Consider the following 138,969-nt stretch of genomic DNA (forward strand, 5'->3'; position numbering starts at 1 on the left):
GTCTGTCTCTCTATCCCCAGGCTAGTCTGTCTCTCTATCTCCAGCTCAGTCTGTCTCTCTATCCCCAGGTCAGTCTGTCTCTCTATCTCCAGCTCAGTCTGTCTCTCTATCGCCAGGCCAGTCTGTATCTCAATCTCTAGGCCAGTCTGTCTCTCTATCCCCAGGCCAGTCTGTCTCTCTATTCCCAGGCCAGTCTGTCTCTCTTTCCCCAGGCCAGTCTGTCTCTCAATCCCCAGGCCAGTCTGTCTCTCTATCCCCAGGCCAGTTTGTCTCTCAATCCCCAGGCCAGTCTGTCTCTCTATCTCCAGGCCAGTTTGTCTCTCTATGTCCAGGCCAATCTGTCTCTCTATCCCCAGGCTATTCTGTCTCTCTATCACCAGGCCAGTCTGTCTCTCAGTCCCCAGGCCAGTCTGTCTCTCTATCTCCAGGCCAGTTTGTCTCTCTATGTCCAGGCCAATCTGTCTCTCTATCCCCAGGCCAGTCTGTCTCTCAATCCCCAGGCCAATCTGTCTCTCTATCCCCAGGCCAGTCTGTCTCTCAATCCCCATGCCAGTCTGTCTCTCTATCCCTATTCCCCAGACCAGTCTGTTTCTCTATCTCCAGCTCAGTCTGTCTGTCTATCCCCAGGCCAGTCTCTCTCTCAGTCCCAGGCCAGTCTGTCTCTCTATTCCCCAGGCCAGTCTGTCTCTGTATTCCCCAGGGCAGTCTGTCTTTCATTCCCCAGGCCAGTCTGTCTCTCTATTCCCCAGGCCAATCTGTCTCTCTATCCCCAGGCCAGTCTGTTTCTCTATCCCCAGGCCAGTCTGTCTCTATATCTCCAGGCCAATTTGTCTCACTATCCCCCGGCCAATCTGTCTCTCTAACCCCCGGCCAATCTGTAGCTCTATCCCCAGGTCAGTCTGTCTCTCTATCCCTAGGCCAATCTGCCTCTGTATCCCCAGACCAGTCTGTCTCCCAATCCCCAGGCTAATCTGTCTCTCTATCCCCAGGCCAGTCTGTCTCTCTATCTCCAGGCAAATCTGTCTCACGATCCCCAGGCCAATCTGTCTCTCTATCTCCAGGCCAGTCTGACTCTCTATCTCCATCTCAGTCTGTCTCTCTATCCCCAGGCCAATCTGTCTCCCAATCCCCATGCCAATCTGTCTCACTATCCCCAGGCCAATCTGCCTCACTATCCCCAGGCCAGTCTGTCTCTCTATCCCCAGGCCAGTCTGTCTCTCTATCTCCAGGCCAGTCTGTTTCTCTATCTCCAGGCCAATCTGTCTCACTATCCCCCGGTCAGTCTGTCTCTCTATCCCCAAGCCAATCTGCCTCTGTATCCCCAGGCCAGTCTGTCTCCCAATCCCCAGGCCAATCTGTCTCTCTATCTCCAGGCCAGTCTGTCTCTCTATCTCCATCTCAGTCTGTTTCTCTATCCCCAGGCCAGTCTGTCTCACAATCCCCAGGCCAATCTGTCTCCCAATCCCCATGCCAATCTGTCTCACTATCCCCAGGCCAATCTGTCTCACTATCCCCAGGCCAGTCTGTCTCTCTATCCCCAGGCCAGTCTGTCTCTCTATCCCCAGGCCAGTCTGTCTCTCTATCTCCCGGCCAATCTGTCTCTCTATCTCCAGCTCAGTCTGTCTCTCTATCCCCAGGTCAGTCTGTCTCTCTATCCCCAGGCCAGTCTGTCTCACAATCCCCAGACCAGTCTGTCTCCCAATCCCCAGACCAGTCTGTCTCTCTATCTCCAGGCCAATCTGTCTCACTATCCCCAGGCCAATCTGTCTCTCTATCCCCAGGCCAGTCTGTCTCACAATCCCCAGGCCAGTCTGTCTCTCTATCCCCAGGCCAGTCTGTCTCTCTATTCCAGGCCAGTCTGTTTCTCTATCTCCAGGCCAATCTGTCTCACTATCCCCCGGCCAATATGTCTCACTATCCCCCGGCCAATCTGTCTCACTATCCCCAGGCCAATCTGTCTCTCTATCCCCCGGCCAGTCTGTCTCTCTACCCCCAGGCCAGTCTGTTTTTCTATCCCTAGGCCAGTCTGTCTCTCTATCCCCAGGCCAATCTGTCTCACTATCCCCCGGCCAATCTGTCTCTCTATCCCCCGGCCAATCTGTCTCTCTATCCCCAGGTCAGTCTGTCTCTCTATCCCCAGGCCAATCTGCCTCTGTATCCCCAGACCAGTCTGTCTCCCAATCCCCAGGCCAATCTGTCTCTCTATCCCCAGGCCAGTCTGTCTCACAATCCCCAGGCCAGTCTGTCTCTCTATCCCCAGGCCAGTCTGTCTCACAATCCCCAGGCCAGTTTGTCTCTCTATCCCCAGGCCAGTTTGTCTCTCTATCCCCATGCCAGTCTGTCTCTCAATCCCCAAGCCAGTCTGTCTCTCTATCCCCAGGCCAGTCTGTCTCTCAATCCCTAGGCCAGTCTGTCTCTCATTTCCCAGGCCAATCTGCCTCTGTATCCCCAGGCCAGTCTGTCTCTCTATCCACAGGCCAGTCTGTCTCTCAATCCCCAAGCCAGTCTGTCTCTCTATCCCCAGGCCAGTCTGTCTCTCAATCCCTAGGCCAGTCTGTCTCTCATTTCCCAGGCCAGTCTGTCTCTCTATCTCCCGGCCAATCTGTCTCTCTATCCCCAGGCCAGTCTGTCTCTCAATCCCCAGGCCAATCTGTCTCTCTATCCCCAGGCCAGTCTGTCTCTCAATCCCCATGCCAGTCTGTCTCTCTATCCCCAGGCCAGTCTGTCTCTCAATCCCTATTCCCCAAACCAGTCTGTTTCTCTATCTCCAGCTCAGTCTGTCTGTCTATCCCCAGGCCAGTCTCTCTCTCAGTCCCAGGCCAGTCTGTCTCTCTATTCCCCAGGCCAGTCTGTCTCTGTATTCCCCAGGGCAGTCTGTCTTTCAATCCCCAGGCCAGTCTGTCTCTCTATTCCCCAGGCCAATCTGTCTCTCTATCCCCAGGCCAGTCTGTTTCTCTATCCCCAGGCCAGTCTGTCTCTCTAACTGCAGCTCAGTCTGTCTCCCTATCTCCAGGCCAGTCTGTCTCTCTATTCCCAGGCCAGTCTGTCTCACAATCCCCAGGCCAGTCTGTCTCTCAATCCCCAGGCCAGTCTGTCTCAAACCCCAGGCCAGTCTGTCTCCCAATCCCCAGGCCAATCTGTCTCACTATCCCCAGGCCAATCTGTCTCACAATCCCCAGGCCAGTTTGTCTCTCTATCCCCAGGCCAGTTTGTCTCTCTATCCCCAGGCCAATCTGTCTCTCTATCCCCAGGCCAGTCTGTCTCTCTATCCACAGGCCAGTCTGTCTCTCAATCCCTAGGCCAGTCTGTCTCTCATTTCCCAGGCCAGTCTGTCTCTCTATCTCCAGGCCAATCTGTCTCTCTATCCCCAGGCCAGTCTGGTTCTCAATCCTCAGGCCAGTCTGTCTCTCTATCCACAGGCCAGTCTGTCTCTCAATCCCTAGGCCAGTCTGTCTCTCATTTCCCAGGCCAGTCTGTCTCTCAATCCCCAGGCCAGTCTGTCTCCCAATCCCCAGGCCAATCTGTCTCCCAATCCCCAGGCCAATCTGTCTCACTATCCCCAGGCCTGTCTGTCTCTCTATTCCCAGGCCAGTCTGTCTCACAATCCCCAGGCCAGTTTGTCTCTCTATCCCCAGGCCAATTTGTCTCTCTATCCCCAGGCCAGTCTGTCTCTCTATCCACAGGGCAGTCCGTCTCTCAATCCCTAGGCCAGTCTGTCTCTCATTTCCCCAGGCCAGTCTGTCTCTCTATCTCCAGGCCAATCTGTCTCTCTATCCCCGGGCCAGTCTGTCTCACTATCCCCAGGCCAGTCTGTCTCTCTATTCCCAGGCCAGTCTGTCTCACAATCCCCAGGCAAGTTTGTCTCTCTATCCCCAGGCCAGTTTATCTCTCTATCCCAGGCCAATCTGTCTCTCTATCCCCAGGCCAGTCTGTCTCACAATCCCCAGGCCAGTTTGTCTCTCTATCCCCAGGCCAGTTTGTCTCTCTATCCCCATGCCAGTCTGTCTCTCAATCCCCAAGCCAGTCTGTCTCTCTATCCCCAGGCCAGTCTGTCTCTCAATCCCTAGGCCAGTCTGTCTCTCATTTCCCAGGCCAGTCTGTCTCTCTATCTCCCGGCCAATCTGTCTCTCTATCCCCAGGCCAGTCTGTCTCTCAATCCCCAAGCCAGTCTGTCTCTCTATCCCCAGGCCAGTCTGTTTCTCAATCCCCAGGCCAATCTGTCTCTCAATCCCCAGGCCAGTCTGTCTCACTATCTCCAGGCCAGTCTGTCTCTCTATCTCCATCTCAGTCTGTCTCTCTATCCCAGGCCAGTCTGTCTCACAATCCCCAGGCCAGTCTGTCTCTCTATCTCCAGCTCAGTCTGTCTCTCTATCTCCAGTTCTGTCTGTCTCTCTAACTGCAGCTCAGTCTGTCTCTCTATCTCCAGGCCAGTCTGTCTCTCTATCCCCAGGCTAGTCTGTCTCTCTATCTCCAGCTCAGTCTGTCTCTCTATCCCCAGGTCAGTCTGTCTCTCTATCTCCAGCTCAGTCTGTCTCTCTATCTCCAGTTCTGTCTGTCTCTCTATCTGCAGCTCAGTCTGTCTCTCTATCTCCAGGCCAGTCTGTCTCTCTATCCCCAGGTCAGTCTGTCTCTCTATCTCCAGGCCAGTCTGTCTCTCTATCTCCAGCTCAGTCTGTCTCTCTATCTCCAGGCCAGCCTGTCTCTCTATCTCCAGCTCAGTCTGTCTCTCTATCTCCAGTTCTGTCTGTCTCTCTAACTGCAGCTCAGTCTGTCTCTCTATCTCCAGGCCAGTCTGTCTCTCTATCCCCAGGTCAGTCTGTCTCTCTATCCCCAGGTCAGTCTGTCTCTCTATCTCCAGCTCAGTCTGTCTCTCTATCGCCAGGCCAGTCTGTATCTCAATCTCTAGGCCAGTCTGTCTCTCTATCCCCAGGCCAGTCTGTCTCTCTATTCCCAGGTCAATCTGTCTCTCTATCCCCAGGCCAGTCTGTCTCTCAATCCCCATGCCAGTCTGTCTCTCTATCCCCAGGCCAGTCTGTCTCTCAATCCCTATTCCCCAGACCAGTCTGTTTCTCTATCTCCAGCTCAGTCTGTCTGTCTATCCCCAGGCCAGTCTCTCTCTCAGTCCCAGGCCTGTCTGTCTCTCTATTCCCCAGGCCAGTCTGTCTCTGTATTCCCCAGGGCAATCTGTCTTTCAATCCCCAGGCCAGTCTGTCTCTCTATTCCCCAGGCCAATCTGTCTCTCTATCCCCAGGCCAGTCTGTCTCTGTATTCCCCAGGGCAGTCTGTCTTTCAATCTCCAGGTCAGTCTGTCTCTTAGTCCCCAGGCCAGTCTGTCTCTCAATCTCCAGGCCAGTCTGTCTCTTAATTCCCAGGTCAGTCTGTCTCTCAATCTCCTGGTCAGTTTGTTTCTCAATCCCTAGGCAAGTCTGTCTCTCTATCCCCAGACCAGTCTGTATCTCAATCCCTAGGCCAATCTGTCTCTCAATCCCCAGGTCAGTCTGTCTCTTAGTCCCCAGGTCAGTTTGTCTCTCAATTCCCAGGTCAGTCTGTCTCTCAATCCCCAGGCCAGTCTGTCCCTCTCTCATTCCAGGTCAGTCTGTCTCTCAATCCCCAGGTCAGTTTGTCTCCTGTTCCCGAGGCCAGTCTGTCTCTCTATTCCTAGGCCAGTCTGTCTCTCTTTCCCCAGTCCTGTGTATTAGCTTTTCTCCCCGATCCTGTGTGTGGGTCTCTCTCCCCGGTCCTCTGTGTGTGTCTCTACTGCCTGGTGTGTGCGTGTCCCTCTCTCCCCGGTCCTGTGCATGCCCCTCTCTCCCCGAACTTGTGGGTGTCCCAATCTCCCGGTCCTGTGCGTGTCTCTCTCTCCCTGAACCTGTGCGTGTTCCTCTCTCCCAGTCCTGTGCGTATCTCTCTCTCCCCTGTCCTGTGTGTGTGTCCCTCTCTCCCCAGTCCTGTGTGTCTCTCTCTCCCGGTCCTGGGTGTGTGTCTCTCTTTCCCTGGTCCTGGGTGTGTGCCTCTCTCCCCGATCCTGTGTATATGTGTCTCTCTCCCCTGTCCTGTGTGTGTGTCTCTCTCCCTGGTCTTGTGTGTGTCCCTCTCTCCCCGGATCAATGTGTGGGTCCCTTGCTCCCCAGTCCTGTGTGTGTCCCTCTGTCCCCGGTCCTATGTGTGTCCCTCTCTCCCCGATCCTGTGTGTGTCTCTACTGCCCGATGTGTGCGTGTCCCTCTCTCCCCGGTCCTGTGTGTGTCTCTACTGCCCGATGTGTGCGTGTCCCTCTCTCCCCGGTCCTGTGCATGCCCCTCTCTCCCCAAACTTGTGGGTGTCCCAATCTCCCGGTCCTGTGCGTGTCTTTCTCTCCCCGAACCTGTGCATGTTCCTCTCTCCCAGTCCTGTGTGTGTCTCTCTCTCCCCTGTCCTGTGTGTGTGTGTGTCTCTCTCTCTCTCCAGTCCTGTGTGTGTGTGTGTGTCCCTCTCTCTCTCCAGTCCTGTGTGTGTGTGTGTGTCCCTCTGTCTCCGGTCCTGTGTGTGTCTCTCTCTCCCCTGTCCTGTGTGTGTGTGTGTGTGTCTCTCTCTCCAGTCCTGTGTGTGTGTGTGTCCCTCTGTCTCCAGTCCTGTGTGTGTCTCTCTCTCCCCGAACCTGTGCGTGTTCCTCTCTCCCAGTCCTGTGTGTGTTTCTCTCTCCCCTGTCCTGTGTGTGTGTGTGTGTGTCTCTCTCTCCAGTCCTGTGTGTATGTGTCCCCCTCTGTCTCCGGTCCTGTGTGTGTCTCTCTCTCTCCCCTGTCCTGTGTGTGTCCCTCTCTCCCCAGTCCTGTGTGTCTCCCTCTCCCAGTCCTGCATGTGTGTCTCTCTTTCCCTGGTCCTGGGTGTGTGCCTCTCTCCCCGATCCTGTGTGTGTGTCTCTCTCTCCCCGGTCCTGTGTGTGTGTCTCTCTCCCTTGTCTTGTGTGTGTCCCTCTCTCCCCGGTCCTGTGTATGTGTCCCTCTCTCCCCGGTTCTGTGTGTGTCCCTCTCTCCCCAGTCCTGTGTATGTCCCTCTGTCCCCAGTTCTGTGTGTGTCCCTCTCTCCCCAGTCCTGTGTGTGTCCCTCTGTCCCCAGTTCTGTGTGTTCCCTCTCTCCCCAGACCTGTGTGTGTGTCCCTCTGTCCCCGGTTCTGTGTGTGTCCCTCTCTCCCCAGTCCTGTGTGTGTCCCTCTGTCCCCGGTTCTGTGTGTGCCTCTCTCTCCCCAGTCCTGTGTGTGTCCCTCTGTCCCCGGTCCTGTGTGTATCTCTCTCTCCCCAGTCCTGTGTGTGTCCCTCTGTCCCCGGTCCTGTGTGTATCTCTCTCTCCCCAGTCCTGTGTGTGTCCCTCTGTCCCCGGTCCTGTGTGTATCTCTCTCTCCCCAGTCCTGTGTGTGTCCCTCTCTCCCCGGTCCTGTGTATGTGTCCCTCTCTCCCCGGTCCTGTGTATGTGTCCCTCTCTCCCCGGTTCTGTGTGTGTCCCTCTCTCCCCAGTCCTGTGTATGTCCCTCTGTCCCCAGTTCTGTGTGTGTCCCTCTCTCCCCGGTCCTGTGTATGTGTCCCTCTCTCCCCGGTTCTGTGTGTGTCCCTCTCTCCCCAGTCCTGTGTGTGTCCCTCTGTCCCCGGTTCTGTGTGTGTCTCTCTCTCCCCAGTCCTGTGTGTGTCCCTCTGTCCCCGGTCCTGTGTGTATCTCTCTCTCCCCAGTCCTGTGTGTGTCCCTCTGTCCCCGGTCCTGTGTGTATCTCTCTCTCCCCAGTCCTGTGTGTGTCCCTCTGTCCCCAGTCCTGTCTGTGTCTCTCTCTCTCCCCTGTCCTGTGTGTGTCCCTCTGTCCTCAGTCCTGTGTGCATCCCTCTCTCCCTGGATCTGTGTGTGCTTCCCTCTCTCCCCGGTCCTATATATGTCCCTCTCTACCCGGTCCTGTCTGTGCCCCTCTGTCCCCGGTCCTGTGCATATCTCTCTACTCCCCGGTCCTGTATGTGTCTCTCTGTCCCTGGTCCTGTGTGTGTCTCTCTCTCTCCCCCTGGTCCTGTGTGTGTACCTCTCTCCCCAGTCATGTGTGTGTTTCTCTCTCCCCAGTCCTGTGTGTCTCTCTCTCCCCTGTCCTGTGTGTGTCCCTCTCTCCCCGGTCCTGTATGTGTCTCTCTCTCCCCGGTTCTGTGTGTGTCCCTCTCTCCCCAGACCTGTGTGTGTGTCCCTCTGTCCCCGGTTCTGTGTGTATCTCTCTCTCCCCAGTCCTGTGTGTGTCCCTCTGTCCCCGGTCCTGTGTGTGTCTCTCTCTCCCCAGTCCTGTGTGTGTCCCTCTGTCCCCGGTCCTGTGTGTATCTCTCTCTCCCCAGTCCTGTGTGTGTCCCTCTGTCCCCGGTCCTGTGTGTGTCTCTCTCTCCCCTGTCCTGTGTGTGTGTGTGTGTGTCTCTCTCTCCAGTCCTGTGTGTGTGTGTGTCCCTCTGTCTCCAGTCCTGTGTGTGTCTCTCTCTCCCCGAACCTGTGCGTGTTCCTCTCTCCCAGTCCTGTGTGTGTTTCTCTCTCCCCTGTCCTGTGTGTGTGTGTGTGTGTCTCTCTCTCCAGTCCTGTGTGTATGTGTCCCCCTCTGTCTCCGGTCCTGTGTGTGTCTCTCTCTCTCCCCTGTCCTGTGTGTGTCCCTCTCTCCCCAGTCCTGTGTGTCTCCCTCTCCCAGTCCTGCATGTGTGTCTCTCTTTCCCTGGTCCTGGGTGTGTGCCTCTCTCCCCGATCCTGTGTGTGTGTCTCTCTCTCCCCGGTCCTGTGTGTGTGTCTCTCTCCCTTGTCTTGTGTGTGTCCCTCTCTCCCCGGTCCTGTGTATGTGTCCCTCTCTCCCCGGTTCTGTGTGTGTCCCTCTCTCCCCAGTCCTGTGTATGTCCCTCTGTCCCCAGTTCTGTGTGTGTCCCTCTCTCCCCAGTCCTGTGTGTGTCCCTCTGTCCCCAGTTCTGTGTGTTCCCTCTCTCCCCAGACCTGTGTGTGTGTCCCTCTGTCCCCGGTTCTGTGTGTGTCCCTCTCTCCCCAGTCCTGTGTGTGTCCCTCTGTCCCCGGTTCTGTGTGTGTCTCTCTCTCCCCAGTCCTGTGTGTGTCCCTCTGTCCCCGGTCCTGTGTGTATCTCTCTCTCCCTAGTCCTGTGTGTGTCCCTCTGTCCCCGGTCCTGTGTGTATCTCTCTCTCCCCAGTCCTGTGTGTGTCCCTCTGTCCCCGGTCCTGTGTGTATCTCTCTCTCCCCAGTCCTGTGTGTGTCCCTCTCTCCCCGGTCCTGTGTATGTGTCCCTCTCTCCCCGGTCCTGTGTATGTGTCCCTCTCTCCCCGGTTCTGTGTGTGTCCCTCTCTCCCCAGTCCTGTGTATGTCCCTCTGTCCCCAGTTCTGTGTGTGTCCCTCTCTCCCCGGTCCTGTGTATGTGTCCCTCTCTCCCCGGTTCTGTGTGTGTCCCTCTCTCCCCAGTCCTGTGTGTGTCCCTCTGTCCCCGGTTCTGTGTGTGTCTCTCTCTCCCCAGTCCTGTGTGTGTCCCTCTGTCCCCGGTCCTGTGTGTATCTCTCTCTCCCCAGTCCTGTGTGTTTCCCTCTGTCCCCGGTCCTGTGTGTATCTCTCTCTCCCCAGTCCTGTGTGTGTCCCTCTGTCCCCGGTCCTGTGTGTATCTCTCTCTCCCCAGTCCTGTGTGTGTCCCTCTGTCCCCGGTCCTGTGTGTATCTCTCTCTCCCCAGTCCTGCGTGTGTCCCTCTGTCCCCAGTCCTGTCTGTGTCTCTCTCTCTCCCCTGTCCTGTGTGTGTCCCTCTGTCCTCAGTCCTGTGTGCATCCCTCTCTCCCTGGATCTGTGTGTGCTTCCCTCTCTCCCCGGTCCTATATATGTCCCTCTCTACCCGGTCCTGTCTGTGCCCCTCTGTCCCCGGTCCTGTGCATATCTCTCTACTCCCCGGTCCTGTATGTGTCTCTCTGTCCCTGGTCCTGTGTGTGTCTCTCTCTCTCCCCCTGGTCCTGTGTGTGTACCTCTCTCCCCAGTCATGTGTGTGTTTCTCTCTCCCCAGTCCTGTGTGTCTCTCTCTCCCCTGTCCTGTGTGTGTCCCTCTCTCCCCGGTCCTGTATGTGTCTCTCTCTCCCCGGTTCTGTGTGTGTCCCTCTCTCCCCGGTCCTGTATGTGTCTCTGTCTCCCCCGATCCTGTGTGTGTGTCTCTCTCATCTGGTCCTGTGCGTATCTCCCTGGTCTCTCCCTGGTCTCTCTCTCCCCGGTCCTGTGCGTATCTCTATCTCCCTGGTCCTGTGTGTGTCCCTCTCTCCCCGGTCCTGTATGTGTCTCTCTCTCCCCGGTCCTATGTGTGTGTCTCTCTCATCTGGTCCTGTGCGTATCTCTCTCTCCCCGGTCCTGTGCGTATCTCTATCTCCCCGGTCCTGTGTGTGTCCCTCTCTCCCCGGTCCTGTGTGCATCCCCTCTCCCCAGTGCTGTATGTGTCCCTCTCTCCCCGGTCCTGTGTGCATCCCTCTCTCCCCAGTGCTGTGTGTGTCCCTCTCTCCCCGGTCCTGTGTGCATCCCTCTCTCCCCAGTGCTGTGTGCATCCCTCTCTCCCCAGTCCTGTGTGTGTCCCTCTCTCTCCGATCCTGTGTGCATCCCTCTCTCCCCGATCCTGTGTGCATCCCTCTCTCCCCAGTGCTGTGTGCGTCCCTCTCTCCCCAGTGCTGTGTGCGTCCCTCTCTCCCCGGTCCTGCGTGCATCCCTCTCTCCCCAGTGCTGTGTGCGTCCCTCTCTCCCCGGTCCTGTGTGTGTCCCTCTCTCCCTGTGCTGTGTTTGTCTCTTTCCCGAGTTCTATCTATTTTTCTGTGTGTCTGTGTTATGATTGGAATGAGGCCAGCCAGGTGATACTCATAAAGTATGAGTTCCCTGGTTTGACCAGGTTAATAACCCCAATCAGGGAGCCCAGGCTGACAGATAGAAACAGGAGTGTCAGAACGTCTGTTCACTCTAAGAGCTGGCCGGCAGGAAGGTGGACTGGTGTCAAGTATGATGCGCGTGTAAATAAAGGGGAACTTGGTGATGGGAGTCTGGCTTCTGTGGAGTTATTTCAGTGGCGATGAGCAAAAAATAAATGCTCCCTAAGAAACTCCCTCACAACAGTCATCTTTGAGTTGGGAGTTAGCTTTTCTGGCATCATGCCATAATTTGGGAAGTTTGACTCGTTCACTCAAAGGCTAGGCCCAGTATGTGAAAACAAAGGTGGTAGCTTTTCTGGGTAAATGACATTGAGGAAGTTAAAAAAACGATTAATTCTCCCGACAGCCTGTGGACCCATAGCTTTTTCAGTTAGTAGGAGCCTAATGTTTCCCGAGGGACCAATGTGGGAGCATATCTGTTTACTAAGGGTTAATGGGTTGAAACTGTAATCTCGTTAGGGCCAGGCAGTAGTGAGCATTGTTCTAGCTTCCTTCGTCACTTGTTTTTGTTCTTTATCATAATGTGGTATTACTATGTTTGTACATTTGTAACCGCATCTTGTTTGTTCAGTTCTTTAAATCTTGTTCCTATTTTGTGTCAGGCACCCATCACCTGATTCAGCTTCCAAACGGAACAATTTGCATCGATCCAGACATGTACAAAAACTGTTGTAACGTCTTGCTCTTTTCAGTTAGGGTTTCAATACCTTGCTGCCAGTAGGAAAACCATCCTTGGACAAGTAAAAGGTCTTGTTTCATTTACAAGAATGTGTCTGTATGGTCCTTAAAGTCATATAATCTTCAACATCAGATACCAAAACCTTTCAAGAATTGAGAGATTTAGTTAAGGAGCATTATGACTGTAAGTCTCCCCTAATTCTGAGAGGCTATTGGTTTTATGAAGTTTTGACGGGGCAGAGGCACGTGACTTTAGTTTAACCCTGAATGAGATGCAGAGAGACCATTTGATATGTGGGATTAATGATGTCACCATGCTACCTACTAGCTGAAGCTCAACTGGACTTCAAACAGGCACTACAACTGGCTTTGTCATTGGAAACTGCAGCAAGTAGAGCATTTGGGTTGCCGGATATTCCGATGGAAGTGAACACCCTCGCCGGTCTGACTGAACTTGGGTTACACTATCTGAGTGAAGGCAACTGCATAGCCTCACTCAGGCCACATCCTGAACAGCGGGACTGTAGGTTAGCCCACAGAAATACCACAAAACAAAGCCAAGCCTTGGCCAAATGGTTAACATTTTCTTCAGGATCCAAACCAGCAGGCCATTGTAGTTAGAACATAGAACATAGAAGAATACAGCGCAGTACAGGCCCTTCGGCCCTCGATGTTGCGCCGATCCAAGCCCACCTAACCTACACTAGCCCACTATCCTCCATATGCCTATCCAATGCCCGCTTAAATGCCCATAATGAGGGAGAGTCCACCACTGCTACTGGCAGGGCATTCCATGAACTCACGACTCGCTGAGTAAAGAACCTACCCCTAACATCTGTCCTATACCTACCACCCCTTAATTTAAAGCTATGCCCCCTCGTAATAGCTGACTCCATACGTGGAAAAAGATTCTCACTGTCGACCCTATCTAAACCCCAGTTGCTGCCAGTATGGAGGCTCGAGACAGCAAAACGCCCGAATCGAGTAGAAGAACTCATAGGCTGGGTTTAACAAAAACGTTAACAAAATTTGGTTCTGTACTCCAGCCCTTGGGCCTCACCTAGACTTACAACCTGTACCGAGGAACATTTACAGATAAAGGGGACAACTTCAGTTCTGGTCTCATATGTGAAGCAGCTAGTTCAGTTGGAGGCAGAAACCAGGAGGTTGGAGAGCAAAGAAAACATTAAACCAGGGCAGTTTGTGGAAGAGGCAGCACCAGGCGTACTGATTGTGAAGGCCAAAGGGTCAGATTGGTTTTGTGGAGATTATACAATATACAAGACTGCCATTTGGGGTATCATCAACCTAACCACTTTCCAGTGGACGACAGAGAACATTTTACAAGGTCTGCCCCAGGTTGCCATTTATCTGGATGAAATGCTAATAACAGGGAAGGCCAATAAGGAGCACCTAGAGAACTTGGTCATAATCCTTAGACATTTCTACCAGGTGGGCGTACACCTTAGAAGATAAAATATGTGTTTCAGGTGCCCCAAGTGATCTACTTGGGCTACAGAGTTGACAAGACTGGCTTACACCTGTTGGAACATAAAGTGAGGGTGATCAAAGGCTTTTTGGCTCCTGCACCTGTACCAGAGCTTTGATTTTTGCTTGGATTGGTGAATTATTCCAAAATGTTCATATGTCAGCTGGCCTCCGTCTTGGAGCCTTACGTCTGCTATTGGAAAAGGGTCAACCTTGGAAATGGTTTCATAGCCAAGATGTAGACTTTAAGGAAGTGAAGAAGTAGCTATCACAATCATCCCAAGTCAGGTCTGGTTCTGACAGGCGACCCCTCCCCATATGGAGCAGTATTGGCTCATCGATGGCCCAAAGGAGAGGAACGCCCAATAGCATACACTTCCAAGACTTTTGCTGATGCAGAACCCAGATAGAGAAGGGAGGTTTGACGGTCGTCTTTGTGTAAGAAAGTTCCACCAATACCTTTCCAGATGTAAATTTGTAATATTAACCCCTGCTAGGCCTACTCACAGAGGACAAGGCCCTGTCCTATATAGCTTCAGGACAAATTCAGCGGTGGGCAGTTCCATACATCCGTGTGTACAATTACAAGTAGGAACACTGTCTGGGAGACCAAGTAGCAAATGCAGGTGCCTTGAGCCACCTTCCACTGGCAGATACACACCATTCTGGTTTCAAACTTTCTGGACATCCTTCCAGCCACCATTGGCAATGACTGCAGGCGCAAAAAGATCCGGTCCTGGCAAAACCAGTGGTGACAGGGGAAGCAAAGGAACAGAAACCTTTCTGAACCCAGCAAGACCAGATCACTGCAGAGAATGGCATTCCATTATGAGATAGCAAGAGTCATTGTCCCAAGCAAAGGTCACTGCCAGATACTGGCTGAACTCCACTGGGGTCATCCCAGGGCTTCCAAAATGAAGATGTTGGAGAGACATTATGTGTGGTGGCCAGGATTGGATGCAGACGCAGCCGCATTGGTGAGGCAGTGCCAATAATAACAAAAATTACCACCAGCTGCTCCCCCAGATTTTTGGGAATGGCCCGGTAAACCCTGGACTCAGTTACACGTCAACCATGTCAGTCCTTTCAAGGGCTCCACATTCTTAGCCATTGTGGATGCCCATTCAATAGGTCAGAGTCAAGATTGGAGTGGTACTGGAAAAGCACAGCAGGTCAGGCAGCATCCGAGGAGCAGGAGAATTGATGTTTTGGGCAAAAGCCATTCCTGATAAGCCTTTTCCAGCACCACTCTAATCTTGACTCTGATCTCCAGCATCTGCAGCCCTCACTTTCGCCATTCAATAGGTCAGACATGCAGAGAGTTTATTCGTCAGACACAGGGGCGACAATAGAAAAGCTTGCAGCATCTTTTTGCAATAATGGACTCCTAGAAGTGTTGGCCATCATTTACAAACACAGAATTTGAGTATTTCCTAAAGACGATTGGCATTCAGCATGTGAGGACAGCTCCACACATCCAATGGCCTGGCAGGAAGAGCAGTCCAAACTGTGAAGGAAGGCTGAAAGAAACAACAGACAGCTTCACAACAGTGTGGAAATAGGCCATTCAGCCCAACAAGTCCATACTGACCCTCTGAACAGCATCCCACCCAGACCCATCTCCCTACTCTTTGCCTGTAATTCTACATTTACCATGGCTAACACACGTAACCGACATATCCCTGAACACTGTGGGAATTTAGCATGTCTAATCCAACTAACCTGCCCATCTTTGGACTGTGGGAGGAAACCCATGCTGATATGTGGAGAATGTGCAAACTCCACACAGACAGTTGCCTGAGGCTGGGATCGAACCCAGGTCCCTGGTGTTGTGAGGCAGCAGTGATAACCACTGAGCTACCTTACCGCCCAAATTCTGCTCGATACCAACCTGTCCTGGTTCTTATTTATTTATGGGACCACCCCTCATTCAACCACAGGAATAGCTCCAGCTAATGGGGAGAAGACTGTGTACCAGCTCCAGTCTGATCTTCCCAGATTGTGGGGAAAGGTGAAATGGAATCAGGAACACCAACACTGGACACAAAGCTGCTCTGAGTGAGAGGGTCAGTTTACTTTAGGGAATGCAGTTTGGTGCCGAAACCACGGAAATGGCCGAGCATGGCTGGTAATAGGCATGGTTTATGTGAGCTCAGGACCCATGACATACAAGGTTTGGGGAGGTGAGGCAGTCTTGAACAGTCACGTGAACCACATGAAAGCTGCAAATCCACAGATGGGGCAGGAACAAAACATCCCCGTCCCCTCAGCTTCAAAGAAACCTCGGAGTCTGAGATAGACACAGCGGATGTCACAGCCTTGATGCCTTTGTTGACCTTACTGCCTGAAGAAGAGGATAAATTTCTTCCAAGATGCTCTGGGCATGAAAGACGGGCTATGGTCCAGTACACAGAGGCTGAGCCATTGGGACTGGACCCGCTGAGAAAACACCTAGGAGAGGCCACAAGAAAAAGGACAGGTCTATGTCCATGGACATAGAAGGGGAGGGGTGTAATAGTTGGAAAGAAGTCAGCCAGGTGGACCTCATAGAATAGGAGTTCTCTGACTGGGGCTGTTAACCTAGTCCAATCAGGGGGTCCTGGCTGACAGATATAACTGTGAATGTTAGAGGTTCTGTTCACTCTGAGAACTGGCTCTGAGGAAGCCACACCGGTGTCAAGTACTATTCAAATGGTCACTCAATGATGGGATACCAGCCTCTGTGGAGTTATTTCAGTCTGCAGTCTACCTGGTTCTGTCTCCCTCTCTTTTCGAAGTCCTCTGTTTCTCTCTCTCTCTGTCTCTCTCTTTCCCCAGTCTCTCTCTTTTTTCTCACTCATTGTCTGTCTGTCTCTCTCTCTTTCTCACCCCTTCTCTCTTTCAATAGTCCTGCCTGTCTCTCACTCTTTCTCCAGTCCCGTCTGTCTTTCTCTCATTTTTCCAAGTGCTGTTTCTCCCGCACTTTCCCCTGTTCCGTGTCTGTTTCTCTTTTTGCAATCCTGTCTGTTTCTCTTTTTCTTTCTTTCCCCAATTCTCTCTGCGTGCCTCTTTCTCTCTTTGCATCCCTGTCTGTTTCTCCTTCTCTCTCTTTTTCTCTCTCTCTCTCTCTCACACACACCCTAGTTCTCTCTCCTTCTCTCTTTCTCTGTCCCTGTCAGATTTCAGGAGAAATATGTCATGTTATCTAATGGAGGTAATTTGATTGACAGCCTTGACACAGTCCCTGGCTCATTCCTGAACCTCAGGCAGATACAGGTTCATTCTATTCACCCACCTTCAGGATCCTGTCATATCCATATTTCCCTACAAATCCCAGGAAGTAGACTCCCCACGAGTTCATCAGGTCACTGTAGGGGGTCCCAGTGATCCCACTGGCTGCCATGGCGATTCGAGGTATCACACTCTCACTATAAACCTGAAACAAAGACAAAGGAACACACCTTGAGTAGTCAGAGTGATGCAAAGCATCCTGCAGGTTACACAGGATCAGAAATGTAGTCACTCACAGCATCGTCACCCTCACCTCAGCTGATGGAAATCATGAAACCAAGCCCAAGACATTACCCACAAATTTCCCTGAAAGCTCAAAGACTTCTTTGGATCACAAGGGTTTACAAAGTTAGGAAAGGACAAGGCTGTGCAGAGACATTGGAGAAAGTGAAAGTAGAAATTGAGGACACATTGGCCAGAATTTTCTGAACTTCCTGAAACTCATAGGTGATATCAGAGGGCTGAAAAATTACACACGACACATCTTTGGCCGAAAGAAAATTGAAAAATTAGCCCAGCACTGCAGCCTTTCTGCTTTACCACAAGGTCATTGATTTGAGATAGTCTTACAGAACAGATTGATACTGAGAATAGAAGTGATAGTAGCTACATGGATATACATCGAGTAACAGGAAACCAAGGGCCGTAGTAAGCAGATGTGTTTCTTTTTTGGCTTGAGTGAATTTCCCCTGTGGTTGATGTGGAGACCCTTGCTTTTCCTGATATATGTTAGTGACAGATCTTGGTGTACGAGGCACAATTTCGAAACTTGCAGGTGACAGGAAACTTGGAAGAACTGTAGACCTTGAGGAGGACAGAGTAGAACTCCAAAAGGCCATTGTTACATTGTTGGACTGAACAGAGATGTGGCAGATGAAAGTGTTGCTGCCAGCTGATAGTACGACTAGACAAGAGGTCTGTTTGCTGGACAGCTGGCTTGTGATGGATAGTGCCGTCAACAATGTGGGGTTCAATTCCTGCACTGGCTGAGGTTACCATGAAGAACTTTATTTCTCAACCCTGTCTCCTGCCTGAGGCATGCTGACCCTCAGGTTAAACCACCATCAAGTGTTTCTCTCTAATGAAAGAGTGGTCCTCTCAGACTATAGCGGCTGTATCTTCTTTTGCCACTGGACAAGTCAAAATGAAATCTGCCTTGGTAGCTTTTCATTTTGTTTGATCCGTTAATGTGGAACTTAGCCACATATTCAGATGAAGCTGCAAACATTCTTTAACAACAGAATAAAAGATTGTTACACAAAAGAAAGAAATCAAACAATGCAAGCTGTAAATATTTGAAACAGTCAGAAAGAACTTAAACAGGAGGAAGGAAAGAGTTTTGGGAAGAAGGAGAGAAAGTTTTGGGAGAGTGAGCATGGGACAAGGCTGAAATCTGAGGAATAGTATGAGACTTGGAGATTCAGCTTTTAGCACAGCTGGGCTCTGGAGATCAGGTTTCACTAAAACAACACACAAGCAGCCGGTCAGTGGCTCAGTGGTTAGCACTGCTGCCTCACAGCACTAGGGACTTGGGTTCGATCCCACCCTTGGGTGACAGTCCGTATGGAGTTTGCATGTTCTCCCTGTATCTACGTGGGTTTCTTCCAAGTGCTCTGCTGTCCTCTCCCGTACAAAGACGTGCAGGTTAGGTGGACTGGCCATGCTAAATTGCCCCATGGAATCCAGGGATGTGCAGGCTCAGATGATTAATCATGGGAAATGCTAGGTCACAAGGATGGAATGGGTGTGGATGGGTCCTCTTTGGAGAGTTGATGTGGACTTGATGGGCTGAATGGCCCCCTTCCACACTGTAGGGATTCTATGTTTCTGACTGTGCCCTCAGTTCAAGTAAATTGCAGTTTAATTTATCAGTCTTACCTCATTCTCTGCCAAGCTTTTGTCTGCCTTGACTCTTAGACTTGCTCCCGTTATCTACTGTCATAGCTTCAGCCTCTTCTCTTTTCTAACTATATATTTGATTCCCATCTCCACCCCATTTACTAGTTAAAAGCCTCCCAAGCGGCACTAGCAATTTTCCCCACAAGGATGTTGTTCCCCTTCCAATTCAGGTGGAACCCATCCTTCTTAAACTGGTCAATTCTACCTCTGAAGAGATCTCAAAGGTCCAAAACTGTCTCCTGCACTTGTCCTCTGCACTAGCTCCTCAACCACACATTCCTCTGCTCTATCATCCTGTTCCTACTCTCACTAGCACATGGCACCAATAATAGTCCAGATATTAAAATCCTCGATGACCTACTTTTTAACCTCCTGCCTAGTTTCTGATATTCTGTCTGCAGAACCTCATCCCTTTCCCTACCTATGTCGTTGGTACAAAAGTGTACAATGTCCTGCTGGTCAGTCTCCCCTTTTGGAATATTCTGCACCCTCTCTGAGACATCCTTGACTCTGGCATCAGGTAGGCAACACACCATTCTGATGTCTCACTGACTGCCACAGAAGTGACTGTCAATCAATCGCTTGGAACCCGATCCACCCTTCATTACAATAGAGCCAGTCATGGTACCAGAAACCTGGCTGTCAGTCCTATACTCCCCACACAGACCATCCCCCTCTACAGTATCCAAAACATCTTACCTGTTTGAGATGGAGATAACCACAGGAGACTCCTGCATGACCTTGCTACCTCTCCTACCACTGCTAGCAGCAACCCATCTGCCTGACTGTATCCACAGTGTCTCCACCTTCCTGAAACTACCATCATCGCACTCCCTTACCTTTGTAATCTCCTCATTGTCTCTAACTGCTGCTCCAATAGGATAGGATTTGCAATTAAACACACTTCCTTCAGACTTAGTCTGCAGGAAAATTCAAAATATCCCTGATCTCTCTGAGGCAAGAGAGGAGAGTGAGTGTCTTTTTGGTTCTGAAGAACAGAATGGATGTACATACGGAGGATATTCCTGGGAGATTGTCGATTGAAGTTATATGGGTGGAACTTAAAAAAAAGAAAGGGATGATCGCTTTGTTGGGATGGTATTAAAGGCCCCTCCAGTAGTCAATGGAAAATTGAGATGCAAATATGTGAAGAGAGCCCTTAGGAGTATTGATATGCAGAAGGATCTGGGTGGGCAGGTCCACAGATCACTGAAGGTGGCAGCGCAGGTAGATAAGGGAGTGAAACAGGCCAATGGTGTGCCTGCCTTCATTGGAAGGGGCATTGAGTATAAGGATAGACAAGTTATGCTGCAGCTTTCTTGAACTTGAATTCGGCCGCACGTGGAATATTGCATACAGTTCTGGTCACCACACAATCAGAAGGGTGTGGATGCTTTGGAGAGGGTACAGAAAAGGTTTACCAGGATTGTGCCTGATATTAGCTACAAAGAAAGGGGGATTTTAGCTACAAAGAAAGGTTGGATAGACTGGATTTGTTTTCACTAGAACAAAGGAGATTGAGGTGCAACCTGATAGAAATTTATGAGGTTGTTTAATAAATGGGATGGACAGAGTGAGAAAGTATGAGGCTTTTTTCCAGAGATGTGTGAGGCAGGTCTTTCACACGCTGCCAGAGGAGGTAGTGGAAGCAGACACAATAGCAACATTCAAGAAACACCTGGATGAATCCATGAATAGGAAGGGAATAAAGGGATACAGATCCTGTAAGTGAAGACAGTTTTAGTATGGAAAGGCAAAATCTGTCGGCGCAGGCTTGGAGGGCCGAAGGGCCTGTTCCTGTGCAGTATTGTTCTTTGTTCTCTTTGTTCTTTGAGATCTTAGATATCTGTAAGAAAAATAAGGCAGTAATGGTAGGGGATTTTAACCATCCAAACATAGTCCGAGACTGTCATAGTGTTAAGGGTTTGGGTGGGCTGAATTGAATTTAATTGAACTTATTGTCATGTATACCAAGGCACAGCGAAAAGATTTGTCTTGCGAGCAAAAAGGCAGATCACAGAGTTAAGTAGCATAGATAAGTAAATAATAGGTAAACAGCAGCAAAAACAAAAACACAGGGACAGGCGAATGTTAAGAGTTTGAGAGTCCATTCGGTATTCGAACAACAATAGCGTAGAAAATGTTTTGAAACCGGCTGGTGCATGTGTTCAGGCTGCTGTACCTTCTCCCTCATGGTAGAGGTTGTAGAAAAACATTGCTGGGAGTGGGGGGGGTGTGGATCTTTAAGAATGCTGGCGGCCTTCCCTTGATAGTGGGCCTGGTGGATGGATTCTACTGATAGGAGGTTGGCCTTTGTGATTGTCCGAGCCAAGTACACCATTCTGTGTAACCGTCTCTGATCTTGAATGGTACAGTTGCCACACCAGGCAGTGATACATCCAGACAGAATGCTCTCGATGGCGCACCTATAAAAGTTGGCAAGTGCATTCTCTGTCATGCCAAATTTCCTCAGCTGCCTGAGGAAGAAGAGACGTTGTTGGACCTTTGTAACCAGTGTGTCCACATGAAGAGTCTGAGAAAGCTTGTTGTGGATTATCACTCCCAGGAGCTTGACACTCTCCACTCGTTCCACCTGTGTGCTGTTAATGTATAGGGGGGGCATGAGTAACATCCCACCGAACGTCAATAATGAGTTCCTTAGTTTTGCCAGCATTGAGAGCTAGGCTGTTCTCAGTGCACGATTTTTCCAGGTCTTCCACCTCCCCTCTGTAGCCTGTTTCGTCACCATCTGCGATTCGACTAACTATGGGAGTGTCATCAGCAAACTTGTAAAAGGCATTAGTCTGGTATTTGGCGACGCAGTCATGGGTATACAGTGAGTACAGTAGGAGGCTGAGTATGCACTACTGGGGGGGTTCCAGTGTTGAGTGTTAGTGAGGATGAAATATTGTATCCAATCTTCACTGATTGTGGCCTGTGGGTCAGGAAACTGAGGATCCAGTTGCAGAGAGTAGTCCGAGATCACTAAGTTTAGTAATCAGTTTCGAGGGGATAATAATAGTGGGATTGAGTGAATCCCTAGAAGAGTACAAGGGCAGTAGAGTTTACTTAAAAAGGAAGTCAGGAGGGTAAAGAGGGAACATGAGATAACGTTGGAAAATAGAGTTAAGGAGAAGCCAAAGAGATTCTATACAAGCATGAAGGGCAAAAGAGTATTGAGAGAATGGGGTCTGTTAAAGATTAACATGGCCATCTATGTCTGGAACCACAGGAAATGGATGAGATGCTAAACAAATATTTTGCATTAGTATTTATTTGAAGAAGGACATGGAAGCTAGGAAACGGGGAAATGAATAGTGATGTTGTGAAACAAGTTCACATTGTGGAAGAGGAAATGCTAGAGGTTTCAAGAAGTACTAAGAGAGATAAATACACAGGACCTGATCAGATGGTTTCCCAAAACTTTGTGGGAATCTAGGGAAGAGTTTGCTGGACCCCTTGCTGAGATATTTGGCTCATCGATAACAATGGGTGAGATGCTGGAGGCTGGAGGTTGGCTCATGTGGTGCCATTATTTAAGTAAGGATGTAAGGAAAAGCCAGGGAACTATAGACCAGTGAGCCTGACATCAGTGGTGGGCAAATTGTTGAAGCAGATTCTGAGGAATGGGATTCAAATGCATTGGGAAAAGCAAAGATTGATTAGGGATTGTCAACGTGGCATTGTGTATGGGAAATTGTGTCTCACTAACTTGACTGAGTTTGTTGAAGAGTTGACAAAGAAGATTGATGAAGGCAGAGTAGTAGACATTGTCTAAATGGACTTTAGCAAAGCGTTCATCAAGGTTCTGCATGGTAGACTGATGAGTAAGAATCAATCATATGAGATCTATGAAGAATTAGTCAATTGGAGACAAAATTAGCTTGAAGGTAGGAGACAGAGGGTGGTGGTGCAAGATTGTTTTCAGACTGGAGCCCTATGACCAGTGGAGTGCCACAAGGATCGGTGCTGGGTCTACTGCTTTTCATCATTTATTAGATTACTTATATAAATGATTTGGATGTGAATATGAGAAGTATGGCTAGTAAGTTTGCAGATGACATCAAAATAGGTGGTGTAGTGGACAGTGAACATGATTATCTCAGGATACATTGGGAGCTTGATCACATGGGCCAATGGGCCAAAGAGTGGCAGATGGATTTTAATTTAGTTAAAGGTGAGGTGTTGCATTTTGTTGAGTTAAACCAAGGGAGGACTTATACAGTTCATGGTAGGGCCATGGTAAGCATTGTCAAACAAAGACACCTAAGGGGTGCAGGTGCGTCGTTCCTTGACAGTGGAGTCACAGGTAGACAGGCTGGTGAAGAAGGAATCTGGAATGCTTGCTTTCATTTGTCAGTGCATGAAGTATAGGAGTTAGGACATTAAGTTGCCGCTGTACAGAATGTTGGTAAGGCCACATTTAGAATATTGTGTACAATTCTGGTTCATCTTCTATAGGAAGGATTTTGTTAAATTTGAAAGGATGCAGAAAAGATTTACAACATGTTGCCAGAACTGGAGGGTTTGAGCTATAGGGAAAGGCTGAATAGACTTGGGTAGTTTTGCCCTGGACTGTCAGAGGCTGAGGAGTGACCTTATAGAGGTTTGTGAAATCATGAGGGGCATGCATAGGGTATGAATGGTCAAGGTCTTCTTCCTAGGTTAGGTTGAGACTAAAACTAGGGGGCATAGGTTTAAGATGAGAGGGTAAAGTTATATAAATGACCTGAATGGTAACCTTTTTATGCAGAGGGTGGTGGGTGACAAGCTGCCACAGGAAGTAGTGTAAACGGGTACAATGACAACATTAAAGAAGCATCTGGATGGGTATATGAACAGGAAGGATTTAGAGGGATATGGACCAAATGCTGGGAATTGGGACTAGGTCAGATTGGGATGTGTGGTCGGCATGGAAGAATTGGACCATGCTGTATGACTCTATATATGTTACATGGGTAAAAGCTGAACCTGCAGTACTTGTACTCTCTGTATCAGAAGCCAGCCATCTAGCTAACAAACATCTTGCCCAGCAGGTTCTATCAGCTGGGTCATAACCACTTTCATTTGCCACATATACTCATTAAACAAAGCTTCACTTTTTTTTCTAATGATTTTCATTGTATATGACTTAGGTCCAGAGAAATTATACTCCATCTCATCTCCTTAACATTTCTATTGAAGTCACTCCTTCCAATGTCTTTCTTTAAATTTGATGTTACAATTTGTTCCTGAATCTGATGTCAAGTATCCTTCACAATTCTGATGGCGGAAACATTTTCAATCCTAATATCCTAAGGGTTTCTGGCCCAAACTCAACTGGCTTGGAAACTTCACAAACACAAATATAAAGAGAAATCTACATTCCAGAAATTATGATAATACCTTCGACACATATAAATTTACCAAATTCCTTTTCCTAATCAATCTGTTCAGGGATGTTGTTACATGCCTCTGGAGGAGGTGGGACTTGAACCTGGGCCCTTTTGGTCTGGGTGGGGGGGGCGGGGGGGGGGGGGGGGGGGGTTAGGATCACTACCATTGCACCACAAGTGGGCCCCCAAACTTTGCTTCTAAATTCATAACAATGTGAAGTAGCAATTATGTTGTCCTTTAGCCGGTGCCATCTGATTTCCCAGAAAGGCAATCCTCAGTTCGCGATTCAAAATTACTTTCTGACACTTGCTTAAAAAAATCAGATCTTCATAAAAATGAAAGCAAAAGGCCATTTCCTAAACAAATAATACATTATATATCACCCTCACATCTCCTTTTACTGCCATCACAGCAACAGCTGTATTTGGTATATATTCACAGGGGGTGAATGGGTGAGAGGGGGGCTGGGTGAGAGAGTTGCTATGGACCAGGCCAAACACCCTCAAAATATTTCAAGTAAGTAGCCCAGACTCTAACTTTGCTAGTTGTTTTAAGTAGGTGTAAAGTGGATATTCCAGTAGAGATGCCTCTTAGTTTTAAACAAAACAGAATTTATTGACAAGATTACTGAATGAAACACAAACAAAAGAGAATAGAACACTGAATAGTTTAACCTCTCTGAAACCCCAGCAGACTATCCTCACTTAATAATGCTGTTCCAAGCACTCGCAACAATCCTCATAACCACCCTGTGACACAAAAGGTAAAATCAAACACATGGTCTTACAGGGGGGAGAGAGAGAGATAGAGAGAGAGAGAGACGGTAACATGGAATACCCTCTTCCATGTAACTGTTTCTTGGATCAGCAGCCTCAAAACTGCCTGAGTACTTTCAGTGAATAGCTAGACTGCCAAAACCAAATCAAACCAGAGAAAAGCCGAGCTGGGAGAACTGGCCATTCCCCTTTCATTGCACAAGTTTCTTTAAACTTAACAGCCTTCTGCCTGAGGCAGCATATGTTAGCTATAATCAAAATGGCCCCAAAACCCTTCAACTTTTCGGAGTCTATGTCTTTTATGACGTCTCCGAAAACAAACTAGAGAGAACATAACCTTGATAAAGGAGCAGCATTGTCACAGATGAGAGAATGGGTGGGTAAGAGAGTGGGTGGGTGAGAGAGTGGGTGAGTGATTGAAAGAGGGAGTGACAGAGAGAGTTTGATTGAGTCAGTGATTAAATGAATAGGAAATAAATGAGTGACAAAGTGAATGAGTGAGCAAGTGAGTGAATAAGAAGGTGAGTGAAAGGTTGAGTGAGTTGGTGAATATGTGGCTGAGTAGATGAGCTTATGTCAGTGACAGAGTAGCTGAGTAAGTATGTGGCTGAGTGAGCGATAGGGTGAGTGAGTGGGTGCGTAAGTGGATGACTGTGAGAGTGTGAATGAGTGTGTGAGTGAGTGACTGGTTGAGTGAGTGGGTAAATGACTGAGTAAGGTGATGGCTGGAAACATAGGTGAGTGGGTGGTTGAGCAGATGGGAGGGTGAATGAATGGAGAGTGTGTGTTAGAGTGGTTGGGTATTTATGAATGAGTGGCTGAGTGAGTGTGTGGGTGGAAGAGGGTGATAGGGTGGGTGGATGAGCAAGGGGTGAGTGTGTGTGTGTAAGAGGGTGAGAGAATGGGTGGATGAGCGAGGGGTGAGTGTGTGTGTAAGAGGGTGAGAGAATGGGTGGATGAGCGAGGGGTGAGTGTGTGTGTAAGAGGGTGAGAGGGTGGGTGGATGAGCGAGTGGTGAGTGTGTGTGTAAGAGGGTGAGGGGGTGGGTGGATGAGCGAGGGGTAAGTGTGTGTGTGTAAGAGGGTGAGAGGGTGGGTGGATGAGCGAGGGGTGAGTGTGTGTGTGTAAGAGGGTGAGAGGGTGGGTGGATGAGTGAGGGGTGAGTGTGTGTGTAAGAGGGTGAGAGGGTGGGTAGATGAGCGAGGGGTGTGTGTGTGTGTAAGAGGGTAATAGGGTGGGTGGATTAACGAGGGGTAAGTGTGTGTGTAAGAGGGTGAGAGGGTGGGAGGATGAGCGAAAGGTAAGTGTGTGTGTGTAAGAGAGTGAGAGGGTGGGTGGATGAGCGAGGGGTGAGTGTGTGTGTAAGAGGGTGAGAGGGTGGGTGGATGAGCGAGGGGTGAGTGTGTGTGTAAGAGGGTGAGAGGGTGGGTGGATGAGTGAGGGGTGAGTGTGTATGTAAGAGGGTGACAGGGTGTTTGGATGAGTGAGGGGTGATCGTGTGTGTGTGCAAGAGTGTGATAGGGTGGGTGCATGAGCGAGGGGTGACTGTGTCTGTTAGAGGGTGAGAGGGTGGGTGGATGAGCGAGGGTTGAGTGCGTGTGGAAGAGGGTGAGAGGGTGGGTGGATAAGCGAGTGGTAAGTGTGTGTGTGTGTGTAAGAGGGTGATAGGGTAGGTGATTGAGTGAGGGGTGAGTGTGTGAGTGTAAGAGGATGAAGGGTGTGTGGATGAGCGAGGAGTGAGTGAGTGTGTAAGAGGGTGAGAGAGTGGGTGATTGAGTGAGGGGTGAGTGTGTGTGTAAGAGGGTGAGAGCGTGGGTGGATAAGCGAGGGGTGAGTGTGTGTGTAAGAGGGTGAGAGGGTGGGCGGATGAGCGAGGGGTGAGTGTGTGTGAGAGGTGAGAGAGTGGGTGGATGAGCGAGGGGTGAGTGTGTGTGTGTAAGAGGGTGAGAGGGTGGGTGGATGAGCGAGGGGTGAGTGTGTCTGTTAGAGGGTGAGAGGGTGGGTGGATGAGCGAGGGGTGAGTGCGTGTGTAAGAGGGTGAGAGCGTGGGTGGATGAGCGAGGGGTGAGTGTGTGTGTAAGAGGGTGAGAGTGTGGGCGGATGAGCGAGGGGTGAGTGTAAGAGGGTGATAGGGTAGGCGATTGACTGAGGGGTGAGTGTGTGTGTGTAAGAGGGTGAAGAGTGGGTGGATGAGCGAGGGGTGAGTGTGTGTGTATGAGGGTGAGAGGGTGGGCGGATGAGCGAGGGGTGAGTGTGTGTAAGAGAGGTGAGAGGGTCTGTGGATGAGTGAGGGGTGAGTGTGTGTGTAAGAGGGTGAGAGGGTCGGTGGATGAGCGAGGGGTGAGTGTGTATGTAAGAGGGTGTGAGGGTGGGTGGATGAGTGAGGGGTGATTGTGTGTGTAAGAGGGTGAGAGGGTGGGCGGCTAAGCGAGGGGTGAGTGTGTGAGAGGTGAGACGGTGGGTGGATGAGCGAGGGGTGAGTGTGTGTGTGTAAGAGAGTGACAGGATGGGTGGATGAGCGAGGAGTGAGTGTGTATGTAAGAGGGTGAGAGGGTGTGTGGATGAGTGAGGGGTGATCGTGTGTGTGTAAGAGTGTGATAGGGTGGGTGCAGGAGCGAGGGGTGAGTGTGTGTGTTAGAGGGTGAGAGGGTGGGTGGATGAGTGAGGGGTGACTGTGTGTGTAAGAGGGTGAGAGGTTGGGTGGATGAGCGAGGGGTGAGTGTGTGTAAGAGTGTGAGAGGTCGGATGGATGAGTGAGGGGTGAGTGTGTGTGTAAGAGGGTTGAGAGGGTGGGTAGGAGGGTGAGAGGGTAAGTGGATGAGCGAGGGGTGAGTGTGTGTGTAAGAGGGTGAGAGAGTGGGTATGAGCAATGGATGAGTGTTTGTGTAAGAGGGTGTGAGGGTGGGTGGATGATCGAGGTGTGAGTGTGTGTGTAAGAGGGTGAGAGGGTGGGTGGATGAGCGAGGGGTGAGTATGTGTTTAAGAGGGTGAGAGGGTGGGTGGATGAGTGAGGGGTAATTGTGTGTGTTTAAAGAGTGAGAGGGTGGGTGGATGAGTGAGGGGTGAGTGTGTGTGTATGTAAGAGTGTGATGGGTGGGTGGGTGAACAAGGGGTGAGTGTGTGTAAGAATGTGAGAGGGTGGGTTGGTGAGTGAGGGATGAGTGTGTGTGTAAGAGGGTAAGAGGTTGGGTGGATGAGCGAGGGGTGAGTTTGTGTAAGAGTGTGAGAGGGTGGGTGGATGAGTGAGGGATGAGCGTGTGTGTAAGAGGGTGAGAGGGTAAGTGGATGAGCGAGGGGTGAGTGTGTGTGTGTAAGACGGTGAGAGGGTGGGTGGATGAGTGAGGGGTGAGTATGTGTGTGTAAGAGGGTGATAGGATGCGTGGATGAGCGAGGGGTGAGTGTGTGTGTAAGAGTGTGAGAGGGTGGGTGGATGAGTGAGGGATGAGTGTGTGTATAAGAGGGTGAGAGGGTGGGTGGATGATCGAGGTGTGAGTGTGTGTGTAAGAGGGTGAGAGGGTGGGTGGATAAGCGAGGGGTAAGTGTGTGTGTGTGTAAGAGGGTGATAGTGTAGGTGATTGAGTGAGAGGTGAGTGTGTGTGTGTAAGAGGGTGAAGGGTGGGTGGATGAGCGAGGAGTGAGTGAGTGTGTAAGACGGTGAGAGAGTGGGTGATTGAGTGAGGGGTGAGTGTGTGTGTAAGTGGGTGGGAGGGTGGGTGGATAAGCGAGGGGTAAGTGTGTGTGTAAGAGGGTGAGAGGGTGGGCGGATGAGCGAGGGGTGAGTGTGTGTGAGAGGTGAGAGGGTGGGTGGATGAGCGAGGGGTGAGTGTGTGTGTGTAAGAGGGTGAGAGTATGGGTGGATGAGCGAGGGGTGAGTGTGTATGTAAGAGGGTGAGAGGGTGTGTGGATGAGTGAGGGGTGATCGTGTGTGTGTAAGAGTGTGATAGGGTGGGTGCATGAGCGAGGGGTGAGTGTGTCTGTTAGAGGGTGAGAGGGTGGGTGGATAAGCGAGGGGTAAGTGTGTGTGTGTAAGAGGGTGAGAGGGTGGGTGGATGAGTGAGGGTTGAGTGTGTGATAGGGTGGTTGATGGGTGGATGGGCGAGGGGTGAATGTGTGTGTAGGAGGGTGAGAGGATGGGTGAATGAGCGAGGGGTGAGTGTGTGTGTGTGTTTAAGAGGGTGAGAGTGTGGGTGGATGAGCGTGGGGTGAGTGTAAGAGGGTGATAGGGTAGGTGATTGACTGAGGGGTGAGTGTGTGTGTGTAAGAGGGTGAAGAGTGGGTGGATGAGCGAGGGGTGAGTGTGTGTGAGAGGGTGGGTGGATGAGCCAGGGGTGATTGTTTGTGGAAGAGGGTGAGAGGGTCGGTGGATGAGCGAGGGGTGAGTGTGTATGTAAGAGGGTGTGAGGGTGGGTGGATGAGTGAGGGGTGAGTGTGTGTGTTAGAGGGTGAGAGGGTCGGTGGATGAGCGAGGGGTGAGTGTGTGTGGAAGAGGGTGAGAGGGTGGGTGGATAAGCGAGGGGTGAGTGTGTGTGTAGGAGGGTGATAGGGTGGGTGGATGAGTGAGGGGTGAGTGTGTGTAGGAGGGTGAGAGGGTGGGTGGATGAGCGAGGGGTGAGTGTGTGTATAGGAGGCTGAGAGGTTGGGTGGATGAGTGAGGGGTGAGTGTGTGTGTGTAGGAGGGTGATAGGGTGGGTGGATGAGCGAGGGGTGAGTGGGTGTTAAAGAGGGTGAGAGGGTGGGTGGATGAGTAAGTGGTGAGTGTGTGTGTTAGAGGGTGAGAGGGTGGGTGGATGAGCGAGGGGTGAGTGCGTGTGGAAGAGGGTGAGGTGGTGGCTGGATAAGCGAGGGGTAAGTATGTGTGTAAGAGGGTGATAGGGTGGGTGGATGAGTGAGGGGTGAGTGTATGTCGGAGGGTGAGAGGGTGGGTGGATGAGTGAGGGGTGAGTGTGTGTAGGAGGGTGAGAGAGTGGGTGGAGGTGCGAGGGGTGAGTGTGTGTATAGGAGGGTGAGAGGGTGAGTGGATGAGTGAGGGGTGAGTGTGTGTGTTAGAGGGTGAGGGGGTGGGTGGATGAGCGAGGGGTGAGTGTGTGCAAGAGGGTGAGAGGGTGGGTGGATGAGCGAGGGGTGAGTGTGTGTGTGTAAGTTGGTGAGAGGGTGGGTGGATAAGCGAGGGGTGAGTGTGCGTAAGAGGGTGAGAGGGTGGGTGGATGAGCGAGGAGTAAGTGTGTGTGTAGGAGGGTGATAGGGTGGGTGGATGAGTGAGGGGTGAGTGTGTGTAGGAGGGTGAGAGGGTGGGTGGATGAGCGAGGGGTGAGTGTGTGTATAGGAGGCTGAGAGGTTGGGTGGATGAGTGAGGGGTGAGTGTGTGTGTGTAGGAGGGTGATAGGGTGGGTGGATGAGCGAGGGGTGAGTGGGTGTTAAAGAGGGTGAGAGGGTGGGTGGATGAGTAAGTGGTGAGTGTGTGTGTTAGAGGGTGAGAGGGTGGGTGGATGAGCGAGGGGTGAGTGCGTGTGGAAGAGGGTAAGGTGGTGGCTGGATAAGCGAGGGGTAAGTATGTGTGTAAGAGGGTGATAGGGTGGGTGGATGAGTGAGGGGCGAGTGTGTGTCGGAGGGTGAGAGGGTGGGTGGATGAGTGAGGGGTGAGTGTGTGTGTTAGAGGGTGAGGGGGTGGGTGGATGAGCGAGGGGTGAGTGTGTGCAAGAGGGTGAGAGGGTGGGTGGATGAGCGAGGGGTGAGTGTGTTTGTGTAAGTTGGTGAGAGGGTGGGTGGATAAGCGAGGGGTGAGTGTGCGTAAGAGGGTGAGAGGGTGGGTGGATGAGCGAGGAGTAAGTATGTGTGTAATAGGGTGAGAGGATGGGTGGAATGAGCAAGGGTTGAGTGTATGTGTAGGAGGTTGGGAGGGTGGGTGGATGAGTGAAGGATGAGTGTGTGTGTAGGAGGGTGAGAGTGTGGGTGGATGAGCGAGGGGTGAGTGTGTGTGAGAGGTGAGAGGGTGGCTGGATGAGCGAGGGGTGAGTGTGTGTGTAAGAGGGTGAGAGGGTGGGTGGATGAGCAAGGGGTGAGTGTGTATGTAAGAGGGTGTGAGGGTGGGTGGATGAGTGAGGGGTAATTGTGTGTGTGTCAGAGTGTGATAGGGTGGGTGGATGAGCGAGGGGTGAGTGTGTGTAAGAGTGTGAGAGGGTGGGTGGATGAGTGAGGGATGAGTGTGTGCGTAGGAGGGTGATAGGGTGGGTGGATGAGTGAGGGGTGAGTGTGTGTAGGAGGGTGAGAGGGTGGGTGGATGAGCGAGGGGTGAGTGTGTGTGTGTAAGAGGGTGAAGGGTGGGTGGATGAGCGAGGAGTGAGTGAGTGTGTAAGATGGTGAGAGAGTGGGTGATTGAGTGAGGGGTGAGTGTGTGTGTAAGTGGGTGGGAGGGTGGGTGGATAAGCGAGGGGTAAGTGTGTGTGTAAGAGGGTGAGAGGGTGGGCGGATGAGCGAGGGGTGAGTGTGTGTGAGAGGTGAGAGTATGGGTGGATGAGCGAGGGGTGAGTGTGTATGTAAGAGGGTGAGAGGGTGTGTGGATGAGTGAGGGGTGATCGTGTGTGTGTAAGAGTGTGATAGGGTGGGTGCATGAGCGAGGGGTGAGTGTGTCTGTTAGAGGGTGAGAGGGTGGGTGGATAAGCGAGGGGTAAGTGTGTGTGTGTAAGAGGGTGAGAGGGTGGGTGGATGAGTGAGGGTTGAGTGTGTGATAGGGTGGTTGATGGGTGGATGGGCGAGGGGTGAATGTGTGTGTAGGAGGGTGAGAGGATGGGTGAATGAGCGAGGGGTGAGTGTGTGTGTGTGTTTAAGAGGGTGAGAGTGTGGGTAGATGAGCGTGGGGTGAGTGTAAGAGGGTGATAGGGTAGGTGATTGACTGAGGGGTGAGTGTGTGTGTGTAAGAGGGTGAAGAGTGTGTGGATGAGCGAGGGGTGAGTGATTGTGTAAGAGGGTGACAGAGTGGGTGGATGAGCGAGGGGTGAGTGTGTGTGGGAGGGTGGGTGGATGAGCCAGGGGTGAGTGTTTGTGTAAGAGGGTGAGAGGGTCGGTGGATGAGCGAGGGGTGAGTGTGTATGTAAGAGTTTGTGAGGGTGGGTGGATGAGTGAGGGGTGAGTGTGTGTGTTAGAGGGTGAGAGGGTCGGTGGATGAGCGAGGGGTGAGTGTGTGTGTAAGAGGGTGAGAGGGTGGGTGGATGAGTGTGTGTGTTAGAGGGTGAGAGGGTGGGTGGATAAGCGAGGGGTGAGTGTGTGTGTAGGAGGGTGATAGGGTGGGTGGATGAGTGAGGGGTGAGTGTGTGTAGGAGGGTGAGAGGGTGGGTGGATGAGCGAGGGGTGAGAGTGTGTATAGGAGGCTGAGAGGTTGGGTGGATGAGTGAGGGGTGAGTGTGTGTGTGTAGGAGGGTGATAGGGTGGGTGGGTGAGCGAGGGGTGAGTGGGTGTTAAAGAGGGTGAGAGGGTGGGTGGATGAGTAAGTGGTGAGTGTGTGTGTTAGAGGGTGAGAGGGTGGGTGGATGAGCGAGGGGTGAGTGCGTGTGGAAGAGGGTGAGGTGGTGGCTGGATAAGCGAGGGGTAAGTATGTGTGTAAGAGGGTGATAGGGTGGGTGGATGAGTGAGGGGTGAGTGTGTGTCGGAGGGTGAGAGGGTGGGTGGATGAGTGAGGGGTGAGTGTGTGTAGGAGGGTGAGAGAGTGGGTGGAGGTGCGAGGGGTGAGTGTGTGTATAGGAGGGTGAGAGGGTGAGTGGATGAGTGAGGGGTGAGTGTGTGTGTTAGAGGGTGAGGGGGTGGGTGGATGAGTGAGGGGTGAGTGTGTGTAGGAGGGTGAGAGGGTGGGTTGATGAGCGAGGGGTGAGTGTGTGTATAGGAGTTTGAGAGGTTGGTTGGATGAGTGAGGGGTGAATGTGTGTGTGTAGGAGGGTGATAGGGTGGGTGGATGAGCGAGGGGTGAGTGTGTGTTTAAGAGGGTGAGAGGGTGGGTGGATGAGCGAGGGGTGAGTGTGTGTGTGTAAGTTGGTGAGAGGGTGGGTGGATAAGCGAGGGGTGAGTGTGCGTAAGAGGGTGAGAGGGTGGGTGGATGAGCGAGGAGTGAGTGTGTGCAAGAGGGTGAGAGGGTGGGTGGATGAGCGAGGGGTGAGTGTGTGTGTGTAAGTTGGTGAGAGGGTGGGTGGATAAGCGAGGGGTGAGTGTGCGTAAGAGGGTGAGAGGGTGGGTGGATGAGCGAGGAGTAAGTGTGTGTGTAGGAGGGTGATAGGGTGGGTGGATGAGTGAGGGGTGAGTGTGTGTAGGAGGGTGAGAGGGTGGGTGGATGAGCGAGGGGTGAGTGTGTGTATAGGAGGCTGAGAGTTTGGGTGGATGAGTGAGGGGTGAGTGTGTGTGTGTAGGAGGGTGATAGGGTGGGTGGATGAGCGAGGGGTGAGTGGGTGTTAAAGAGGGTGAGAGGGTGGGTGGATGAGTAAGTGGTGAGTGTGTGTGTTAGAGGGTGAGAGGGTGGGTGGATGAGCGAGGGGTGAGTGCGTGTGGAAGAGGTTGAGGTGGTGGCTGGATAAGCGAGGGGTAAGTATGTTTGTAAGAGGGTGATAGGGTGGGTGGATGAGTGAGGGGTGAGTGTGTGTCGGAGGGTGAGAGGGTGGGTGGATGAGTGAGGGGTGAGTGTGTGTGTTAGAGGGTGAGGGGGTGGGTGGATGAGCGAGGGGTGAGTGTGTGCAAGAGGGTGAGAGGGTGGGTGGATGAGCGAGGGGTGAGTGTGTGTGTGTAAGTTGGTGAGAGGGTGGGTGGATAAGCGAGGGGTGAGTGTGCGTAAGAGGGTGAGAGGGTGGGTGGATGAGCGAGGAGTAAGTGTGTGTGTAATAGGGTGAGAGGATGGGTGGAATGAGCAAGGGTTGAGTGTATGTGTAGGAGGTTGGGAGGGTGGGTGGATGAGTGAAGGATGAGTGTGTGTGTAGGAGGGTGAGAGTGTGGGTGGATGAGCGAGGGGTGAGTGTGTGTGAGAGGTGAGAGGGTGGCTGGATGAGCGAGGGGTGAGTGTGTGTGTAAGAGGGTGAGAGGGTGGGTGGATGAGCAAGGGGTGAGTGTGTATGTAAGAGGGTGTGAGGGTGGGTGGATGAGTGAGGGGTAATTGTGTGTGTGTCAGAGTGTGATAGGGTGGGTGGATGAGCGAGGGGTGAGTGTGTGTAAGAGTGTGAGAGGGTGGGTGGATGAGTGAGGGATGAGTGTGTGCGTAGGAGGGTGATAGGGTGGGTGGATGAGTGAGGGGTGAGTGTGTGTAGGAGGGTGAGAGGGTGGGTGGATGAGCGAGGGGTGAGTGTGTGTATAGGAGGTTGAGAGGTTGGTTGGATGAGTGAGGGGTGAGTGTGTGTGTGTAGGAGGGTGATAGGGTGGGTGGATGAGCGAGGGGTGAGTGTGTGTTTAAGAGGGTGAGAGGGTGGGTGGATGAGTAAGTGGCGAGTGTGTGTGTTAGAGGGTGAGAGGGTGGGTGGATGAGCGAGGGGAGATTGCATGTGGAAGAGGGTGAGTGGGTGAGTGGATGAGTGTGTGTGTTAGTGGGTGAGAGGGTGGGTGGATGAGCAAAGGGTGAGTGTGTGTGTGTGTGTAAGTTGGTGAGTGGGTGTGTGGATAAGCGAGGGGTAGTGTGTCTGTAAGAGGAGGAGAGGGTGTGTGTGAGAGGGTGTGTGGATGAGCGAGGGGTGAGTGTGTGTTAGAAGGAGAGGGGGTGGGTGAATGAGCGAGGGGTGAGTGTGTGCAAGAGGGTGAGAGGGTGGGTGGATAAGCGAGGGGTAAGTGTGTGTGTGTGTAAGAGGGTGAGAGGGTGGGTGGATGAGTGAGGGGTGAGTGTGCGTAAGAGGGTGAGAGGGTGGGTGGATGAGCGAGGGGTAAGTGTGTGTAATAGGGTGAGAGGATGGGTGGATGAGTGAGGGGTGAGTGTGTGTGTAATAGGGTGAGAGGTTGGGTGGATGGGCGAGGGGTGAATGTGTGTGTGTAAGAGGGTGAAGGGTGGGTGGATGAGCGAGGAGTGAGTGAGTGTGTAAGACGGTGAGAGAGTGGGTGATTGAGTGAGGGGTGAGTGTGTGTGTAAGTGGGTGGGAGGGTGGATAAGCGAGGGGTAAGTGTGTGTGTAAGAGGGTGAGAGGGTGGGCGGATGAGCGAGGGGTGAGTGTGTGTGAGAGGTGAGAGGGTGGGTGGATGAGCGAGGGGTGAGTGTGTGTGTGTAAGAGGGTGAGAGTATGGGTGGATGAGCGAGGGGTGAGTGTGTATGTAAGAGGGTGAGAGGGTGTGTGGATGAGTGAGGGGTGATCGTGTGTGTGTAAGAGTGTGATAGGGTGGGTGCATGAGCGAGGGGTGAGTGTGTCTGTTAGAGGGTGAGAGGGTGGGTGGATAAGCGAGGGGTAAGTGTGTGTGTGTAAGAGGGTGAGAGGGTGGGTGGATGAGTGAGGGTTGAGTGTGTGATAGGGTGGTTGATGGGTGGATGGGCGAGGGGTGAATGTGTGTGTAGGAGGGTGAGAGGATGGGTGAATGAGCGAGGGGTGAGTGTGTGTGTGTGTTTAAGAGGGTGAGAGTGTGGGTGGATGAGCGTGGGGTGAGTGTAAGAGGGTGATAGGGTAGGTGATTGACTGAGGGGTGAGTGTGTGTGTGTAAGAGGGTGAAGAGTGGGTGGATGAGCGAGGGGTGAGTGATTGTGTAAGAGGGTGACAGAGTGGGTGGATGAGCGAGGGGTGAGTGTGTGTGTATGAGGGTGAGTGGGTGGGCGGATGAGCGAGGGGTGAGTGTGTGTGAGAGGGTGGGTGGATGAGCCAGGGGTGAGTGTTTGTGTAAGAGGGTGAGAGGGTCGGTGGATGAGCGAGGGGTGAGTGTGTATGTAAGAGGGTGTGAGGGTGGGTGGATGAGTGAGGGGTGAGTGTGTGTGTTAGAGGGTGAGAGGGTCGGTGGATGAGCGAGGGGTGAGTGTGTGTGTAAGAGGGTGAGAGGGTGGGTGGATGAGTGTGTGTGTTAGAGGGTGAGAGGGTTGGTGGATGAGCGAGGGGTGAGTGCGTGTGGAAGAGGGTGAGAGGGTGGGTGGATAAGCGAGGGGTGAGTGTGTGTGTAGGAGGGTGATAGGGTGGGTGGATGAGTGAGGGGTGAGTGTGTGTAGGAGGGTGAGAGGTTGGGTGGATGAGCGAGGGGTGAATGTGCGTATAGGAGGCTGAGAGGTTGGGTGGATGAGTGAGGGATGAGTGTGTGTGTGTAGGAGGGTGATAGGGTGGGTGGATGAGCGAAGGGTGAGTGGGTGTTAAAGAGGGTGAGAGGGTGGGTGGATGAGTAAGTGGTGAGTGTGTGTGTTAGAGGGTGAGAGGGTGGGTGGATGAGCGAGGGGTGAGTGCGTGTGGAAGAGGGTGAGGTGGTGGCTGGATAAGCGAGGGGTAAGTATGTGTGTAGGAGGGTGATAAGGTGGGTGGATGAGCGAGGGGTGAGTGTGTGTTTAAGAGGGTGAGAGGGTGGGTGGATGAGCGAGGGGTGAGTGTGTGTGTGTAAGTTGGTGAGAGGGTGGGTGGATAAGCGAGGGGTGAGTGTGCGTAAGAGGGTGAGAGGGTGGGTGGATGAGCGAGGAGTGAGTGTGTGCAAGAGGGTGAGAGGGTGGGTGGATGAGCGAGGGGTGAGTGTGTGTGTGTAAGTTGGTGAGAGGGTGGGTGGATAAGCGAGGGGTGAGTGTGCGTAAGAGGGTGAGAGGGTGGGTGGATGAGCGAGGAGTAAGTGTGTGTGTAGGAGGGTGATAGGGTGGGTGGATGAGTGAGGGGTGAGTGTGTGTAGGAGGGTGAGAGGGTGGGTGGATGAGCGAGGGGTGAGTGTGTGTATAGGAGGCTGAGAGTTTGGGTGGATGAGTGAGGGGTGAGTGTGTGTGTGTAGGAGGGTGATAGGGTGGGTGGATGAGCGAGGGGTGAGTGGGTGTTAAAGAGGGTGAGAGGGTGGGTGGATGAGTAAGTGGTGAGTGTGTGTGTTAGAGGGTGAGAGGGTGGGTGGATGAGCGAGGGGTGAGTGCGTGTGGAAGAGGTTGAGGTGGTGGCTGGATAAGCGAGGGGTAAGTATGTTTGTAAGAGGGTGATAGGGTGGGTGGATGAGTGAGGGGTGAGTGTGTGTCGGAGGGTGAGAGGGTGGGTGGATGAGTGAGGGGTGAGTGTGTGTGTTAGAGGGTGAGGGGGTGGGTGGATGAGCGAGGGGTGAGTGTGTGCAAGAGGGTGAGAGGGTGGGTGGATGAGCGAGGGGTGAGTGTGTGTGTGTAAGTTGGTGAGAGGGTGGGTGGATAAGCGAGGGGTGAGTGTGCGTAAGAGGGTGAGAGGGTGGGTGGATGAGCGAGGAGTAAGTGTGTGTGTAATAGGGTGAGAGGATGGGTGGAATGAGCAAGGGTTGAGTGTATGTGTAGGAGGTTGGGAGGGTGGGTGGATGAGTGAAGGATGAGTGTGTGTGTAGGAGGGTGAGAGTGTGGGTGGATGAGCGAGGGGTGAGTGTGTGTGAGAGGTGAGAGGGTGGCTGGATGAGCGAGGGGTGAGTGTGTGTGTAAGAGGGTGAGAGGGTGGGTGGATGAGCAAGGGGTGAGTGTGTATGTAAGAGGGTGTGAGGGTGGGTGGATGAGTGAGGGGTAATTGTGTGTGTGTCAGAGTGTGATAGGGTGGGTGGATGAGCGAGGGGTGAGTGTGTGTAAGAGTGTGAGAGGGTGGGTGGATGAGTGAGGGATGAGTGTGTGCGTAGGAGGGTGATAGGGTGGGTGGATGAGTGAGGGGTGAGTGTGTGTAGGAGGGTGAGAGGGTGGGTGGATGAGCGAGGGGTGAGTGTGTGTATAGGAGGTTGAGAGGTTGGTTGGATGAGCGAGGGGAGATTGCATGTGGAAGAGGGTGAGTGGGTGAGTGGATGAGTGTGTGTGTTAGTGGGTGAGAGGGTGGGTGGATGAGCAAAGGGTGAGTGTGTGTGTGTGTGTAAGTTGGTGAGTGGGTGTGTGGATAAGCGAGGGGTAGTGTGTCGGTAAGAGGAGGAGAGGGTGTGTGTGAGAGGGTGTGTGGATGAGCGAGGGGTGAGTGTGTGTTAGAAGGAGAGGGGGTGGGTGAATGAGCGAGGGGTGAGTGTGTGCAAGAGGGTGAGAGGGTGGGTGGATAAGCGAGGGGTAAGTGTGTGTGTGTGTAAGAGGGTGAGAGGGTGGGTGGATGAGTGAGGGGTGAGTGTGCGTAAGAGGGTGAGAGGGTGGGTGGATGAGCGAGGGGTAAGTGTGTGTAATAGGGTGAGAGGATGGGTGGATGAGTGAGGGGTGAGTGTGTGTGTAATAGGGTGAGAGGTTGGGTGGATGGGCGAGGGGTGAATGTGTGTGTGTAAGAGGGTGAAGGGTGGGTGGATGAGCGAGGAGTGAGTGAGTGTGTAAGACGGTGAGAGAGTGGGTGATTGAGTGAGGGGTGAGTGTGTGTGTAAGTGGGTGGGAGGGTGGGTGGATAAGCGAGGGGTAAGTGTGTGTGTAAGAGGGTGAGAGGGTGGGCGGATGAGCGAGGGGTGAGTGTGTGTGAGAGGTGAGAGGGTGGGTGGATGAGCGAGGGGTGAGTGTGTGTGTGTAAGAGGGTGAGAGTATGGGTGGATGAGCGAGGGGTGAGTGTGTATGTAAGAGGGTGAGAGGGTGTGTGGATGAGTGAGGGGTGATCGTGTGTGTGTAAGAGTGTGATAGGGTGGGTGCATGAGCGAGGGGTGAGTGTGTCTGTTAGAGGGTGAGAGGGTGGGTGGATAAGCGAGGGGTAAGTGTGTGTGTGTAAGAGGGTGAGAGGGTGGGTGGATGAGTGAGGGTTGAGTGTGTGATAGGGTGGTTGATGGGTGGATGGGCGAGGGGTGAATGTGTGTGTAGGAGGGTGAGAGGATGGGTGAATGAGCGAGGGGTGAGTGTGTGTGTGTGTTTAAGAGGGTGAGAGTGTGGGTGGATGAGCGTGGGGTGAGTGTAAGAGGGTGATAGGGTAGGTGATTGACTGAGGGGTGAGTGTGTGTGTGTAAGAGGGTGAAGAGTGGGTGGATGAGCGAGGGGTGAGTGATTGTGTAAGAGGGTGACAGAGTGGGTGGATGAGCGAGGGGTGAGTGTGTGTGTTAGAGGGTGAGTGGGTGGGTGGATGAGCGAGGGGTGAGTGTGTGTGTAAGAGGGTGAGAGGGTGGGTGGATGAGTGTGTGTGTTAGAGGGTGAGAGGGTTGGTGGATGAGCGAGGGGTGAGTGCGTGTGTAAGAGGGTGAGAGGGTCGGTGGATGAGCGAGGGGTGAGTGTGTATGTAAGAGGGTGTGAGGGTGGGTGGATGAGTGAGGGGTGAGTGTGTGTGTTAGAGGGTGAGAGGGTCGGTGGATGAGCGAGGGGTGAGTGTGTGTGTAAGAGGGTGAGAGGGTGGGTGGATGAGTGTGTGTGTTAGAGGGTGAGAGGGTTGGTGGATGAGCGAGGGGTGAGTGCGTGTGGAAGAGGGTGAGAGGGTGGGTGGATAAGCGAGGGGTGAGTGTGTGTGTAGGAGGGTGATAGGGTGGGTGGATGAGTGAGGGGTGAGTGTGTGTAGGAGGGTGAGAGGTTGGGTGGATGAGCGAGGGGTGAATGTGTGTATAGGAGGCTGAGAGGTTGGGTGGATGAGTGAGGGATGAGTGTGTGTGTGTAGGAGGGTGATAGGGTGGGTGGATGAGCGAAGGGTGAGTGGGTGTTAAAGAGGGTGAGAGGGTGGGTGGATGAGTAAGTGGTGAGTGTGTGTGTTAGAGGGTGAGAGGGTGGGTGGATGAGCGAGGGGTGAGTGCGTGTGGAAGAGGGTGAGGTGGTGGCTGGATAAGCGAGGGGTAAGTATGTGTGTAAGAGGGTGATAGGGTGGGTGGATGAGTGAGGGGTGAGTGTGTGTCGGAGGGTGAGATGGTGGGTGGATGAGTGAGGGGTGAGTGTGTGTGTTAGAGTGTGAGGGGGTGGGTGGATGAGCGAGGGGTGAGTGTGTGCAAGAGGGTGAGAGGGTGGGTGGATGAGCGAGGGGTGAGTGTGTGTGTGTAAGTTGGTGAGAGGGTGGGTGGATAAGCGAGGGGTGAGTGTGTGTCGGAGGGTGAGAGGGTGGGTGGATGAGCGAGGAGTAAGTGTGTGTGTAGGAGGGTGATAGGGTGGGTGGATGAGTGAGGGGTGAGTGTGTGGCTGGATAAGCGAGGGGTAAGTATGTGTGTAGGAGGGTGAGAGAGTGGGTGGAGGAGTGAGTGTGTGTAGGAGGGTGAGAGGGTGGGTGGATGAGCGAGGGGTGAGTGTGTGTATAGGAGGCTGAGAGGTTGGGTGGATGAGCGAGGGGTGAGTGTGTGTGAGAGGTGAGAGGGTGGGTGGATGAGCGAGGGGTGAGTGTGTGTGTAAGAGGGTGAGAGGGTGGGTGGATGAGCAAGGGGTGAGTGTGTGTTTAAGAGGGTGTGAGGGTGGGTGGATGAGTGAGGGGTAATTGTGTGTGTGTCAGAGTGTGATAGGGTGGGTGGATGAGCGAGGGGTGAGTGTGTGTAAGAGTGTGAGAGGGTGGGTGGATGAGTGAGGGATGAGTGTGTGCGTAGGAGGGTGATAGGGTGGGTGGATGAGTGAGGGGTGAGTGTGTGTAGGAGGGTGAGAGGGTGGGTGGATGAGCGAGGAGTAAGTGTGTGTGTAATAGGGTGAGAGGATGGGTGGGCAGCATCCAGGGAACAGGAGATTCGACGTTTCGGGCACAGGCCCTTCCTGAAGAAGGGCCTGTGCCCGAAACGTCGAATCTCCTGTTCCCTGGATGCTGCCTGACCTGCTGTGCTGTTCCAGCAATAAAGTTTCAACTTTGATCTCCAGCATCTGCAGACCTCACTTTCTCCCCTGAGAGGATGGGTGGAATGAGCAAGGGTTGAGTGTATGTGTAGGAGGTTGGGAGGGTGGGTGGATGAGTGAAGGATGAGTGTGTGTGTAGGAGGGTGAGAGTGTGGGTGGATGAGCGAGGGGTGAGTGTGTGTGAGAGGTGAGAGGGTGGCTGGATGAGCGAGGGGTGAGTGTGTGTGTGTAAGTTGGTGAGAGGGTGGGTGGATAAGGGAGGGGTGAGTGTGCGTAAGAGGGTGAGAGGGTGGGTGGATGAGCGAGGAGTAAGTGTGTGTGTAATAGGGTGAGAGGATGGGTGGAATGAGCAAGGGTTGAGTGTATGTGTAGGAGGTTGGGAGGGTGGGTGGATGAGTGAAGGATGAGTGTGTGTGTAGGAGGGTGAGAGTGTGGGTGGATGAGCGAGGGGTGAGTGTGTGTGAGAGGTGAGAGGGTGGCTGGATGAGCGAGGGGTGAGTGTGTGTGTAAGAGGGTGAGAGGGTGGGTGGATGAGCAAGGGGTGAGTGTGTATGTAAGAGGGTGTGAGGGTGGGTGGATGAGTGAGGGGTAATTGTGTGTGTGTCAGAGTGTGATAGGGTGGGTGGATGAGCGAGGGGTGAGTGTGTGTAAGAGTGTGAGAGGGTGGGTGGATGAGTGAGGGATGAGTGTGTGCGTAGGAGGGTGATAGGGTGGGTGGATGAGTGAGGGGTGAGTGTGTGTAGGAGGGTGAGAGGGTGGGTGGATGAGCGAGGGGTGAGTGTGTGTATAGGAGGTTGAGAGGTTGGTTGGATGAGTGAGGGGTGAGTGTGTGTGTGTGTAGGAGGGTGATAGGGTGGGTGGATGAGCGAGGGGTGAGTGTGTGTTTAAGAGGGTGAGAGGGTGGGTGGATGAGTAAGTGGTGAGTGTGTGTGTTAGAGGGTGAGAGGGTGGGTGGATGAGCGAGGGGAGAGTGCATGTGGAAGAGGGTGAGTGGGTGAGTGGATGAGTGTGTGTGTTAGTGGGTGAGAGGGTGGGTGGATGAGCAAAGGGTGAGTGTGTGTGTGTGTGTAAGTTGGTGAGTGGGTGTGTGGATAAGCGAGGGGTAGTGTGTCTGTAAGAGGAGGAGAGGGTGTGTGTGAGAGGGTGTGTGGATGAGCGAGGGGTGAGTGTGTGTTAGAAGGAGAGGGGGTGGGTGAATGAGCGAGGGGTGAGTGTGTGCAAGAGGGTGAGAGGGTGGGTGGATAAGCGAGGGGTAAGTGTGTGTGTGTGTAAGAGGGTGAGAGGGTGGGTGGATGAGTGAGGGGTGAGTGTGCGTAAGAGGGTGAGAGGGTGGGTGGATGAGCGAGGGGTAAGTGTGTGTAATAGGGTGAGAGGATGGGTGGATGAGTGAGGGGTGAGTGTGTGTGTAATAGGGTGAGAGGTTGGGTGGATGGGCGAGGGGTGAATGTGTGTGTGTAAGAGGGTGAAGGGTGGGTGGATGAGCGAGGAGTGAGTGAGTGTGTAAGACGGTGAGAGAGTGGGTGATTGAGTGAGGGGTGAGTGTGTGTGTAAGTGGGTGGGAGGGTGGGTGGATAAGCGAGGGGTAAGTGTGTGTGTAAGAGGGTGAGAGGGTGGGCGGATGAGCGAGGGGTGAGTGTGTGTGAGAGGTGAGAGGGTGGGTGGATGAGCGAGGGGTGAGTGTGTGTGTGTAAGAGGGTGAGAGTATGGGTGGATGAGCGAGGGGTGAGTGTGTATGTAAGAGGGTGAGAGGGTGTGTGGATGAGTGAGGGGTGATCGTGTGTGTGTAAGAGTGTGATAGGGTGGGTGCATGAGCGAGGGGTGAGTGTGTCTGTTAGAGGGTGAGAGGGTGGGTGGATAAGCGAGGGGTAAGTGTGTGTGTGTAAGAGGGTGAGAGGGTGGGTGGATGAGTGAGGGTTGAGTGTGTGATAGGGTGGTTGATGGGTGGATGGGCGAGGGGTGAATGTGTGTGTAGGAGGGTGAGAGGATGGGTGAATGAGCGAGGGGTGAGTGTGTGTGTGTGTTTAAGAGGGTGAGAGTGTGGGTGGATGAGCGTGGGGTGAGTGTAAGAGGGTGATAGGGTAGGTGATTGACTGAGGGGTGAGTGTGTGTGTGTAAGAGGGTGAAGAGTGGGTGGATGAGCGAGGGGTGAGTGATTGTGTAAGAGGGTGACAGAGTGGGTGGATGAGCGAGGGGTGAGTGTGTGTGTATGAGGGTGAGTGGGTGGGTGGATGAGCGAGGGGTGAGTGTGTGTGAGAGGGTGGGTGGATGAGCCAGGGGTGAGTGTTTGTGTAAGAGGGTGAGAGGGTCGGTGGATGAGCGAGGGGTGAGTGTGTATGTAATAGGGTGTGAGGGTGGGTGGATGAGTGAGAGGTGAGTGTGTGTGTTAGAGGGTGAGAGGGTCGGTGGATGAGCGAGGGGTGAGTGTGTGTGTAAGAGGGTGAGAGGGTGGGTGGATGAGTGTGTGTGTTAGAGGGTGAGAGGGTTGGTGGATGAGCGAGGGGTGAGTGCGTGTGGAAGAGGGTGAGAGGGTGGGTGGATAAGCGAGGGGTGAGTGTGTGTGTAGGAGGGTGATAGGGTGGGTGGATGAGTGAGGGGTGAGTGTGTGTAGGAGGGTGAGAGGTTGGGTGGATGAGCGAGGGGTGAATGTGTGTATAGGAGGCTGAGAGGTTGGGTGGATGAGTGAGGGATGAGTGTGTGTGTGTAGGAGGGTGATAGGGTGGGTGGATGAGCGAAGGGTGAGTGGGTGTTAAAGAGGGTGAGAGGGTGGGTGGATGAGTAAGTGGTGAGTGTGTGTGTTAGAGGGTGAGAGGGTGGGTGGATGAGCGAGGGGTGAGTGCGTGTGGAAGAGGGTGAGGTGGTGGCTGGATAAGCGAGGGGTAAGTATGTGTGTAAGAGGGTGATAGGGTGGGTGGATGAGTGAGGGGTGAGTGTGTGTCGGAGGGTGAGATGGTGGGTGGATGAGTGAGGGGTGAGTGTGTGTGTTAGAGTGTGAGGGGGTGGGTGGATGAGCGAGGGGTGAGTGTGTGCAAGAGGGTGAGAGGGTGGGTGGATGAGCGAGGGGTGAGTGTGTGTGTGTAAGTTGGTGAGAGGGTGGGTGGATAAGCGAGGGGTGAGTGTGTGTCGGAGGGTGAGAGGGTGGGTGGATGAGCGAGGAGTAAGTGTGTGTGTAGGAGGGTGATAGGGTTGGTGGATGAGTGAGGGGTGAGTGTGTGGCTGGATAAGCGAGGGGTAAGTATGTGTGTAGGAGGGTGAGAGAGTGGGTGGAGGGGTGAGTGTGTGTAGGAGGGTGAGAGTGTGGGTGGATGAGCGAGGGGTGAGTGTGTGTGAGAGGTGAGAGGGTGGGTGGATGAGCGAGGGGTGAGTGTGTGTGTAAGAGGGTGAGAGGGTGGGTGGATGAGCAAGGGGTGAGTGTGTGTTTAAGAGGGTGTGAGGGTGGGTGGATGAGTGAGGGGTAATTGTGTGTGTGTCAGAGTGTGATAGGGTGGGTGGATGAGCGAGGGGTGAGTGTGTGTAAGAGTGTGAGAGGGTGGGTGGATGAGTGAGGGATGAGTGTGTGCGTAGGAGGGTGATAGGGTGGGTGGATGAGTGAGGGGTGAGTGTGTGTAGGAGGGTGAGAGGGTGGGTGGATGAGCGAGGGGTGAGTGTGTGTATAGGAGGTTGAGAGGTTGGTTGGATGAGTGAGGGGTGAGTGTGTGTGTGTAGGAGGGTGATAGGGTGGGTGGATGAGCGAGGGGTGAGTGTGTGTTTAAGAGGGTGAGAGGGTGGGTGGATGAGTAAGTGGTGAGTGTGTGTGTTAGAGGGTGAGAGGGTGGGTGGATGAGCGAGGGGAGAGTGCATGTGGAAGAGGGTGAGTGGGTGAGTGGATGAGTGAGGGGTGAGTGTGTGTGTTAGTGGGTGAGAGGGTGGGTGGATGAGCAAAGGGTGAGTGTGTGTGTGTGTGTAAGTTGGTGAGAGGGTGTGTGGATAAGCGAGGGGTAGTGTGTCTGTAAGAGGAGGAGAGGGTGTGTGTGAGAGGGTGTGTGGATGAGCGAGGGGTGAGTGTGTGTTAGAAGGGGAGGGGGTGGGTGAATGAGCGAGGGGTGAGTGTGTGCAAGAGGGTGAGAGGGTGGGTGGATAAGCGAGGGGTAAGTGTTTGTGTGCGTAAGAGGGTGAGAGGGTGGGTGGATGAGCGAGGGGTAAGTGTGTGTGTAATAGGGTGAGAGGATGGGTGGATGAGTGAGGGGTGAGTGTGTGTGTAATAGGGTGAGAGGTTGGGTGGATGGGCGAGGGGTGAATGTGTGTGTGTAAGAGGGTGAGAGTGTGGGTGGATGAGCGAGGGGTGAGTGTAAGAGGGTGATAGGGTATGTGATTTACTGAGGGGTGAGTGTGTGTGTGTAAGAGGGTGAAGAGTGGGTGGATGAGCGAGGGGTGAGTGAGTGTGTAAGAGGGTGAGAGGTTGGGTGGATGAGTGAGGGGTGAGTGTGTGTGAGAGGTGAGAGGGTGGGTGGATGAGCGAGGGGTGAGTGTGTGTGAGTGTGTGTGTAAAGGGGTAAGATGGTGGATGGATGAGCGACGGGTGAGTGTGTGTGGAAAAGGGTGGTAGGGTGGGTGGATGAGCGAGGGATGAGTGTGTATGTAAGAGGGTGAGAGGGTGTTTGGATGAGCGAGGGGTGAGTGCGTGTAGAAGAGGGTGAGAGGGTGGGTGGATAAGCAAGGGGAAAGTGTGTGTGTGTGTAAGAGGGTGATAGGGTGGGTGGATGAGTGAGGGGTGAGTGTGTGTAAGAGGGTGATAGGGTGGGTGGGTGAGCGAGGGGTAAGTGTGTGTGTGTAATAGAGTGAGAGGATGGGTGGATGGGCGAGGGGTGAATGTGTGTGTAGGAGGGTGAGAGGGTGGGTGGATGAGTGAAGGATGAGTATGTGTGTGTAGGAGGGTGATAGGGTGGGTGGATGAGCGAGGGGTGAGTGTGTGTGTGTGTTTAAGAGGGTGAGAGTGTGGGTGGATGAGCGAGGGGTGAGTGTAAGAGGGTGATAGGGTAGGTGATTGACTGAGGGGTGAGTGTGTGTGTGTAAGAGGGTGAAGAGTGGGTGGATGAGCGAGGGGTGAGTGAGTGTGTAAGAGGGTGAGAGGTTGGGTGGATGAGTGAGGGGTGAGTGTGTGTGAGAGGTGAGAGGGTGGGTGGATGAGCGAGGGGTGAGTGTGTGTGTAAGAGGGTGAGAGGGTCGGTGGATGAGCGAGGGGTGAGTGTGTGTGTATGAGGGTGAGAGGGTGGGCGGATGAGCGAGGGGTGAGTGTGTGTGAGAGGTGAGAGGGTGGGTGGATGAGCGAGGGGTTAGTGTGTGTGTAAGAGGGTGAGAGGGTCGGTGGATGAGCGAGGGGTGAGTATGTATGTAAGAGAGTGTGAGGATGGGTGGATGAGTGAGGGGTAATTGTGTTTGTGTCAGAGTGTGATAGGGTGGGTGGATGAGCGAGGGGTGAGTGTGTGTAAGAGTGTGAGAGGGTGGGTGGATGAGTAAGTGGTGAGTGTGTGTGTTAGAGGGTGAGAGGGTGGGTGGATGAGCGAGGGGAGAGTGCATGTGGAAGAGGGTGAGTGGGTGAGTGGATGAGTGAGGGGTGAGTGTGTGTGTTAGTGGGTGAGAGGGTGGGTGGATGAGCAAAGGGTGAGTGTGTGTGTGTGTGTAAGTTGGTGAGAGGGTGTGTGGATAAGCGAGGGGTAGTGTGTCTGTAAGAGGAGGAGAGGGTGTGTGTGAGAGGGTGTGTGGATGAGCGAGGGGTGAGTGTGTGTTAGAAGGGGAGGGGGTGGGTGAATGAGCGAGGGGTGAGTGTGTGCAAGAGGGTGAGAGGGTGGGTGGATAAGCGAGGGGTAAGTGTTTGTGTGCGTAAGAGGGTGAGAGGGTGGGTGGATGAGCGAGGGGTAAGTGTGTGTGTAATAGGGTGAGAGGATGGGTGGATGAGTGAGGGGTGAGTGTGTGTGTAATAGGGTGAGAGGTTGGGTGGATGGGCGAGGGGTGAATGTGTGTGTGTAAGAGGGTGAGAGTGTGGGTGGATGAGCGAGGGGTGAGTGTAAGAGGGTGATAGGGTATGTGATTTACTGAGGGGTGAGTGTGTGTGTGTAAGAGGGTGAAGAGTGGGTGGATGAGCGAGGGGTGAGTGAGTGTGTAAGAGGGTGAGAGGTTGGGTGGATGAGTGAGGGGTGAGTGTGTGTGAGAGGTGAGAGGGTGGGTGGATGAGCGAGGGGTGAGTGTGTGTGAGTGTGTGTGTAAAGGGGTAAGATGGTGGATGGATGAGCGACGGGTGAGTGTGTGTGGAAAAGGGTGGTAGGGTGGGTGGATGAGCGAGGGATGAGTGTGTATGTAAGAGGGTGAGAGGGTGTTTGGATGAGCGAGGGGTGAGTGCGTGTAGAAGAGGGTGAGAGGGTGGGTGGATAAGCAAGGGGAAAGTGTGTGTGTGTGTAAGAGGGTGATAGGGTGGGTGGATGAGTGAGGGGTGAGTGTGTGTAAGAGGGTGATAGGGTGGGTGGGTGAGCGAGGGGTAAGTGTGTGTGTGTAATAGAGTGAGAGGATGGGTGGATGGGCGAGGGGTGAATGTGTGTGTAGGAGGGTGAGAGGGTGGGTGGATGAGTGAAGGATGAGTGTGTGTGTGTAGGAGGGTGATAGGGTGGGTGGATGAGCGAGGGGTGAGTGTGTGTGTGTGTTTAAGAGGGTGAGAGTGTGGGTGGATGAGCGAGGGGTGAGTGTAAGAGGGTGATAGGGTAGGTGATTGACTGAGGGGTGAGTGTGTGTGTGTAAGAGGGTGAAGAGTGGGTGGATGAGCGAGGGGTGAGTGAGTGTGTAAGAGGGTGAGAGGTTGGGTGGATGAGTGAGGGGTGAGTGTGTGTGAGAGGTGAGAGGGTGGGTGGATGAGCGAGGGGTGAGTGTGTGTGTAAGAGGGTGAGAGGGTCGGTGGATGAGCGAGGGGTGAGTGTGTGTGTATGAGGGTGAGAGGGTGGGCGGATGAGCGAGGGGTGAGTGTGTGTGAGAGGTGAGAGGGTGGGTGGATGAGCGAGGGGTTAGTGTGTGTGTAAGAGGGTGAGAGGGTCGGTGGATGAGCGAGGGGTGAGTATGTATGTAAGAGAGTGTGAGGATGGGTGGATGAGTGAGGGGTAATTGTGTGTGTGTCAGAGTGTGATAGGGTGGGTGGATGAGCGAGGGGTGAGTGTGTGTAAGAGTGTGAGAGGGTGGGTGGATGAGTGAGGGATGAGTGTGTGCGTAGGAGGGTGATAGGGTGGGTGGATGAGTGAGGGGTGAGTGTGTGTAGGAGGGTGAGAGGGTGGGTGGATGAGCGAGGGGTGAGTGTGTGTATAGGAGGTTGAGAGGTTGGTTGGATGAGTGAGGGGTGAGTGTGTGTGTGTAGGAGGGTGATAGGGTGGGTGGATGAACGAGGGGTGAGTGTGTGTTTAAGAGGGTGAGAGGGTGGGTGGATGAGTAAGTGGTGAGTGTGTGTGTTAGAGGGTGAGAGGGTGGGTGGATGAGCGAGGGGAGAGTGCATGTGGAAGAGGGTGAGTGGGTGAGTGGATGAGTGAGGGGTGAGTGTGTGTGTTAGTGGGTGAGAGGGTGGGTGGATGAGCAAAGGGTGAGTGTGTGTGTGTGTGTAAGTTGGTGAGAGGGTGTGTGGATAAGCGAGGGGTAGTGTGTCTGTAAGAGGAGGAGAGGGTGTGTGTGAGAGGGTGTGTGGATGAGCGAGGGGTGAGTGTGTGTTAGAAGGGGAGGGGGTGGGTGAATGAGCGAGGGGTGAGTGTGTGCAAGAGGGTGAGAGGGTGGGTGGATAAGCGAGGGGTAAGTGTTTGTGTGCGTAAGAGGGTGAGAGGGTGGGTGGATGAGCGAGGGGTAAGTGTGTGTGTAATAGGGTGAGAGGATGGGTGGATGAGTGAGGGGTGAGTGTGTGTGTAATAGGGTGAGAGGTTGGGTGGATGGGCGAGGGGTGAATGTGTGTGTGTAAGAGGGTGAGAGTGTGGGTGGATGAGCGAGGGGTGAGTGTAAGAGGGTGATAGGGTATGTGATTTACTGAGGGGTGAGTGTGTGTGTGTAAGAGGGTGAAGAGTGGGTGGATGAGCGAGGGGTGAGTGAGTGTGTAAGAGGGTGAGAGGTTGGGTGGATGAATGAGGGGTGAGTGTGTGTGAGAGGTGAGAGGGTGGGTGGATGAGCGAGGGGTGAGTGTGTGTGAGTGTGTGTGTAAAGGGGTAAGATGGTGGATGGATGAGCGACGGGTGAGTGTGTGTGGAAAAGGGTGGTAGGGTGGGTGGATGAGCGAGGGATGAGTGTGTATGTAAGAGGGTGAGAGGGTGTTTGGATGAGCGAGGGGTGAGTGCGTGTAGAAGAGGGTGAGAGGGTGGGTGGATAAGCAAGGGGAAAGTGTGTGTGTGTGTAAGAGGGTGATAGGGTGGGTGGATGAGTGAGGGGTGAGTGTGTGTAAGAGGGTGATAGGGTGGGTGGGTGAGCGAGGGGTAAGTGTGTGTGTGTAATAGAGTGAGAGGATGGGTGGATGGGCGAGGGGTGAATGTGTGTGTAGGAGGGTGAGAGGGTGGGTGGATGAGTGAAGGATGAGTGTGTGTGTGTAGGAGGGTGATAGGGTGGGTGGATGAGCGAGGGGTGAGTGTGTGTGTGTGTTTAAGAGGGTGAGAGTGTGGGTGGATGAGCGAGGGGTGAGTGTAAGAGGGTGATAGGGTAGGTGATTGACTGAGGGGTGAGTGTGTGTGTGTAAGAGGGTGAAGAGTGGGTGGATGAGCGAGGGGTGAGTGAGTGTGTAAGAGGGTGAGAGGTTGGGTGGATGAGTGAGGGGTGAGTGTGTGTGAGAGGTGAGAGGGTGGGTGGATGAGCGAGGGGTGAGTGTGTGTGTAAGAGGGTGAGAGGGTCGGTGGATGAGCGAGGGGTGAGTGTGTGTGTATGAGGGTGAGAGGGTGGGCGGATGAGCGAGGGGTGAGTGTGTGTGAGAGGTGAGAGGGTGGGTGGATGAGCGAGGGGTTAGTGTGTGTGTAAGAGGGTGAGAGGGTCGGTGGATGAGCGAGGGGTGAGTATGTATGTAAGAGAGTGTGAGGATGGGTGGATGAGTGAGGGGTGATTGTGTGTGTAAGAGGGTGAGAGGGTGGGTGGATAAGCGAGGGGTGAGTGTGTGAGAGGTGAGAGGGTGGGTGGATGAGCGAGGGGTGAGTGTGTGTGTGTGTAAGAGAGTGAGAGGATGGGTGGATGAGCGAGGAGTGAGTGTGTATGTAAGAGGGTGAGAGGGTGTGCGGATGAGTGAGGGGTGATCGTGTGTGTGTAAGAGTGTTGAGAGGGTGGGTGGATGAGTGAGTGGTGAGTGTGTGTGTAAGAGGGTGAGAGGGTAAGTGGATGAGCGAGGGGTGAGTGTGTGTGTAAGAGAGTGAGAGAGTGGGTGGATGAGTATGGGGTGACTATGTGTGCGTAAGAGGCTGATAGGGTGGGTGGATGAGCGAGGGGTGAGTGTGTGTGTAAGAGGGTGAGAGAGTGGGTATGAGCAAGGGGTGGGTGTTTGTGTAAGAGGGTGAGAGGATGGGTGGATGATCGAGGTGTGAGTGTGTGTAAGAGGGTGAGAGGGTGGGTGGATGAGCGAGGGGTGAGTGTGTGTTTAAGAGGGTGTGAGGGTGGGTGGATGAGTGAGTGGTGAGTGTGTGTGTGTAAGAGGGTGAGAGGGTCGGTGGATGAGCAATGGGTGAGTGTGTGTGTAAGAGGGTGAGAGGGTGGGTGGATGAGCGAGGGGTGAGTGCGTGTGGAAGTGGGTGAGAGGGTGGGTGGATTAGCGAGGGGTGAGTGTGTGTAGGAGGGTGAGAGGGTGGGTGGATAATCTAGGTGTGAGTGTGCGTAGGAGGGTGAGCGGGTTGGTGGATGAGCGAGGGGTGAGTGTGTGTTTAAGAGGGTGTGAGGGTGGGTGGATGAGTGAGTGGTGAGTGTGTGTGTGTAAGAGGGTGAGAGGGTCGGTGGATGAGCAATGGGTGAGTGTGTGTGTAAGAGGGTGAGAGGGTGGGTGGATGAGCGAGGGGTGAGTGCGTGTGGAAGAGGGTGAGAGGGTGGGTGGATTAGCGAGGGTGAGTGTGTGTAGGAGGGTGATAGGGTGGGTGGATAAGTGAGGGGTGAGTGTGCGTCGGAGGGTGAGAGGGTGGGTGGATGAGTGAGGGGTGAGTGTGTGTGTGTAGGAGGGTGATAGGGTGGGTGGATGAGCGAGGGGTAAGTGTGTGTTTAAGAGGGTGAGAGAGTGGGTATGAGCAAGGGGTGAGTGTGTGTGTAAGAGGGTGAGAGGGTGGGTGGATAAGCGAGGGGTGAGTGTGTGAGAGGTGAGAGGGTGGGTGGATGAGCGAGGGGTGAGCGTGTGTGTGTAAGAGAGTGAGAGGATGGGTGGATGAGCGAGGAGTGAGTGTGTATGTAAGAGGGTGAGAGGGTGTGTGGATGAGTGAGGGGTGATCGTGTGTGTGTAAGAATGTGATAGGGTGGGTGTATGAGCGAGGGGTGAGTGTGTGTGTTAGAGGGTGAGAGGGAGGGTGGATGAGTGAGGGGTGAGTGTGTGTGTAAGAGGGTGAGATGTTGGGTGGATGGGCGAGGGGTGAGTGTGTGTAAGAGTTTCAGAGGTTGGGTGGATGAGTGAGGGGTGAGTGTGTGTGTAAGAGGGTTGAGAGGTGGGTGGATGAGTGAGTGGTGAGTGTGTGTGTAAGAGTGTGAGAGGGTAAGTGGATGAGCGAGGGGTGAGTGTGTGTGTAAGAGGGTGAGAGGGTCGGTCGATGAGCAAGGGGTGAGTGTGTGTGTAAGAGGGTGAGAGGGTGGGTGGATGAGCGAGGGGTGAGTGTGTGTGTAAGAGGGAGATAGGGTGGGTGGATGAGTGAGAGGTGAGTGTGTGTGTTAGAGGGCGAGAGGGTGGGTGGATGAGCAAGGGGTGAGTGTGTGTGTAAAGAGTGAGAGGGTGGGTGGATGAGCAAGGGGTGAGTGTGTATGTAACAGGGTAAGAGAGTGGGTGGATGAGCGAGGGATGAGTGTGTGTGTGTGTGTAAGGGGGTGAGATGGTGGATGGATGAGTGACGGGTGAGTGTGTATGGAAGAGGGTGGTAGGGTGGGTGGATGAGCAAGGGGTGAGTGTGTATGTAAGAGGGTGAGAGGGTGTTTGGATGAGTGAGGGGTGTGTGTGTGTAGGAGGGTGATAGGGTGGGTGGATGAGCGAGGGGTGAGTTTGTGTTTAAGAGGGTGAGAGAGTGGGTATGAGCAAAGGGTGAGTGTGTGTTTAAGAGGGTGAGAGGGTGGGTGGATGAGTGAGTGGTGAGTGTGTGTGTGTGTAAGGGGGTGAGAGGGTCGGTGGATGAGCAAGGGATGAGTGTGTGTGTAAGAGGGTGAGAGAGTGGGTATGAGCAAGGGGTGAGTGTTTATGTAAGAGGGTGAGAGGGTGGGTGGATGATCGAGGTGTAAGTGTGTGTGTAAGAGGGTGAGAGGGTGGGTGGATGAGTGAGTGGTGAGTGTGTGTGTTAGAGGGTGAGAGGGTCGGTCGATGAGCAAGGGGTGAGTGTGTGTGTAAGAGGGTGAGAGGGTGGGTGGATGATCGAGGTGTAAGTGTGTGTGTAAGAGGGTGAGAGGGTGGGTGGATGAGTGAGTGGTGAGTGTGTGTGTTAGAGGGTGAGAGGGTCGGTCGATGAGCAAGGGGTGAGTGTGTGTGTAAGAGGGTGAGAGGGTGGGTGAATGAGCGAGGGGTGAGTGTGTGTGTTAGAGGGTGAGAGGGTGGGTGGATGAGCGAGGGGTGAGTGCGTGTGGAAGAGGGTGAGAGGGTGGGTGGATAAGTGAGGGGTGAGTGTGTGTAGGAGGGTGATTGGGTGGGTGGATAAGTGAGGGGTGAGTGTGTGTCGGAGGGTGAGAGGATGTGTGGATGAGCGAGGGGTGAGTGTGTGTATAGGAGGGTGAGAGGGTGTTTGGATGAGTGAGGGGTGAGTGTGTGTGTGTAGGAGGCTGATAGGGTGGGTGGATGAGTGAGGGTTGAGTGTGTGTGTAAGAGGGAGATAGGGTGGGTGGATGAGTGAGAGGTGAGTGTGTGTGTTAGAGGGCGAGAGGGTGGGTGGATGAGCAAGGGGTGAGTGTGTGTGTAAAGAGTGAGAGGGTGGGTGGATGAGCAAGGGGTGAGTGTGTATGTAAGAGGGTAAGAGAGTGGGTGGATGAGCGAGGGATGAGTGTGTGTGTGTGTGTGTAAGGGGGTGAGATGGTGGATGGATGTGCGACGGGTGAGTGTGTGTGGAAGAGGGTGGTAGGATGGGTGGATGAGCGAGGGGTGAGTGTGTATGTAAGAGGGTGAGAGGGTGTTTGGATGAGTGAGGGGTGAGTGTGTGTGTGTAGGAGGGTGATAGGGTGGGTGGATGAGCGAGGGGTGAGTTTGTGTTTAAGAGGGTGAGAGAGTGGGTATGAGCAAGGGGTGAGTGTGTGTTTAAGAGGGTGAGAGGGTGGGTGGATGAGTGAGTGGTGTGTGTGTGTTAGAGGGTGAGAGGGTGGGTGGATGAGCAAGGGGTGAGTGTCTGTGTTAGAGGGTGAGAGGGCGGGTGGATGAGCGAGGGGTGAGTGCGTGTGGAAGATGGTGAGAGGGTGGGTGGATAAGCGAGGGATAAGTGTTTGTGTAAGAGGGTGATAGGGTGGGTGGATGAGTGAGGGGTGAGTGTGTGTAGGAGGGTGATAGGGTGGGTGGATGAGCGAGGGGTGAGTGTGTGTAAGAGGGTGAGAGGGTGGGTGGAATAGTGTGGGTGAGTGTGTGTGTAAGAGGGTGATACGGTGGGTGGATGAGCGAGGGGTGAGTGTGTGTGTGTAAGAGGGTGAGAGTGTGGGTGGATGAGCGAGGGGTGAGTGTAAGAGTGTGATAGGATAGGTGATTGAGTGAGGGGTGACTGTGTCTGTGTGTGTGTGTTAGAGGGTGAAGGGTGGGTGAATGAGCGAGGGGTGAGTGAGTGTGTAAGAGGGGTGAGAGAGTGGGTGATTGAGTGCGGGGTGAGTGTGTGTGCAAGAGGGTGAGAGCGTGGGTGGATGAGCGAGGGGTAAGCGTGTGTGAGAGGTGAGAGGGTGGGTGGATGAGCGAGGGGTGAGTGTGTGTGTATGAGGGTGAGAGGGTGGGCGGATGAGCGAGTGGTGAGTGTGTGTGAGAGGTGAGAGGGTGGGTGGATGAGCGAGGGGTGAGTGTGTGTGTAAGAGGGTGAGAGGGTCGGTGGATGAGCGAGGGGTGAGTGTGTATGTAAGAGAGTGTGAGGATGGGTGGATGAGTGAGGGGTGATTGTGTGTGTAAGAGGGTGAGAGGGTGGGTGGATAAGCGAGGGGTGAGTGTGTGAGAGGTGAGAGGGTGGGTGGATGAGCGAGGGGTGAGTGTGTGTGTGTGTAAGAGAGTGAGAGGATGGGTGGATGAGCGAGGAGAGATGTGTATGTAAGAGGGTGAGAGGGTGTGCGGATGAGTGAGGGGTGATCGTGTGTGTGTAAGAGTGTTGAGAGGGTAAGTGGATGAGCGAGGGGTGAGTGTGTGTGTAAGAGAGTGAGAGAGTGGGTGGATGAGTATGGGGTGAGGGTGTGCGTAAGAGGCTGATAGGGTGGGTGGATGAGCGATGGGTGAGTGTGTGTGTAAGTGGGTGAGAGAGTGGGTAAGAGGAAGGGGTGAGTGTGTGTAGGAGGGTGATAGGGTGGGTGGATAAGTGAGGGGTGAGTGTGTGTAGGAGGGTGAGAGGGTGGGTGGATGAGCGCGGGGTGAGTGTGTGTATAGGAGGGTGAGAGGGTGTTTGGATGAGTGAGGGGTGAGTGTGTGTGTGTAGGAGGGTGATAGGGTGGCTGGATGAGCGAGGGGTGAGTGTGTGTTTAAGATGGTGAAAGAGTGGGTATGAGCAAGGGGTGAGTGTGTGTTTAAGAGGGAGAGAGGGTGGTTGGATGAGCGAGGGGTGAGTGTGTGTATAGGAGGGTGAGAGGGTGGGTGGATGAGTGAGGGTGAGTGTGTGTGTGTCGGAGGGTGATAGGGTGGGTGGATGAGCGAGGGGTGAGTGTGTGTAAGAGGGTGAGAGGGTGGGTGGAATAGTGTGGGGTGAGTGTGTGTGTAAGAGGGTGATAGGGTGGGTGGATGAGCGAGGGGTGAGTGTGTGTGTGTAAGAGGGTGAGAGTGTGGGTGGATGAGCGAGGGGTGAGTGTAAGAGTTTGATAGGGTAGGTGATTGAGTGAGGGGTGACTGTGTGCGTGTGTAAGAGGGTGAAGGGTGGGTGAATGAGCGAGGGGTGAGTGAGTATGTAAGAGGGGTGAGAGAGTGGGTGATTGAGTGCGGGGTGAGTGTGTGTGTGTAAGAGGGTGAGAGCATGGGTGGATGAGCGAGGGGTAAGTGTGTGTGTAAGTGGGTGAGAGGGTGGATGGATGAGCGAGGGGTGAGTGTGTGTGAGAGGTGAGAGGGTGGGTGGATGAGCGAGGGGTGAGTGTGTGTGTATGAGGGTGAGAGGGTGGGCGGATGAGCGAGGGGTGAGTGTGTGTGAGAGGTGAGAGGGTGGGTGGATGAGCGAGGGGTGAGTGTGTGTGTAAGAGGGTGAGGGGGTCGGTGGATGAGCGAGGGGTGTGTGTGTATGTAAGAGAGTGTGAGGATGGGTGGATGAGTGAGGGGTGATTGTGTGTGTAAGAGGGTGAGAGGGTGGGTGGATAAGCGAGGGGTGAGTGTGTGAGAGATGAGAGGGTGGGTGGATGAGCGAGGGGTGAGTGTGTGTGTGTGTAAGAGAGTGAGACGATGGGTGGATGAGCGAGGAGTGAGTGTGTATGTAAGAGGGTGAGAGGGTGTGCGGATGAGTGAGGGGTGATCATGTGTGTGCAAGAGTGTTGAGAGGGTGGGTGGATGAGTGAGTGGTGAGTGTGTGTGTAAGAGGGTGAGAGGGTAAGTGGATGAGCGAGTGGTGAGTGTGTGTGTAAGAGAGTGAGAGAGTGGGTGGATGAGTATGGGGTGAGTGTGTGTGCGTAAGAGGCTGATAGGGTGGGTGGATGAGCGAAGGGTGAGTGTCTGTGTCAGAGGGTGAGAGAGTGGGTATGAGGAAGGGGTGAGTGTTTGTGTAAGAGGGTGAGAGGGTGGGTGGATAATCGAGGTGTGAGTGTGTGTGTGTAAGAGGGTGAGAGGGTGGGTGGATGAGCGAGGGGTGAGTGTGTGTTTAAGAGGGTGAGAGGGTGGGTGGATGAGTGAGTGGTGAGTGTGTGTGTGTAAGAGGGTGAGAGGGTCGGTGGATGAGCAAGGGGTGAGTGTGTGTGTAAGAGGGTGAGAGGGTGGGTGGATGAGCGAGGGGTGAGTGCGTGTGGAAGAGGGTGAGAGGGTGGGTGGATTAGCGAGGGGTGAATGTGTGTAGGAGGGTGATAGGGTGGGTGGATAAGTGAGGGGTGAGTGTGTGTAGGAGGGTGAGAGGGTGGGTGGATGAGCGAGGGGTGAGTGTGTGTATAGGAGGGTGAGAGGGTGTTTGGATGAGTGAGGGGTGAGTGTGTGTGTAAGAGGGTGCGAGGGTCGGTGGATGAGCAAGGGGTGAGTGTGTGTGTGTAAGAGGGTGAGAGGGTCGTTGGATGAGCAAGGGGTGAGTGTGTGTGTAAGAGGGTGAGAGGGTGGGTGGATGAGCGAGGGGTGAGTGCGTGTGGAAGAGGGTGAGAGGGTGGGTGGTTTAGCGAGGGGTGAGTGTGTGTAGGAGGGTGATAGGGTGGGTGGATAAGTGAGCGGTGAGTGTTATGTAGGAGGGTGATAGGGTGGGTGGATGAGCGAGGGGTGAGTGTGTGTTTAAGAGGGTGAGAGAGTGTGTATGAGCAAGGGGTGAGTGTGTGTTTAAGAGGGTGAGAAGTTGGCTGGATGAGTGAGTGGTGAGTGTGTGTGTGTGTAAGAGGGTGAGAGGATGGGTGGATGAGCGAGGAGTGAGTGTGTATGTAAGAGGGTGAGAGGGTGTGCGGATGAGTGAGGGGTGATCATGTGTGTGCAAGAGTGTTGAGAGGGTGGGTGGATGAGTGAGTGGTGAGTGTGTGTGTAAGAGGGTGAGAGGGTAAGTGGATGAGCGAGTGGTGAGTGTGTGTGTAAGAGGGTGAGAGGGTGGGTGGATGAGCGAGGGGTGAGTGTAAGATGGTGATAGGGTAGGTGATTGACTGAGGGGTGAATGTGTGTGCAAGAGGGTGAAGAGTGGGTGGATGAGCGAGGGGTGAGTGATTGTGTAAGAGGGTGAGAGAGTGGGTGGATGAGCGAGGGGTGAGTGTGTCTGTATGAGGGTGAGAGGGTGGGCGAATGAGCGAGGTGTGAGTGTGTGTGAGAGGTGAGAGGGTGGCTGGATGAGCGAGGGGTTAGTATGTGTGTAAGAGGGTGAGAGGGTGCGTGGATGAGCAAGGGGTGAGTGTGTATGTAAGAGGGTGTGAGGGTGGGTGGATGAGTGAGGGGTAATTGTGTGTGTGTCAGAGTGTGATACGGTGGGTGGGTGAGCGAGGGGTAAGTGTGTGTAAGAGTGTGAGAGGGTGGGTGGATGAGTGAGGGGTGAGTGTGTGTGTAAGAGGGTGAGAGGTTGGGTGAATGAGCGAGGGGTGAGTGTGTGTAAGATTGTGAGAGGATGGGTGGATGAGTGAGGGATGAGTGTGTGTGTAAGAGGGTGAGAGGGTAAATGGATGAGCGAGGGGTGAGTGTGTGTGTAAGAGGGTGATAGGATGGGTGGATGAGCGAGGGGTGAGTGTATGTGTAAGAGGGTGAGAGAATGGATATGAGCGAGGTGTGAGTGTGTGTATAAGAGGGTGAGAGGCTGGGTGGATGATCGAGGTGTGAGTGTGTGTGTAAGAGGGTGAGAGGGTGGGTGGATGAGCGAGGGGTGAGTGTGTGTGTTAGAGGGTGAGAGGGTGGGTGGATGAGCAAGGGGTGAGTGTGTGTGTAAAGAGTGAGAGGGTGGGTGGATGAGTGAGGGCTGAGTGTGTGTATGTAAGAGGGTGATAGGGTGGGTGGATGAGCGAGGGGTGAGTGTGTATGAAAGAGGGTAAGAGAGTGGGTGGATGAGCGAGGGGTGAGTGTGTGTGTGTGTAAGAGGGTGAGAGGGTGGGTGGATGAGCGACGGGTGAGTGTGTGTGTAAGAGTGTGAGCGGATGGGTGGATGAGCGAGGATTGAGTGTGTGTATAGGAGGGTGAGAGGGTGGGTGGATGAGTGAAGGGTGAGTGTGTGTAAGAGAGTGAGAGTGTGGTAGGATGAGCGAGGGGTAAGTGTGTGTGTGTAGGAGGGTGATAGGGTGGGTGGATGAGCGAGGGGTGAGTGTGTGTTAGAGGGTGAGAGGGTGGGTGGACGAACGAGGGTGAGTGTAAGAGTGTGATAGGGTAGGTGAGTGAGTGAGGGCTGACTGTGTGTGTGTGTAAGAGGGTGAAAGGTGGGTGAATGAGCAAGGGGTGAGTGTGTGTGTAAGAGGGTGAGAGAGTGGGTGATTGAGTGAGGGGTGAGTGTGTGTGTGTAAGAGGGTGAGAGCGTGGGTGGATGAGCGAGGGGTGAGTGTGTGTGAGACGTGAGAGGGTGGGTGGATGAGCGAGGGGTGGGTACGTGTGTAAGTGTGAGATAGGGTGGGTGGATGAGCGAGTGGTGAGTGTGTGTGTAAGAGGGTGAGAGAATGGGTGTATGAGCGAGGGGTGAGTGGATGGGTGAGTGTGTGTGTAAGAGGATGAGAGGGTGTGTGGATGAGCGAGGGGTGAGTGTGTGTGTGTGTTAGAGGGTGAGAGGATGGGTGGATGAGCGAGGGGTGAGTGTAAGTGGGTGGTAGGGTGGGTGATTGAGTGAGGGGTAAGTGTGTGTGTGTGTAAGAGGGTGAAGGGTGGGTGGATGAGCGAGGGGTGAGTGAGTGTGTAAGAGGGTGAGAGGGTGGGTGGATGAGCGAGGGGTGAGTGTGTGCATAAGAGGGTGAGAGGGTGGGCAGATGAGCGAGGGGTGAGTGTGTGTGAGAGGTGAGAGCATGGATGGATGAGTGTGGGGTGAGTGTGTGTGTGTAGGAGGGTGATAGGGTGGGTGGATGAGCGAGGGGTGAGTGTGTGTGTGTAAGAGGGTGAGAGAGTGGGTGGATGAGCGAGGGGTGAGTGTAAGAGTGTGACAGGGTAGGTGATTGAGTGAGGGGTGACAGTGTGTAAGAGGGTGAGAGAGTGGGTGATTGAGTGAGGGGTGAGTGTGTGTGTGTAAGAGGGTGAGAGCGTGGGCGGATGAGCGAGGAGTGAGTGCATGTGTAAGAGGGAGATAGGATGGATGGATGAGTGAGTGGTGAGTGTGTGTGTAAGAGGGTGAGAGAGTGGGTGGATGTGCGAGGGGTGAGTGTGTGTAAGAGCTTGAGAGGGTGGGTGGATGAGCGAGTGGTGAGTGTGTGTGTTAGAGGGTGAGAGGGTGGGTGGATGAGCGAGGGGTGAGTGTGTGTGTATAAGAGGGTGATAGGGTGGGTGGATGAGTGAGGGGTGAGTGTGTGTGTAAGAGTGTGGGAGGGTGGGTGGATGAGCGAGGTGTGAGTATGTGTGTAGGAGAGTGGGAGGGTGCGTGGATGAGTGAGAGTGAGTGTGTGTGTAGGAGGGTGAGAGGGTGGGTGAATGAGTGAGGGGTGAGTGTAAGAGGGTGATAGGGTAAGTGATTGAGTGAGGGGTGAGTGTGTGTGTGTGTAAGAGGGTGAAGGGTGGGTGGATTAGCGATGGGTGAGTGAGTGTGTAAGAGGGTGAGAGGGTGGGAGGATGAGCAAGGGGTGAGTGTGTGTTTCAGAGGTTGAGAGGTTGGGCGGATGAGCGAGGGGTGAGTGTGTGTAAGAGTGTGAGAGGGTGGGTGGATGAGCGAGGGGTGAGTGTGTATGTAAGAGGGTGAGAGGGTGTGTGGATGAGTGAGGGGTGATCGTTTGTGTGTAAGAGTGTGATAGGGTGAGTGCATGAGCGAGGGGTGACTGTGTGTGTTAGAGGGTGAGAGGGTGGGTGGATGAGCGAGGGGTAAGTGTGTGTGTGTGTAATAGGGTGAGAGGATGGGTGGATGGGCGAGAGGTGAGTGTGTGTGTAGGAGGGTGAGAGGGTGGGTAGATGAGTTAAGGATGAATGTGAGTGTGTAGGAGGGTGATAGGGTGGGTGGAAGAGCGAGGGGTGAGTGTAAGAGGGTGATAGGATCGGTGATTGACTGAGGGGTGAGTGTGTGTGTAAGAGTGTGAAGAGCGGGTGGATGAGCGAGGGGTGAGTGAGTGTGTAAAAGGGTGAGAGAGTGGGTGGATGAGCGAGGGGTGAGTGTGTGTGTATGAGGGTGAGAGGGTGGGCGGATAAGCGAGGGGTGAGTGTGTGTGAGAGGTGAGAGGGTGGGTGGATGAGCGAGGGGTTAGTGTGTGTGTGTAAGAGGGTGAGAGGGTGGGTGGATGAGCGAGGGGTGAGTCTGTGTGTATGAGGGTGAGAGCGTGGGTGGATGAGTGAGTGGTGAGTGTGTGTGTGTAAGAGGGTGAGAGAGAGGGTGGATGAGCGAGGGGTGAGTGTGTGTGTGTAAGAGGGTGATAGGGTGGGTGGATGAGTGAGGGGTTAGTGTGTGTAAGAGGGTGAGAGGGTGTGTGGATGAGTGAGGGGTGAGTGTAAGAGGGTGATAGGGTAAGTGATTGACTGAGGGGTGAGTGTGTGTGTGTGTAAGAGGGTTAAGGGTGGGTGGATTAGCGATGGGTGAGTGAGTGTGTAAGAGGGTGGGAGGGTGCGTGGATGAGTGAGGGTGAGTGTGTGTGTAGGAGGGTGAGAGGGTGGGTGGATGAGTGAGGGGTGAGTGTAAGAGGGTGATAGGGTAAGTGATTGACTGAGGGGTGAGTGTGTGTGTGTGTAAGAGGGTTAAGGGTGGGTGGATTAGCGATGGGTGAGTGAGTGTGTAAGAGGGTGAGAGGGTGGGTGGATGAGCGAGGGGTGAGTGTGTGTGTCAGAGGGTGAGAGGGTGGGCGGATGAGCGAGGGGTGAGTGTGTGTGAGAGGTGAGAAGGTGGGTGGATGAGAGAGTGGTGAGTGTGTGTGTGTAAGAGGGTGAGAGGATGGGTGGATGAGCGAGGGGTGAGTGTGTATGTAAGAGGGTGAGAGGATGTGTGGATGAGTGAGGGTTGATCGTTTGTGTGTAAGAGTGTGATAGGGTGGGTGCATGAGCGAGGGGTGACTGTGTGTGTTAGAGGGTGAGAGGGTGGGTGGATGAGCGAGGGGTAAGTGTGCGTAAGAGGGTGAGAGGGTGGGTGGATGAGCGAGGGGTAAGTGTGTGTGTGTGTAATATGGTGAGAGGATGGGTGGATGGGCGAGGGGTGAGTGTATGTTTAGGAGGTTGAGAGGGTGGGTGGATGAGTGAAGGATGAGTGTGTGTGTTTAGGAGGTTGATAGGGTGGGTGGATGAGCGAGGGGTGAGTGTGCGTGTGTAAGAGGGAGAGAGTGTGGGTGGATGAGCGAGGGGTGAGTGTAAGATGGTGATAGGGTAGGTGATTGACTGAGGGGTGAGTGTGTGTGTAAGAGGGTGAAGAGTGGGTGGATGAGCGAGGGGTGAGTGAGTGTGTAAGAGGGTGAGAGAGTGGGTGGATGAGCGAGGGGTGAGTGTGTCTGTATGAGGGTGAGAGGGTGGGCGAATGAGCGAGGGGTGAGTGTGTGTGAGAGGTGAGAGGGTGGCTGGATGAGCGAGGGGTTAGTATGTGTGTAAGAGGGTGAGAGGGTGGGTGGATGAGTGAAGGGTGAGTGTGTGTGTGTCAGAGTGTGATAGGGTCGGTGGGTGAGCGAGGGGTAAGTGTGTGTAAGAGTGTGAGAGGGTGGGTGGATGAGTGAGGGGTGATTGTGTGTGTAAGAGGGTGAGAGGTTGGGTGAATGAGCGAGGGGTGAGTGTGTGTAAGATTGTGAGAGGATGGGTGGATGAGTGAGGGATGAGTGCGTGTGTAAGAGGGTGAGAGGGTAAATGGATGAGCGAGGGGTGCGTGTGAGTGTAAGAGGGTGATAGGATGGGTGGATGAGCGAGGGGTGAGTGTATGTGTAAGAGGGTGAGAGAGTGGATATGAGCGAGGTGTGAGTGTGTGTATAAGAGGTAGAGAGGCTGGGTGGATGATCGAGGTGTGAGTGTGTGTGTAAGAGGGTGAGAGAGTGGGTGGATGAGCGAGGGGTGAGTGTGTGTAAGAGGGTGAGAGAATGGGTGTATGAGCGAGGGGTGAGTGGATGGGTGAGTGTGTGTGTAAGAGGATGAGAGGGTGTGTGGATGAGTGAGGGGTGAGTGTGTGTGTGTGTGAGAGGGTGAGAGGATGGGTGGATGAGCGAGGGGTGAGTACGTGTGGAAGAGGGTGAGAGGGTGGGTGGATAAGCGAGGGGTAAGTGTCTGTGTGTAAGAGGTGGATAGGGTGGGTGGATGAGTGAGGGGTGAGTGTGTGTAAGAGGGTGAGAGGGTGGGTGGATGAGCGAGGAGTAAGTGTGTGTGTAAGAGGGTGAGAGGGTGGGTGGATGAGCGAGGGGTGAGTGTGTGTGTAGGAGGGTGAGAGGGTGGGTGGATGAGTGAGGGTGAGTGTGTGTGTGTAGGAGGGTGATAGGGTGGGTGGATGAGCGAGGGATGAGTGTGTGTAAGAGGGTGAGATGGTGGGTTGATGAGTGTGGGGTGAGTGTGTGTGTAGGAGGATTATAGTGTGGGTGGATGAGCGAGGGGTGAGTGTGTGTGTGTAAGAGGGTGAGAGTGTGGGTGGATGAGCGAGGGGTGAGTGTAAGTGGGTGGTTGGGTGGGTGTTTGAGTGAGGGGTAAGTGTGTGTGTGTGTAAGAGGGTGAAGGGTGGGTGGATGAGCGAGGGGTGAGTGAGTGTGTAAGAGGGTGAGAGGGTGGGTGGATGAGCGAGGGGTGAGTGTGTGTGAGAGGTGAGAGCATGGATGGATGAGTGTGGGGTGAGTGTGTGTGTGTAGGAGGGTGATAGGGTGGGTGGATGAGTGTGGGCTGAGTGTGTGTGTGTAAGAGGGTGAAGGGTGGGTGGATGAGCGAGGGGTGAGTGAGTGTGTAAGAGGGTGAGAGGGTGGGTGGATGAGCGAGGGGTGAGTGTGTGTGAGAGGTGAGAGCATGGATGGATGAGTGTGGGGTGAGTGTGTGTGTGTAGGAGGGTGAGAGGGTGGGTGGATGAGTGAAGGATGAATGTGAGTGTGTTGGAGGGTGATAGGGTGGGTGGAAGAGCGAGGGGTGAGTGTAAGAGGGTGATAGGATCGGTGATTGACTGAGGGGTGAGTGTGTGTGTAAGACTGTGAAGAGCGGGTGGATAAGCGAGGGGTGAGTGAGTGTGTAAAAGGGTGAGAGAGTGGGTGGATGAGCGAGGGGTGAGTGTGTGTGTATGAGGGTGAGAGGGTGGGCGGATGAGCGAGGGGTGAGTGTGTGTGAGAGGTGAGAGCGTGGGCGGATGAGCGAGGAGTGAGTGCATGTGTAAGAGGGAGATAGGATGGGTGGATGAGTGAGTGGTGAGTGTGTGTGTAAGAGGGTGAGAGAGTGGGTGGATGTGCGAGGGGTGAGTGTGTGTGTTAGAGGGTGAGAGGGTGGGTGGATGAGCGAGGGGTGAGTGTGTGTGTATAAGAGGGTGATAGGGTGGGTGGATGAGTGAGGGGTGAGTGTGTGTGTAAGAGTGTGGGAGGGTGGGTGGATGAGCGAGGTGTGAGTATGTGTGTAGGAGAGTGGGAGGGTGCGTGGATGAGTGAGAGTGAGTGTGTGTGTAGGAGGGTGAGAGGGTGGGTGAATGAGTGAGGGGTGAGTGTAAGAGGGTGATAGGGTAAGTGATTGAGTGAGGGGTGAGTGTGTGTGTGTGTAAGAGGGTGAAGGGTGGGTGGATTAGCGATGGGTGAGTGAGTGTGTAAGAGGGTGAGAGGGTGGGAGGATGAGCAAGGGGTGAGTGTGTGTTTCAGAGGTTGAGAGGTTGGGCGGATGAGCGAGGGGTGAGTGTGTGTAAGAGTGTGAGAGGGTGGGTGGATGAGCGAGGGGTGAGTGTGTATGTAAGAGGGTGAGAGGGTGTGTGGATGAGTGAGGGGTGATCGTTTGTGTGTAAGAGTGTGATAGGGTGAGTGCATGAGCGAGGGGTGACTGTGTGTGTTAGAGGGTGAGAGGGTGGGTGGATGAGCGAGGGGTAAGTGTGTGTGTGTGTAATAGGGTGAGAGGATGGGTGGATGGGCGAGAGGTGAGTGTGTGTGTAGGAGGGTGAGAGGGTGGGTAGATGAGTTAAGGATGAATGTGAGTGTGTAGGAGGGTGATAGGGTGGGTGGAAGAGCGAGGGGTGAGTGTAAGAGGGTGATAGGATCGGTGATTGACTGAGGGGTGAGTGTGTGTGTAAGAGTGTGAAGAGCGGGTGGATGAGCGAGGGGTGAGTGAGTGTGTAAAAGGGTGAGAGAGTGGGTGGATGAGCGAGGGGTGAGTGTGTGTGTATGAGGGTGAGAGGGTGGGCGGATAAGCGAGGGGTGAGTGTGTGTGAGAGGTGAGAGGGTGGGTGGATGAGCGAGGGGTTAGTGTGTGTGTGTAAGAGGGTGAGAGGGTGGGTGGATGAGCGAGGGGTGAGTCTGTGTGTATGAGGGTGAGAGCGTGGGTGGATGAGTGAGTGGTGAGTGTGTGTGTGTAAGAGGGTGAGAGAGAGGGTGGATGAGCGAGGGGTGAGTGTGTGTGTGTAAGAGGGTGATAGGGTGGGTGGATGAGTGAGGGGTTAGTGTGTGTAAGAGGGTGAGAGGGTGTGTGGATGAGTGAGGGGTGAGTGTAAGAGGGTGATAGGGTAAGTGATTGACTGAGGGGTGAGTGTGTGTGTGTGTAAGAGGGTTAAGGGTGGCTGGATTAGCGATGGGTGAGTGAGTGTGTAAGAGGGTGGGAGGGTGCGTGGATGAGTGAGGGTGAGTGTGTGTGTAGGAGGGTGAGAGGGTGGGTGGATGAGTGAGGGGTGAGTGTAAGAGGGTGATAGGGTAAGTGATTGACTGAGGGGTGAGTGTGTGTGTGTGTAAGAGGGTTAAGGGTGGGTGGATTAGCGATGGGTGAGTGAGTGTGTAAGAGGGTGAGAGGGTGGGTGGATGAGCGAGGGGTGAGTGTGTGTGTCAGAGGGTGAGAGGGTGGGCGGATGAGCGAGGGGTGAGTGTGTGTGAGAGGTGAGAAGGTGGGTGGATGAGAGAGTGGTGAGTGTGTGTGTGTAAGAGGGTGAGAGGATGGGTGGATGAGCGAGGGGTGAGTGTGTATGTAAGAGGGTGAGAGGATGTGTGGATGAGTGAGGGTTGATCGTTTGTGTGTAAGAGTGTGATAGGGTGGGTGCATGAGCGAGGGGTGACTGTGTGTGTTAGAGGGTGAGAGGGTGGGTGGATGAGCGAGGGGTAAGTGTGCGTAAGAGGGTGAGAGGGTGGGTGGATGAGCGAGGGGTAAGTGTGTGTGTGTGTAATATGGTGAGAGGATGGGTGGATGGGCGAGGGGTGAGTGTATGTTTAGGAGGTTGAGAGGGTGGGTGGATGAGTGAAGGATGAGTGTGTGTGTTTAGGAGGTTGATAGGGTGGGTGGATGAGCGAGGGGTGAGTGTGCGTGTGTAAGAGGGAGAGAGTGTGGGTGGATGAGCGAGGGGTGAGTGTAAGATGGTGATAGGGTAGGTGATTGACTGAGGGGTGAGTGTGTGTGTAAGAGGGTGAAGAGTGGGTGGATGAGCGAGGGGTGAGTGAGTGTGTAAGAGGGTGAGAGAGTGGGTGGATGAGCGAGGGGTGAGTGTGTCTGTATGAGGGTGAGAGGGTGGGCGAATGAGCGAGGGGTGAGTGTGTGTGAGAGGTGAGAGGGTGGCTGGATGAGCGAGGGGTTAGTATGTGTGTAAGAGGGTGAGAGGGTGGGTGGATGAGTGAAGGGTGAGTGTGTGTGTGTCAGAGTGTGATAGGGTCGGTGGGTGAGCGAGGGGTAAGTGTGTGTAAGAGTGTGAGAGGGTGGGTGGATGAGTGAGGGGTGATTGTGTGTGTAAGAGGGTGAGAGGTTGGGTGAATGAGCGAGGGGTGAGTGTGTGTAAGATTGTGAGAGGATGGGTGGATGAGTGAGGGATGAGTGCGTGTGTAAGAGGGTGAGAGGGTAAATGGATGAGCGAGGGGTGCGTGTGAGTGTAAGAGGGTGATAGGATGGGTGGATGAGCGAGGGGTGAGTGTATGTGTAAGAGGGTGAGAGAGTGGATATGAGCGAGGTGTGAGTGTGTGTATAAGAGGTAGAGAGGCTGGGTGGATGATCGAGGTGTGAGTGTGTGTGTAAGAGGGTGAGAGAGTGGGTGGATGAGCGAGGGGTGAGTGTGTGTAAGAGGGTGAGAGAATGGGTGTATGAGCGAGGGGTGAGTGGATGGGTGAGTGTGTGTGTAAGAGGATGAGAGGGTGTGTGGATGAGTGAGGGGTGAGTGTGTGTGTGTGAGAGGGTGAGAGGATGGGTGGATGAGCGAGGGGTGAGTACGTGTGGAAGAGGGTGAGAGGGTGGGTGGATAAGCGAGGGGTAAGTGTCTGTGTGTAAGAGGTGGATAGGGTGGGTGGATGAGTGAGGGGTGAGTGTGTGTAAGAGGGTGAGAGGGTGGGTGGATGAGCGAGGAGTAAGTGTGTGTGTAAGAGGGTGAGAGGGTGGGTGGATGAGCGAGGGGTGAGTGTGTGTGTAGGAGGGTGAGAGGGTGGGTGGATGAGTGAGGGTGAGTGTGTGTGTGTAGGAGGGTGATAGGGTGGGTGGATGAGCGAGGGATGAGTGTGTGTAAGAGGGTGAGATGGTGGGTTGATGAGTGTGGGGTGAGTGTGTGTGTAGGAGGATTATAGTGTGGGTGGATGAGCGAGGGGTGAGTGTGTGTGTGTAAGAGGGTGAGAGTGTGGGTGGATGAGCGAGGGGTGAGTGTAAGTGGGTGGTTGGGTGGGTGTTTGAGTGAGGGGTAAGTGTGTGTGTGTGTAAGAGGGTGAAGGGTGGGTGGATGAGCGAGGGGTGAGTGAGTGTGTAAGAGGGTGAGAGGGTGGGTGGATGAGCGAGGGGTGAGTGTGTGTGAGAGGTGAGAGCATGGATGGATGAGTGTGGGGTGAGTGTGTGTGTGTAGGAGGGTGATAGGGTGGGTGGATGAGTGTGGGCTGAGTGTGTGTGTGTAAGAGGGTGAAGGGTGGGTGGATGAGCGAGGGGTGAGTGAGTGTGTAAGAGGGTGAGAGGGTGGGTGGATGAGCGAGGGGTGAGTGTGTGTGAGAGGTGAGAGCATGGATGGATGAGTGTGGGGTGAGTGTGTGTGTGTAGGAGGGTGAGAGGGTGGGTGGATGAGTGAAGGATGAATGTGAGTGTGTTGGAGGGTGATAGGGTGGGTGGAAGAGCGAGGGGTGAGTGTAAGAGGGTGATAGGATCGGTGATTGACTGAGGGGTGAGTGTGTGTGTAAGACTGTGAAGAGCGGGTGGATAAGCGAGGGGTGAGTGAGTGTGTAAAAGGGTGAGAGAGTGGGTGGATGAGCGAGGGGTGAGTGTGTGTGTATGAGGGTGAGAGGGTGGGCGGATAAGCGAGGGGTGAGTGTGTGTGAGAGGTGAGAGGGTGGGTGGATGAGCGAGGGGTGAGTGTGTGTGTAGGAGGGTGGGAGGGTGCGTGGATGAGTGAGGGTGAGTGTGTGTGTAGGAGGGTGAGAGGGTGGGTGGATGAGCGAGGGGTGAGTGTAAGATGGTGATAGGGTAGGTGATTGACTGAGGGGTGAGTGTGTGTGTAAGAGGGTGAAGAGTGGGTGGATGAGCGAGGGGTGAGTGAGTGTGTAAGAGGGTGAGAGAGTGGGTGGATGAGCGAGGGGTGAGTGTGTGTGTATGAGGGTGAGAGGGTGGGCGAATGAGCGAGGGGTGAGTGTGTGTGTAAGAGGGTGAGAGGTTGGGTGAATGAGCGAGGGGTGAGTGTGTGTAAGATTGTGAGAGGATGGGTGAGTGTGTGTGTAAGAGGATGAGAGGGTGTGTGGATGAGCGAGGGATGAGTGTGTGTGTGTGAGAGGGTGAGAGGATGGGTGGATGAGCGAGGGGTGAGTGCTTGTGGAAGAGGGTGAGAGGGTGGTTGGATGAGCGAGGGGTAAGTGTGTGTGTAAGAGTGTGAGAGGGTGGGTGGATGAGCGAGGGGTGAGTGTGTGTGTAGGAGGGTGAGAGGGTGGGTGGATGATTGAGGGTGAGTGTGTGTGTGTAGGAGGGTGATAGGGTGGGTGGATGAGTGAGGGTGAGTGTGTGTGTAGGAGGGTGAGAGGGTGGGTGGATGAGTGAAGGGTGAGTGTAAGAGGGTGATAGGGTAAGTGATTGACTGAGGGGTGAGTGTGTGTGTGTGAGAGGGTGAAGGGTGGGTGGATTAGCGATGGGTGAGTGAGTGTGTAAGAGGGTGAGAGGGTGGGTGGATGAGCGAGGGGTGAGTGTGTGTGTCAGAGGGTGAGAGGGTGGGCGGATGAGCGAGGGGTGAGTGTGTGTGAGAGGTGAGAAGGTGGGTGGATGAGCGAGGGGTGAGTGTGTGTGTGTAAGAGGGTGAGAGGATGGGTGGATGAGCGAGGGGTGAGTGTGTATGTAAGAGGGTGAGAGGGTGTGTGGATGAGTGAGGGGTGATCGTTTGTGTGTAAGAGTGTGATAGGGTGGGTGCATGAGCGAGGGGTGACTGTGTGTGTTAGAGGGTGAGAGGGTGGGTGGATGAGCGAGGGGTAAGTGTGTGTGTGTGTAATATGGTCAGAGGATGGGTGGATGGGCGAGGGGTGAGTGTATGTGTAGGAGGTTGAGAGGGTGGGTGGATGAGTGAAGGATGAGTGTGTGTGTTGAGGAGGGTGATAGGGTGGGTGGATGAGCGAGGGGTGAGTGTAAGATGGTGAAACGGTAGGTGATTGACTGAGGGGTGAGTGTGTGTGTAAGAGGGTGAAGAGTGGGTGGATGAGCGAGGGGTGAGTGAGTGTGTAAGAGGGTGAGAGAGTGGGTGGATGAGCGAGGGATGAGTTTGTGTGTATGAGGGTGAGAGGGTGGGCGAATGAGCGAGGGGTGAGTGTGTGTGAGAGGTGAGAGGGTGGCTGGATTTGCGAGGGGTTAGTATGTGTGTAAGAGGGTGAGAGGGTGGGTGGATGAGCAACGGGTGAGTGTGTATGTAAGAGGGTGTGAGGGTGGTTGGATGAGTGAAGGGTGAGTGTGCGTGTGTCAGAGTGTGATAGGGTGGGTGGGTGAGCGAGGGGTAAGTGTGTGTAAGAGTGTGAGAGGGTGGGTGGATGAGTGAGGGGTGAGTGTGTGTGTAAGAGGGTGATAGGGTGGGTGGATGAGTGAGGGTGAGTGTGTGTGTGTAGGAGGGTGATAGGGTGGGTGGATGAGCGAGGGGTGAGTGTGTGTAAGATTGTGAGAGGATGGGTGAGTGTGTGTGTAAGAGGATGAGAGGGTGTGTGGATGAGCGAGGGATGAGTGTGTGTGTGTGAGAGGGTGAGAGGATGGGTGGATGAGCGAGGGGTGAGTGCTTGTGGAAGAGGGTGAGAGGGTGGTTGAATGAGCGAGGGGTAAGTGTGTGTGTAAGAGTGTGAGAGGGTGGATGGATGAGCGAGGGGTGAGTGTGTGTGTAGGAGGGTGAGAGGGTGGGTGGATGAGTGAGGCTGAGTGTGTGTGTGTAGGAGGGTGATAGGGTGGGTGGATGAGCGAGGGGTGAGTGTGTGTAAGAGGGTGAGTTGGTGGTTTGATGAGTGTGGGGTGAGTGTGTGTGTAGGAGGATTATAGTGTGGGTGGATGAGCGAGGGGTGAGTGTGTGTGTGTAAGAGGGTGAGAGTGTGGGTGGATGAGCGAGGGGTGAGTGTAAGTGGGTGGTTGGGTGGGTGATTGAGTGAGGGGTAAGTGTGTGTGTGTGTAAGAGGGGGAAGGGTGGGTGGATGAGCGAGGGGTGAGTGAGTGTGTAAGAGGGTGAGAGGGTGGGTGGATGAGCGAGGGATGAGTGTGTGCATAAGAGGGTGAGAGGGTGGGCAGATGAGCGAGGGGTGAGTGTGTGTGAGAGGTGAGAGCATGGATGGATGAGTGTGGGGTGAGTGTGTGTGTGTAGGAGGGTGATAGGGTGGGTGGATGAGCGAGGGGTGAGTGTGTGTGTGTGAGAGGGTGATAGGGTGGGTGGATGAGTGAGGGGTGAGTGTGTGTAAGAGGGTGAGAGGGTGGGTGGATGAGCGAGGGGTAAATGTGTGTGTAAGAGTGTGAGAGGGTGGGTGGATGAGCGAGGGGTGAGTGTGTGTGTAGGAGGGTGAGAGGGTGGGTGGATGAGTGAGGCTGAGTGTGTGTGTGTAAGAGGTGGATAGGGTGGGTGGATGAGTGAGGGGTGAGTGTGTGTAAGAGGGTGAGAGGGTGGGTGGATGAGCGAGGGGTAAGTGTGTGTGTAAGAGTGTGAGAGGGTGGGTGGATGAGCGAGGGTTGAGTGTGTGTGTAGGAGGGTGAGAGGGTGGGTGGATGAGTGAGGGTTAGTGTGTGTGTGTAGGAGGGTGATAGGGTGGGTGGATGAGTGTGGGGTGAGTGAGTGTGTAGGAGGATTATAGTGTGGGTGGATGAGCGAGGGGTGAGTGTGTGTGTGTAAGAGGGTGAGAGTGTGGGTGGATGAGCGAGGTGTGAGTGTAAGTGGGTGGTTGGGTGGGTGATTGAGTAAGGGGTAAGTGTGTGTGTGTGTAAGAGGGTGAAGGGTGGGTGGATGAGCGAGGGGTGAGTGAGTGTGTAAGAGGGTGAGAGGGTGGGTGGATGAGCGAGGGGTGAGTGTGTGCATAAGAGGGTGAGAGGGTGGCAGATGAGCGAGGGGTGAGTGTGTGTGAGAGGTGAGAGCATGGATGGATGAGTGTGGGGTGAGTGTGTGTGTGTAGGAGGGTGATAAGGTGGGTGGATGAGCGAGGGGTGAGTGTGTGTGTGTAAGAGGGTGAGAGAGTGGGTGGATGAGCGAGGGGTGAGTGTAAGAGTGTGACAGGGTAGGTGATTGAGTGAGGGGTGACTGTGTGTAAGAGGGTGAGAGAGTGGGTGATTGAGTGAGGGGTGAGTGTGTGTGTGTAAGAGGGTGAGAGCGTGGGCGGATGAGCGAGGGGTGAGTGTGTGTGAGACGTGAGAGGGTGGGTGGATGAGCGAGAGGTGAGTGCATGTGTAAGAGGGAGATAGGATGGGTGGATGAGTGAGTGGCGAGTGTGTGTAAGAGGGTGAGAGAGTGGGTGGATGTGCGAGGGGTGAGTGTGTGTGTGTAAGAGCTTGAGAGGGTGGGTGGATGAGCGAGTAGTGAGTGTGTGTGTTAGAGGGTGAGAGGGTGGGTGGATGAGCGATTGGTGAGTGTGTGTGTAAGAGGGTGAGAGGGTGGGTGGATGAGTGTGGGGTGAGTGTGTGTGTGTAAGAGGGTGAGAGAGTGGGTGGATGAGCGAGGGGTGAGTGTGTGTGTGTAAGAGGGTGATAGGGTGGGTGGATGAGTGAGGGGTGAGTGTGTGTAAGAGGGTGAGAGGGTGGGTGGATGAGCGAGGGGTAAATGTGTGTGTAAGAGTGTGATAGGGTGGGTGGATGAGCGAGGGGTGAGTATGTGTGTAGGAGGGTGGGAGGGTGCGTGGATGAGTGAGAGTGAGTGTGTGTGTAGGAGGGTGAGAGGGTGGGTGAATGAGTGAGGGGTGAGTGTAAGAGGGTGATAGGGTAAGTGATTGAGTGAGGGGTGAGTGTGTGCGTGTAAGAGGGTGAAGGGTGGGTGGATTAGCGATGGGTGAGTGAGTGTGTAAGAGGGTGAGAGGGTGGGTGGATGAGCGAGGGGTGAGTGTGTGTGAGAGGTGAGAGGGTGGGTGGATGAGCGAGGGATGATTGTGTGTGTAAGAGGGTGAGAGGATGGGTGGATGAGCGAGGGGTGATTGTGTATGTAAGAGGGTGAGAGGATGTGTGGATGAGTGAGGGGTGATCGTTTGTGTGTAAGAGTGTGATAGGGTGAGTGCATGAGCGAGGGGTGACTGTGTGTGTTAGAGGGTGAGAGGGTGGGTGGATGAGCGAGGGGTAAGTGTGTGTGTGTGTGTAATAGGGTGAGAGGATGGGTGGATGGGCGAGGGGTGAGTGTATGTGTCGGAGGGTGAGAGGGTGGGTGGATGAGTGAAGGATGAATGTGAGTGTGTAGGAGGGTGATAGGGTGGGTGGAAGAGCGAGGGGTGAGTGTAAGAGGGTGATAGGGTCGGTGATTGACTGAGGGGTGAGTGTGTGTGTAAGAGTGTGAAGAGCGGGTGGATGAGCGAGGGGTGAGTGAGTGTGTAAAAGGGTGAGAGAGTGGGTGGATGAGCGAGGGGTGAGTGTGTGTGTATGAGGGTGAGAGGGTGGGCGGATGAGCGAGGGGTGAGTGTGTGTGAGAGGTGAGAGGGTGGGTGGATGAGCGAGGGGTGTGTGTGTGTGTGTAAGAGGGTGAGAGGGTGGGTGGATGAGCGAGGGGTGAGTGTGTGTGTAGGAGGGTGAGAGGGTGGGTGGATGAGTGAAGGATGAATGTGAGTGTGTTGGAGGGTGATAGGGTGGGTGGAAGAGTGAGGGGTGAGTGTAAGAGGGTGATAGGATCGGTGATTGACTGAGGGGTGAGTATGTGTGTGTGTAAGAGGGTGAAGGGTGGGTGGATGAGCGAGGGGTGAGTGTGTGTGTGTAAGAGGGTGATAGGGTGGGTGGATGAGTGAGGGGTTAGTGTGTGTCCGAGTGTGAGAGGGTGGGTGGATGAGCGAGGGGTAAGTGTGTGTGTAGGAGGGTGGGAGAGTGCGTGGATGAGTGAGGGTGAGTGTGTGTGTAGGTGGGTGAGAGGGTGGGTGGATGAGTGAGGGGTGAGTGTAAGAGGGTGATAGGGTAAGTGATTGAGTGAGGGGTGAGTATGTGTGTGTGTAAGAGGGTGAAGGGTGGGTGGATTAGCGATGGGTGAGTGAGTGTGTAAGAGGGTGAGGATGGGTGGGTGGATGAGCGAGGGGTGAGTGTGTGTGTCAGAGGGTGAGAGGGTGGGCGGATGAGCGAGGGGTGAGTGTGTGTGAGAGGTGAGAGGGTGGGTGGATGAGCGAGGGGTGATTGTGTGTGTGTAAGAGGGTGAGAGGATGGGTGGATGAGCGAGGGGTGAGTGTGTATGTAAGAGGGTGAGAGGGTGTGTGGATGAGTGAGGGGTGATCGTTTGTGTGTAAGAGTGTGATAGGGTGGGTGCATGAGCGAGGGGTGACTGTGTGTGTTAGAGGGCGAGAGGGTGGGTGGATGAGCGAGGGGTAAGTGTGTGTGTGTGTAATAGGGCGAGAGGATGGGTGGATGGGCGAGGGGTGAGTGTGTGTGTAGGAGGGTGAGAGGGTGGGTGGAAGAGCGAGGGGTGAGTGTAAGAGGGTGATAGGGTCGGTGATTGACTGAGGGGTGAATGTGTGTGTAAGAGTGTGAAGAGCGGGTGGATGAGCGAGGGGTGAGTGAGTGTGTAAAAGGGTGAGAGGGTGGGTGGAAGAGCGAGGGGTGAGTGTAAGAGGGTGATAGGGTCGGTGATTGACTGAGGGGTGAGTGTGTGTGTAAGAGTGTGAAGAGTGGGTGGATGAGCGAGGGGTGAGTGTGTGTGCATGAGGGTGAGAGGGTGGGTGGATGAGCGAAGGGTGAGTGTGTGTGTGTAAGAGGGTGAGAGGGTGGGTGGATGAGCGAGGGGTGAGTGTGTATGTAAGAGGGTGAGAGGGTGTGTGGATGAGTGAGGGGTGATCGTGTGTGTGTAAGAGTGTGATAGGGTGGGTGGATGAGCGAGGGGTGAGTATGTGTAAGAGTGTGAGACGGTGGGTGGATGAGTGAGGGGTAAGTGTGTGTAAGAGTGTGAGAGGGTGCGTGGATGAGTGAGGGGTGAGTGTGTGTGTAAGAGGGTGAGAGGGTGGGTGGATGAGCGAGGGGTGAGTGTGTGTGTAAGAGGGAGATAGGGTGGGCGGATGAGCGAGAGGTGAGCGTGTGTGTTAGAGGGTGAGAGGGTGGGTGGATGAGCAAGGGGTGAGTGTGTGTGTAAAGAGTGAGAGGGTGGGTGGATGAGTGAGGGCTGAGTGTGTGTATGTAAGAGGGTGATAGGGTGGGTGGATGAGCGAGGAGTGAGTGTGTATGTAAGAGGGTGAGAGGGTGGGTGGATGAGCGACGGGTGAGTGTGTGTGTGTGCGTGTAAGAGGGTGAGAGGGTGGGTGGATGAGCGACGGGTGAGTGTGTGTGTAAGAGTGTGAGAGGATGGGTGGATGCGCGAGGATTGAGTGTGTGTATAGGAGGGTGAGAGGGTGGGTGGATGAGTGAAGCGTGAGTGTGTGTAAGAGGGTGAGAGTGTGTTAGGATGAGCGAGGGGTAAGTGTGTGTGTGTAGGAGGGTGAGAGGGTGGGTGGATGAGCGAGGGGTGAGTGTGTATGTAAGAGGGTGAGAGGATGGGTGGATGAGCAAGGAGTGAGTGTGTGTATAGAAGGGTGAGAGGGTGGTTGGATGAGTGAAGGGTGAATGTGTGTGTGTAGGAGGGTGATATGGTGGGTGGATGAGCGAGGGGTGAGTGTGTGTTAGAGGGTGAGAGGGTGGGTGGACGAACGAGGGTGAGTGCAAGAGAGTGACAGGGTAGGTGATTGAGTGAGGGCTGACTGTGTGTGTGTGTAAGAGGGTGAAAGGTGGGTGAAAGAGTGAGGGGTGAGTGAGTGTGTAAGAGGGTGAGAGAGTGGGTGATTGAGTGAGGGGTGAGTGTGTGTGTAAGAGGGTGAGAGCGTGGGTGGATGAGCGAGGGGTGAGTGTGTGTGAGACGTGAGAGGAAGGGTGGATGAGCGAGGGGTGGGTGCGTGTGTAAGAGTGAGATAGGGTGGGTGGATGAGCGACTGGTGAGTGTGTGTGTAAGAGGGTGAGAGAGTGGGTGGATGAGCGAGGGGTGAGTGTGTGTAAGAGGGTGAGAGAATGGGTGTATGAGCGAGGGGTGAGTGGATGAGCGAGGGGTGAGTGTGTGTGTAAGAGGATGAGAGGGTGTGTGGATGAGCGAGGGGTGAGTGTGTGTGTAAGAGGGTGAGAGAGTGGGTGGATGAGCGAGGGGTGAGTGTGTGTAAGAGGGTGAGAGAATGGGTGTATGAGCGAGCGGTGAGTGGATGGGTGAGTGTGTGTGTAAGAGGATGAGAGGGTGTGTGGATGAGCGAGGGGTGAGTGTGTGTGTGTTAGAGGGTGAGAGGATGGGTGGATGAGCGAGGGGTGAGTGCGTGTGGAAGAGGGTGAGAGGGTGGGTGGATAAGCGAGGGGTAAGTGTCTGTGTGTAAGAGATTGATAGGGTGGGTGGATGAGTGAGGGGTGAGTGTGTGTAAGAGGGTGAGAGGGTGGGTGGATGAGCGAGGGTAAGTGTGTGTGTAAGAGTGTGAGAGGGTGGGTGGATGAGCGAGGGGTGAGTGTGTGTGTAGGAGGGTGAGAGGGTGGGTGGATGAGTGAGGGTGAGTGTGTGTGTGTAGGAGGATGATAGGGTGGGTGGATGAGTGTGGGGTGAGTGTGTGTGTAGGAGGATTATAGTGTGGGTGAATGAGCGAGGGGTGAGTGTGTGTGTGTAAGAGGGTGAGAGTGTGGGTGGATGAGCGAGGTGTGAGTGTAAGAGGGTGGTAGTGTGGGTGATTGAGTGAGGGGTAAGTGTGTGTGTGTGTAAGAGGGTGAAGGGTGGGTGGATGAGCGAGGGGTGAGTGAGTGTGTAAGAGGGTGAGAGGGTGGGTGGATGAGCGAGGGGTGAGTGTGTGCATAAGAGGGTGAGAGGGTGGGCAGATGAGCGAGGGGTGAGTGTGTGTGAGAGGTGAGAGCATGGATGGATGAGTGTGGGGTGAGTGTGTGTGTAGGAGGGTGAGAGAGTGGGTGGATGAGCGATGGGTGAGTGTAAGAGTGTGACAGGGTAGGTGATTGAGTGAGGGGTGACTGTGTGTAAGAGGGTGAGAGAGTGGGTGATTGAGTGAGGGGTGAGTGTGTGTGTGTAAGAGGGTGAGAGAGTGGGTGGATGAGCGAGGGGTGAGTGTGTGTGTGTAAGTGGGTGAGAGGGTGGGCGGATGAGCGAGGGGTGAGTGTGTGTGAGACGTGAGAGGGTGGGTGGATGAGCGAGGGATGAGTGCATGTGTAAGAGGGAGATAAGATGGGTGGATGAGTGAGTGGCGAGTGTGTGTAAGAGGGTGAGAGAGTGGGTGGATGTGCGAGGGGTGAGTGTGTGTGTGTAAGAGCTTGAGAGGGTGGGTGGATGAGCGAGTGGTGAGTGTGTGTGTTAGAGGGTGAAAGGGTGGGTGGATGAGCGAGTGGTGAGTGTGTGTGTAAGAGGGTGAGAGGGTGGGTGGATGAGTGTGGGGTGAGTGTGTGTGTGTAAGAGGGTGAGAGAGTGGGTGGATGAGCGAGGGGTGAGTGTGTGTGTGTAAGAGGGTGATAGGGTGGGTGGATGAGCGAGGGGTAAATGTGTGTGTAAGAGGGTGAGAGTGTGGGTGGATGAGCGAGGGGTGAGTATGTGTGTAGGAGGGTGGGAGGGTGCGTGGATGAGTGAGAGTGAGTGTGTGTAGGAGGGTGAGAGGGTGGGTGAATGAGTGAGGGGTGAGTGTAAGAGGGTGATAGGGTAAGTGATTGAGTGAGGGGTGAGTGTGTGTGCGTGTAAGAGGGTGAAGGGTGGGTGGATTAGCGATGGGTGAGTGAGTGTGTAAGAGGGTGAGAGGGTGGGTGGATGAGCAAGGGGTGAGTGTGTGTGTCAGAGGGTGAGAGGTTGGGCGGATGAGCGAGGGGTGAGTGTGTGTGAGAGGTGAGAGGGTGGGTGGATGAGCGAGGGATGATTGTGTGTGTGTAAGAGGGTGAGAGGATGGGTGGATGAGCGAGGGAAGATTGTGTATGTAAGAGGGTGAGAGGATGTGTGGATGAGTGATGGGTGATCGTTTGTGTGTAAGAGTGTGATAGGGTGAGTGCATGAGCGAGGGGTGACTGTGTGTGTAATAGGGTGAGAGGATGGGTGGATGGGCGAGGGGTGAGTGTGTGTGTCGGAGGGTGAGAGGGAGGGTGGATGAGTGAAGGATGAATGTGAGTGTGTAGGAGGGTGATAGGGTGGGTGGAAGAGCGAGGGGTGAGTGTAAGAGGGTGATAGGGTCGGTGATTGACTGAGGGGTGAGTGTGTGTGTAAGAGTGTGAAGAGCGGGTGGATGAGCGAGGGGTGAGTGAGTGTGTAAAAGGGTGAGAGAGTGGGTGGATGAGCGAGGGGTGAGTGTGTGTGTATGAGGGTGAGAGGGTGGGCGGATGTGCGAGGGGTGAGTGTGTGTGAGAGGTGAGAGGGTGGGTGGATGAGCGAGGGGTGAGTGTGTGTGTGTAAGAGGGTGAGAGGGTGGGTGGATGAGCGAGGGGTGAGTGTGTGTGTATGAGGGTGAGAGCGTGGGTGGATGAGTGAGGGGTGAGTGTGTGTGTGTAAGAGGGTGAGAGAGTGGGTGGATGAGCGAGGGGTGAGTGTGTGTGTGTAAGAGGGTGATAGGGTGGGTGGATGAGTGAAGGGTTAGTGTGTGTAAGAGTGTGAGAGGGTGGGTGGATGAGCGAGGGGTAAGTGTGTGTGTAGGAGGGTGGGAGAGTGCGTGGATGAGTGAGGGTGAGTGTGTGTGTAGGTAGGTGAGAGGGTGGGTGGATGAGTGAGGGGTGAGTGTAAGAGGGTGATAGGGTAAGTGATTGAGTGAGGGGTGAGTATGTGTGTGTGTAAGAGGGTGAAGGGTGGGTGGATTAGCGATGGGTGAGTGAGTGTGTAAGAGGGTGAGAGGGTGGGTGGATGAGCGAGGGGTGAGTGTGTGTGTCAGAGGGTGAGAGGGTGGGCGGATGAGCGAGGGGTGAGTGTGTGTGAGAGGTGAGAGGGTGGGTGGATGAGCGAGGGGTGATTGTGTGTGTGTAAGAGGGTGAGAGGATGGGTGGATGAGCGAGGGGTGAGTGTGTATGTAAGAGGGTGAGAGGGTGTGTGGATGAGTGAGGGGTGATCGTTTGTGTGTAAGAGTGTGATAGGGTGGCTGCATGAGCGAGGGGTGACTGTGTGTGTTAGAGGGTGAGAGGGTGGGTGGATGAGCGAGGGGTAAGTGTGTGTGTGTGTAATAGGGTGAGAGGATGGGTGGATGGGCGAGGGGTGAGTGTGTGTGTAGGAGGGTGAGAGTGTGGGTGGAAGAGCGAGGGGTGAGTGTAAGAGGGTGATAGGGTCGGTGATTGACTGAGGGGTGAGTGTGTGTGTATGAGTGTGAAGAGCGGGTGGATGAGCGAGGGGTGAGTGAGTGTGTAAAAGGGTGAGAGAGTGGGTGGATGAGCGAGGGGTGAGTGTGTGTGCATGAGGGTGAGAGGGTGGGTGGATGAGCGAAGGGTGAGTTTGTGTGTGTAAGAGGGTGAGAGGGTGGGTGGATGAGCGAGGGGTGAGTGTGTATGTAAGAGGGTGAGAGGGTGTGTGGATGAGTGAGGGGTGATCGTGTGTGTGTAAGAGTGTGATAGGGTGGGTGGATGAGCGAGGGGTGAGTATGTGTAAGAGTGTGAGACGGTGGGTGGATGAGTGAGGGGTAAGTGTGTGTAAGAGTGTGAGAGGGTGCGTGGATGAGTGAGGGGTGAGTGTGTGTGTAAGAGGGTGAGAGGGTGGTTGGATGAGCGAGGGGTGAGTGTGTGTGTAAGAGGGAGATAGGGTGGGCGGATGAGCGAGAGGTGAGTGTGTGTGTTAGAGGGTGAGAGGGTGGGTGGATGAGCGAGGGGTGAGTATGTGTAAGAGTGTGAGACGGTGGGTGGATGAGTGAGGTGTAAGTGTGTGTAAGAGTGTGAGAGGGTGCGTGGATGAGTGAGGGGTGAGTGTGTGTGTAAGAGGGTGAGAGGGTGGTTGGATGAGCGAGGGGTGAGTGTGTGTGTAAGAGGGAGATAGGGTGGGCGGATGAGCGAGAGGTGAGTGTGTGTGTAAGAGTGTGAAGAGCGGGTGGATGAGCGAGGGGTGAGTGAGTGTGTAAAAGGGTGAGAGAGTGGGTGGATGAGCGAGGGGTGAGTGTGTGTGTATGAGGGTGAGAGGGTGGGCGGATGTGCGAGGGGTGAGTGTGTGTGTGTATGAGGGTGAGAACGTGGGTGGATGAGTGAGGGGTGAGTGTGTGTGTGTAAGAGGATGAGAGAGTGGGTGGATGAGCGAGGGGTGAGTGTGTGTGTGTAAGAGGGTGAGAGGGTGGTTGGATGAGCGAGGGGTGAGTGTGTGTGTAAAGAGTGAGAGGGTGGGTGGATGAGCGAGGGGTGAGTGTGTGTGTGTGTGTGTAAGAGGGTGAGCAGGTGGGTGGATGAGCGACGGGTGAGTGTGTGTGTAAGAGTGTGAGAGGATGGGTGGATGAGCGACGATTGAGTGTGTGTATAGGAAGGTGAGAGGGTGGGTGGATGAGTGAAGGGTGAGTGTGTGTAAGAGGGTGAGAGTGTGGGTGGATGAGCGAGGGGTAAGTGTGTGTGTGTAGGAGGGAGAGAGGGTGGGTGGATGAGCGAGGATTGAGTGTGTATGTAAGAGGGTGAGAGGATGGGTGGATGAGCGAGGAGTGAGTGTGTGTATAGGAGGGTGAGAGGGTGGTTGGATGAGTGAAGGGTGAATGTGTGTGTGTAGGAGGGTGATAGGGTGGGTGGATGAGCGAGGGGTGAGTGTGTGTTAGAGGGGGAGAGGGTGGGTGGACGAACGAGGGTGAGTGTAAGAGAGTGATAGGGTAGGTGATTGAGTGAGGGCTGACTGTGTGTGTGTGTGTAAGAGGGTGAAAGGTGGGTGAATGAGCGAGGGTTGAGTGAGTGTGTAAGAGGGTGAGAGAGTGGGTGATTGAGTGAGGGGTGAGTGTGTGTGTGTAAGAGTGTGATAGGGTGGCTGCATGAGCGAGGGGTGACTGTGTGTGTTAGAGGGTGAGAGGGTGGGTGGATGAGCGAGGGGTAAGTGTGTGTGTGTGTAATAGGGTGAGAGGATGGGTGGATGGGCGAGGGGTGAGTGTGTGTGTAGGAGGGTGAGAGTGTGGGTGGAAGAGCGAGGGGTGAGTGTAAGAGGGTGATAGGGTCGGTGATTGACTGAGGGGTGAGTGTGTGTGTATGAGTGTGAAGAGCGGGTGGATGAGCGAGGGGTGAGTGAGTGTGTAAAAGGGTGAGAGAGTGGGTGGATGAGCGAGGGGTGAGTGTGTGTGCATGAGGGTGAGAGGGTGGGTGGATGAGCGAAGGGTGAGTTTGTGTGTGTAAGAGGGTGAGAGGGTGGGTGGATGAGCGAGGGGTGAGTGTGTATGTAAGAGGGTGAGAGGGTGTGTGGATGAGTGAGGGGTGATCGTGTGTGTGTAAGAGTGTGATAGGGTGGGTGGATGAGCGAGGGGTGAGTATGTGTAAGAGTGTGAGACGGTGGGTGGATGAGTGAGGGGTAAGTGTGTGTAAGAGTGTGAGAGGGTGCGTGGATGAGTGAGGGGTGAGTGTGTGTGTAAGAGGGAGATAGGGTGGGCGGATGAGCGAGAGGTGAGTGTGTGTGTTAGAGGGTGAGAGGGTGGGTGGATGAGCGAGGGGTGAGTATGTGTAAGAGTGTGAGACGGTGGGTGGATGAGTGAGGTGTAAGTGTGTGTAAGAGTGTGAGAGGGTGCGTGGATGAGTGAGGGGTGAGTGTGTGTGTAAGAGGGTGAGAGGGTGGTTGGATGAGCGAGGGGTGAGTGTGTGTGTAAGAGGGAGATAGGGTGGGCGGATGAGCGAGAGGTGAGTGTGTGTGTAAGAGTGTGAAGAGCGGGTGGATGAGCGAGGGGTGAGTGAGTGTGTAAAAGGGTGAGAGAGTGGGTGGATGAGCGAGGGGTGAGTGTGTGTGTATGAGGGTGAGAGGGTGGGCGGATGTGCGAGGGGTGAGTGTGTGTGAGAGGTGAGAGGGTGGGTGGATGAGCGAGGGGTGAGTGTGTGTGTGTAAGAGGGTGAGAGAGTGGGTGGATGAGCGAGGGGTGAGTGTGTGTGTGTAAGAGGGTGAGAGTGTGGGTGGATGAGCGAGGGGTAAGTGTGTGTGTGTAGGAGGGAGAGAGGGTGTGTGGATGAGCGAGGGGTGAGTGTGTGTATGTAAGAGGGTGAGAGGATGGGTGGATGAGCGAGGAGTGAGTGTGTGTATAGGAGGGTGAGAGGGTGGTTGGATGAGTGAAGGGTGAATGTGTGTGTGTAGGAGGGTGATAGGGTGGGTGGATAAGCGAGGGGTGAGTGTGTGTTAGAGGGGGAGAGGGTGGGTGGACGAACGAGGGTGAGTGTAAGAGAGTGATAGGGTAGGTGATTGAGTGAGGGCTGACTGTGTGTGTGTGTGTAAGAGGGTGAAAGGTGGGTGAATGAGCGAGGGTTGAGTGAGTGTGTAAGAGGGTGAGAGAGTGGGTGATTGAGTGAGGGGTGAGTGTGTGTGTGTAAGAGGGTGAGAGCGTGGGTGGATGAGCGAGGGGTGAGTGTGTGTGAGACGTGAGAGGAAGGGTGGATGAGCGAGGGGTGGGTGCGTGTGTAAGAGTGAGATAGGGTGGGTGGATGAGCGACTGGTGAGTGTGTGTGTAAGAGGGTGAGAGAGTGGGTGGATGAGCGAGGGGTGAGTGTGTGTAAGAGGGTGAGAGAATGGGTGTATGAGCGAGGGGTGAGTGGATGGGTGAGTGTGTGTGTAAGAGGATGAGAGGGTGTGTGGATGAGCGAGGGGTGAGTGTGTGTGTGTTAGAGGGTGAGAGGATGGGTGGATGAGCGAGGGGTGAGTGTGTGTGGAAGAGGGTGAGAGGGTGGGTGGATAAGCGAGGGGTAAGTGTCTGTGTGTAAGAGATTGATAGGGTGGGTGGATGAGTGAGGGGTGAGTGTGTGTAAGAGGGTGAGAGGGTGGGTGGATGAGCGAGGGGTAAGTGTGTGTGTAAGAGTGTGAGAGGGTGGGTGGATGAGCGAGGGGTGAGTGTGTGTGTAGGAGGGTGAGAGGGTGGGTGGATGAGTGAGGGTGAGTCTGTGTGTGTAGGAGGGTGATAGGGTGGGTGGATGAGCGAGGGGTGAGTGTGTGTGTGTAAGAGGGTGAGAGTGTGGGTGGATGAGCGAGGTGTGAGTGTAAGAGGGTGGTAGGGTGGGTGATTGAGGGAGGGGTAAGTGTGTGTGTGTAAGAGGGTGAAGGGTGGGTGGATGAGCGAGGGGTGAGTGAGTGTGTAAGAGGGTGAGAGGGTGGGTGGATGAGCGAGGGGTGAGTGTGTGCATAAGAGGGTGAGAGGGTGGGCAGATGAGCGAGGGGTGAGTGTGTGTAGGAGGTGAGAGCATGGATGGATGAGTGTGGGGTGAGTGTGTGTGTGTAGGAGGGTGATAGGGTGGGTGGATGAGCGAGGGGTGAGTGTGTGTGTGTAAGAGGGTGAGAGAGTGGGTGGATGAGCGAGGGGTGAGTGTAAGAGTGTGATAAGGTAGGTGATTGAGTGAGGGGTGACTGTGTGTAAGAGGGTGAGAGAGTGGGTGATTGAGTGAGGGGTGAGTGTGTGTGTAAGAGGGTGAGAGCGTGGGTGAATGAGCGAGGGGTGAGTGTGTGTGTAAGTGGGTGAGAGGGTGGGCGGATGAGCGAGGGGTGAGTGTGTGTGAGACGTGAGAGGGTGGGTGGATGAGCCAGGGGTGAGTGCATGTGTAAGAGGGAGATAGGATGGGTGGATGAGTGAGTGGTGAGTGTGTGTGTAAGAGGGTGAGAGAGTGGGTGGATGAGCGAGTGGTGAGTGTGTGTGTTAGAGGGTGAGAGGGTGGGTGGATGAGCGAGTGGTGAGTGTGTGTGTGTAAGAGGGTGAGAGAGTGGGTGGATGAGCGAGGGGTGAGTGTGTGTGTTAGAGGGTGAGAGGGTGGGTGGATGAGCGAGTGGTGAGTGTGTGTGTTAGAGGGTGAGAGGGTGGGTGGATTAGCGAGTGGTGTGTGTGTGTGTGTAAGAGGGTGAGAGGGTGGGTGGATGAGTGTGGGGTGAGTGTGTGTGTGTAAGAAGGTGAGAGAGTGGGTGGATGAGCGAGGGGTGAGTGTGTGTGTGTAAGAGGGTGATAGGGTGGGTGGATGAGTGAGGGGTGAGTGTGTGTAAGAGGGTGAGAGGGTGGGTGGATGAGCGAGGGGTAAATGTGTGTGTAAGAGTGTGAGAGGGTGGGTGGATGAGCGAGGGGTGAGTATGTGTGTAGGAGGGTGAGAGGGTGGGTGAATGAGTGAGGGGTGAGTGTAAGAGGGTGATAGGGTAAGTGATTGAGTGAGTGGTGAGTGTGTGTGCGTGTCAGAGGGTGAAGGGTAGGTGGATTAGCGATGGGTGAGTGAGTGTGTAAGAGGGTGAGAGGGTGGGTGGATGAGCAAGGGGTGAGTGTGTGTTTCAGAGGGTGAGAGGTTGGGCGGATGAGCGAGGGGTGAGTGTGTGTGAGAGGTGAGAGGGTGGGTGGATGAGCGAGGGATGATTGTGTGTGTGTAAGAGGGTGAGAGGATGTGTGGATGAGTGAGGGGTGATCGTGTGTAAGAGTGTGATAGGGTGAGTGCATGAGCGAGGGGTGACTGTGTGTGTTAGAGGGTGAGAGGGTGGGTGGATGAGCGAGGGGTAAGTGTGTGTGTGTGTAATAGGGTGAGAGGATGGGTGGATGGGCGAGGGGTGAGTGTGTGTGTAGGAGGGTGAGAGGGTGGGTGGATGAGTGAAGGATGAATGTGAGTGTGTAGGAGGGTGATAGGGTGGGTGGAAGAGCGAGGGGTGAGTGTAAGAGGGTGATAGGGTCGGTGATTGACTGAGGGGTGAGTGTGTGTGTGTAAGAGCGTGAAGAGCGGGTGGATGAGCGAGGGGTGAGTGAGTGTGTAAAAGGGTGAGAGAGTGAGTGGATGAGCGAGGGGTGAGTGTGTGTATGAGGGTGAGAGGGTGGGCGGATGAGCGAGGGGTGAGTGTGTGTGAGAGGTGAGAGGGTGGGTGGATGAGCGAGGGGTGAGTGTGTGTGTGTAAGTGGGTGAGAGGGTGGGTGGATGAGCGAGGGGTGAGTTTGTGTGTATGAGGGTGAGAGCGTGGGTGGATGAGTGAGGGGTGAGTGTGTGTGTGTAAGAGGGTGAGAGAGTGGGTGGATGAGCGAGCGGTGAGTGTGTGTGTGTAAGGGGGTGATAGGGTGTGTGGATGAGTGAGGGGTTAGTGTGTGTAAGAGTGTGAGAGGGTGGGTGGATGAGCGAGGGATAAGTGTGTGTGTAGGAGGGTGGGAGAGTGCGTGGATGAGTGAGGGTGAGTGTGTGTGTAGGTGGGTGAGAGGGTGGGTGGATGAGTGAGGGGTGAGTGTAAGAGGGTAATAGGGTAAGTGATTGAGTGAGGGGTGAGTGTGTGTGTGTGTAAGAGGGTTAAGGGTGGGTGGATTAGCGATGGGTGAGTGAGTGTGTAAGAGGGTGAGAGGGTGGGTGGATGAGCGAGGGGTGAGTGTGTGTGTCAGAGGGTGAGAGGGTGGGCGGATGAGCGAGGGATGAGTGTGTGTGAGAGGTGAGAGGGTGGGTGGATGAGCGAGGGGTGATTGTGTGTGTGTAAGAGGGTGAGAGGATGGGTGGATGAGCGAGGGATGAGTGTGTATGTAAGAGGGTGAGAGGGTGTGTGGATGAGTGAGGGGTGATCGTTTGTGTGTAAGAGTGTGATCGGGTGGGTGCATGAGCGAGGGGTGACTGTGTGTGTTAGAGGGTGAGAGGGTGGGTGGATGAGCGAGGGGTAAGTGTGTGTGTGTGTAATAGGGTGAGAGGATGGGTGGATGGGCGAGGGTTGAGTGTGTGTGTAGGAGGGTGAGAGTGTGGGTGGAAGAGCGAGGGGTGAGTGTAAGAGGGTGATAGGGTCGGTGATTGACTGAGGGGTGAGTGTGTGTGTAAGAGTGTGAAGAGCGGGTGGATGAGCGAAGGGTGAGTGTGTGTGTGTAAGAGGGTGAGAGGGTGGGTGGATGAGCGAGGGGTGAGTGTGTATGTAAAAGGGTGAGAGGGTGTGTGGATGAGTGAGGGGTGATTGTGTGTGTGTAAGAGTGTGATAGGGTGGGTGGATGAGCGAGGGGTGAGTATGTGTAAGAGTGTGAGACGGTGGGTGGATGAGTGAGGGGTAAGTGTGTGTAAGAGTGTGAGAGGGTGCGTGGATGAGTGAGGGGTGAGTGTGTGTGTAAGTGGGTTGAGAGGGTGGGTGGATGAGTGAGGGGTGAGTGTCTGTGTAAGAGGGTGAGAGGTTGGGTGGATGAGCGAGGGGTGAGTGTGTGTAAGAGTGTGAGAGGGTGGGTGGATGAGTGAGGGGTGAGTGTGTAAGTGGGTTGAGAGGGTGGGTGGATGAGCGAGTGGTGAGTGTGTGTGTAAGAGGGTTTGAGGGTAAGTGGATGAGCGAGGGCTGAGTGTATGTGTAAGAGGGTGAGAGGGTGGGTGGATAAGTGAGCGGTGAGTGTGTGTGTGTAAGAGGGTGATAGGATGGGTGGATGAGCGAGGGTGAGTGTGTGTGTAAGAGGGTGAGAGAGTGGGTATTAGCGAGGGGTGAGTGTGTGTGCAAGAGGGTGAGAGGGTGGGTGGATAAGCAAGGGGTGAGTGTGTATGTAAGACGGTGTGAGGGTGGGTGGGTGAGTGAGGGGTGATTGTGTGTGTGTAAGAGTGTGATAGGGTGGGTGGATGAGTGAGGGGTGAGTATGTGTAAGAGTGTGAGAGGGTGGGTGGATGAGTGAGGGCTGAGTGTGTGTAAGAGTGTGAGAGGGTGGGTGGATGAGTGAGGGGTGATTGTCTGTGTAAGTGGGTTGAGAGGGTGGGTGGATGAGTGAGTGGTGAGTGTGTATGTAAGAGGGTGAGAGGGTAAGTGGATGAGCGAGGGGTGAGTGTATGTGTAAGAGAGTGAGAGGGTGGGTGGATAAGTGAGGGGTGAGTGTGTGTGTGTAAGAGGAGTGATAGGATGGGTGGATGAGCGAGAGGTGAGTGTGTGTGTAAGAGGGTGAGAGGGTGGGTGGATGAGCGAGGGGTGAGTGTGTGTGTGTTAGAGGGTGAGAGGGTGGGTGGATGAGCGAGGGGTGAGTGCGTGTGGAAGAGGGTGGGAGAGTGGGTGCATAAGCGAGGAGTAAGTGTGTGTGTGTAAGAGGGTGATAGGATGGGTGGATGAGTGAGGGGTGAGTGTGTGTGTAAGAGGGTGAGAGGTTGGGTGGATAAGCGAGGGGTGAGTGTGTGTAAGAGTGTGAGAAGGTGGGTGGATGAGTGAGGGGTGAGTGTGTGTGTAAGTGGGATGAGAGGGTGGGTGGATGAGCGAGTGGTGAGTGTGTGTGTAAGAGGGTGAGAGGGTAAGTGGATGAGCGAGGGGTGAGTGTCTGTGTCAGAGAGTGAGAGGGTGGGTGGATAAGTGAGGGGTGAGTGTGTGTGTGTAAAAGGAGTGATAGGATGGGTGGATGAGCGAGGGGTGAGAGTGTGTGTAAGAGGGTGAGAGAGTGGGTATGAGCGAGCGGTGAGTGTGTGTGTAAGAGGGTGAGAGGGTGGGTGGATGAGCGAGGGGTGAGTGCGTGTGTAAGAGGGTGAGAGGGTGGGTGGATGAGCGAGGGGTGAGTACGTGTGGAAGAGGGTGGGAGAGTGGGTGGATAAGCGAGGAGTAAGTGTGTGTGTGTAAGAGGGTGATAGGGTGGGTGGATGAGCGAGGGGTAAGTATGTGTGTGTAAGAGGATGAGAGGGTGGGTGGATGAGCGAGGGGTGAGTGTGTTTGTAGGAGGGTGATAGGGTGGGAGGATGAGTGAGGGGTGAGTGTGTGTGTTGGAGGGTGATAGGGTGGGTGGATGAGCGCGGGGTGTGTGTGTGTGTATGAGGGTGAGAGGGTGTGTGTCGGAGGGTGATAGTGTGGGTGGATGAGCGAGGGTGAGTGTGTGTAAGAGGATGAGAGGGTGTATGTAGGAGGGTGAGAGGGTGGGTGGATGAGCGAGGGGTGAGTGTGTGTGTAAGAGGGTGAGAGAACGGGTGGATGAGCGAGGGGTGAGTGTGTGCGTGTTAGAGGGTGAAGGTTGGGTGGATGAGCTTGGGATGAGTGCGTGTGGAAGAGGGTGGGAGAGTGGGTGGATAAGCGAGGGGTAAGTGTGTGTGTGTGTAAGAGGGTGAGAGGGTGGGTGGATGAGCGAGGGGTAAGTGTGTTTGTGTGTAAGAGGGTGAGAGGGTGGGTGGATGAGCGAGGGGTGAGTGTGTGTGTGTTAGAGGGTGAAGGGTGGGTGGATGAGCTTGGGATGAGTGCGTGTGGAAGAGGGTGGGAGAGTGGGTGGATAAGCGAGGGGTGAGTGTGTGTGTGTGTGTAAGAGGGTGAGAGGGTGGGTAGATGAGCGAGGGGTAAGTGTGTGTGTGTAAGAGGGTGAGAGGGTGGGTGGATGAGCGAGGGGTGAGTGCGTGTGGAAGAGGGTGGGAGAGTGGGTGGATAAGCGAGGGGTAAGTGTGTGTGTGTGTAAGAGGGTGAGAGGGTGGGTGGATGAGCGAGGGGTAAGTGAGTGTGTGTGTAAGAGGGTGAAAGGGTAGGTGGATGTGCAAGGGGTGAGCGTGTGTGTGTAGGAGGGTGATAGGGTGGGTGGATGAGCGAGGGGTGAGTGTGTGTAAGAGGGTGTGAGGGTGTCTGTAGGAAGGTGATAGGGTGGGGGATGAGTGAGGGGTGAGTGTGTATAAGAGGGTGAGAGGGTGTGTGGATGAGCGAGGGGTGAGAGTGTGTGTGTGTAAGAGGGTGAGAGGGTGGGTGGATGAGCAAGGGGTGAGTTTGTATGTAAGAGGGTGAGAGGGTGGGTGGATGAGCGAGGGGTGAGTGTGTGTGTAAGTGGGTGGGCCGATGAGCGAGGGGTGTGTGTAAGAGGGTGATAGGGTGGGTGGATGAGTGAGGGGTGAGTGTGTGTGTAAGTGGGTTGAGAGGGTGGGTGGATGAGCGAGGGGTGAGTTTGTATGTAAGAGGGTGAGAGGGTGGGTGGATGAGCGAGGGGTGAGTGTGTGTGTAAGTGGGTGGGCCGATGAGCGAGGGGTGTGTGTAAGAGGGTGATAGGGTGGGTGGATGAGTGAGTGGTGAGTGTGTGTGTAAGTGGGTTGAGAGGGTGGGTGGATGAGTGAGGGTTGAGTGTGTGTAAGAGTGTGAGAGGGTGGGTGGATGAGTGATGGATGAGTGTGTGTGTAAGTGGGTTGAGAGGGTGGGTGGATGAGCGAGTGGTGTGTGTGTGTGTAAGAGGGTGAGAGGGTTTGTGGATAAGTGAGGGGTGAGCGTGTGTGTGTAAGAGGGTGATAGGATGGGTGGATGAGCGAGGGGTGAGTGTGTGTGTAAGAGGGTGAGAGAGTGGGTATGAGCGAGTGGTGAGTGTGTGTGTAAGAGGGTGAGAGGTGGGTGGACGAGCGAGGGGTGAGTGTGTGTGTAAGAGGGTGAGAGGGTTGGTGGATGAGCGAGGGGTGAGTGTGTGTGTGTTAGAGGGTGAGAGGGTGGGTGGATGAGCGAGGGGTGAGTGCGTGTGGAAGAGGGTGGGAGAGTGGGTGGATAAGCGAGGAGTAAGTGTGTGTGTGTAAGAGGGTGATAGGGTGGGTGGATGAGCGAGGGGTAAGTATGTGTGTGTAAGAGGGTGAGAGGGAGGGTGGATGAGCGAGGGGGAAGTATGTGTGTGTAAGAGGGTGAGAGGGTGGGTGGATGAGCGAGGGGTAAGTGTGTGTGTGTAAGAGGGTGAGAGGGTGGGTGGATGAGCGAAGGGTAAGTATGTGTGTGTAAGAGGGTGAGAGGGTGGGTGGATGAGCGAGGGGTAAGTGTGTGTGTGTGTAAGAGGGTGAGAGGGTGGGTGGATGAGCGAGGGGTGAGTGTGTGTGTAAGAGGGTGAGAGGGTTGGTGGATGAGCGAGGGGTGAGTGTGTGTGTGTTAGAGGGTGAGAGGGTGGGTGGATGAGCGAGGGTTGAGAGCGTGTGGAAGTGGGTGGGAGAGTGGGTGGATAAGCGAGGAGTAAGTGTGTGTGTGTCAGAGGGTGATAGGGTGGGTGGATGAGCGAGGGGTAAGTATGTGTGTGTAAGAGGGTGAGAGGGTGGGTGGATGAGCGAGGGGTAAGTGTGTGTGTGTAAGAGGGTGAGAGGGTGGGTGGATGAGCGAAGGGTAAGTATGTGTGTGTAAGAGGGTGAGAGGGTGGGTGGATGAGCGAGGGGTAAGTGTGTGTGTGTGTAAGAGGGTGAGAGGGTGGGTGGATGAGCGAGCGCTGAGTGTGTTTGTAGGAGGGTGAGAGGGTGGGAGGATGAATGAGGGGTGAGTGTGTGTGTAAGAGGGTGAAAGGGTAGGTTAATGAGCAAGGAGTGAGCCTGTGTGTGTGTAGGAGGGTGATAGGGTGGGTGGATGAGCGAGGGGTGAGTGTGTGTAAGAGGGTGAGAGGGTGTGTGTAGGAGGGTGGTAGGGTGGGGGAATGAGCGAGGGTTGAGTGTGTATAAGAGGGTGAGAGGGTGTGTGGATGAGCGAGGGGTTAGTGTGTGTGTGTAAGAGGGTGAGAGGGTGGGTGGATGAGCGAGGGGTGAGTTTGTGTGTAAGAGGGTGAGAGGGTGGGTGGCTGAGCGAGGGGTGAGTGTGTGTGTAAGAGGGTGGGTCGATGAGCGAGGGGTGTGTGTAAGAGGGTGATAGGGTAGGTAATTGAGTGAGGGGTGAGTGTGTGTAAGAGGGTGAGCGTGTGGGTGGATGAGCAAGGGGTAAGTGTGTGTGTGTAAGAGGTTGAGAGGGTGGGTGGATGAGTGAGGGGTGATTGTGTGTGTGTAAGAGGGTGAGAGGGTGGGTGGATGAGCGAGGGGTGAGTGTGTGTTAAAGTGTGAGAGGGTGGGTGGCTGAGCGAGAGGTGAGTGTGTGTGTATAAGAGGGTGAGAGGGTGGGTGATTGAGTGAGGGGCGAGTGTGTGTGTAAGAGGGTAAGAGGGTGGGTGGATGAGCGAGTGGTGAGTGTGTGTGTAAGAGGGTGAGAGGGTGGGCGGATAAGCGTGGGGTGAGTGTGTGTTTAAGAGGGTGATAGGGTGAGTTGATGAGTGAGGGGTGACTGTGTGTGTAAGAGGGTGAGAGGGTGAGTGATTGAGTGAGGGGTGAGTGTGTGTGTAAGAGGGTGGGTGGATGAGCGAGACGTGTGTGTGTGTAAGAGCGTGAGTGGATGAGTGAGGGATTAGTGTTGGGGTGAGAGTGGGTGAGTGAACGGGTGAGTCGGTACGTGGGTGTGTAAGAGGCTGAATGCCTGTGCAAGAAGGTGAGGGCGTGGATGAGAGGATGAATGAGTGTGTAAGTGCGTGTGTTTTTGAGCGGGTGGGTAAGAGGGAGTGGGTGGGAGTATGTGTGTGAGTGAATGAGAGTGAGTCAATAAGAAGGTGAATGAGTGAATGGGCGAGCGGCTGAGTGAGTGCGTGCGTGAATGGATAGCTAAGTGAGGAAGCCACTGAGTGAGTGAATAAGTGTGCAGGCAAATGAAAGACAATGGGTTGGAATGAGAGTTAGGTGATGTGATAGTGAATTGGTGTGATGTGAGTAGTTGGTATGGGAGTCATTGGGGTGGTTTCAGCGGTAAAATGATTTTGAGGGAGAAATAATCTGGTTTTGGTGGACAGTGGTTGTGGCATAGATGGGTCAGGTCACCAATGCCCAGGATAGTTGGGTCAGATTGGTGGCATGGGGTGTTGGTTGGGTTGCATTGGAAGGTTAACTGGGTCACAACTGATAAGACCGTAAGACACAGGAGCAGAAATTAGGCCATTCAGCCCATCCAGTCTGCTCTGCCATTCAATCATGGCTGATAAGTTTCTCAACCCCATTCTCCTGCTTTCTCCTTGTAACCTTTGATCCCATTGACCATTAAGAACCTACCTATCTCAGTTGTAAATATACTCAATAACCTGGCCTCCACAGTCTTCTGTGGCAATGAATTCCATAGATTCCCCACTATCAGGCTGAAGACGTTTCTCCTTATCTCCACTCTAAAAGGGTTTCCCTTTACTCTAAGGCTGTGTCTTCGGGTCCTAGTCAATGTTTTCCTCCTCCCTCTACAAGAATTTTACCTTGTTGATTTTAACCCTATTGCGAATCCTCTTGCAAGGATGCCTGCCTTGAAGAAGTTTTCCACCTCCCCCTACAAGAATCTCAGGGAGTGCCTCTCCCACTGCAGCTCCCAGGTCCAAACTTCCAGCTCAGCATTGTCCCCATAACTTATCCAACCTGTCTATCTTCTTTTCCACCTATCCACTCCACCCTCCCCCCCCCCTTGACCTATTGTACTCTATGCTACTTTCTCCTCACCCCCACCATCCTCTCACTTATCTCTCCACCCTTCAGGCTCTCTGCCTGTATTCCTGATGAAGGGCTTTTGCCCGAAACGTCGATTTTACTGCTCCTCTGATGCTGCCTGAACTGCTGTGCTCTTCCAGCACCACTAATCCAGAATCTGGTTTCCAGCATCTGCAGTCATTGTTTTTACCTCAATCCTTCTGCAGCCTCCCTGCCTCCTCAATGCTACCTGTCCCTCTACCAATCTTTGTAGCATCTGCAAACCTGGCCAGAATACCCTCAGTTCCTTCATCTAGATCGTTAATGTATAAAGTGAAAAGTTGTGGTCCAGACACTGAGCCTTGCAGAACACAACTTGACACCGGCTGTCATTCTGAGAATCCCTTTTATTCTCACTCTCTGCTACCTGCCAGACAACCAAGCTTCTATCCATGCTTGCACCTTGCCTCTAACACCATGAGCCCTTATCTTATTCAGTAGCCTCCTGTGTGGCCCCTTGTCAAAGGCCTTCTTGAAATCCTGGTAGATAACATCCATTGGCTCTCCTTGATCTAACCTGCTTGTTACTTCCTCTAAGAATTCTAGCAGATTTGTCAGGCCTGAACTCCCCTTGGTGAAACCATGCTGACTTTGCCTTATTTTACTATACACTTCTAAGTATTCAGAAATCGCATCCTTCACAATGGATTCCAGGATCTTACACATGACCAAGGTTAGGCTAATCAGTCTGTAAATTTCCGTCTTTTGCCCTACTCCCTTTTTAAACTGGGGTGTAATGTTAGCAATTTTCCAGTCCTCTGGGATCCTCCCTAAGTCTAGCAATTCCTGAAAGATCACCAGTCACACCTCCACTTTGTCTTCAGCTATCTCTCTTAGAACTCTGGGATGCAATCCATCTGGTGATTTCTCCACCTTCAGGCCTTTCGTTTTTCCAGCACCTTATTCTTGGTGATGGCTCCCATACTCAGCTCTGCCCCCTCATTCTCTTGAATTTTTGGAATATTACTCACGTCTTCCACTGTGGCGCAAAGTAATTGTTCAGTTCCTTGTTTTCCTTGTTTTCCACTATCTCTTCAGCATCATTTTCCAACGGCCCAATGTCCACTGTTGCCTCTCTTTTGCTCTTTATATACCTAAAGAACCTAAACCTAAACACTCTTCCTTTATATGACTGGCTAGTTCATCCACTGCCTCCTCATTTTGTTTTTTGTTGCCCTCTGCTGGTCTTTGTAAGCTTCCCAATCCTCTGGTTTCCTACTGCCCTTTGCCACAGTATATGCTTCCTCTTTTCCTTTTATGCTATCCCTGACTTCCCTAGTCAGCAATGGTTGCCTCATCCTCCCTGTACCATGCTTCTTTTACCTCAGGATGAATCTCTGTTGTGTCTCCTGAATTATTCCTAGAAACTCCTGCCATTGCTGTTCCACTGTCTTTCCTGCTGGGCTCCTCTCCCAGTCAATTCTATCCAGCTACTCCCTCATGCCTCTGTATTTGCCTTTATTCAGCTGTAATACCGTTACCCCTGATTCTATCTTCTCCCTCTCAAATTGCAGAGTAAATTCAATCATATTATGATCACTGCCCCTTCAGGATTCCTTCACCTTAAGCTCCCTTATCAAGTCTGCCTCATTGCACAACACTAAATCCAGAATTGCCTGTTCCCTAGTGGGCTCCATCACAAGCTGCTGCAAACAGCCATCTCGTAGACATTCCACAAATTCATTTTCTTGTGAACCACTACTAATCTGATTTTCCCAGTTCACCTGCATATTGAAATCCCCGATGATTACTGTAACTTTGCCTTTCCTTCACATCTTTTCTATCTCCTGGTGTATCTTGCACCCCAGCTCCTGACGACTGTTTGGAGGCCTGGTTTGTTTTATCTTTGCGGTTCCTCACATAGATTCTACACCATCTGACCCTACTTCATTTCTTACTATTGATTTAATTTCATTCCTTATTAATAAGTCAACCCTACCACCTTTGCCCACCTTTTCAATAGACTAGATTAGATTACCTCCGAAGAGTAACCCACCCAGACCCATTTCCCTCTGACTGATGTACCTAACACTATGGGCAATACAGCACGGCCACTTCACCTGACCCGCATATCTTTGGACTGTGGAAGGAAATCGGAGCACTCGGAGGAAACCCACGCAGACACAGGGAGAATGTGCAAACTCCACACAGACAGTTGCCCGAGGCTGGTATCGAACATGGGACCCTGGCGGTGTGAGGCAGCAGTGCTATCCACTGAGCCACCGTGGATGCATATCCTATTCAGCTCCTAATCCTGATGCCCTTGCAGAACACGTCTCCATGATGCCCACCACATCATACCTGCCAATTTTTATCTGCACCACAAGCTCATTTACCTTATTCCTTATACTACATGCATTCAGTTACAATACCTTCAGTCCTGTATTAACTGTCCCAAGTACGCTTGAAGTTTGGTTGCTAACTCTTTCCAAACACTCTTTTTGTCTGTGCTGGAGATTTTGATAACCTCTCCTGCGTTCTACATTCTTACCTCTCCTTTAATTCGGGTTTTCTGATTTCCCCTATAACCTACCCTCCCTCCCATCCCCATTTAGTTTAATAGCCCTATCTACAGCCCGAGATATGCGATGATCAGATGATCGAGGGGACAGTCAGTTTGGTTGGACGTAGGGTGGATGGTTAGGGGTTGGGAGTCATGTCTGTCCATGACAGTATTTAGGCTGTCAGAGAGCAGTCAGCTGGGTTGGGGGTAAATAAATGATGTTTGTTGCAGTGCATGGTTGATTTACTGCAGCTAAATACTGAGTTTGACCAGATAGTTAAACTGACAAATATTTTCTGTGGAATAATCCAGGTAAGCCTTGCATATCTTTTGGAAATATTCCTGCATTAAGCCAAGTAGCCAGGAATCAGCCTGTCAGAAGTTTCACCTTTGTGGACTATTTCCACATTTGTATTTAACTCACAATCAATGCAGGGTCCTTGAGCGCATCTCCAAATGGACACCCCAACTCTGACAGTCTGAAGGCTTGGAATAAGTAGTGTTCCCAGCACACGGGCTTTGCCCCAGCCTACCTCATCTACACACATCAGAATATCCTTCTCTCCTTTTCTCCCTCTCTGTTTTATTGAGCTTCCCATTAAAGTCTAAAAGTTCACAAAGAATGATTGACAATGGATAAATGTGTGGTAAATGAGGTTGGTCATCTGTAAACAGCTTTATTCATAGAAAGGAAAGGAATAAGAGCAGGCCCTTCAGCCCTTGAGCCTGTTCCACCATTCAATGCAATCATGTCTGATATGTGGCCCAACTCCATGTGAGAAAGTGAGGACTGCAGATGTTGGAGATCAGAGTCGAGAGTGTGGTGCTGGAAAAGTACAGCAGGTCAGGCAGCATCCGAGGAGCAGGAGAATCGACATTTCGGGCATAAGCCCTTCATGAGGAATGAGGCTTGAGGGCTGGGGACTGAGAGATAAATGGGGGGGGGGGGGGGGGGTGCTCTGGGGAAGGTAGCTGGGAATACAATAGGTAGATGAAGGTGGTGGAGAAGGTGATAGGTCGGAGAGGAGGGTGCAGCGGATAGATGGGAAAGATTAGATTCCCTACAGTGTGGAAATAGGCCTTTCGGCCCAATCAGTCCTCACTGACGCTCCAAAGAGTAACCCAACCAGACCCAATTTCCCTCTGACTAATGCACCTAACACTATGGGCAATGTAGCATGGCCAATTCACCTAACCTGCACATCTTTGGACTGTGGGAGGAAACTGGAGGAAACCCACACAAGATGATGGATAGGTCAAGAGGGTGGTGCCAAGTTGGAGGTTTGGTACTGGGATAATGTGGGGAGAGGGGAAATGAGGAAACTGGTGAAATCCATATTAATCCAGTGGGAAGGAGCAATGCTATGAAAGCTAGTACTTCCAAATAAGCCTGTTGGACTATAATCTGGTGTTCTGTGAATTTTAAACATAGTCAAAGACTGAGCTTTCACAGCCCTCTGTGGTACAGACTTTCAAAGATTCACTACCCTCTTTGTGAAAATATTTCTCTGCATCTCAGTCTGAAATCATTTGTCCCTTATCCTGAGAGGGTCCCTCTGTATATTAGATACACAGCCAGGGCAAAACAACCTCTTAGAATCCAGCACCTTCAGAATTTTTAGGATGTTAGGGTTGTCATTCTTCTAACCATCAGAGAATATTGACTCAATTTACTTTGTTGCAGAAATAGGACAATCACCCCCATACCCATCGCAGGGAGTAATCGAGTGAGCCTGGATGAAGGATTAGACTGTGCATATCACACGGTCTTACCCAATGATGTGAATGCTGCAGAGATTGGCAAAATGTTACAAAGAGATATGCAGAAAAACCAGACAGGTGGAAACAGTGCCTGTCGGTCAAAAATAAAAGAGATTTCTATGTAATAAAAGAGAAACAGCTAGAAATCACGGCAGAGTTTGGGCTCTAGAAGCAGGACAGACGTCAATAAAAACTTGCAGCCAGATACAGACACTGATGGTTTACCTCATGAGTTACAAAGGAGTGCAGCCTGACATCAGCTCGTTCCCGGACGAGCTTCCACACATCATCCCCATACGATTCTTTGATGAAGTCATGAAGACTTTCGCACAGCAGCCCATACATCGTGAACGCTGAAGAGACCAAGTGAAGACAGAAGGGCACACCCAGAAGGAACCAGCTGCTCACCAGCAAGTGATTGGGACTGGGTAATGTTGAACGCAAATGTCGCAGTGTTTCCTCTTCCAGAACGGAGCTGAGAACTGGTGTGTCTCCACAGGCAGAGGTGACTCCTCATTTTGAGAACGCTGTAATTATAGCTGCAGCTGACCTAAGTAGGGCAACACTCAAGAGGCAGCTGTCAGTTACAAATGACCACTCTTCGTCTCTGAGAGGACAGAGTTTGTTTCCTTGACCTGATTCAGTCAACTTGTTGTGGGAGCCAGCAGTTTAACAGAGAGACGCTTCCCCTGAATCCCGAACTCCGAGCAAGATAACAACTGGTTTCACTGGAATGTCCATCTTGGGTGCAGGGGCTCCAAGCATGAACCACAAGGAAGCTCCGATCATTCCCAAGAGCCATCAGCAGCATCGCTAGTTAGACCAGCATTTGATGCCAGCCCTAATCACCGTTAAAAATCTGAGTTATCCTTTTAACCACTTTGTAGTAGACACAGAAGCACATAAAATAGGAACAAGACAAGACCATTCGGCCTGTCAAGGCTGCTCTCCCATTCGATATGACAAGACCTGAACTTGGGGTTCAATCCCAAAATGACTCTAAAACCTTCTTGGGCAGAGAATTACAAGGATTCCCAGTCTCTTTCAAATGAAGAGGCTTCTCCTTATCTAAGTCTGGAATAATCATCCCTTTATCCTGAAAGTGTATCCCTGTTCGAGATTCCGCAGCCTGGGGTAAACATCCTCTGTGTTGCCTCTGTCAAGCCCCTTTAAATCACCCACAGTGCTGAGAGGGACAGAAATCCAGTTTAAAAGAGTAGAGTAGGAACAGAATTCCAGTGAGTGAAACTCACCTCCAGCCTAAGATTGTCAGGATTCAATAGAATGTCAAGGGGAAAGAGTTAAAGTCAATCTTGTTGCAGATGGTCATTACTTGATACTTGTGTGGTGTGAATGTTACATGCTATGTGTCAGCTAAGCCTGAATATTGTCCAGGTCTTGCTGTATTTGGACATGGACTGCCTCAGAATTTGAGGAGATGCAAATGGTGTAAACATCAGCAAACATCCCCAATCCATTCTTTATGATGAAGGGAGGGTCATTGATGAAGCAGCTAAAGATGGCTGGGCCAAAGATACTATCCTGAGGAGCTCCTACAGAGATGTCTGGAACTGAGATGACTGGCCTCCAACAACCACAACCGTCTTCCTATAGAATCATAGAATCCCTACAGTGCTGAAGCAGACCATTTGGCCCAACAAGTACACACTGACCCGCTGAGGTGCATCTCCTCCAGACCCATTCCCCTACCCTATCCCGTAACCCTGCATTTCCCCATGGCTGATCCCCCTAACCTTCACATCCCTGAACACTACAGGCAATTTAGCATGGCCAATTCACCTAACCTGCACATCTTTTGACTGTGGGAAAATACCAGAGCACCCGGAGGGGACCCACGTAGACACAGGGAGAATGTGCAAACTCCACACAGACAGCCGCCCGAGGCTGGAATTCAACCTGGGTCCCCGGGTGCTGTGAGGCAGGGTTAAAGAGAATCCTAAGGTATTCTACACATACATTAAAACAAAAGGATAACTGGGAAGAAGGTAGGACCACTCAAGGATAAAGGACAGCACTCGGGCTTGGAGGCAGAGGATGTTGACGAGATCTTAAATGAGTACTTTGCATTGGTATTCATGCAGGAGAAGGATATGGAGGATAGTGAGATTTGTGTGGAGTATGCTAATGTGCCTGGGCATATTGAGGTCAAGAAAGAAGTGATGTTGGGTCTCTTGGAGAGCTTTAAGGTGGATAAGTCCCCAGAGCCCAATGGTATCTACCCCACATTATTGAGAGAGGCAAGAGAGATTGCTGGGGCATTGACAAAGATATTTTTATCCTCATTAACCACTAGACACGTCCCTGAGAACTGGCGAGTGGTTAGTATTGTTGAAGAAGAGAAACTATAGACAGGTGAGTCTCACATCAGTGGTTGGAAAGTTATTGGAGAGAATTCTTAGGGATAGGACTTACACTCATTTGGAAAAACATGCCCTACTCAAGGAACAGCAGCATGGCTTTGTGCAGGGCTTATGTCTTACTAACTTGACTGAATTTTTCGAGGCAGTGATAACGGTGATTGACGAGGGAAGAGCAATGGATGTTGTCTACATGGATTTTAGTAAGGCTTTCGACAAGGTCCCTCATGATAGGCTCATCCAGAAGATTAGGATGCATGGGATCCATGGTGACTTGGCTGCATGGATTCAGATTTGGTTACCCATAGAAGGCAGAGGGTAGTGATGGAAGGATGTTTTTCTGGCTGAAGGTCTGTGACTGGTGGTGTTCCACAGTGATCCGTACAGGGACCTCTGCTGTTTGTGATATATATAAATGACTTGGATGAAAATGTAGGTGGTGGGTTAGTAAGTTTGCAGACAATACAAAGATCAGTGGAGTTGTGGATAGTGTAGAATGTTGTCAAATTGCAGATATGGGCAGAAAAATAGTAGATGTTTTTAATCTGGGTAGGTGTGAGCTATTGCAGCTTGGGAGATCAAATGCTAGGGAAAGTACATAGTTGATGGCATTGATGTACAGAGGGATCTTGGGGTTCAAGTCCATAGCTCCTTGAAAGTCATTAGGGTGGTGAAGAAAGCTATTAATGGCAATTCCATCACTTTACTGAAGATTGAGAGTAGACCAATGGGGCAGTAGTTAGCGGTGTTGAATTTGTCCTGCTTTTTATGCACATGACATATCTGGGCAAATTTCCACATTGTTGGGTAGATGCCAGTGTTGTGGCTATACTGGAACAGCATATCTTGGAGTGTGGCATGTTCTGAAGCACAAGTCTTCGATTCTGTTACCGGAATATGTCGGAGCCCATCACCATTGCAACATCCAGTGCCTCCAACAGTTTCTTGGTATCAAGTGAAGTGAATCAAATTGGTTCAAGACTGAATTCTGTACTGCTGGAGACCACTGGAGGAAGCCGCGATGGATTATGTACTTGGCACTTCTGGCTGAAGGTTGTTGTAAATGCTTCAGCTTTATCTTTTGCGTAGATGTATGGGGCTTTTCCATCAATGAGGATGGGGATGAAAAGTTGGGCTGGCAGCATCTGTGAAGAGACATCAAAGTTAATGTTTCATGTCCGGTGAGTCTTCCTCAGGACATCTCCAGTTCTTTTGATTTTTATTTGGAATATGTGTGGAGTTCCTCCTCCAGTGAATTGTCCATCACCAAAAATAACTGGTTGAGGCAGGACTGAGAGCTTAGATCTGATTCATTGGTTGTGCAATCATTTAGCTCTGTCTATCACTTGCTGTCTAAGCTGTTTGGCTGTAGTCCTGTTTGGACAGGTTGACACCACATTTTCAGGTATGTCTGGTGCTGCTCCGGGAATGTCCTTCTGCACTCTCCATTGAACCAGGGGTGATCTCCTGGCTTGGTGGTACTGGCTGAGTGGGGTATATGTCAGGCCATGAGGTTTCTGGATTACAATCCTGCTGCTTTATGTCCCTCATGAAGGCCTAATCCTAACTTGTTAAATCAGTTCAAAGTCTGTCCTATTTAGCACTGTGATAGTGCCACACAACATAATGGAGGCTTTCTCAGTGTGAAGGCAGCACTTCAACTCCACAAGGAATGTGTGGTGTTCATTTTACCAATTCTGTGATAGGCAGATATATGTGTGACCAGCAAATGGTAAACATGAGGTCAAGTAAGTTTTTTCCTCTTGTTGGTTCTCTCACCATCTGCCACAGATCCAGTTGAGCAGCTGTTGATTTGAATTAATTTGATTATTGTCACATGTACTGAGGTTCACAGGCAAATCATACCATACATAAGGACATCATAGTACATACGTACTATGTCCTTTCGGACCAGGTCAGCTCAAACACTAATGCTGCCACTGAGCCCCTCTTGAGGTGGATGTTGAAATCCCCCAACCATTTTGCACCATTGCTACCTGTTCAAACTGGAGGAGTACTGATTCATCAATTGAGGGAAGAGTATATGTTGTAATCAGGAGGTTTTCTTTACCATGTTTAACTTAAAGCCATGAGACTTCATAAAATGTCGGGTCAATGTTGAGGACTCCCTGGGAACTCCTACCTGGTTATATTACCAGTAAGCAGCTACCTCCGCTGGATCTGTCTTGTGGGACAGGATATAGCCAGGAACAGTAATGGTGGTGTTGGGGCATTGTAAGGTATGATTTGTGAGTTTGACGATATCAGGCTGTTGCTTGACTAGTCCATGAGTCAGCTGTCTCAATTTTGACACCAGCCTCCAGCTGTTAGTAAGGAAGATTGCAGAGTCAACAGGGACTGCATTTACTGTCGTTGTTGTGGTCTATTAATGGCTGAGATAGATTCTTGAACTGGAGAGCAGTCAGAAATTAGGAGACACAGGCAGGAAAGTAAAACTGAGGCCAAGATCAGATCAGCTCTAAATGCCACTCTTTTCCAGCTCCCAGTGTTGAAGGGTCACTGAACTCGAAACCTTCATTCTGTTTTCTCTTCACAGATGCTGTCAGACCTGCTGAGTTTCTCCAGCAATTTCTGTTTTTGTTTGTATTAAACCTGGAAAGGATAGACATTGTTAGAGAAGGAGTAACAATGCATCAGTAGGATACTGCCTCGGGAAATTGTAATGTAGATTTTGCGTTGGTAGAGATAAGAAACGCAAAGTGGCAGAGGACATGGTGGACAAAGGCCCATTGCAATGCTATACTGTTCTATGTACATTGTAAAACATTGGTGAGGGTTTATAGTTCCCGAAGCAGTAGCGTTAAGGGAAGACACTAAACAGGAGATTAGAGATGTAGGTAATAACACTGTAGACATGGGTAACCTTAATCTACGTATAGCCTTGACAAACTAAACCAGAAATAATACTTGCAGGGAGGATTTCCTGGAGTGGTTAGGTGATGGTTTTTGTCTTAGATTAATATGTTGAGGAACCAATTAGACAGCAGGCTAGCCTGCATTGGCTATTGTGCAATGAGAAAGGATTAATTAACAACCTTGTTGTGCGGGGTCCATTGGAATAATAGCAATCATAACTTGTTAGAATTGTTCATTAAGATAGAGAGTGAATTCATTAAACTCAAAACTAGAGTCCTGGATCTAAATCAAGGGAACTACAAGGATATGAGCCATGAGTTGATAACGATGACTTGAGAAACCTTACAAGAAAAGTGAAGAGGCAATGGCAATATTTAAAGAGCAGATGGTAACAGAGTGGTACAAATATGAGTCATAGAGTCATAGAGATGTACAGCACAGAAATAGACCCTTCAGACCAATTTGTCCATGTCGACCAGATATCCTAATTTAACCTAGTCTCATTTGCCAGCACTTGGCCCATGTCCCTTCAAACTCTTCCTATTCGTATACCCACCCAGATGCCTTTTAAATGTTGTCATTGTGCTCGCCTCCATCACTTCCTCTGGCGGCACATTCCATACTCACACCATCCTCTGCATGAAAAAGTTGTCCCTTTTAAACTTTTCCCCTCTCACCTTAAACCTATGCCTTCTAGTTCTGGCCTCCCCATCCCAGGGAAAAGGCCTTGTCTATCTACTCTATCCATGCCCCTCATGATTTTATAAACCTCTATAAGATCGCCCCTCAGCCTCTAACACTCCAGGGAAAACGGCCCCAGCCTATTCAGCCTCTCCCTATAGCTTAAATCCTCCAATCCTGGCAACATCTTTGTAAAGCTTTTCTGAACCCTTTCAGATTTCACAACTTCCTTCCAATAGGAGGAAGACCAATATTGCACACAATATTAAAATCGTGTCTTAAGCAACGTCCTGTACAGCTGCAACATGACCTCTCAACTCCTATACTTGATGCCCTGACCAATAAAGGAAAACATACCAAAATCCTTCTTCACTATCCCATCTACCTGCAACTCCACTTTCAAGGAACTATGAACCTGCACTCCAAAGTCTTTGTTCAGCAACACTCCCGAGGACCTTACCATTAAGTGTACAAGTCCTGCCCTGGTTTGCCATACCAAAATGCCGCACCTCACATTTATTAAAATTAAACTCCATCTGCCAGTCCTCAGCCCATTGGCCCATCTGATCAAGATTCCGCTGTAATCTGAGGTGACCTTTTTCACAATCCACTATACCTCCAATTTCGGTGTCATCTGCAAACTTACTAATCATACCTCCTATGTGCACATCCAAATCATTTACATAAATGACAAAAAGTAGTGGACCTAGCACCAATCCTTGTGGCACACCACTGGTCACAGGCCTCCAGTCTGAAAAGCAACCCTCCACCACCAACCTCTGTCTTCTACCTTTGAGCCAGTTCCATATCCAAATGGCTAGTCCTCCCCGCATTCCATATGATCTAATCTTGTTAACCAGTCTGCCATGAGGAATCTTGTCAGATGTTTTACTGAAGTCCATACAGATCACACCCACCGCTCTGCTGTCAACAATCCTCTTTTTTACTTCTTCAAAAAATTCAATCAAGTTAGTGAGTCATGATTTCCCACAGACAAAGCCATGTTCACCATCTCTAATCAGCCCTTTCTTATCCAAATATATTTAAACCCTGTCCCTCAGGATTCTCTCCAACAACTTACCCACCACCGATATCAGATTCACTGATCTATAGTTCCCTGGTTTTTCCTTACCACCTTTCTTAGGTGGTGGCACCATGCTAGGGAACTTCCAGTCTTTCGGCACCTCCATCTCTATGACTCTATGACTCACCTGTGACTACTGATAATACAAATATCTCAGCAAGGGGGCCAGCAATCACTTCCCTAGCTTCTCACAGAGCTCCAGGGTACACCAGATCAGGTCCTGGGGATTTATCCATCTTTATGAATTTTAAGACATCCAGCACTTCTGTAACATGGACATTTTTTCCAGATGTCACCATCTATTTCCTCAAATTCTATATCGTCCATGTCCTCCTCCACAGTAAACACTGACGCAAAATACTTGTTTAGTATCTCCCCTATCTCCTGCGGTTCCACACATAGGCTGCCTTGCTGATCCTCAAAGTTTGTCCTTAATATATTTATTAAAATCGTTTTGGATTCTCTTAACCCTATTTGTCAAAGCTATCTCATTTCCCCTTTTTGCCCTCCTGATTTACCATTTAAGTACACTCCTACTGCCTTTATACTCTTCTAAGGATTCACTCGATCTCTGCTGTCTATACCTGACATATACCTCTTTCTTTTTCTTAACCAAAACCTCCATGTCTTTAGTCATCCAGCATTCCCACAGCTACCAAACTTGCCTTGCACCCTAACAGGAATATTCTATCTCTGGACTCTCGTTATCTCATGTTTGAAGGCTTTTCATTTTCCAGCCATCCCTTTACCTGCAAACATCCATCCCTAATCAACTTCTGAATGTTCTTGCCTAACACTGTCAAAATTGGCCACCTGGGAACAGATTGCCTGGGTTTGGGAAAATGTGGTAATGATTACAGAAACAGATTGGGATGTCTGTCATAAGAGATTAGATGGACATAGGAACAGTTTGAGATAGGTATGATAGATTGGGATGGGTATAGGGACAGATTGGGATGAGTGTGATAGATTGGGATGGGTGTGGTGACAGATTGATATGGGCATTGGAACAGATTGGGAATGGTATGATAGATTGGAATGGGTATGGGAACAGAGTGAAGTGGGCATGGGAACAGATTGAGATTGGAATGATAGATTTGGATGGGCATGATAGATTAAGGTGGGAATGGGGACAGATTGGGATGGGTATGAGAGGTTAGGATGGGAATGGGGACAGAATGAGATGGGTGTGATAGATTGGGATGGGCATGGGGACAGATTGGGATAAGTATGATAGATTGGGATGGGCATGATAGATTGGGATGGGTATAAGAACAGATTGGGATGGTTATGGGGACAGATTGGGATGGGTATGATAGATTTGAATGAGTGTGATAGATTGGATGGGCATGGGAACAGATTGGGATGGGCATGGGAACAGATAGAGATGGGCATGATAGATTTGGATGGGATGATAAATTAAGATGGATACGTGGACAGATAAAGATAGGTGTGATAGATTAGATGAGTATGAAATATTGGGATGAGTTTGATAGATTGGGATGGGTTTGGAAACTAATTGGGATAGGAATGATAGATTGGGATGGGTATAGGAACAGATTGAGATGGCATCGGGAGAGATTGGGATGGGTATGATAGATTAAGATCGATGTGGGTGACAGATGGCGGTGAGAATGAGGACAGATTGGGATGGGTATGATAGATTGGGATGGGTTCGATAGATTGGGATGGGTATGATAGATTGGGGTAGGTATGATAGATTGGGATGGGTTCGATAGATTGGGATGGGTTCGATAGATTGGGATGGGTATGATAGAATGGGATGGGTATGATAGATTGGAATGGGTATGAGAACAGATTGGGATGGGTATGATAGATTGGAATGGGTGTGACAGATTGGGATGGGTATGACAACAGATTGGGATGGGTGATGGAACAGATTGGGATAGGTGTGGGAACAGATAGAGATGGGCATGTTGGATTGTGATAGGATAGGTATGACAGATTAAGATGGATATGGGGATAGATTGGGATGGGTATGATAGATTAAGATGGATATGGGGACAGATTGAGATGGGTATGGGGACAGATAGGGATCGGTGTGATAGATTAGGATGGGTTTGGGAACAGATTGGGGTGGGAATGATAGATTAGGATGGGTATGGGAAGAGATTGAGATGGGCAAAGGGACAGATTGGGATGGGTATGATAGATTGGGATGGATATGATACATTAAGATGGATATGGGGATGGATGGGGATGGGTATAGGTATGATATATTGGGATGGGTATAATTGATTGGGATGGGTTTGATAGATTGGGATAGGTTCGATAGATTGGGATGGGTATGATAGATTGGGATGTGTTTGATAGACTAGAATGTGTTTGATAGATTGGGAAGGATATGATAGATTGGGATAGGTATGATAGACTGGAATGGGTATGGGGATGGATTGGAATGGGTATGATAGATTGGAATAGGTGTGATAGATTGAATGGGTTTGAGAACAGATTGGGATGGCGTGGGAATAGAATGGGATGGGCATGGGAACAGATAGAGATGGGGATGATAGATTGTGATGGACGAGGTCTGATAGATTAAGATGGAAATGGGGACAGATTGGGATGGGTATGATAGATTAAGATGGGTATGGGGACAGATTGGGATGGGTATGGGGACAGATAGGGATGGGTGTGATAGATTGGGATGGGTTTGGGAACAGATTAGGGTGGGAATGATAGATTAGGATGGTGTGGGAACAGATTGAGATGGGTTTGGGGATAGATTGGGATTGATATGATAGATGGGATGGGTATGATAAATTGGGATGGGTTTGATAGGTTGGGATGGGTTTGGGAACAGATTGGCATGGGAAAGGGAACAGATTGGCATGGGGATGGAACAGATTGGGATGAGTATGATAAATTAAGATGGATATGGGGACAGATTGGGATGGGTATGGGGACAGATAGGGATGGGTGTGATAGATTAGGATGGGTTTGTGAACAGATTGGGGTGGGAATGATAGATTAGGATGGGTATGGGAACAGATTGGGATGGGCATGGGGACAGATTGGGATGGGTATGATAGATTGGGATGGGTATGATAGATTGGGATGGGTTTGATAGATTGGGATGGGTTCGATAGATTAGGATGGGTATGATAGATTGGGATGGGTATGATAGATTGGGATAGGTATGATAGATTGGGATGGATTCGAAAGATTGGGATGGGTACGGTAGATTGGGATGGGTATGATAGATTGGGATGTGTTTGATAGACTGGGATGTGTTCGATAGATTGGGAAGGATATGATAGATTGGGATAGGTATGATAGATTGGGAGGGTTCAATAGATTGGGATGGGTATGATAGACTGGAATGGGTATGGGGATAGATTGGGATGGGTATGATAGATTGGAATAGGTGTGGTAGATTGGGATGGGTATGAGAACAGATTGGGGTGGCGTGGGAACAGATTGGGATGGGCATAGGAACAATAGAGATGGGCATGATAGATTGTGATGGGCAAAGTCTGATAGATTATGATAGAGTTGGGGACAGAGTGGGATGGGTATGGGGACAGATAGGGATGGGTGTGATAGATTAGGATGGGCATGATAGATTGGGATGGGTTTGGGAACAGATTAAGGTGGGAATGATAGATTAGGTTGGGTATGGGAACAGATCGAGATGGGTTTGGGACAGATTGGGATGGGTATGATAGCTTGGGATGGACATGGGGACAGTTGGGGATGGGGATGGGGAAAGATTGGGATGGGTATGATAGATGGGATGGGTATGATAAATTAGGATGGGTTTGATAGACTTGGGTGGGTTTGGGAACAGATTTAGATGGGCATGGGGACAGATTGGAATGAGTATGATAACTTAAAATGAATATGGGGACAGATTGGGATGGGTGTGATAGATTATGATAGATATGGGGACAGATTGGGATGGGTATGGGAACATATAGGGAGGGGTATGATAGATTAGGACGGATATGGGAACAGATTGAGATGGGTAAAGGGACAGATTGGGATGGGTATGATAGATTGGGATGGGTATGATAAATTGGGATAGGTATGGTAGATTGGGATGGGTACGATAGATTCGGATGTGTTTGATAGACTGAGCTTCATTCGACAGATTGGGAAGGATATGATAGATTGGGATAGGTATGATAGACTGGAATGGGTTCGATAGATTGGGATGGGTATGATAGACTGGAATGGGTATGGGGATAGATTGGAATAGGTGTGATAGATTGGGATGGGTATAAGAACAGATTGGGATGGCGTGGGAACAGATTGGGATGGGCATGGGAACAGATAGAGATGGGCATGATAGATTGTGATGTGCGAGGCATGATAGATTAAGATGGATATGGGGACAGATTGGGATGGGTATGATAGATTGAAAAAGGTGTGATAGATTGGGATGGATATAAGAACAGATTGGGATGGCGTGGGAATATATTGGGATGGGCATGGGAACAGATAGAGATGGGCATGATAGATTGTGATGGACGAGGCATGATAGATTAAGATGGATATGGGTACAGATTGGGATGGGTATGATAGATTGGAAAAGGTGTGATAGATTGGGATGGATATAAGAACAGATTGGGATGGAGTGGGAACATATTGGGATGGGCATGGGAACAGATAGACATGGGCATGATAGATTGTGTTGGGCGAGGTATGATAGATTAAGATGGATATGGGGACAGATTGGGATGGGTATGGGAACAGAAAGGGATGGGTGTGATAGATTAGGATGGGCATGATAGATTGGGATGGGTTTGGGAACAGATTGGGGTGGGAATGATTGGTTATGATGGGTATGGGAACAGATTGAGATGGGTTTGGGGACAGATTGGGATGGGCATTATAGCTTGGGATGGTCATGGGGACAGATGGGGATGAGGATGGGGAAAGATTGGGATGGGTATGATAGATGGGGTGGGTTTGATAGATTAGGATGGGTTTGGGAACAGATTGGCATGGTGATGATAGATTGGGGTGGGTATGGGAACAGATTGAAATAGGCATGGGGACAGATGGGAAATTAGGATAGCCACCTGGTTCCCGTCCCCTACATCACTGACATCGAGATCAAACAGCATCAACAGATTCTCGGATCTGATTCCCCCCCGGAATCGGGTAGGTCAGTGTACTTTGCTCAGATTGGCGCAATGATTTGGTAGCAAACTCTCGCCTCCAATCACATTGAGGAGGAACCCGCAGTGAAACTGCAACCAATCAGTGAGATGGGGCGGTGACACCCTGGGGAGCCAATCAGATTGACGCTTCCGGGAAAAATCTACGGAGGGTGAGGTCCTGGGATGGAGTTGGAGAATATCGTCGCAAATACAGTGTTACTGAGAGCCAGAGAGGGTGAGGAGGGTACAGTGTGACTGAGAGCCAGAGAGGGTGAGGAGGGTACAGTGTGACTGAGAGCCAGAGAGGGTGAGGAGGGTACAGTGTGACTGAGAGCCAGAGAGGGTGAGGAGGGTACAGTGTGACTGAGAGCCAGAGAGGGTGAGGAGGGTACAGTGTGACTGAGAGCCAGAGAGGGTGAGGAGGGTACAGTGTGACTGAGAGCCAGAGAGGGTGAGGAGGGTACAGTGTGACTGAGAGCCAGAGAGGGTGGGGAGGGTACAGTGTGACTGAGAGCCAGAGAGGGTGCAGTGTGACTGAGAGGGTGAGGAGGGTGCAGTGTGACTGAGAGCCAGAGAGGGTGAGGAAGATTTGAGAATGAGAGAGGAGTAATTTTGGGAGGATAGGAAGATTTGTAGTGTTGCATGTAGTTGGTGTAGAGAAGCAAGAATCTTAGGTGTGGAAGAGGATGCGATGGGATTTGACAGTGTGTGCAACGTGAATGTGAGTTGCACGGTGGTCTTGCTGTATCTTCTTCAGACTGGTGAGATGGCAGTAAGGTGTTTGATAAGGTTCCATGCGGTAGGCTATTGCACAAAATACAGAGTTTTGGGATTGAAGGTCATTTAGCGGTTTGAATCAGAAATTTACCAACTGAAAGAAGACAGAGGTGGTGGTTGATGAGAAAGGTTCATCGTGGAGCTCGGTTACCAGTGGTGTGCCACAGGGATGTGTTTTTGGGCCACTGCTGTTTGTAATTTTTATAAATGCTGGAAATGTGTTGCTGGAAAAGCGCAGCAGGTCAGGCAGCATCCAGGGAACAGGAGAATCGACGTTTCGGGCATAAGCCCTTCTTCAGGAATGAGGAACATAAGCCCTTCCTCATTCCTGAAGAAGGGCTTATGCCCGAAACGTCGATTCTCCTGTTCCCTGGATGCTGCCTGACCTGCTGCGCTTTTCCAGCAACACATTTCCAGCTCTGATCTCCAGCATCTGCAGACCTCACTTTCTCCTCAATTTTTATAAATGATCTGGCAGTGGGTGTGGAAGGATGGGTTAGTAAATTTGTGGATGACACTAAGGTAGGCAGAGTTGTGGATTGTGCCGAAGGATGTTGTGGGTTACAGAGGGACCTAGATAAGATGCAGAGTTAGGCTGAGAAGTGGCAAATGGAGTTTAATGTGGAAAAGTGTGAGATAGTTCACTTCAAGAGAAATAACAGGAATGGAGAGTACTGGGCTAATGGTAACATTTTTGGCAGTGGAGATGAACAGAGAGCTCTTGGTGTCCAGGTGCATATATCCCTGAAAGTTGCCACCCATGTTGATTAGGGTTGTTAAGAAGGCATATGGTGTGTTGGTGTTTATTAGTAGGGAGATTGAGTTTCGGAACCATGAGGTCATGCTTCAGCTGTACAAGACAGTGGTAAGGCCGCACCTGGAGTATTGCATACAGTTCTAGTCCCTACATTCCCGCCTCAGGCGACTGACTGTGTGGAGTTTGCACGGTTTCCCCGTGTCTGCGTGGTTTGCACGTTTTCCCCGTTTCCTCCCACAGTCCAAAGATGTGCAGGTCAGGTGAATTGACCATGCTAAATTGCCCGTAGTGTTAGGTAAGGGGTAAATGTAGGGGTCAGGTTGGGTTGCGCTTCGGCAGGGCGGTGTGGACTTGTTGGGCCGAAGGGCCTGTTTCCACACTGTAAGTAATCTAATCTAATTATAGAAAGGATGTGGAAGCTTTGGAAAGGATTCAGAGGAGATTCACTAGGATGTTGCTTGGTGTGGAAGGAAGGTCTTACGAGGAAAGGCTGAGGGAATTGAGGCTGTTTTTCCTGGAGAGAAGAAGGTTGACAGGTGACTTAATCGAGATGTAGAAGATAATCAGAGGGTTAGATAGGGTGGACAATGAGAAACGTTTTCCTCAGATGGTGAAGGCTAACACAAGGAGACATAACTTTAAATTGAGGGGTGACAGGTTTAGGACAGATATCAGGGGTAGTTTCTTTACTCTGAGAGTAGTAGGGGCATTGAACAGTCTGCGTACAACAGTAGTAGACTCACCAACATTAAGGGTATTTAAATGGGCATTGGACATCTGGATAATAATGGAAGGTGTAGGTTAGATGGGCATCAGATGAATTTCACAGGTCGGCAGAACGTCGAGGGCCGAAGGGCCAGTACTGTGCTGTAATGTTCTATGATGCATTATCATCCCTCTCACTCTCCCTCCTTGGTCTTGCTCTCACCCTCTGCCCTTCCTCTGTGTCCTGTGCAGGTGGTGGTGGGAGATGGAAGGGGAAAAGCAAGAAATGGCGTCAGATGCTGCAGTTTCCCCACATCAGCCTGTGTGAAGAGCTGAGACAGACAATTGGTGAGTCATATTCATTGGGAAAGATTGACAGGCAAGGTCTGAAATTAATGTGCATCTCTGATCCTGCGGGACTGTCGACTAAGTGGTGTATCTGGGGCAATGCTTGTTGGGAAGATGTGCTTAGACAGGCTTGATTCAAAGTTAATCAGAACCCATGCTATTTTGTGATTAATTCAAAGTGTCTGGTCCATTTTAGTTAAATCAAGCCGTCAGCAGTTCTTTGTTTTATATTTAGTTAAGTCACACCTCGACTTCATAAGAGCCTTTTTTTCCTGGTCTTTGCTCTTTTCTATGATAGCCCTAACTGTCTCTCAATTAGGCTCACTACTTCCAAAATGCTCCCTCCTTGCTAATGAGGATGTACATTTCAGGGGCTGAACAATTGCCTTACCTTGGGACCTTTGGCCTCATTTCTGATAAAGGGTTTATGCCTGAAATGTCGATTTTCCAGCTGTTGAGATGCCGCCTGACCTGCTGTGCTTTTCCAGCACCACTAATCTTACCACTAATCTGCCCCCACGCCGTGCCGTGCTGGCCTGGTCCACGGGCTCTCCTCCTTTGTTCCTGTCCAAATATTTTAAAGTTAGAAGTTTGAAAAGAAAGAAAAAGACAAAGAATGGACGGAGCAGAGGAGCTCTGGCTGGAGTCTCCTACTCTGTCGCCATCTTGGATCATTATAGTCATTATGATTCATTTGACACTCCACCAGTTGCAGTTACCAATCTGAAAATGCCCCCTTTTTCCCAACTCTCTTCTTGCCCATTAGCTCCACTCTGCAGACTTGGTCATCCACCTATTTTTTGTGAAGCCCGCCATCATCACTTTCCTCCTCCAAGTCATTGATATTTATTGTAAACAATTGTGACTCCAGCATTGTGGCACTTAATGACTTACAGGATGCCATTCCTGAACATGTCTCCCTCTGTCTTTTATTAGTTAGCCAATTCTGTACTTCTGCTCGTGTACTAGTTCCAACACCATGGCCTCTTCTCAAGTAGACTAGCGTTCGATAGACAATTATGTCCAAATGGTTACTAGCCACTCACCAATCAGCATCTTCAGTGGTTGGGCTGAGATGGGATATCATTACCACTGTTTCTCATGTGCTTTTGTTGTCAGATTTTGCTGAATTTATATTCTGCTCCATGCTCCACTCTGCAATACCCTGTTCTGAATGTTCTCCATAATATAGTTCAGTGTTGGCCTATTTGCCTGTGCCTGGGCATCAGCTGTCAGGCCACTAGGTCTCCTGGTGATATCCTAGTGACGGGTTCTGTACTGCTCGGGGAGCCCTGGTGACGGATGTTGAGGTGATTGTTTAAAAATAAGCGGGGGGGGGGGGGGGGGGGGCGGGGCGTGCCTATTTAAGACAGAAATGAGAAAGTATTTTACTCAGGTGATTGAGTTTCTTTGGAATTCTCTTCCTCAACACAGTAGGTGCAGAATCTTCAAATGTTTTTAAGGCAGACGTAGGTAGATTTTTGATTATCAAGGGGATAAAAGATTATTGGAATATGCAGGAATGTTAAAATCGGATCTGCAATAGTCTTAATTGATGGATCAGGCCAGTGGGCTGAGGAGACAATTTTGTTCCTTGGTCATATGTGGTTCATTGTGAGAGATGTCACATTCTGCCTAATTTTTTTTCTTATCATTATTTCATGGGCTATGAGCATTGCTAGTAAGGCTGTCTGTCATTGAACTGAATGGCTCGCTAAATCGTTTCACACGTAGGCCAGGACAGGTCGGCAGATTTCCCTCTCCTGAACAATCTGAGTGAATGAAGTCGTTTTTGCAATATTCCATGAGTGGTTCATGGGCACTCTTATAGAACCTAGCTTTGTTTATTTTTAAAATAATTTTCTGATCTAGTCATAAAGATATACGTCACAGAAAAAGACCCTTTGGTCCAACTCTTCCATGCTGACCAGATATTCTATATAAATTAAGTTCTGTTATCCCTCTAAACTTTTCCTATTCACATACTCATCCAGATGTCTGTTAAATATTGAAACTGTACGAGCTGCCTCCACTTCCTTTGGCAGCTCAATCTGTGTGAAAAGGTTGCCCCTTGGGTCGCTTTTATATCTTTCCCCTCTCACCTTTAAACCTATGGGCGGCACAGTGGTACAGTGGTTAGCACTGCTGCCTCACAGCGCCAGAGACCCGGGTTCAATTCCCGCCTCAGGCGACTGACTGTGTGGAGTTTGCACGTTCTCCCCGTGTCTGCATGGGTTTCCTCCGGGTGCTCCGGTTTCCTCCCACAATCCAAAGATGTGCAGGGTCAGGTGAATTGGCCATACTAAATTACCTGTAGTGTTAGGTAAGGGGTAAATGTAGGGGTATGGGTGGGTTTCGCTTCGGCGGGGCGGTGTGGACTTGTTGGGCCGAAGGGCCTGTTTCCACACTGTAATCTAATCTAATCTAATCTATGTCCTCTAGTTTTGGACTCCCTGACTCTGGAGAAAAGATCTTCATAATTTTAGAAATACCCATAAGGTCACTCCTCAGCCTCTGATGTGCTAGGGAAAATAGCCCCAGCTTATTCAGCCTGTCCCTATAACTCTACCTCAAACCCTCCAAACCTGGCAACAACCTTGTAAGTCTTTTCCAAACCCTTTCAAGTTTCACAACATCCTTCCTATTGTAGGGAGACCAGAATTGCACACAGTATTCCAAAAGTGGTTTAACTAATGTCCTGTACAGCTGCAACATGACCTCGCAACTCCGATGCTTGATGCTCTGACAGATAAAGGAAAGCATACCAAATGCCGCTTTCACTATCCTATCTACCTGTGACTCAACTTTCAAGGAACTATGAACCTGCACTCCATGGTCTCTTTGTTCAGTGACACTCCCCAGGACCTTACCATTAAGTGTGTCAGTCCTGTCCTGATTTGCCTTTCCAAAATGCAGCACCTCACATTTATCTAAATTAAACTGCAAGTGCCACTCCTCGGCTCGTTGACCCATCTGATCAAGATCCCATTGGACTCTGGGGTAACCACCTTTGCTATCCACTCTCTTGCCATATCTCACTCCTCTTTCTTAATTATCCTTACAGTGTTAAATATTTTGAATATTAAATTTATGCTTCTGATGCTGTCTGCTCTGATAACAATTTCTGAAATCTAACTTGTTACTCACCAACAGCAGCTTCCAGAAACTCTTTCAATTTGTGCTCCTTTACTCGCTGGAATTCTTGCTAGTGAGCTTCCTATGTCTCGCTGTTCTGTCATCTCTCCTCGCCATTGGTTCGAGACAGAAGGAGGGATGGAAACACCACAGTGATATAATGTTTGGGGCTGACCATTCCTTCATTGCAGATCCTTCCATTGATACCCTTGACACCCACACTGTCTGCAAAATCCACTCCTCGGATGCAACCAAGCGATGTCTGAACACCCTCTGATTGGATTTCTGTTGATTTTCTGGTCAATGGTAACCCCAAGGATTTCGATAGTGGGGGACTCAGTGATGGTAACACTATTGAATATCAAGGAATGGTTGTTCCTTGATATTCTGTCTCTTATTACAAATCATAGAATCCCTACAGAGTAGAAACAGGCCCTTTGGCCCAACAAGTCTATACTGACCCACCTCGACCCGTTCCCCTGACTAATGCACATAGCCTACACATTTCTGAACACTATAGGCAGTTTAATGTCGCCAATTCACCTAACTGCACACCTTTGCATTGTGGGAGGAATCCCGGAGCACCTGGAGGAAACTCATGCAGATATGGGGAGAGCATGCAAACCCCACCTGAGGCTGGAATCAAAGCTGGGTTCCTGTCACTGTGAGGCAACAGTGCTAACCACTGAACCACCATAATGCCCGTGGTATTAATGTGGGGCAAATGCTCCCTGCCACCTGTCGACCCAGACCCAGATGTTATCCAGATCATGTTGATTGTCAGCAGGGACCTCTTCAGTTTCTGAGTCTTAAATGATGCTGAACGTTATAAAATCATCAGTGAGCATTCCTACTTCTGACCATAAGATAGAGAGCAGCTCTCTGATGAAGCAGTTAAAGATGGTTGAGCATGGCCCGTTAACATGAGGATCTCCTGCAGCCTGAGGGGCCCTGAAGGAACCCAAACACAGCGTCAGTGAGCAGGCTGCTCCACAGGATGGCTAATGACACCCTCCAGAAATGATTTGAATTATTTATTAGCGCACACATCTTGAAGATACGGTGAAAAGTATTGTCAACATTATCTGGACCATTTTGAGTTACAAAAAGGATAAAAACAAATTACTTTGTCTCCTGTTCAAATTGGGGTTTGAAGCACGGCTTCTGCAAGACATCTGGAAGGTATTCTGATCCTGAAGGAATCCTGCTCCCAGAACAGCAAAGATGACCCTGATGCCCCAGGAGACCCCACCTCTGCTGTTCCTGTTGTCTCTCTGACACCGTCGAGGGTCCAGGCTCTGGGCCTATCACCATCTGGAGTCCCTGCTTCATATACCATCGCCGCTAAGAGATTATAGGAGCAGAATTGGGATATTCAGCCCATCAAGTCTACTCTGCCATTCAATCAAGGTTGACATGTTTCTCAATCCCATTCTCCTGTCTTCTCTGTGCAACCCTTGATCTCCTTACTAATCAAAATCCCACTTATTTCTGTCTTAAATACATGCAAAGACTTGGCCTCCACAACTTTCTGCAGAACTAAGTCCCACCAATTAACCACCCTCTGGCTGAAGCAATTCCTCGCCATCTCAGTTTTAAATGGTCATCCTTTCACTCTGAGGCTGTGTTCCTGGGCCTTCCCTTGCCTACTAGAGGAAGCATTTTGTCCATGTCCACTTTATCCGGGCCTCTCGGTTTGCTGTAAGTTTTAATCAGATTCCACCCCCCCCATATTCTTCTAAACTCTACTAAATACAGAGTTCCTTAACTACTCCCCATATGGCAAACCTTTTATCCCAGGATCGTTCTTATAAACCTCCTCTGGACTCCCTCCAAACATCTTTCCTTGGATATGGGGCCCGAAATTGCTCTCAATGTTCCAAGTATCTGACCAGCGCCATTTACTACCTCAGCACTACATCTCTGCTCTTGTATTCTAGCCCTTTTGAAATGAATGTTAACTTTGCATTTACCTTCCTAACCACCGACTGAACCTACATCTGAAGAGAATGCTGAACTAGGGCTCCTCAGTCCCTTTGTACTTCATTTCCAAAGTCTTTCCCCATTTAGAAAATAGTCTATGCTTTTATTGTTCCTAACAAAATACATCACACTGTCTCGCATTACATTCTGTGTGCCACTTCTTTGTCCACTTGTCTAGTAAGTCCAAGACCTTCTGCACCTCCCTGTTTCCTCAACACTCCAACTATGTTTGTCATCTGCAAACTGAGCAGCAATTCTCAATTCCTTCATCCAGATTGTGGATGGATAACATGAATAATTGTTGTCCCAACATTGACCCCTGTAGAACTCTACTAGTCCCCAGCTGGCATGCTGGAAAAGACCTGTTTATCCTTCCTCTCTCTGTCAGTTAATCCACTATCTATGCCATTATCTTACTCCTAAAACCATGAGCTCATATCTTAGGAGGCTAAGATCTATCTGGAATGCCAGATAGATTACATCCACTGGGTCTCCCTTATCTAACTTGCTCATTAGCTGCTCAGAGGATTCTGACAGATTTTTCAGGCATGACCACCCCCTGACAAAGCTGTGCTGATTCAGCCCTGTGTTACCATGCACGTCTAAGTACTCTGCAATCCCATACCAACAACTGAAGTCAGGCTAACAGGCCTACAGTTTCCTGTCTTCTGCCTTCCTCCCTTTGAAAACAGGGATGTTACGTTAGTTCTGTTAGACCCTCCCTGACTCCAGTGATGCTTGAATGAATGCTAGCAATGCGTCCACAATCTCCTCAGCTATCTTCTTCAGAACTCAAGGATATAGTCCATTTGATCCAGGTGACTTATGCATCTTCAGACTGGGTATGGAAATCAAGGAAGAACGCCTGTGATACAATTAAAGAAATTAACAGATAGGAAATTCTGAGGTACGGTCAAAGAGAAAAAGGAAGCATACATAAGGTTTAGGAGGATGGGAACTGATGCAAGCCCTTGAAGTATATAAGGAAAGTAGGAAAAATCCTAAACGAGCAATTTGAAGGGCTAAAAGGGGTCATGAAAAGTAATTAGCAAACAGAATTGAGGAGAAACCCAAGGCTTTTCATATTAAAAACAAGAGGTTGGCCAGGAAAAGGGTTGGCCCACTCAAGGACAAAGGAGGGAAACTGTTTGGAGTCAGAAGCGGTAGCTGAGGTCCTAAATGAATATTTTGTCAGTATTCACCAAAGAGAAGGAATTTGTGGAAGCTGAGCTCAGGGAAGGGAGTACTGAATGTCTAAGTCAAGTTGCTATTAAGAATGAAGAGGTGTTGTGCACCTTAAAACTTATTAAGGTAGATAAGTTCCTGGGTCCTGACGGGATCTATCTCTGAATATTGAGAAAAGCAGGAGAGCAAATTGCTGGAGCATTGACAGACATCTTTGTAACCTCTTTGGCTATTCTCCAGGACTCTCGGACCTCACCTTTAGCCAGTGTAGTTCCATTCTTTAAGAAGGGTAATGGAGAATAAATCCTGCAAATTACAAGCCTGTGAGCCTCACATTGGTGGTTGGGAAATTATTGGAAAAAGTTCTCAGCAACAAGATCTATAGCACTTAGAAGCAAATGGACTGATTAGCGATAAACAGCCTGGTTTTGTGCAGGGGAAGTCGCACCTCATTAACTTGGAGATTTTTGAGGAGGTGATGATTGAGAGAAAAGCAGTCGATGTTGTCTAATGTGGATTTCAATAAAGCATTTGACAAGGTCCCTTGTGATAGACTGGTACAAAAAGTGAAGTCACATGGTGTCGGGGTGAGCTGGCAAGACTGAAACAGAACTGGCTTAGTCATAGGAGACAGGGTAGTGTTGGAAGGTTGCTTTTGGGAATGGAGGGCTGTGAATAGTGGTGTTCCACAGGGATCAGTGCTGGGACGTCTATGTAAGTGATTTAGAGGAAAACGAGGCTGGTCAAATTAGTAAGTTTGTGGACTGTACAAAGATTAGCAGAGTTGCAGATAGCGAGGAGGATTGTTAGAGAATACAACAAGGATATACAGAGGAACCTCGATTACCTGAAGGGCACGTGTGGTATTTCGTTGAGTTAATTGAATGCCAGATAACATAGTTAGCCAAGCACTGGGACCTTGCGATCTTGTTCGGATAATCGAAATTCGGTTAATCAAATGTTGGATAATCGAGGTTCCTCTGTAGATCAGTTGGAGGCATGGGCAGAAAATCGGCAGATGAAGTTTAATCTGAACAAATGTGAGGTGATGCATTTTTGGAAGGTTAAGTACAGGTGGAAATTATACAGTGAATAGCAGAACCTTTAGGAGTATTGATTTGCAGAGGGATCTGGGTTTGTGGGTTCACAGATCACTGAAGGTGAAGGTGGCAGCACAGGTAGCTAAGGTAATTAAAAAGATCTATGGCATGCTTGCCTTCATTGGAAGGGGCACTGAGTATAAGGATAGACAAGTTATGCTGCAGCTTTATAGAACTAGTTTGACCACACTTGGAATATTGCGTACAATTCTGGTCACCACACTACCAGAAGAATGTGGATGCTTTGGAGAGGGTACAGAAAAGGTTTACCTGATATGGGGGATTTTAGCTATAAAGGAACAGGAATAAGATTAGGGCCAATCAAATATAGTCATGAAAAATTGTGTGTGGAATCTGAGGACATAGGGGAAGCGCTTAATGAATAATTTTCATTAGTATTCAAAAGGGCAATGTTATTGAGAATACGAAGATACAGGCTATTAGATTAGATGGAATTGAGGTTGACAAAGAGGAGGTTTTAGCAATTTTGAAAGATCTGAAACAGATAAGACCCCTGGGCTGGATGGGATTATTCCTTGGATTCTCTGGGAAGCCAGGGAGGAGATTGCAGGGCCTTTGGCTTCGATCTATAGTGATCATTGTTGACAGGAGTAGAGTGGAGAAGACTGGAGGATAGCAATGTTGTTCCTTTGTTTAAGAAGGGGAGTCAGGGCAACCCCAGTAATTATAGGCCAGTGAGCCTTACTTTGGTTGTGGGTAAATGTTGGAAAAGGTTATAAGAGAAGGAACAACTTAATTAGAGATAGTTAGTGTGGTTTTGTGAAGGGTAGGTCATGCCTCACTAACCTTCTTTGAGAGGGTGACAAAACAGGTGGATAAAGGTAAAGCGGTTGATGTGGTATATTTAGACTTCAGTAAGGTGTTTGATAAGGTTCCATATGGTAGGCTATTGCACAGTTTCGGGATTGAAGATGATTTAGTGGTTTGGATCAGAAATTGGCTAGCTGAAAGAAGACAAGATGGTGGTGGATGGGAATTGTTCATCCTGGAGCTCAGTTACCAGTGGTGTGCCACAAGGATTTGTTTTTGGGCCACTGATGTTCATCATTTTCATAAATGATCTTGAGGTGGGTGTAGAAGGATGAGTTAGTAAATTTGCTGATGACACTAAGGTAGGCAGAGTTGTGGATAGTGCCGAAGGATGCTGTGCGTTACAAAGGGACATAGATAAGATGCAGAGTTAGGCTGAGAAGTGGCGAATGGAGTTTAATGCGGAAAAGTGTGAGGTAGTTCACTTTGGAAAAAGTAACAGGAATGCGGGGTACTGGGCTAATAGTAAAATTCTTGGCAGTGTAGATGAATAGAGAGGTCTCTGTGTTGAAGTGCATAAATCCCTGAAAGTTGCCACCCAGGTTCATAGGGTTGTTAAAAAGGCATACAGTGTGTTGGTGTTTATTAGTAGGGAGATTGAGTTTCGGAGCCACGAGGTCATGCTTCAGCTGTACAAGACACTGGTAAGGCTGCACTTGAAGTGTTGCATACAGTTCTGGTCACCGTGTTACAGGAAGGATGTGGAAGCTTTGGAAAGGTTTCAGAAGAGATTTGCTGGGGTGTTGCCTGGTGTGGAAGGAAAGGTCTTATGAGGAAAAGCTGAGGGAATTGAGGCTGTTTTTCTTGGAAAGAAGAAGGTTGAGAGGTGACTTAATCGAGATGAAGAAGAATAGAGGGTTTGATAGGGTGGACAGTGAGAGCCTTTTTCCTCGGTTGGTGAAGGTGAACACAAGGGGATATAGCTTTAAATTGAGGGGTGATAAATTTAGGACAGATATCAGGGGTACTCTGAGAGTAGTAGGGGTGTGGAACGGCATGCCTGCAACGGTAGTAGACTCGCTGACGTTAAGGGCGTTTAAACGGGCATTGGACATACATATGGATAATAATGGAACGTGTTGGTTAGGTGGGCATCAGATTATTTTCATAGGTCGGTGTAACATCGAGGGCTGAAAGGCCTGTACTGCGCTGTAACATTCTGTGTTGTGTTCTAACAGTCAGCCAGGTTTTAAGGGGAAGTCACGTCTGACCAACTTGTCTGAATTTATCGAAGAGGTAAACAGGCGTATAGATGAGGGCAGTGATTTTGATGTAGTTTCCTTAGATTTCAAGGATTTTGATAGGTCCTGCATGGGAGATTGATAGCAAAGGCAAAAGCCCGTGGTATTGAAGGAAATTTGGCAAACTGTGTCCACAGTTGCCCGAGTGGAGGAAGCAGAGGGTGATGGTTGAGGTGTATTTTTTGAACTGGAGGTCTGTGCCTAAAGGGGTCGCACAGAGGTTAATGATGGGCCCTTGCTGTTTGTGGTTTATGTCAATCATTTCAATCTTGTTCAGAAGGTTGATCAGTAAGTTCACAGATGATCCAAAATTGATTGGACGGTAAATAGTGAGGAAGTTAGCTTTAGATTATAGGAGGATTGACACGGTTAGTCAGATGGGCTGATCAGTGGCAAATGGAACTTAATTTGGATAACTGTGCAGTGATACGCTAGGACAGGACAAACAAGGCAAGGAAATGCACGATCAATGGTAGGATCCTGGGAGTCATTGAGGGACTTTGTGCATGTACACTGGTTCCTGAAGGTATCAAGACTTGTAGATAGTGGTAAAGAAAGTATGGCATACTAGATGATGCTGGAACTGTGTGAAACGTTGGTTAGGCCACAGCTAGAGTATTCTGTGAAGTGCTGGAATCCACGTGATATGTGGATGTGATGGCACAGAAGAGATTTACCAGGCTATTGCCTGCGCTGTAAAGTTTCTTTTGAAAACCAATTGGACAGACTGGGATTGTTTTCCTCAGAGTAGCGAAGATTGAGAGTGGGAACTTGATCGAGATGTATGGAATTTGAGGGGCACAGATAGGGGAGACGGGAAGATACACCTCCACATGATGACCAGAGGGGGGCATAAATTTAAGGTGAGGAGCAGAGGATTTCAAGGATGTGAGGAAAGCCCCTGGGTGGAAGAGTGTTGAGAATCTGGAACTCATTACATGTAAGGGTTGTAGAGGCAGAAACCCTCGAACGTTTTAAGAAGTGTTTAGATGTGCACTTGCAATGCCAAGGCACACCTGGCTATGGGTCAAGTGCTGGAAACTGGGATTAGAGCAGCTAAGTTGTTTTTGACTGGTGCAGGTGTGATGGGCCATAGTACCTTTCTCTGTGCTGTAGACCTCAATGACCCTATGACACTGCCATTGAACCACAAGAGCTCACAAACAGATGTCACTTTTTTAAAATTTCTGATTAGCTAACACAGCTTTTTTTCCCCAGATTACACCCTTTCAAAGACTTTTGCTTTTTTTAAAGTTCCTGTTTATACACGTTCAGACCTTTATCTGGGATAGATGGCACTTTAACCTGAGGCTTTAAGTTGAGGACACCATTTTACACCACAGGACTTGTTCAGAGCTGTTATTCCAGATTTATTCATTAAACCTGTGGGCTTGTGGCACAACGGGACCAGGTCCGACTCCACATCAGAAGGTTTTGCGTTCAAATCACATCAGGCTCTCTGTGCTTAATTGAAGCTCAATTTCTATGGGTGGCACGGTGGCACCATGGTTAGCACTGCTGCCTCACCACACCAGGGTCCCAGGTTCAATTCCAGCCTCGGGCAACTGTCTGTGTGGAGTTTGCACATTCTCCCCGTGTCTGCGTGGGTTTCCTCCGGGTGCTCTGGTTTCCTCCCACAATCCAAAGATGTGCAGGTCAGGTGAATTGGCCATGCTAAATTGCCCATAGTGTTAGGGAAATGGGTCTGGGTGGAATACTCTTTGGATGGTCGGTGTGGGCTGGTTGGGTCGAAGGGCCTGTCACCACACTGTAGGGAATCTAATCTAAATAAATTATTGGCATTGACGCTATCTCCCCCTAAGTCACCAGCTCCCCCGCCTCTGAAATCTCCTTGTTTGCATCGTAGTTACTATCCCAGCTATCCTGAGGGGGAATGGTTGATTTCTCTCTGATTCAAGTATTTTTCTATTATTGTCGCACTGCCTGCCAATTATTTGTCATCAGTTTCATGAGGTGCAACATCAGCTCCCAGCCCCTAAAAGGATTTTATCTGGACTTCCAGGCAATGGAGAAATTACATCCATAGATCCCTGCCAACTACTTCAGTCACTTCTTCACGATCTGACTCCTGAGGGAGTTCCCCGGCCTGCATTTGTACTTGACAGTTTTTTAGTTATTTGTGATAAAATGTGCAGCTTCCGGACAGGATGTGACTCTCTGTAAACCGCAACTTCCTGCATCGGGTACACTGTAGCTGCAGGAGGCCAGAGTAAATGGCTGGTTGTTTCATAAACTAGGCCAACTAGCAAGTCACAGGCAGGTCAATCGTAGGTGGCATGTCGAGCTGGGCAGGGAGCATTGGGCTGGTCAGTAGGCAGTGGGCAGGAGGCAGGATAGTGTGCAGGGCAGTGGACAGAGTGCTGGGCTGGTCAGCATGTTGGATGGCAGTCAGCTGACTACGCCAGATGATGTTTTGAGTGGTAAACAATGTGCTGAGCTGGACAGTGGGCCAGCCAGTGATCTGTGCTGGGCAGCAGGCTGTGTCAGTGAAAATAGTGTATTTCAGGGCAGTTGCTGGAAGTATTCACAAAGGCAAATCACTGAAGACGTTTAAACATTGATGAAGTCTGAGTCTGTATAACACCTGGATGATTTGACAACCCTCTTGGATCTCCTGATGGAATAACCTCCCTGTGATTGGGAGTTCTCACTTTGCTGCCCTTGACTTGCTGATGTATTCAGGCCAGGTGTTTTCATGGTGGTTTCCCTTTGGTTTATCTCTAGATGTGCTCTGTGCACAGTAGGAATGCTGGTGTACATGATGGGTAATATATTCAAATCTAAAACAGAAGCAGAAGTAGACCATTTGGCATCTTGAGCCTGCTCAGCCATTTCATCAGACCATGACTGACACTGTTTGTGTTCCGTATTGCACATTCCCACCTACCTCTGATAATTCCTTGTCCACCAAGAATACCTACCTTGAGTTAAAAATATTCATTACCTCCACCTCTTTGCGAGTTAGTCTGTTAGTCTTAGAACATAGAACATAGAAGAATACAGCGCAGTACAGGCCCTTTGGCCCTCGATGTTGCGCCGATCCAAGCCCACCTAACCTATACTAACCCACTATCCTCCATATACCTATCCAATGCCCACTTAAATGCCCATAAAGAGGGAGAGTCCACCACTGCTACTGGCAGGGCATTCCATGAACTTACGACTCGCTGAGTGAAGAACCTACCCCTAACTTCAGTCCTATATCTACCCCCCCTTAATTTAAAGCTATGCCCCCTTGTAATACCCGACTCCATACGCGGGAAAAGGTTCACACTGTCAACCCTATCTAACCCCCTAATCATCTTGTACACCTCAATCAAGTCACCCCTAAACCTTCTTTTCTCTAATGAAAACAGCCCCAAGTGTCTCAGTCTTTCCTCATACGATCTTCCTTCCATACCAGGCAACATCCTGGTAAACCTCCTCTGCACCCGTTCCAGTGCCTCCACATCCTTCCTATAGTATGGCGACCAAAACTGCACACAATATTCCAAATGCGGCCGCACCAGAGTCTTATACAACTGCATCATGACCTCAGGACTCCGGAACTCAATTCCTCTACCAGTAAAAGCCAGTACGCCATATGCCTTCCTCACCGCACTATTTACCTGGGTGGCAACTTTCAGAGATCTGTATACATGGACACCAAGATCCCTCTGCTCATCCACACTACCAAGTATCCGACCATTAGCCCAGTACCCCATCTTTTTGTTATTCTTCCCAAAGTGAATCACCTCACACTTAGCTACATTGAATTCCATTTGCCACCTTTCTGCCCAGCTCTGCAGCTTCTCTATATCCCACTGTAACCTGACACATCCTTCCTCACTGTCAACAACTCCTCCGACTTTCGTATCATCCGCAAACTTGCTCACCCAACCTTCTAACCCCTCTTCCAGGTCATTTATAAAAATGACAAACAGCAATGGTCCCAAAACAGATCCTTGCGGAACACCGCTAGTAACTGCACTCCAAGATGAACCTTTACCATCAACTACTACCCTCTGTCTTCTTCCAGCCAGCCAATTCCTAATCCAAACCTCCAACTCGCCCTCAATGCCATACCTCCGTATTTATTGAAGTAGCCGACCATGGGGAACCTTATCAAACGCCTTACTAAAATCCATATATACCACATCTACCGCTTTCCCCTCATCAACCTCCTTTGTCACCTTTTCAAAGAATTCAATAAGGTTTGTGAGGCACGACCTGCCCTTCACAAAACCATGCTGACTATCCTTGATCACATTATTCCTATCCAGATGTGCATAAATCCTATCCCTTACAATTCTCTCTAAGACTTTGCCCACAACAGAAGTGAGACTCACCGGCCTATAGTTACTAGGGTTATCCCTACTCCCCTTTTTGAACAAGGGAACCACATTTGCTATCCTCCAGTCTTCTGGCACTACTCCTGTAGACAAAGAGGACATAAAAATCAAGGCCAATGGCTCTGCAATCTCCTCCCTTGCTTCCCAGAGAATCCTAGGATAAATGCCATCAGGCCCAGGGGACTTATCTATTTTCACCTTTTCCAGGATTTCCAACACCTCTTTTCTACATACCTCAAAGCCATCCATTCTACTTATTTGTGACTCAGTATTCACATCGACGACAATGCCCTGTTCCTGATTGAATACTGAAGAAAAGTATTCATTCAGTGTCTCCCCAATCTCTTCCGCCTCCACACGGAACTTCCCACTACTATCCTTGACTGGACCTATTCCTACCCTAGTCATTCTTTTATTCCTAACATACCTATAGAAAGCCTTAGGGTTTTCCCTAATCCTACCGACTAAGGACCTTTCATGTCCCCTCCTTGCTGCTCTTAGCTCTCTCTTCAGGTCCTTCCTGGCTACCCTATAACTCTCAATCGCCCCAATTGAACCTTCACGTCTCATCTTGAGATAGGCCGCCCTCTTCCATTTAACAAGGGATTCCAATTCCTTATTAAACCACGGCTCCCTCGCACGACCCTTTCCTCCCTGCCTGACAGGTACATAATTATCAAGGACACTCAATAGTTGCTCCTTGAACAAGCTCCACATATCATTTACACTCTTGCCTTGGAGTCTACTTTTCCAAGCCACACATCCTAAGTCATGCCTCACCGCATCATAATTTCCCTGACCCCAGCTATAACTCTTGCCCTGTAGTACACACTTATCCCTCTCCATCACGAGTGTAAAAATCACCGAATTATGGTCACTATCCCCAAAGTGCTCACCTACCTCTAATTCTAACACCTGGCCTGGTTCGTTACCCAGAACCAAATCCAGTATGGCCTCACCTCTTGTTGGCCTGTCTACATATTGTGTCAGGAAACTCTCCTGCACACATTGAACAAACACTGACCCATCTAACGAACTTGAGCTATAGCTTTCCCAATCAATATCAGGAAAGTTAAAGTCCCCCATAACAACCACCCTATTACTGTCACTCATCTCCTGAATCACCTTCCCTATCCTTTCTTCAATGATTCTAGGACTATTAGGAGGCCTGTAAAAGACTCCTAACAGGGTGACCTCACCTTTCCTATTCCTAACCTCAGCCCAAACTACCTCAGATGGCAAGTCCTCATCCATCGTCCTTTCCACCACTGTAATACTATCTTTGACAAGCAATGCCACACCTCCCCCTCTTTTACCCCCACCTCTGACCCTACTAAAACATTTAAATCCTGGAACCTGCAACAGCCAGTTCTCCTCAGCTGTTCAATTTTCCCAGTCTTCTACCATCAAAGCATCAAATTGTGTCATTGGCTTTTTAATATTGTCAATATACTCGATCAAACTTGATTGGAGTCTCTTTTTTTGGGAGGGGGGGTATAATTTAAACTGGCCTAATTCAAATTTGTTTTTATCTCCTGGCAACTAACTACTCTAGCTGTTGGACCAAAGGTTGCATTGTGTCTTGTTCAGAACACTTGGTGCTGTCAGTTACTTCTGCTAGCCTTTAACTGTCTTAAAGATACAGTACACCCACATCTTCATAACACTTAAGACAGAGATAAATATTTGACTGCCAAGGGGATCAAAGGTTACAGGGAGAAAGCAGGAAAATGGGGTTGAGAAAACTCTCAGCCGTGATCAAATGGTGAAGCAGACTCAATGGGCCAAATGGTCTAATTTCTGCTCCAATTATCTTAGTCTTAAAAATCGTAAGAGTTACATAATGATTTGACATCAGTTTCCAAAAGGTTGGGAGAGCATAACAAAAAGTATTACTCAAGAGAAAGGTCTAGAGAAACTAATGAGGCTATATTTAAAAAAAAGTCCTCTATCATATTGAAGGAAGTGGCTACAAAATTGGTAGATGCACTGGAAATATCCCAGAGGCTCTTGTCAGACTATACCTATAATGACATTCTAAAGCGTCCATATATTGTCAGCCCAGAGTAGGTTCCCTGGACTGATACAAGGCATTGAAACACTGTTTCATGAGGAGAGGTTAAACTGGACTTGGATTCATGGAGTTTTGAAGAATGAGAGGCAACCTTGTTGAAACATACCAGATCCTTGGGGGACTTGCCCAGGTAAATGTATAAATGTTATGTCCCTTTGTGAGAGAATCTAGGACCAGAGGGTTTAATCTCAGAATAAGGTGTGACCCATTTAAGACTGATAAGGAGGAATTGCTTCTCAGAGAGTAGTAAATCTGTGGAATTATTTACCACTGAGGCCTGTTGAGGCTGATTCATTAAGTATATTCAACGCTGAGATAGACAGATTTTTAATCAAGGAATTGGCTATTGTGTGAAAATAGCAGAAAAGTGGAGTTGAGAATTATTGTCTAATGACCCATGATGTTCAATGGCAGAGCAGATTTAATAAGTCTACTTCTGTTGTGTGTTCTGATCTCATAGTTTCAACGTAACAAAGAGGATTGATGAGGGCAGAGTGGTAGATGTGATCTATATGGACTTCAGTAAGGCGTTCGACAAGGTTCCCCATGGGAGACTGGTGAGCAAGGTTAGATCGCACGGAATACAGGGAGAACTAGCCATTTGGATTCACAGTTGGCTCAAAGGTAGAAGACAAAGGATGGTGGTGGAGGGTTGTTTTTCAGACTGGAGGCCTGTGACCAGTGGAGTGCCACAAGGATCGGTGCTGGGCCCTCCACCTTTTGACATTTACATAAATGATTTGGATGTGAGCATAAGAGGTACAGTTAGTAAGTTTGCAGATGACACCAAAATTGGAGGTGGACAGCGAAGAGGGTTACCTCAGATTACAACAGGATCTTGACCAGATGGGCCAATGGGCTGAGAAGTGGCAGATGGAGTTTAATTCTGATAAATGCGAGGTGCTGCATTTTGGGAAAGCCAATCTTAGCAGGATTTATACACTTAATGGTAAGGTTCTAGGTTGTGTTGCTAAACAAAGAGATCTTGGAGTGCAGGTGCATAGCTCCTTTAAAGTGGAGTCGCATGTAGATAGGATAGCGAAGAAGGCATTTGGTATGCTTTCCTTTATTGGTCAGAGTATTGAGTACAGGAGTCGGGAGGTCATGTTGCGGCTGTACAGTACATTGGTTAGGCCACTGTTGGAATATTGCGTGCAATTCTGGTCTCCTTCCTATCAGGAAGATGTTGTGAAACTTGAAAGGGTTCAGAAAAGATTTACAAGGATGTTGCCAGGGTTGGAGGATTTGAGCTATAGGGAGAGGCTGAACAGGCTGGGGCTTTTTTCCCTGGACGGGGCATGGATAAGATAAATAGACAGTCTTTTCCCTGGGGTTGGAGAGTCCAAGACTAGAGGGCATAGGTTTAGGGTGAGAGGGGAAAGATATAAGAGACCTAAGGGGCAACTTTTTCACGCGGGGGGGGGGGGGGGGGGTAACGTGTATGTTGTCAGTGGAAGTGGTAGAGGCTGGTACAATTGCAACATTTAAAAAGCACTTGGATGGGTATATGAATAGGAAGGGTTTGGAGGGATATGGGCTGGGTGTTGGAAGGTGGGACTAGATTGGGTTGGAATATCTGGTCGTCATGGACGGGTTGGACCGAAGGGTCTGTTTCCATGCTGTACATCTCTATGACTCTAAGTCAAAACAAGGAGCTCAGTGCTTAGCACTGTGGCCTAACAGTGCCAGGGACTCTGGTTCGATTCCAGCCTCAGGCAGCTGTCTGTGTGGAGTTTGCACATTCTCCCTGTGCCTGCGTGAGTTTCCTGAATATTCCAGCTTCTTCCCAGAGTCCAAAGATGTGCAGGTTAGGTGGATTGACCATGCCAAATTGTCCACAGTGTCCAGGGATGTGTAGGTTAGCCATGGGATTTGAAGAGTTACAGGGATAGGGTGGGTTGGATGCTCTTTCAATGGATCAAGTGGCCTGATTTTATGCTATGATTCAAACTGAGGCCCCCCAGCCCACTCAAATTGACACCCTAACATCCACTCCCTCCACCCACGCTCAGTAGCAGCTGCATGTGCGATCTATACAAGGTTCCTATACTGTACCTTCCATACCCACGATCACTTCCATCTGAAAAGACAAGGGGTGCAGATATATGGGGACACCACTATGTGCAAGTTCCCTTCCAAGATCAGACCTGAAAAAGTACTGCTATTTCATCACTGTCGAAGGGTCAGAATCTTGAAGCTGCCTTCCTATTAGCATTGTGGACCAAGAAGGGAAATCACTACCACCTTCTCAAGGGTAACTAGGAATGACCAGCAAATGACACCCATATTCCACGAGCAAATAAAAGAAAATAAACATTGTTTCTCAGTGGAGAGTGAGATTCCCCATCAGGTTTTGTGTCTGGGGTGTGGTGTCTTTGGGTAAAATTTGATCGTATTTGTGTAGTTGAACTGTTGTTTTTTTTTTTGGCTGGCTTATTTACGCAGGTACATTGTCCTGGTTACTGGACTCGAGTAATGTATTCACTGATTGGTGAATTGTAGATTTGTTTGTCCAATTGAGTGAAATTGATCTAAGCTTGATTGCATTACTTCTTTTTCTAGTGAAGGACTACAAGAGTCTTTGTGATGAGCAGCCCATTGGGAGGTTACTGTTCCGCCAGTTCTGTGAGACCCGGCCAGAGCTGTGTCACTGTGTGCAGTTTCTGGATGCCATGGTAAGTGTCTGTGCTGGACCCCGTAGTTGTTTGAACCTATGACCCTGTCCCATCGTGTGCTGCCAGCACTTTCATTTTTCTCTCTGTTCCTGACTCTTATGGATAGAGCTAGCTCCTTGCAACATTCAGACCCACGTGACTGTTGCATCACATTGTGATGGAGCAGGCTGAGGAGTTTGTGCACTGCCTGAGAAATGCTGTTGGCCCCAGTGCCCGGCCCCGAGTATGGCAGCACGGTGGTTCAGTGGTTAGCATTGCTGCCTTGCAGTGCCAGGGACCCGGTTCAATTCCAGCCTCGGGTAATTGTCGATGTAAAGTCTGTATGCTCTCCCTGTGTCTGCTTGGGTTTCCTCCAGGAGCCCGGTTTCCTCCCACAGTCCAAACCTATGCAGGTTAGGTGAATTGGCCACGCTGAATTGTCCATAGTGTCCAGGAATATGTAGGTTAGGTGTGTCAGTAAGGGGAAATGTAGAGTAATAGAGTAGGGGAATGGGTCTGGGTGGGATACTCTTCGGAGGGTCAGTGTGGACTTATTGGGCCGAATGGCCTGTTTCTGCACTGTCGGGATTCTATGATTCCTGTTCCAGTCCTCCCCCCTGTTTTCTCCCTTGCAGCCTGCACTTGGCCTGTCTTAACACATTCAGACCTGGGCATGTTCAGAAGTAGATAATTCAATCCACTGTTTTGTAAATCAAAAGACAAACTACTGTTTTAAAACAGAAAAGAGATTTGGAATAAAAGTCAAGTTGCTGTTTGGTTTGCGAACAAAAAAGAATCGCTTGGCGTGTTAAGTTAATCTCTCTCAACTCAGCAATGTCATTGCATCAGGAAATGCTTTGTAGAAATGGTTCTGAAGTCCTGATTGAAGAAAGGCACCTCGTTTTCTGCTTGGGCACTTTGCAATATTGAGGTCCACAACTTCAGAGTGTAACCTGTACCCGTTTTCTCGCGTTATGTGGTATGATTAAATTAGGTGATAATGTGAAAAAGCCATTTTGACTTGCTATCTTTTCAAACAAAAAAAAGTCTGTTCGTTTTTCTAATAAAAGTCTTCTTTAAAGACCGAAAATCAAAATTCCATGGACCTCAACTTTAGAATCCAAGTTTACTTGTAATATTATACACCTTTCTCTTGATTCAACCGTGCAATAAAGCTGATTTCACAATCACAAAGGCTTCTGCTTCTCACTGTGTTCTGAGACTATCTTATACCTGATTTAATCGTCTAATCTATTGAAACTACAGCCTCTGCTCATATTTTTTTTAAAAATTCAATCTATTCATGGTGTATGAAAATTTCAGTAGCTGGGTTATCTGACCTTAATTGCATTTGAGAAGGTACTAATGAACAGCTGCAGTCCCTTTTGTAGATAATGATGATATCCTTTTTTTAAAATATCCGTTTCAGCTGTATTATCAGAGCTGGCAAATAGAGAGGAAGCTAGCTGGAGAATTGTAATATTCAGGAAATGTTTAGTGTTCCAATTAATCAACCCACCATTACTTAATCCTGCCAAAGGCTGAGGACAGGATTTGTTGTAAGGCTTTCACCTATATCAGTTCAAAGTTCATTTAACAGCAATGTAAGGGTCACAGTTAGTTTTAGTCAGTCAGTTGGAGGATGTGGAAGCAGGTAGTTCCTACCTTTGAACTGCCAGTCAGTCAGGTACTTGGGGCTAGAGTGAGAAGGTTCCTTCCTGGACAGGATGCTACTCTGGCAGAGAGGAATTGGAGATGCTTGAGAAATAGTAGCACTTAAAGGTTGGAGTTAGCTCTCAGGAAAAGCCTGGGATACTTTTAAGGCTCAAAGAAGCCTAGGAACAATTAATAATTCAGTACAAGGGAAAGTAGAGGTGAAATAAGCCCACCGGTATTATTTGTTTCATGTGGCTAAGCAGGATTGGAGCTCACAGAAACCTAGGAGCAGTGCTAATCTTGTGAAACCAGCTGTCTCGGGGAAAAAGCTGGAATTGTATCCAAGAGTAGGTGCTTGAGTGCAGTTTCCAGAATCCACGAAAATGCTGTTCTGGGAAAAGAAAGTAAACTACCATAATATTCTGGTCACCATGCTATCAGGAGGATGTGGATGCTTTGGAGAGGATACAGAAAAGGTTTACCACAATGTTGCCTAATATAGTGGATTTTAGCTATAAAGAAAGGTTGGATAGACTGGGTTTGTTTTCACTGGAATGCCGAAGGTTGAGGGGTGACTTGAGAGAAGTTTATAAGATTGTCAGTGGAATGGATAGAGTGGAAAGTATGAGGCTTTTTCCCAGGATGGAGGGGTCAGTTACTAGGGGACACAGGTTCGAGGTGCAGAGGGGAAGGTTTAAAAGAGATATGTGAAGCAAGTTTTCACACAAAGGATGGGGAGTGCCTGGAACACGCTGCCAGAGGTGGTGGTAGAAGCAGACACGATAGCAGCATTCAAGAAACACCTGGACAAATACATGAATAGGACAGGACTAGAGCAATACTAGAGGGATAAGTGAAGACTGTTTTGGTGTGGAAGGGCAAAATGTGTCAGTACAGACTCTGAGGGCTGAAGGGCCTGTTCCTATGCTGGTTTGTTCTTTTGTTCTCTTTGTACCAGAAAGTGGTTGCTGCAGCAGTCCTTTGAGAAGGTGGCTTTTAAGGAAATTCTGAGGCAAGGCCTTCAAGTGAAGCACTGCAATTATTGTACAGTTTAATGATCAGCTGGATAATTTAATGTTTTTGGAGTTAGTGCACAATCAAAGGGTTCTGCCCTGTCTGATATGATATTCTGATATGGGGCTTGCAACCATAATTTGTCACTTACACAGAATTAACCAAAGATAAATGAGTATTAGACAGTAAGGTGTGGCTTTATTACAGATTGTATTGCTGTCCTCACTTTGCATATTGATGTTTCTTTGTCTTTGTTCAAAGACCATGGCTCAATTTGCTTTATTCTCTGGTCCGTAGCCAAGACCCAAGGGGGAGAATTTCAGGATTTTGACCCGGTGACACTGAAGGAACAGTGCCATAATTCCAAATTAGGATGGGGAAGAGTTTGGAGGAGATCTTCTAAGTGAATATGCAGGAGTGGTGTTCCCATGTATGTGCTGCCCTTGACCTTCAAGATGGAAGTGGCCATGATTTGGAAGCTATGGCTGAAGATCTCTCTGCAGTGCATTTTGTCGGTAGTATAGAAATTGCTGGAAAAACTCAACAGGTCTGGCAGCATCTGAAGAGAGAAATCAATTAACATTTTGGGTTAAGTGATCCTTCCTTCGAACTGATAGCTTAGAAAACATTGATTTATATGCAGAAGGATGGGTGGGAATAAGCGATAGGTGAGAGAGAAGAGCAGTTGGACAGATAAGAGTGCGTAACAATCTGGCTAGGAGGATGAATAGCTATTAATGGGGACTATTCATGGCTAATAATGGATGGTATATAGTCGCACACTGATAATAAGGCCTGGTATTTGGGGTTTGGCGTTAGGACATGGGAAAGCTCAAGCCCTAAAGTTGTTGAACTCGATATTGAGCCCGAAGGGCTGTTGAGTCCCCCAGGTGAAAAATGAGGTGCTGTTCTTTCAGTTTGCGCTGAATTTCGCTGGAATGCTGCAGCAAGCCCCAGACCGATGTTGACCAGGGAATAGGATGGTGTGTTGAACTGATAAGCAACTGGAAGCTCACGGTCTCTTTTTGTTTTGCAAACAAAACATAGGGATTCTGCAAAGCAGCTACCCAGTCTCCACTTTGTTTCCCTGATGTAGAGGAGACCACATTGTGAGCAGTGAATGCACTAGACTAGATTAGTGCAGGTAAAGTGTCACTTTACCTAGGCCATTGGATACTGTGGAGTGAGGAAGTAAACAGACAGGTGTTACACCTTCTGTGATTGCGAGAGAAGGCGCTGTGAGGAGTGTTGGAAATGAAGGAAGGGCAGTACAGGGTGTCCCAGAGGGAGTGGTCCCTGAGGAAGACTGACAAGGGAAGGGAATATGTGTTTTGTGGCATCTCGCTGGAGGTGGTGGCTAATGACCCTGTGGATGTGGATGCTGTTGGGATGGTAGACATGGGGGACCCTATCACTGTCATGGGAGGGAAGAGAGCAGGTGAGGGCCAGAGTGCAAGAAATGAGTCGACCCAGCCAAGGAACTTGTCGACAACGGTGCTGGGGAATCCTCGGGTGAGGAAGAAGATGGACATTTCGGAGGCTCCTTTGTCAAAGTTGGCATCATCGGTACAGATGCAACAGAGACAGAGGAACTGGGAACATGGCGCAGGGTCTTTACAGGATGTGAGGATGTATAATCCAGGTAACTCTGGGAGTCAGTGAGTTTCTAGTGGATATTGATGGTCAGCCTAACCCCAGAAATGGAAACATATGTCAAGGAAGGGAAGGGAGAAATCCAAGATGGATCAAGTGAAAGTGAGGGAGGGGTGGAAATTGGAATCCAGGCCATTAAACCTTTTGAATTCCAGACGAGAGGGAAGCAGCACCCGTGATATTATCGATGTAGCAGAAAGAGTTGAGGGTGAGGTCCAGAATAGGACTGGAGCATAGTCCATATGTGTGGGGTTTTGTTTGTAGATAGTACGTACTGCTGCTTCTGAGTGTTGGTGGCTTAGGGAAGGGATGCTGAAGTGGTTGATGCAGTGTCAGTCAAACGGGTTACTTTGTCCTAGGTGGTGTCAAACTTGCTGAGAGTTGGAGCTGCACCCATCCAGGCAAGTGGGGGTTATGGCATCATTTGCATCTTCTAGATGGTGGACAGGCTTTGGGGAGTCAGGGGAGGAATTACTCCCCAAGGAATCCCCAGCCTCTAACCTGTTGATGTAGCCAATGTATTTAAATGGCTAGTCCAGTTAAATTTCTGGTCATAAAGATCTAAAGCTGAGAAAGGCCCTTTGGTCCATCACATCCGTGCTGTCAATATCCTTTCTAATCCCTTTTTCCAGCACTTGCCTCATAACTTTGTCTGTCTTGACATTGCATGAATGCATTTAAATACTGAGTCATATAGATGTACAGCATGGAAACAGACCCTTTGGTCCAACTCTTCCATGCTGACCACATATCCTAACCTAATCTAGTCCCATTTGCCAGCTCTTGGCCCATATCCCTCTAAACCCTTCCTATTCATATACCGATCCAGATGTCTTTTAAATGTTGCAATTGTACCAGCCTCCACTACTTCCTCTGGCAGCTCATTCCATATACGTACTACCCTCTGCATGAAAACGTTGCCCCTTAAGATCCCCTTTAAATCTTTCCCCTCCCATTTTAAACCTATGCCCTCTAATTCTGGGCTCCTCCACCCCAGGGAAAAGACTTTGTCTAGTTACCCTATCCATGCCCCTCATGACTTTATAAACCCTCAGCCTCCAGCGCTCCTGCCTATTCAGCTTCTCCCTATAGCTCAAAATCTTCTAAAAATGTTGAGGATTGCTGCCTCTACCACCCTTATCGTGAGTTTTAGATTTCCATCACCCTCTCTGGTGAAAATGTTTCTTCTTCTCTCTCTTTATCTAAACCTTCTGCCACTTACTTCAAATTTGTGCGAAGATTTGTAGCTCGGGTGCTCGTTGTTGTGGTTCTGTTCGCCGAGCTGGGAATTTGTGTTGCAGACGACCAGCTATCCTTAGCCACACATGCAGATGACAAGCAACATGAGTTTGACTGGGACAACACTACTATTATAGGACAAGCCAAACATAGATCAGCCAGGGAATTCCTAGAGGCATGGCACTCATCCACTGATTCAATCAACAAGCACATCGACCTGGACCCAATATATCGGCCACTGCAGCGGACAGGTGGAACTGACAACCGGAAGTGGCAAATTCAAACCACTATAAATGTCGGAGGAAAGATCACAGAAGTGCTTCACAGGAGGCTCCCAAGTACTGAGGATGTCACCTAGACAGGGGACGAAACGTCTGCAACACAAATTCCCAGCTCGGCGAACAGAACCACAACAACTTACTTCAAATCTATCCCCCTGGTCACTGGTGCCTCCAACAAGGGGAAAAGTTTCTTCCTGTCTACCTTATCTATACCCTTCAGTGTATGTGAATGCCAAGGTCCTTCTGATCGTCAGTGCTTCCCAGGATCCCATCATTGATCATGGTAGCTCAGTGGTTAGCACTGCTGCCTCACAGCGCCAGAGACCTGGGTTCAATTCCCGCCTCTGTGTGGAGTTTGCACATTCTCCCCGTGTCTGCGTGGGTTTCCTCTGGGTGCTCTAGTTTCCTCCGACAATCCAAAAAATGTGCAGGTTAGGTGAATTGGCCATGCGAAGTTGCCCGTAACATGAGGTGAAGGGGTAAATGTAGGGGAACAGGTCTGGGTAGGTTGCGCTTCGGCGGGTCGGTGTGGACTTGTTGGGCCGAAGGGCCTGTTTCCACACTGTAAGTAATCTAATCTAATCTAATGTTTGTCCTGCACAGATGCATCACCTCACTTTTATCTGGATTGGATTCCATTTGCCTCTGACCAGTCTTGCTGGTCAATGGTAACCCCTAGGATGTTGATAGTGGGGGGAATTCAAGAGTGATACAGTGGAGTTCAGCTTTTCTTTTGTCTATGTTTGACCCAAGGCTGTAATGAATCAGGAGCTGAATGGTCTTGTGGAATCCACACTGGGCATTGCTGAGCAAGTCCGGCCTGATACCACTTGATGCCTTACTGCACTTTACTGATTGAGAGTTAACCGATGAGGCTGGTAATTAGCTAGGCTGGATTGATCCTCTTTACCCCTTCTCATTTCATTTGATTTTTTTCAGGAGCTTTTTATTTACTTTATGTTTGGACTCCGGATTGATAAAGATAAATATTGCTTTAAATCGAGGAGGCTGTATGTCGAGAGAGCTGCAGTGTTTAAAAATATCATCTTGATTGGAGTGCATGGAGAGTTGGAGACCATGTTGCCTTTTCCTAGAGCAGTGCGAGCAGAAAGCAGACACTATGGAGCCAATGATTCTGAGCTCGAGGGAGGATTGCTTTCCAGAGGTGTTTAATTTGTTCCTGATCAGATAACCATGGCTTTTGTAGGGCTAGTGTGGAAGTGAGCAATGAGCTTGAAAAGGGAGAGCATTTTTTTTTAAATCTGTCGGTCGGTCTCTGTCCATGTCTTTCTCAGCCTGTGCTCTCTTGCTTGCTCCTGCCCAATTGCTCTGCAGATCCTACTGAAGGAGGGTTAAAACTTCTTCAGAGACAGAGGGCAAATTCGCAATCCATGGATGAAAGTGTTGGTGTACTGAAAGGAATTGGAGGAACTGAAACAAACAACTCACCGACTCCAGTATCCACACTGGTGCCATCCCGCTGTTTCCATTATTTCCACCCTCCCTTGATATTCATCTCTGCCTTTGTTGTCAGTCTATTTGTGAAAGGTTAAAGTTTACATTACAGAGCTGTAGGCCAGTGAGAATTCATATTAAACTGTTTTATTTTCTTAAGTGCAGAAACCTAATGAGGGCTTGAGTTTGTCAGTCCAGTAAATTGGGGATTTTGGATAGTTTAACTAAATAATGTCACATTTGGGATGAGGCTGAGAATAGTGGGGTTTGATTTCCAGTTCACTACCTGGCGGATTCTTCTAGTCTCTGTCTAAGGGGGACTGGTTAGTACAGTTGACTTGATGACACTTCTGTATTTCAGAACAAAGCCAACAGCATGAGTTTGATTCTAGCTGATGTAGACTTAGGACTTTTGTCATGCCCAAAGAATCTGACACGGTAAATTGAGTCAGTATTCTTGATTCAAGAATGAGAGATGGTCACATTGAAGCACTGAAGGTTCTGGAGAGATTTGATGGGGTCGCTGCTGAGAGACACTATTTCCCCTGGGATGGCAATCGAGAACTTGGAGATCCTACATCAGGGAAGGGGCTGATCACTTCAGACTGAGGAGGAGAAATTTCCTTGCACAATGGATTGAGACATTCTGGCATTCTCCACCTGGGGGAGCTGTGGAGTCTCCATCGCTGAAAGTGTTTACAACTGAGGTTGACAGATTAGATTAGATTACTTACAGTGTGGAAACAGGCCCTTTGGCCCAACAAGTCCACACCGACCCTCTGAAGAGCAACCCACCCAGACCAATTCCCCTACATTTACCCCTTCACCTAACACTACGGGCAATTTAGCATAGCCAATTCGCATAGCCAATTCACCTGACCTGCATATCTTTAGACTGAGAGAGGAAACCGGAGCACCCGGAGGAAACCCACGCAGACATGGGGAGAATGTGCAAACTCCACACAGGCAGTTGCCCGAGGCGGGATTTGAACCCGGGTCTCTGGCGCTGTGAGGCAGCAGTGCTAACCACTGTGCCGCCCTTTACGTTTGGTGCCTCAGAGAATGGAGGGATGTGGAGTGTGGTGAGGGCAGCTGATACCCAAAATCATCTGTGAAAGAGAAGCAGGCTCAGTAGTCTGAATGGTATTCTGCTCCTACTTCTGCTGTTCTCATGTCATTGATGGTCTGTTTATGTTTCCTTCCCAGGCTGACTATGAGGTGACTCCAGATGAAAAGCGAAAGGATTGCGGTCAGTGCCTTGTGGACAAGTTCCTCGAACCCAAGGTATTAGTGTCTCCCTTCCTGTTGCTTGGGTGGTGGGATGTGGTGCCTGGAACTCTGTATGGTCAGGGGATTAAACCAGGTTAATGACCATCTCTACAATCGCCTACATTTTTGTGCGAAAAAGCACGAGTTTGAACTGAGTTCTGACGCATGCTGATCTTGTGTTTTTATTTTCTCTTGAGTCTCCCGAGTATATTTCGGAGATACCCAGCAACATGAAGAGTCATTGTTTGCAAGAGCTGCAAAATGGAGCCTGCAAGGAGCTCTTCAAGGAATGTCAGAAGTGAGTGTGGTGGAGGGAAGCTATGGTTCAACTCCTGGATTCTCTGAGCAATCAGATCAACGTTCACAAGTCAATTGCAGGTTTCATTGATCCCAGCATTGCAATAACTTAGCACCTGTATGCTGTGAATTGACCCAAGCTGTTCCACAGGAGCATAACAACTATACGATATTGAGCTTGATGGGGGGGGGGGGGAGTGAGTTATCTGGCTGTAGGGAGGGCTTTCTGGAGCTCAGTCCCTCGGAACTTGAGGCATATCCTTAAATGACAGAGCATTTAAAATGCTTGGGTGCTACAGTTAGAGGAGGGGAGCGATCTCAGGTGGTTGTCGAGCTGAAAGAGATCACAGGAGCGGCAGTGAGGCTGTGGAGGGATTTGGAAACAATGATGAGGATTTTGAAATCCTGTTGCTGCTTATCTATGGACCAGAATGGGGCTGTGATCACAAGGGTGAGAGGGGAATAGGACTGGGGCTGAGACTTCGATCGTGGACAGTGAGTTTTGGTGAGCTCAGGGTTGTTGAGGGCAGATTCTCGGAGTCCAACCAGCAACATTAGAATAGGCAGGTCTAGAGGTAACAAAGGCATGGATGAGGGCCTCCAAAAATGATGAACTGCAACAGAGTCACACTTGGGCGATGGCAGCTGCGAAAATAAGTGATCTCCAGTGTGTCAGTCGGGGGGAGCATGGGCAGGGGGTGTTTGTGTATGGAATGTGGGTGGACAATGTTCGCTGACTGTTATCTTCAGTCCTTCTATTTGCTGTTTCTCTCCCTCTGACAGGTTGGTCCACGATTTCCTGAGTGTTGCACCTTTCTCTGATTACATGGACAGTTTGTACTTCAGTCGCTTCCTCCAGTGGAAATACCTGGAGACGTGAGTACTGCCTAGCAGGAGGATGGGGTAGCATGTAGACTGATGTGGGTGTTTGACTGGGGATAGGGCTGAGATATTCTCCGATGGGATCTGAGAGTCACCGTGATGGGAGCCTTGTGTCTCTGAGTAGTCCTGTCCCTGTCATCCGATCTCCCTTGGGGATTGCTGTAATGGTGGACGTAGTTATTAACAGCTCTCCATGGAAGTTCAGCCTGCTATTCATAGAATCCCTACAGTGTGGAAACAGGCCCTTTGGCCCACCAAGTCCACACCGACCATCCAAAGAGTAACCCACCAGACCCATTCCCCAACCCTATTGCTCTACATATACCCCGACTAATGCCCCTAACCTACACATTCCTGAACACTATAGACAATTTAGCATGGTCAATTCACCTGACCTGCACATCTTTGGACTGTGGGAGGAAACAGGAGCTCCCGGAGGAAACCCACGCAGACACTGGGAGAATGTGCAAACTCCACACAGACAGTCACCCGAGGCTAGAATCGAACCGGGATTCCTGGTGCTGAGAGGCAGCAGTGCTAACTACTGAGCCATTGTGCTGCCCCTGGTGTATAATTACATAGAACATAGAAGAATACAGCGCAGTACAGGCCCTTGGGCCCTCGATGTTGCGCCGATCCAAGCCCACCTAAACTACACTAACCCACTATCCTCCATATACCTATCCAATGCCCTCTTAAATGCCCATAAAGAGGGAGAGTCCACCACTGTTACTGGCAGGGCATTCCATGAACTAACGACTCGCTGAGTGAAGAACCTACCCCTAACATCAGTCCTATATCTACCCCCCCTTAATTTAAAGCTATGCCCCCTTGTAATACCCGACTCAATACGCGGGAAAAGGTTCATACTGTCGACCCTATCTAACCCCCTAATCATCTTGTACACCTCAATCAAGTCACCCCTAAACCTTCTTTTCTCTAGTGAAAACAGCCCCAAGTGCCTCAGTCTTTCCTCATACGATTTTCCTTCCATACCAGGCAACATCCTGGTAAACCTCCTCTGCACCCGTTCCAATGCCTCCACATCCTTCCTATAGTAAGGTGTATAATTTGGCTCTCTCTTATTCAACAGGCAGCCTGTGACCAAGTACAACTTCCGCCAGTACCGTGTGCTGGGAAAGGGAGGCTTTGGGGAGGTAAGTGTTGAGTTGGACAGAGTGCTGTCAGTGAGATCCCTCCTGTACCTCCTGTTTGATATCTGTGCCTTTCTCCCTCTGAGGTCTGTGCCTGCCAGGTTCGAGCCACAGGGAAAATGTACGCCTGTAAAAAGCTGGAGAAGAAACGAATCAAAAAGCGGAAAGGAGAGGTCATGACTTTAAATGAGAAAGAGATTTTGGAGAAAGTGAACAGTAGGTTTGTAGTAAGTACTTGAAATGGATTCAATATCAGAGCCACAGATGTAGCTATTTCATCCACAGGAAGCCCCACAGCCCCCGGCCCACCGAATCTGTAGTCTGCCTCCATCCCCACA

The 138,969-nt window shown here is 51.0% G+C and overlaps 2 protein-coding genes across 5 annotated transcripts in view; one reads left to right on the plus strand and one right to left on the minus strand.

The window, feature by feature from the left end:
- Positions 1-14,387: 14,387 nt before the first annotated feature.
- LOC148147572 (soluble guanylate cyclase 88E-like) lies at positions 14,388-94,918 on the minus strand. The gene is made up of 3 exons (XM_087995055.1): positions 94,666-94,918; positions 16,356-16,496; positions 14,388-14,601 (listed from the first exon to the last, which is right to left on the minus strand). The coding sequence occupies exons 1-3, from the start codon at positions 94,783-94,785 to the stop codon at positions 14,515-14,517; spliced, it is 348 nt and encodes a 115-aa protein (XP_087851181.1). The 5' UTR covers positions 94,786-94,918; the 3' UTR covers positions 14,388-14,514.
- Positions 94,919-106,754: 11,836 nt separating this feature from the next.
- Positions 106,755-138,969, plus strand: part of grk6 (G protein-coupled receptor kinase 6) — a 47,654-nt gene continuing 15,439 nt past the window's right edge. For 2 of the 4 annotated variants that reach the window (XM_087995461.1, XM_087995459.1), the window contains exons 1-8: positions 106,755-106,824; positions 109,081-109,176; positions 127,640-127,752; positions 136,236-136,313; positions 136,496-136,596; positions 137,379-137,471; positions 138,571-138,634; positions 138,718-138,858. In XM_087995461.1, coding sequence (XP_087851587.1) covers positions 106,773-106,824; positions 109,081-109,176; positions 127,640-127,752; positions 136,236-136,313; positions 136,496-136,596; positions 137,379-137,471; positions 138,571-138,634; positions 138,718-138,858 — 738 coding nt within the window. In that variant the 5' untranslated portion in view covers positions 106,755-106,772. Of the gene's footprint in view, positions 106,825-107,057; positions 107,077-107,135; positions 107,311-109,080; positions 109,177-127,639; positions 127,753-136,235; positions 136,314-136,495; positions 136,597-137,378; positions 137,472-138,570; positions 138,635-138,717; positions 138,859-138,969 lie in introns of those variants that run through there. The other 2 variants (XM_087995460.1, XM_043703900.2) reach the window with 2 other exon arrangements.

This window comes from Chiloscyllium plagiosum, unplaced genomic scaffold, assembly GCF_037043375.1.
Source record: "Chiloscyllium plagiosum isolate Xiang-an unplaced genomic scaffold, Cpla_swu_hap1 HiC_scaffold_16, whole genome shotgun sequence".
NCBI lineage: Eukaryota > Metazoa > Chordata > Chondrichthyes > Orectolobiformes > Hemiscylliidae > Chiloscyllium > Chiloscyllium plagiosum.

Excerpts from the sequence above, each read along its gene's own strand:
- LOC148147572 (XM_087995055.1), bottom strand. The coding sequence starts at position 94,785 with ATGTATGGGCTGCTGTGCGAAAGTCTTCATGACTTCATCAAAGAATCG. Across the intron at positions 16,497-94,665 it reads ACTCCTTTGTAACTCATGAG|GTTTATAGTGAGAGTGTGAT; the intron begins GTAAACCATCAG and ends TCTTTGTTTCAG. Across the intron at positions 14,602-16,355 it reads GATATGACAGGATCCTGAAG|CCTTCCTTCACAGTTTGGAC; the intron begins GTGGGTGAATAG and ends TGTTTCTTTCAG.